Below are 134,983 nucleotides of genomic sequence, written 5' to 3' on the forward strand. Positions count from 1 at the left end.
CTCCAGCAGGAAGCCCTATACACGGAAGCGCCTCTGCCCTGTGAGCGAGCCTGAGCTCGGGAGGGCCTGCATTTCCCACGTCACACATTTGTAGTTGTGGCTCCATCCTGCACCCCATCTCCACACCTGCTGCTCCAGCGAGGGGCTCAGGCTGGAAAGCCATGGCTGAGCCCTGCTGCAGTCTCTCGAGGTGGGCTCAGAATTGTCTCCAGCCAGCTCCTGTGAGAGTCTTTATGGAACCAAGCCCTTTGACCTTACTTTTGTTTCCCTTCTTCAACCCTTCCGAGGTCCTGACCGCTGGCTCATTGTGCATTACTAGGAACTGAAGTTGGTCTCCCCCATTCAGGTGTGTGTGTGTGTGTGTGTGTGTGTGTGTGTGTGTGTGTGTGTGTGTGTGTGTGTGTGTGTGTGTGTGTGTGTGTGTGTGTGTGTGTGTGTGTGTGTGTGTGTGTGTGTGTGTGTAACTCTACTCAAGGGAATTCTCTTTCAATATTTCTAGGCTTCTCTGTCTTCCAGGGCCCTTTACCAAGGGCCATCAGGTTCTAGCATCAGGGTCTTGAGATCCAGTCCAGGAGACAGGCAGGAGCTCATGCGGCCATCCCACATTGTATTCTACCACGTGCAGTCCAGCCTTCAGGTGTCCGGGGCAGGCAGCCACATCGCCACTCTTTTCTGGTCTCCTAGGTTTTCCCTTTTCCATATTCCCACTCCTTGCTTTTTCCTCCACCTCCTCCTATTGGAGGGGAGGAAACAGGAAAGAACAAAGGAGCAGGGAGGACTTGGTAGGCCTGACCTGGGGAGTTTCTCTGGCTCCTGACCCTCATGAGCATCTCTACCCTGGCAAGAAGTCTGCTGTGAGTGAGGATGGCTCCTGAGGCTCTCACAGGTAGAGAAGGCTGGGGTGTCCAGAGAAGGGAAGTGAGGGACAACATAAATCCTAGTGCATTTGGGATGGTGGGTAAGAATGGGTACGTCAGTGAGATTCTATCCCTGGGCCTAGCACCACAGGATGCTAGAGGTAGCGATGGAAATCTGAGGAAACCAGAAGACTAAGAAGTGTGTGTTGGGAGATGGGGGGACTCCAGGGTGAGAGCCAGCCACTTACCAGCTCCAGGGCACAGCCAGCTCAGCTGGTCCCAGGCCCCAGCTCCCATCCTTGTCCTGTTTGCCCACGAGGACCCATGCTAGAGGACAGACAGACAGAACACTGCCTCAGACTTGACCGCATGTTTTTATTCCTTGGCTGTTTCCCCTTGGTTGGGATCCTATGGAACTATTCTCCCAGGGAAGCCAGGCCTGGGTTGCCTTGCCATCACAGCCCATCAGGGCACGGGCCCTTCGCAGACTCAGAGCAGCCCGTCCACCAGTGCGCTGTTCAGACAGTTGTAGAGGTAGATATACTGCTCCTGAGGGTAGACATGGAAAGAAGCTTCACTCTTAACTGCTCAAACCTGTGTCTTCTAACCCTAGCACGCCACGTGGGTCAGAGCATAGTGGTCCATAGCGCCACCTGGTGGCAAAACTGAATGCTGCTGCCCCGAGGCTGCTGCAGCCAGTACAACCTGCCTGTCCCAGGCCCATCCCACAGCTGAGCCCTTGGTTGCCTCTCACCAGTGTTGGAGTCATGAGACCACAGGCCTGTGACTGCTGCAGGGCCACGTTAAAGACATCCACGGTGCACTCAGATCCCGCCTGCTGCAGCAGCTGCTCCATGGCCAGGAAGATGCCCAGATGGGTAGTGCCCTTGCTGCAATTGACTTAGAGTTGGATGGAGTACCCTGAGGGGTACTCCACATCCAGGGATGTGGTTGAAAGCACACCTGGGTCCAGGGACTGGGAAAGGGCCCTGGATACTGACCGGAAGTGGGGGAGAGGAGGGTAAAGGGCAAGGTGCAGAGTGGACAGGGACTTTGGGGCACTGTGTTGTTTGGACCCACACATTCAAGCAGGGGCCGGGAGATTTGTCCAACAGCACCTGGAGTGGCTGAGCAGTGTGCCCGGCTTTCTGCTCTTGCCCTGGGAGCAGCAATGGCCCACCGCAGCTAGGAAAGGCAGCAAGGTGGCAGCGGGCAGCTCGTGCCCCGATTCCCAGAACTGAAACTGCCTCTCCAGCCCGCTCTGCCCCTGGGAAGAGACCAGATCCCAATCGGTGCCCAGCAGGGCGGAGGGTAGCCAGCCCGGAACCCTCCCTCACCCTGACCCCTGACCCCCACAGCCCGCCACCCCATGGCCGGTGGCCAAGACACCTACATGTGTGACCCTGAACACGGTACAGGGCCAGCCGACTGTGTTGCTCTCAGCCACCCGGTGCACTGTCACCATGTCTGTGACCACCGGCTGCATCTCTGTTGGCCAGAACTCCTGAGGCTGGAACATAGCCCACGTTGCTCAGGGACCTTCCTAAGGTCAGACGGCACCATGCTTTCCTCCCTTCCCTATCCTCTGTCCCCCCACGCCCCTCACCTTTTCCTGGGTATCCAGCGGGTACAGGGAGACCAGCACATGGGCTCCGTGCTCCCACACCAGCTCCCAGAGTTCCTCTGGTCCCGCAGGGCCAGTCAATACGACGTGGTCATGGCCAGAAGGCCCACCCTGCAGAGCACAGCCAATCAGCTCCAAGGATTAAGTTGTCCTCTGCCCAACCCATAGCTCCAAAAGCTCCCAGAGTCCCCAGGTCCCAGGCTGAGAAGCACAAATAGAGGGTAAGCAGTAAGGCAGCTAGACCAGCATCATCTCACAGGGAAGAGCCAGGCTTCGGTCATGGCATCAGTGGGGCTCTCCTGATCCAGAGAAAGCTCAACCTGAGAACCATCATCTGCGGGGAAGTGGTGAGTGAGAGGTTGCCCACAGGGTCCAAGTCTTTACCCCAACCCCAACTCTCACAGTATACCCAGTGAGACTCACAGAAGGTGGAGCTGTTCTGCTCATGGCCAGGAGGGGGCAACAAAGAGCCCGTGTCATCCTTGATGGCCTGCAGCAGGAGCTGGGAAGGAGACACCCTGAGGCAGGGAAGGGAAGGCCCACCTCTGGTGCCACCCACTCCTGGGCCTGCAGTCTACCTTGTACTCCTTCAGGAAGCCAGAGTTGGCATTGGCTGCCCTTTTGGCACACGCCTGTGCGAAGTTCATCACAGAGATGGGCCCAGATCTGGGGGAAGGACTGAGAAGAAAGAGGCTCAGGTGACCCAGCTCCCACTGCCAGTCTTCCAGGCTCTCCCCAAGGGCAGGAGGCCAAATCCTTTTGGTGAGAAGGTACGGGGCACCGTGCCCAGCTGCCGGGACCCAAGAACTTACTCTAAAGTGTCAGAGGGCTCATTCAGAATCTTGTTCAGCAGACAGCTGTGCAGGAAGATGTACTGGCTCTGGTGGAAGAGAGGATGTCAGCTGGGGGGGCGGGAAGGGGGGGAGGGCTAGCCCAGTAAGATCTAAAACACACAGGAGGGACAAGGCATCTATCTAAGAACTTCCCTGTGCTGTCCTTCAGTGTGGATTTGGCCAGGGCCATCCCTCCTGTCCGTTCATAGAAAAGAAAACAAGCGGAAGTGGTGCTGTAGCTCAAGTGGTAGAGCACTCGCCTTGAGCTGAAGAGCTGAGGGACAGCGCCCAGGCCCAGAGTTCAAGCCCCACGACCGACCAAAAAAAAAAAAAAAAAAGAAAAAAAGAAAACAAGCCGGGCACTGCCATGGCTCACGCCTCTAATCCTAGCTACTCAGGAGACTGAGGTCCAAGGATCCCTGATCAAAGCCAGTCTGGGCAGACAAATCTGTGAAACTCTTACCTTTAATTGACCAGCAAAAAGCCAGAAGTGGAGGTGTGGTGCAAAAGCCCTGGGGTGTGGGAGAGGGAAGAGGAGGGAAGGGAAGGGAAGGGAAGGGAAGGAAAGGGAAGGGAAGGGAAGGGAAGGGAAGGGAGAAAGAAGGGGAAGGGAAAGGGAAGGGGGAAAAATACAGCCCAGGGAGGACAGTGGCATAGTATGAGCCCTGAGCACAACAGGCCACTGTAGAAAGAGTCATCTACTTCCTGTGACCATCTCCTGCCCTCCCTCTCCTTGAAGTCTGAGCGGCGGGGCCCAGCATGGTAAGGTGCTCACTGGTGTCTGGATCATGAAGGGCCGATGCAGCCGGAGTGTATACACGGTGTGGAACACATCGACCATCTGCTCTTCCTCCAGCTGCTGAAGCAGCCTCAAGAGGGCGATGAAGGTGCCCGTCCGGCCCACACCGGCACTGTGGGGACAGCCCTGGGGAACTCAGTGGGGGAGGCCCCTCCCCCCCCCACCGTGGCCAGGCAAGGCCCCCCCACCTCCCGTTCTCACCTGCAGTGCACCAGGATGGGCCCCCTGGCCTGGGTGGCCCTCACCTGCTCCTGTACCAACCGCACGAAGGCGAGCAGGGAGCTGGGGGCCTCGGGGATGCTGTGGTCAGGCCAGGTGGTGAACTGAAGCTGCTTCACCCTCCGCTGCTTTTGCTGGGCACCCTGAGGGCGGGTGGGCAGGAGGGGGGCAGGAGGGGGGCAGGGGCTATGCTACTGAGCCTTCCTCACCAACTCCTGAGGGCAGTGGTCAGCCTCTCCCCTCAGACCCAGTCTCCTGGAGGGAGGGTGGCAGCTCTATGTCCCCACCCACCCCGCTGTAGACGCTGCCTGAGTCCCTGGCTCCTTCTCAAGGCTCCTGGGTGATCTGTGCCTGCAGAGGGCTGATCCCAGGCCCCGTCTTCCTCTCCCAGAAGATCACCCACTGGGGAAGCACCCAGGGGTGGGGAGGGCAGGGAGCACAGATCTGAGTTCAGGGTAGGGATGGCACCGTCCATTGCTTCTCTCTTTGCTCTGTCTCCGCCCCCACCCCCACCCCTTGGTCGTGGGGCTTGAACTCTGTGCCTGGGTGCTGTCCCTCAGCTCTTCAGCTTAAGGCGAGAGCTCTACCACTTGAGCCACAGCGCCACTTCTGGTGGTTAACTGAGATAGTCTCACGGACTTTCCTGCCCAGGCTGGCTTTGAACCCAGATCCTCAGATCTCAGCCTCCTGAGTACCTAGAATGACAGATGTGAGCCACACGCTCCGCCTCTGTTCACTCCATACCCCGGGTCAGCCTTGACCTGCTTTGTGCCCCGCACCCCTTCCCTAACCATCCTTCCATGGGTGGCTAAGTGCAGTGATCCTCAGCAATATGAGGGCCACCTCCTCAGGAGGTCTCAGCCCCCGCCGCCCTGTTCCCTGGCCACGCACATGCCACAGCCGGAACTCCCTGGTGGTCCACTCATCCTCGGACTCCTCGGCCAGGAGGTCGATGGTGATGTGTCCGTGCGTGACAGGGGTGGGGTCCGCTGGCCAGTAATGCTCACACAGCACCTAGGGTGGAGGGTTGGAGAGGGCTGGGGAGTGGGGACTCCCTGCTACCACCCCACCCTCACCCCAGTTTATCAGCCCCACCCCCTCTCTGCCCATCTCTTTTTTGTTTGTTTGTTTGGTGGTGGGGCTTGAACTCTGGGCCTAGGCCTCAGCTCTTCAGCTCAAGGCTAGCACTCTACCACTTGAGCCACAGCACCACTTCTGACTTTTTCTGCTTATGTGGTGCTGAGGAATCGAACCCAGGGCCTCATGCACTGGAGGCTAGCACTCTACCACTGAGCCACCTTCCCAGCCCATCTTTTGGGTCCCTGCCACCCTGATGAAGTTCTGCTCCTTGTACCCACAGCTCCAAGGCCTCCTTCTCCAGCAGCCTCCCTCCTATCGCTGGGAGCCAGCACCTTCACCCTGGACCCCCAGGGCTCGGAGGGTCTTTGGCTCCTTTGGGAAACTGGATTGCTCGGGTTTAGGGGCCATCTGCCTTTGCCTTGCTGCCCTAGTCACAGGCCAACTCAGCAGCCTGCTCAGGGCACAGGGGAGGCATCTCTCAGGCAGGGTACCCTAACTTTTGTATCCTTTTCCCTTTCCATCCTCCCTCACTTCTGTCTGTCCTAGCACACCTAATGGGGTGCGGGGGAGGGGAGGTTCCTACAAGAACAAGCGCCACCTAGTGGCTCTTTTGTGGACCTGCATGGCTGCATAGCATAGCGTGCTCACCCTCCCGTTCTCCATGCCCACGGTGAGCATGACGATGATGGGGACCTGCTGCTCCCACACCAGCCGCCAGAAGTCCACCAGCGTTTTCTTGAGAGGCCCCTGGGTGGCGATGAATTCCTGTGGGTGGGTGTAGCCCTAGGGCGTGGGAGCAGAGGGCAGGAACACAGTCACAGGTGGGGGGGGTGTCATGGCCCCCAGGCCCCCACCATAGAACAGGGGTGATCAGCCCTTGACCTCCACAAGCATGGCTGCAGCACGCAGGCCCATACAGCCACGTGTGCAAACACAGGAACAGCCCGGGCTCTAAGCGCCACTGCCATGCCCACCTCAAAGGGGCAAGAAAATCCTCCCTGGAAATAGCAAGATCCACACAGGCCAGCGTGCCGGTCTACGCAGCTCACCCACTCACCAACCCAAGTGTCTCCCCTAACTCCAAGCTGCCTCCCCCCCCCCAGCGCCCTCCCCCCTTCACGACCCTTCTTGAGGCATTACGGCTCATCACAGACTCTAAAGCCCTTCGCTAAAAACCAATCCTCTTTCCTCCCTCCAGCCCTGTCTACCTTTCCCCCCTGAGCCCCACCTTACCCTGCATTCCCGTGCAACACACACACACACATACACACACACACACACACACACAGAATATCAGGAAAAAATATCGGGTGAGGGCAACCAGAGAGGGTGACAGAGGACACATGTGGTCAAATACGGTGGAAGCTCATCTGCACGTGTCAAAATAGAATTGAGGTTGTTGTAAGAAGGCGGGGAGTGGGGAGGGGTGAGAGAGACGGGGGTCAGGTTGATCAGAATACATGTGTGGAAGTGTTACACTGACCCCCTGCACAACTCATGTAGGCTAATCCAAACAACGCCATTTGTTTTTCAAGAGACTGAATGCCCCCTCTGCTAGGAAACTTCTTGAGGTTTGAACACAGGGCCTTGCACACGTGCGGCGAGTGCTCTACCACTTGAGCTATGTCTCTGGCCCTGTTGTATTTTGCTTTTGGGATAGTGTTTTCCTAACTTTGCCTAGGCCAGTCCAGGACCTGTAATCCTCCAGCCTCTGCCTCTCATGTAGCCGGGATTACAGGCATGTATCACTACACTACACATAGCTTTTGGAAGTCTTTGGTGATTCCTCCAATAGACCATTTTTTTTCTTTCCTCCAGGATGCCCTGATCTCTCCAAATCGCTCTCTCTTTCCTACACACATGTGCGTGCACACGCACACAAACATACACACGTGCGCGCGCGCACACACACACACACACACACACATGACCCATGAAGGTATTAACATGACTAACTCAACAGAATGGACCCTCAAACACCACCTACTGTGTTGACCTAAAACATAAGGACTGGGTGATCATCACAAATGACAGCTATAGCTTCGCCAGGACCCTGAATCTCCTCCCCCTTCTCTCCCCCCTCCCCCCCCCCCCCCCCCCCCCCCGCCGCCCCTGCAGCTCACATCCTAAACTGACACCTCCAGAGCCCCGCCAGCCAGTGGTGCTTACGGGAACGAAGTTGGCGTTGATGTAGTCAGAATGGGTGTCTCCAGCCAGCTGCATCAGCCTGACCCTGGAGTGGTCGTCTGTAGAGAGGAGCAGCTCAGGGTGGGCACGCGCAGCCCCTTCCCGGGCCCCGCCGGGCCCCGGGCCCTGCCCTCCGGCTGCCGCTACTCACAAGGGAGCACGTGTGGGTAGCGGTTCTTGGCGGCGTTGGCCGGCTGCTCTGCCTCCAGCCGGCTCTGCTCCCGGCCCACTTCCTTCAGCTCCTGCCCACATGGGAGGCGCTGATGCTGGCGCTGACCTAACTCACTGAGTCAGGTGGGCACCAGGCTGGGAAACCAGGAGTCTACGGGCAATGCAGGCCTCACCTCAAACTCTTGGAAGAACGCCTGGTTGGCATGAGCACTCTTGGCCTCGAAGCTCTGCCGGAAGCCGTGGGTAGGGATGGGCCGGTGGGTCCGCCTAGCGGGGAGGGGGTTCCCACCTGTGAGGGTGAACCCTGCCCTGCCCGCCCCGGATGGCAGATGCACTGCTGGATAAACAGTGTGCGCACGGGGGCTGTTGGGCTCGCAGATCCTGGCCTCTGAACCCCAGAATGAACAGCACACACTCCCGGTCAGCTCTCCAGTGCAAGCTGCCATCACAGAATGAAGGAAAAGGGGTAGAGAGAGCACGAGAGGGTGGGGGCGGAGGACAGGGCCCAAGTATACAGCCAGTGCTCAATCAATGCCACTAGGAGGGAGAGCTCTGGCCGGGAGTAACCCCACAGCCACTCATCCATGTGATTAGAACCCACTGCAGTGAGGGTGGTGGCTAGCTTTATGTCAGCTTGGCTGGCCACAGTGCCCAGAAATATAACCAAGCATCACCTTGGATGTTTCCACGAAGCTGTGTTTTGGATGCGATTAGCTTTTTAACTTAGTTGTCTGTAATGACAGCAGCTGACGCTCCCTAATGTGGATGGGCCTTACCCGGTCAGTTGAAGGCCTTGAGAGAACAAAAACCGACCTCCTGGGAGGAAGAACTCTTCCCGCAGACCCTTCGGACCCTCGCGTGGGTCTAGGGCCGCCCATCCCATCCGATTTTGGACTCACCAAGCCTCCACCATAATAAAACTCCTTGCTCCAGCTTCCCAAGTGCCGGGATTACAGATGAATGCCACTACACTCAGCACAAGCCTTCCCCCACCCCCAGAAGTAACTTCTTTCCCCCGTTCCTCCTTGGTCCTCTATCAGTGACAGCTCCAACTTATGCAGTAGGTTTGAAGGAGGAAGAGGAGGGAGAAGCTGCAGGCGTGAGGAGAAGAGGTAGAAGGTGCTGGAAGCCTTCAAGAAGATGGGAGAGGCCCGGGAGCTGTCTGTGTGCAGTCACAGAGGCACAACCTGCAAGGGGCTGCGGCAGCGCCCCCCCGGGCCGCCCCCCCAGGCCCACGCCGCTGCCCCAGTCCCACTCAAGGAAGCACTGGGCTGTACCTCACCTCAGGCTGTGGGACCTCAGCTCGTGGGAAAAGCCGTCCTTCTCTGCCCTACCAGAGCACAAAGGCAAAGTGGGAGGCAGTCCCCCAGGTGGGGATGGCCCCCGGGAGCCCCCTTCATCCCCCACGGTGGTTCCCCCTTTCCCACTCACCCCGGCCCCTTCCGCCTCCACCAGCACAGCAAGCTCAGCCCGGCACAGACGGTGAGGACGCAGCCTGCCGCGATGCCCACCACGGCTGCCAGGGGCACTGCAGCCGAGGACTCGCTGGCCCGGGGCTCTGGGGACAGAAGAAGAGGTGGATATGGCCTTGTCCCGCTGGCCTGTGGACAGGCCAGCTTCTGCAGGACTCAGGTTGTCATAGAGAACACTAGAAGTCACAGGTGCAAACTGGGCCCCAGGAACTGAACTGGGGTGGCCAGCAAGCCACCCCAGACTCAGGCCTCCCCTCCCTCACGCCCTCTAAAGGAAGAGGGCAAAGGCCCGGCTTCCTGGGCCTTGTAGAACTGCGCTCTCCTGTAGGGAAAGCAGCGGCCTCCTGCTTAGTGAGCGCAAGCAATGTGACTGGCTCAATGTGAGGTCAAAAATTAATGTCACCTTTTTCTCTGTGTGTGTGTGTGTGTGTGTGTGTGTGTGTGTGTGTGTGTGTGTGTGTGTGTGTGTGTGTGTGTGTGTGTGTGTGTGTGTGTGTGTGTGTGTGTGTGTGTGTGTGTGTGTGTGTGTGTGTGTGTGTGTGTGTGTGTCTCCTGGGGCTTGAACTCAGATCCTAGGCAATATCTTTGAGCTATTTTGTTCAAGGCCCACGCTCTATCACCTGAGCCACACCCTACTTCTAGCTTTTTAATGGTTAATTGGACTTTCTTGCCCAGGCTGGCTTTCACCCTCAATCTCAGATCTCAGCTTCCTTCTTTTTTAGGTCGGTCATGGGGCTTGAACTATGGGCCTAGGCACTGTCCCTTAGCTCTTCAGCTCAAGGAAAGCGCTCTACCACTTGAGCCACAGCGCCACTTCTGGTCTTTTGGTCTTTAATTGGAGATAAGAGTCTCATGGACTTTCCTTCCCGGGCTGGCTTTGAACTGTGATCCTCAGATCTCAGCCTCCTGAGTAGCTGGAATTACAGGTGTGAGCCCGGGCTGTCCTTAAACTCACAATCTTACAGCCACAACCTCCCAAGTACTGGGATTACAGACGTGTTCCACTACACTTGGATCTATGCTAGGGAATTCTAAGTTGCACATGTGGTTCAGCTCACACTGGTGGCTTGCACTGGGTTCCTACTGGACAGTGCTACTCTAGAGCCCTGGTGGCTGGCTGCAGATAGGAAAATGCTGTTGCTATAGAAAACAGTGAAGTGACAGTGCCTCTCTAGCCCAGCCCCCGCCCAGGCCTGGTGCCCAGGGTCTCAGAACCTCAGCTTTGCAAGCTGGCACCTGACCCCCAGCAGCCTAAGCTGAGCCCCTCCCGCCGCAGGTTGCAAGAGAGGTCCCAGCATGCATCCCCAGCTCCAGGGACCGGCTGGCACTGTCTGAACGCCAGCCAGGTGCCCTCCTCACCTGAGAAGGCTGAGAAAGAGGTGATGGTCTCCGGAGAGTTGAGCCTGGTGAACGCCACCACACTGAACCTGGGGCAGGGAAGAAGGCCGTTGAGGAGGGCAGGTGATGAGGCCACGCCCCTCCCAGACCTGCACACTGGCGGTGGATGCCCGTCGTCCCCCATACACACACTCACCTGTACTGGAAACCCAGCTTCAGCTGCCCGTTGCATATCTCCTGGGTATGGCCACAGTCCTCCGTGCCCATGGGCACCGTCCAGGATGTTGGCACAGCCCAGGGCCCTGGGTAGAAGGGGTTGGGGAGCAGGGTGGCCAGATAGCAGTCGTGTCCCCTGTAGTAGTGATCGAACCACGTGTGGTTGATGGCTTCCTGCGGGGGCTGAGGCACTGGCGGAGAAATGGGGAAAGGACAGAAGGAGATGGGCAGTGGGTAGAGGCCTCGCTCTCCGCCGCGAGGAGCGCCTCCATTTCTCTAGCATGTTCTCCACCTAGAAGAGTCTGGGGGTCCCTTCCAGCTGCAAGTCAAGCCCAGCCTCAGATCTTCATCATCGAGTCTCAGGTTAAGTGGCGATCCGCACCTGCCCATGCCAGGCCACAGCCAGGCTCCCTGCACCCCTCTGGGCCCGGGACTCACGTGACACGTTGGTGGTGGCAATGATGCCATACCACTGGATTTGCCCATCATCCTTGCCAAACATGCCTCGTGTGATCGTCACCCCCAGCCCTGACTCCAGCTCCAGCTGGGGGGCTGCGGCCAGCTCTGGGGGATGCCAGGCTGGGGGAGAGGGGAGGACACAGAAGCCCAACTTGGTGGCTATAGTCAGGGAGCAGGGACCAGGCCTTTCTGTCCCCAGCACCTCTCCCAGGGTCTGTCAGCAAAAACGGTTCCTGGACACAATTAAATAAGAACTCGAAGATTCACAGGCTACAGGGCCATGGGACAAGGCTCCTGTGTGGAACCAGGGGAAAGGCACTGGGGGCCAGCAGTGATGGAGGGAGAGTGGTACAAAGGCCTACCTTGAGCAGAAGTGGTGCATACCAGGGTCACTGCCCGGCTCCACAGGCCATTCCTGCCCAGCACACTGAGGCTGAGGCGATAGGGCGTGGCAGGTGCCAGGTTAGGCAGGAGAAAGGCATCCTCAGAGGTGTTGGCCTGAAACACGAGGCGTGTGCCCGCTCCGGCCACCAGCTGTTCTGCTACCACCAGACAGGAGTCCACATCCCCGAGAGGCATGGACCAGGTCAGGGCCAGGTGGGTGGTCTCCGGCTGGCATTGCACGTCCTTCACAGGGCCAGGCTCTGGGGGAACCATGGGGTCTGCTCTGTGTAGGAGTCCGTGTACCCCCAGGAAGGTGACATTCACTCAGGGGCCCCCAGAAGCAGCAGGTGCAGCCGGGCACCAGCAGCTCACAGCTGTAATCCTAGCTATTCAGGAGGTTGAAATCTGAGGACTGAGGTTCCAAGCCAGCCTGGGCAGGAAAGTCTGTGAGACTCTTATATCCAATTAGCCAACCAAAAGCCAGCAGTGGCAGAAGGAAAGAGGAACATCATGAAACTGAAAAAGAATGTCACCAGGAAGATCAAGAAGTAAAGACAGGGGACTGCGAGTGTGGCTTAGTGGCAGAGTGCTTGCCTAGCATGCATGAAGCCCTGGGTTCAATTCCTCAGTACTACATAAACATAAAAAGCCAGACGTGGTGCCATGGCTCAAGTGGTAGAGTGCTGGTCTTGGGCAAAAGAAGCTCAGGGACAGTGCCCAGGCTCTGAGTTCAAGCCCCAGACTAGCAAAAAAGAAAAAGATAGGAAAGATTCACGGAACTCAGAGAGAAAAGAAAGTAGTCAGAGCAGAAACAAAAAAAAAATACACAAACCAAGAAAGCAGGAGTTCACAGAGGAAAAAAAAAATTCTGAGTAGGAAAAGAATATACTCAAAAAAACCATTATCACAGTAATTTAAATAATAATGGGGGAGAGACAGAGGTTATTAATATTATTAAAGTCCTTTTTGCTGTAAGGCTGCTGGGTGCTGTCGAAATGGACAAGTTCAGGAAACCTGGGAAAGTGGTGCTTAAAGCCATCATCGTGAAGAACATTGATGATGGCCCTCAAATCGCCCCTACAGCCATGCTTTGGTGGCAGGAATTGATTGCTATTCCCGAAAAGTGACAGCTAACATGGGCAAGAAGAAGATGGCCAAGAGGTCAAAGATCAAGTCCTTTGAACTACAATCACCTTGTGATTGTATATAGATATCCCCTGGGACAAATCTGTGGTCAACAAGGATGTCTTCAAAGACCCAGCTCTTAAACACAAGGCCCTATGGGAGGCCAAGGTCAAGTTTGAGGAGAGATACAAGACCAGCAAGAACAAGTGCTTCTTTCAGAAGCTTCGGTTTTAGATGCTTTCTGTTTCCATCATTAAAAAGAGGGGTGGATATTATTATTAAATAATAATAATGACAGAGGCCAAAGCCCAATATCAAAAATAAAAACAAAGCAGCCAGGACAATGAACTAAAGTCCTCCATGCTGAGAAATAGGGAGGATAAAAGACCAAGAGCCTCAATGGAAAACAAAAACCAAAAATCAAAGGGTCAGGAAAATGCTCACGGACATGATAACAACATGACCATCAATCAAGTCCTGGAACAGATGAAGGCGAAAGGGAATGAGCAAGTTATAGAAATTCAATGTCTCAAACTTTAGGTCTGAGACCTGATGAGTATGTTTTATGTTGTTTTCTTTATTTGGGTTTTTTTTTTTTAATATGGACTTCATTGCATTGATCTGTGGATAATCCTCAACCTGGATAATTTGTACTGCTAACGTTTTAAAACACTTGAAATGGGGGGGAAGGGGAGGGGAGCCAGCGCTGGAGCGTGTGGCTCAAGTGGTAGAGCACCAGCCTTGAGCAAAAAAAGCTAAGAAAGAGTTCAAGGCCCTAAATTTAAGCCCCCCCCTACACACACACTACCCCTAAACCAGCAGGTGCAGAGGGCTGTCTGTGTTCATGGGAAGGACCACAGTCATGTGGAGAAATGACTTGTCCTTGGTAGCAAGCCATGGGGACAGAGGTGGGCACACACCTGCCTGCCAGAGCAGGGCCACAGCCTCCTGTCACTTCTCCCACCCCTCGCAGATGGCAACCTACCGACAGGCAGCACCACGGGGCGAGTGGAGGCCTGGAGAGGCCCGGCTCGGCACAGCACTGACAGCCCGAGGCTGCGTCCAGGGGTGAGGCCCCTCAGCACGAGGTGGGCTTGGCCTACGGCCAGGGGCTCCTCCCAGGCGGGGTGCCCATCCTCGGAGAGCTGGGCATGGCATATGCCCTGCCCCAAGGAGCCACTGGCCCAGGCCAGGCTGACCGTGGCGCTGCCGGCCTGCATGGACACCAGCAACTCACTGGGCATGGACGGGGCTGTGGAGGGAAGGGCACGGGTCAGCCAGGCCCGCTGGCCCTGATCATGAGAGGCCTGTGTGGCTCAGAGGACCATGATCTCATGCGGGGCCCTCAGCGTGGAGGTGAGCTACTATGCCATGGAGGGAGGGGCCCAGGGGTCTTGGAGTAGTCCTGGCCACGCGCCCTCCCCTCCCTGCCTTTCCCACAGTCTGCTCACAGGTCCAGCCAGAGACGTTGGCAGCTGCGGTGCGGAGGGGCCCAGCCTGTGCGGCCAACTCCACCTCATACTGGGTGCCCGGGGTCAGAGCTGAAAAGCTTGTGCTGTCCACCTCGGCCCCCAAGGTGCCAGTGGCCACCTGGGTGCCTTCCTGGTACAGGGTCAGCTGGTACTGATCTCGGCCCCCAGAAGCATGGACCCAGGATACCCGGAGCTGTGTGGGGCCCTCGCTGGTCACATGGATCTCAGGAGGGGCCAAGGGAGCTGTAGGAAAGCCAAGCATGGCAGGGTGGACAAGAAGAGAGAAAAGAATCTACATTAGATATTTTATTTGGGTCCTCCTGCCCAGAAAGGTCCATTCTACCATTCATTCTGCCTGTCCTGGCCCAGTCTGAGCCAGGGACAGTGACCAGGGACAGCAGGGATCCTGAGATCTGACTCTGCCCATTCCCTCTCCACCACCACCACCACCCCTACCACCCCAGCTTAAATGGATAAATTAATCTCTCCCTCTTCCCAGTGCCATCCCATTGTGGCCTATGGGACTAGACAGGGCACCATGGATGTTGTTCACAGGCTCTCCTCAGTCCTGCAGGACTTGAAATACCTTGATGTGGGTGGACAGATGGGCGTGTGGGGCCCAGGCAATGTCCTCTGTCCTCAGACCCAGTCCTAGGATCTGGGGTCATGCAGGCCTGGCCCACTACCTCCATCTCCAAGGATAATGGGGGCCAGGGAGGCTGAGGCATGCTCTCAGTGCTAGCCCGGGCTAGAACCCAGATCTCCAGGCTCCCAGGCCATACTTCTCTCCAGTCTAAGTTCTTGAGAGGAATCTTTTCTCTTTTTCTTTTGTCTTTGTGTGTGCGCGCTATGCATGGGACTTGAACTCTAGGCCTGGGAACTGTCCCTGAGCTTTTGCATTCAAGGCTAATGCTCTACCACTTGAACCATAGTTCCAATTCCAGTTTTGAGGTGGTTAACCAGAGATCAGAGGCTCATGAGCTTTCCTACCCAGGCTGGCTTTGAGCCACAATCTTCAGATCTCAGCAACTGAGTAGCTAGGATTACAGGCATGAGCCACCAGTGCCTGGCTCTTGAGAGAAATCTTGAAGAGAGTGATGGTGGCTTCGTGGGAAGAAGGAGGCTGAGAGGGAAGGCCCAGGCAGGGTTGGGGGAGTCACCCCAGATTGGAGGCATGAAAGAGGCCAGCAAGCTGAGCATGCAGGAAGACCTGAGCTGGTAGAAGAAGGGCTTCCTGAGGAACATGGGAGAAGGAGGTCACGTGTGCCCTGACCTTCAGAGAACTCTGCCCCTCTTTCCTGTTGCTCCTCACACAGCTGAACTTGATCTTAACTCTCCCCTCAGAAGGCAAGTTACCTTCTCTCTGTGTGCCTCAGTTTCCTCATTTGTCGATGGAGATAGGCAGGGTGTTGATCTCCTAAGCATGTTTTAAGCAGCAGGTGGAGTACTGAGCAAAGTACCCAGTGAGCATTTGCTAGGGTGCTTGTTTTAGTGACAACTCATAGCCCAGACCCGACTAGCAGCAGGGTCTGGGCTGGATCCCACTGCTGCCCACCTCCATACCGCCGGGCCCAAGGGAGCATGGGAAGTGGCTGCTGTACAAGTGAATGGTCCTTCAAGAAAGCCAAGCGTTTCCATGAATGATGAGCAGTTTCCTGGGGTTGGGGGGATAGCCACAGGCTGGTTCGCAGTGAAGTTTCTCAGCTGCCTACCTACAGGCCAGCGAGGTCAAGGGGGGACACACGAAGCCCTGGGAGTCCAAAGAGCCAGGGTGAGGGAGGACCCATGGGAGCACTCACGTGTCCAGACTGTGGCATTGGCACTGCTGCTCTCGTCCAAGCCCCGCAGGGTACCCAGCTGCACCAGGAACTCAGAGCCTGGGGCCAACTGGGCCCAGGAGAAATTCTGGGCCTCAGGGGCCAGGGTCTCCTCTTTTTCTAGAGCCAGGGGTCGCAGATTGTAAATCCGTAGCTGGAAACCATCCCTGCCACCTGGAGGGGGACTCCAGGACGCCCTCAGTGCCGGCGGCGGCTCCGTAGCAAAGCTCAGGCTCAAGTTGGCAACCGGAGCAGGGCCTTGGAGGGCAGGAAGAGACAGACGTGGACTAACACCAAACCCTGCCTCTGTGGCCCCAAACAGCTGCAGAGGAAAGACCCCCCACTTCCACAGGGCTCAGGGCCCACTCACCTCACCATCCCAGAAGCTTTCTTAGATTGCTAGTCCAATACCTACTTCCTGCCTGATGCCAGGCCCCTGCCCAGCACCTGCTCCAACCCCACCCCCACACCTGGCCCTACCAACACCTGCCCCCTGCATGATATGTGTCAGCTCCTGAGGCCATGTTGTCTGTTCACTGTGCTACCTAGAAAGGTACCTACCTACTTTCTCATACCCCACAAGGGCCCTGCCTGCCAGTCTACCTGCTGACAGTGATTTCTGCCTAGGTCACAGTATGTCTGTGAATCTAACTCTGGTCTGTGTTCATGCTTAGCCTCCTGATGAATCCCCACATCCTTCCCACCCAGGCCCCCACTTGCTTTCTCTCCTCTGACTCTCTAAGCAGATGTCCTTGTTAGGAGTACAAAAAAGATCAGCCCAGTCTACTTAAAATTCCCATTTTTCCCCATTTGAATGCAGTTTCATGTGATTTCAAGCAAGTATGTCTTGCATATTCCTGCCAAGGCCTTTACATTTGTCATATATGATGTAAAATTTCATGTCTTCTAGGTATATAAGCTATCTACCAGTTGTCCTTTCTTCAGAATGTTTAGCTGTGGCACCTAATCCCATACCTAGAAAATAGTAGGAATTAATTTTTTGTTGAGACGATAAATGGGTAATTGGAAGGATGGATGGACAGATAGGTATGTGGTTGGCTAGATGGGTGGGTGGTAGGTGCGTGGCTGGCTGGGTGGATAGATAAATAGGTGGATAGGTGAGTGAGTGGGTGAACGGATGGGTGAGTGGATAGATAGAGAAGAATTTATAGATGAGTGTGTACATGGATAGATGGATAGGTGGGTGGGTGGGTAGATAAATAGACAGGTGGGTGAGTGGGTAGATGGATGGCTTGGTGGGTGGGTGGATAGATGAATGAATAGGGCTGGAAACGTGTCTTAGTGGTAGAGTGCTTGTCTAGCATGCATGAAGCCTTGGGTTCCATTCCTCAGTACCACATAAACAGAAAAAGCCAGAAGTGGCTCAAGTGGTAGAGTGCTAGCCTTGAGCAAAAAGAAGCTCAGGGTCAGTGCCCAGGCCCTGACTGGCAAAAAAAAGAAAAAGAAAAAGAAAAGAATGAATAGATGAATGGGTATATGTGTGAGTGGATGGCCAGCCAATCAGGTAGTGGGAGGTAGAAAATGCATACGAATACATTCAGGAAAGACCTCACTCATGACCCTCTGAACCAAGAACATGACACGGGAAAGGGCAGAGAGGAGGAGGCCATGCCACCACCTGCTGCCCTGTGCCAGCCTCCCAGAGTGAAGCCAGGAACTCACGGGTACAGGCCTGTATCCTCTGGGTGCTGGAGCGGAGGTCCCCAGCCCAGGCCCACACTGACACGTTGTAGCAGGAGCCAGGGACCAGATCCCTCAGAGTCAGCCTGGAACGGTCCGGGCCCACATCAGCGAGGCTGTCGGGCGACCCCTGGCTGCCGTCCTGGAACCAGCCAACCTTGTAGCCTTCTCGCTCTCCTGGGGCTGCGGCCCAGCCAATGGTCAGTTCAGAGGGGCTTCCCCTGCTGGTGACCTCCAGTGACCGGGGTGCCAGGGGACCTGAAGAGAGGGACTGTCTGGTGAGGGGTCACGGGTCCTGGCTCCTGACACCCCCTGCTCAGCTCTCCCAAGCCTTTCCCCTGCTTGTCTCGGCAAAGTCTTCCAGCCCCGGGACCAGGGTGCACAGTGGCTGGCACTCACTCGTGTGGCCTGTGAGGCTTTGGGTGATGAATCCAGAGGACGAGGTAATGTTTACCCGGTAGCGGGCCCCCGGCACCAGCTCACAGAAGGTGACGTGAGTGGCGCCAGAGGGCACAGAGATATTTCCTAGGAGGCCTGGGCCACTATCTGCATAGAGCAATGCCCGCTGCCCAGGCTCCCTGGTGGCCTTCAATCCTTGCAGCTGCAGCTTGGCACCACTGCCCTGCCTGGGCTGGGCTGTAGGATCTGGGAAGGAAGAAAGATCGGATAGTGAGGACCCAGCCGCCCCTGGGCCACTGCCCCTAGCAGGACTCCACGCTGACCTCTCCAGTCCAGACTCACCAGCCAGCCAGGCACTGGCCTGAGCCCAGGCATGATGCGGCCCAGCCAGCACCCTCAGCTCCAGGGCGTAGTGTCCAGTTGGCAGAGGTCCTGGGATAGTGGCGCTGTGGACCTCAGGGCCCAGAGAGATGTTCGTCTCCATCGGTCCACTCAACTTCAGCAAGTAGCCGTCCCGCGCTCCCGGCCCTGCCTTCCAGCTGGCCTGCAGCTCAGGGGGCATCGGAGTCAGCAACAGATCCAGTGGGGGAGAGGGGTCTGAGGAGAAAGAGGCAAATACTCCCCAAATACCCAAGCATTGGAGGAGAAAAACCCCCACTGCCCCTGCCAGATGCTCTCCATACACGCCCAGTTGTGCATCGCCCAGGACAGCAGCCCCATTCGCCACACTCTGAGTGAATTCCAGGAACTGGAGCTGCCATCTGAGCAGCCCGCAGCAACAGACATAACACATCACGTGACTGAATGTGTGTCTGCCAGCTCTGAGGACGCTCCATGCAGCTCCCACGTATAATCCTCACACTAGACGATGGATGCAACTTGTTCAACATAGAGCAACTGCCAGGAGTTGGATAATCCAACAGAATCTACGCCTGTGACCCTAGCTACTCAGGAGGCTGAGATCTGAGGATTGTGAGTCAAAGCCAGCCTAGACAGAAAAGTCTGTGAGATTCCTATGTCTGTCCAGTTAACTAAGGGAAAAAAAAGTGGAAATGGAGCTGTGGATCAAGTGGTAGAACTGTAGCCTTGAGGGAAAAAGCCAAGGGAGAGCATGAGGGCCTGAGTTCAAAGGCTGGTAAGCAAATACTCATCCAAAAATCCACAGCTAGCAAGTAGCAGAAACAAATCTAAGAACTCAGGAAGATATCTGGTACCAGGGTCTGAATTCAGAGCCTTGCACTTAACTCGACTTGCTTGCTCAGCTGTGGCTCTACCACTAGAGCCATGCTTCCAGCCTGGTTTTTTGCTAGTTATTGAGATGGAATCTCATGGACTTTCCTTGCTGGCTTTGAACCATGTTTCTCTAGATCCTCCTGACTAGCTTAGATTACAGGTGTGAGACCTTGGTGCCTGGCCTGGCTCCTCTCCTCTTAACCACTGCCCGGCAGCACTTCTCAGAGTAAGAACATGGTGAATGAGGGAAGCTGAAATGGGTTCTACAGAGTTCCGGCCAGGTCCAGATGGGCTACATCCACACCAAGTGTGACCTTGGGCTCTTTCTCTCTCTGCATCTTAGCAACCTCTGCCATAACATAGAGCAACAGGACCCACATCAGGCTGTTTTGAAGATGGAATTAAAGTACTCGTAGGAAGTGCCCAGCACAGAGCCCACCCCAGAAAATGGTTCAATAATGATAAACATCACTTCTACCGTCATCCTCTAGGTGGCGCCTCCAGCCAGCCGGAGATACTCAGCATCTGTGCCCCCAGAGGAACCCACTCCCCATCTGCTGTTTCCAGATAACAAAGATCATTAAGCAGCTTGGGCTTATCCCCCCTACTCCGGGATACTTACAGGTCCATTCGGTGGCACTGGGCCCCGTGGCCTGATGGGGCCCAGCAGCAGCCCTGAGCATCAGCTCATACTGGGTTCCCGGAGACAGGTGGAGGAAGGTATGATTTGAGACCCCGCGGCTGACTACTGTGGTCAGGTTGGAGCTGCCTAGGCGGTCGGTGAGCAGGAGGTGGATCTGGGCAGCCCCCTCAGAGCGGTTCCAGGAGGCGTGCAGGGCACTGGTGTCCAGGGCACTTAGCCTCAGGTGATCCGGGGGCACGGGGCCTGAGGGAGGGATGAGCAGGGCACACCCGGGCTTGAAGAAGATACTGACACCGGCTCTGAGGCAAAGGGGCCGGGAAGCATAACCACTGGAACATGGCTGCCTAATGGCTCCCCACACCTTTCCCCAAATCGGGGGAGGGGAGATCACTCCAGGCCTTGCTCAGGGATCCAGCTTACCTGTCCACTGGTGGATGCTGATCTTCGCGTGGAGATCACCTGCCCACGTGGTAACCTCCAATACATACTGGCTGCCTGGCAAGAGGTTGTCAAAGCGGTAAGATAGGTTTCCCGGGGACACGGAGATATTCCATGCCAGGGTTTGGGACTCTAGGTGGTACAGGAGAAGCTGGTAGCCATCCCGCTCCCCCGGGGCATCGCCCCAGGAGGCCTCCAGGCGAGTGGGGCTCCCAGAGCTGTGGAGCTGCAGTTCTCGGACAATTGCTGGGGCTAAAGGAAGTAGAGAAACGCACCAAGGTCAGTTCCAAAGGCCTTTCCCCCACCACTGGAGCTTGAACTGGGGGCCTTGGTGGTGTTAAGTTTTTCACTCAAGGCTGGTACTCTACCACGTGAGCCACAGCCCCACTTCCAGCCTTTTGGTGGTTAACTGGAGATGTCTCATGGACTTTCCTGCCTGGGCTAGCTTCACACCTTGATGGTCAGATCTCAGCCTCCTGGGTGGCTAGGATTACAGTCATGAACCACCTCACCCAGCCCCACAGAGGCTGACCCCTTTGTCTACCCTGCCCCAACCTCAAGCCAAATCTCCCCCTCCTTCAGTCCTCATACCTGTGCGGGCAGTGAGAGTGACAGTGGCATTCTGTCCACAGGGATGCAAGTCAGTCACTTCTAGCTGGTATTGACTTCCTGGCACCAGGTTGTGGAACTCGAAGCTGGATCCATTGGTGTAGGCCTGGAGCTGCTGCCCTTCGGGAGAGCCGAGGGGGCTGAGGCGCAGGAGGCGGAGGGCATGGCCAAAGCCACCGGGCTCTGCCGCTGTCCAGTTCACAAACAGGCTGGTGGGTGCCCCCTGGTGGCTCACGTTCATGCTTGGGGGTGGCCCTGGAGAAAAGTGGTGTATGCAGAGTCTCCCAATACCCTTTGGCCCCTGATAAAGAAGGAAGGGCCCCCAAAAGAGTCTGGTGTGGAGTAATTAGCCCTGCATCCATCTAGCCCCTCTCCCAGACCCCCCCCATTCCATCCTACCACCCACAGAAGACACCTACCTCCACCCTCCAGGTTTGGGCTCCCTTCCAGGGAGTGACATGCATCTTCCTGCAGGAAGGAAGGGAAGAGAGAGGAGGAGAGATGGACTGAGGCCTCTGGGAGAGCCAGGAGGGTCAAGGCTAGAACCAGAGAGCACAGCTGGGGGATGTCTCCTGGAGACACAGCCACGGTGCGGTGGCATCCTAGCAGGCTGGAGCCATCCGCTCTCTGTCCTCTGCCACTGGCCTTCCTTCTTGCCTGATGCAGACCAGCTGTGGGGCCCGCTGGAGAGAGGTGGGGGACCTGAACATGTCTGGGAGAGCAGGGGTCCACCAGCCTGGGATGCCCCCCCGCCGTGCCCATCATACCTCAGCCACAAAGCCCTGGAGCCAGAGGAGACAAGCCAACAGCGCTGGGGGCCTCACCCACATCATGTCTGCAGAGGAAAAGTCGGGAGGCAGCAGAAGGCGGAGCCATCCTCCACCCCCACACACACCCCCTCCTAACCCTCCCGATGCCCCACTGGCTGGCTTCGGGTAGAAGTGGGAAGGGCAGAGCAGAGCTTCTAGCAGGCAGCAAAGAGCAAGGGGGCTGCCTCTCAGCCCCAGACCCTGCCCCACGCCCACAGCCTTGGCAAGGCTTGGAGAGGGGAGAGGAGAAGCAAAGTCTGGGCTGTAGGCCCAGAAGGTACAAGAGGAACCACAGTACTGCAAGCCCAGAACAAGCCTAACCCCCCCCCCCCCGCCCGGCCCTGCTGCCCATGTCCCACCCCATCCCACTTCCCGCAGGCAGGTCTCCAGGGAGCAAAATGTCCTTTGTCCCTAGGGAAGACTAAGGGAGCAGTGGCCTCGCAGATGACCACATAGAGTGGACAGGGCCAGCCCCCCCCAACTGTGGAAAGGGGACGGGGTGAGAAGCAACCACTCCCCTCCCATGGGCAGAGTGCACGTGCATGGCGGAAGCGGTGTCTGTCTTCTGTAGGGGAAGAGGAGGAGACCCTCGGGTCCCAGAGGTCCGAGTGTTCCTGTGACCTGAGCCGGTGGCCAGGCACTTGTGGGCCTGCCTGACCCTTGGTGTCATCTACTCCCCCCACAGTCACAGAAGCTGAAATCCAGGCGAGAGCAGAGCCCCTCCCCCGAGGTCCCACATGTGTTGAGGGAAAAGCTGAATTTGAACCTGTGGCTTTGATGCCATAGAAATGGCAGACCTGGCACGCATGCACTCAGCTCAGAATCGGGTTTCTCCCGGCTTGGAACCTTCAGGGGAACAATTCAAGATCCTAGAATAGTTGTTTGCCCCTCCCCCCCCCCCACAGGCACACTTTCTCCAGCCAGGTCAGCAGTGCCCACCTGGCTTCCTGACCCCTCCCAGCCCCCACCAGGCTGCAGGCACCAGAAACGGGAGCGTGGCCCAGAGGAGAAGGCAGCGCGGCCCAGAGGAGAAGGCAGCGCTCAGGCTGGGCTCTTCCTGCCTGGAGCCGGCTGCTCACCTGCCATTGCTCCCCCAGGAACTCCCGCACCAAGTGAGCGAGGGGGAGGAGAGGAGCCCTGGGAAGGAGGCCCAGGACCCAGCAAACTCAGGAAGGAAGTGTGCGCCACAGACAGGTCCATGCCCCAAAGGCCGGGCCCCCAAAGGGCCCCCGCCAGACTCCCCCAGGCCTGCCTCTTCAAGACACCCACCAGTGCAGCCTGCACCGCCACCCCTCCCCCACTCCACCCAGCCCCAAACCTCAGAGCCGCCCACCCCGGCCTGGATGGGGGCCTGGAAACTCAGCAGTGCACACTCATCAGATTTTCCAGGCTGTGTGTGCATGCATGAGAGTGTGCGGACACATGCACACATGCGCTCTCTGGAAAGAGGCCGTGGGGGCGGGGAGGCGAACAAGCAGAGGAAGGGACAGGACAGGGGAGGGGTGCCAGGCTTGAGTCCAGCCATGTACTTGGGGGTGGGGAAGGGGAACACCCTACTCTGGACCCTGGGGGTTCCCCACCTCACCTCACCTGGGGACGTCACTGTGGTTTTTCTCCACTCTCCATGAGCAGTCACAGAGAGCAGAAGTGGGGACTGGAGCCCTCAAACTCAGGAGACACCACCAGACAGCGGCATGGAGAAAGAGGGTCCGGCAGCCCCCACATTAGACAGGCCTGTTGGGCTACACCACCCAGCATTGACCATAGAAAGCCTAGCCGCGCCCTCCACCCGACCTGGTTGGGGCAGCCTTGCGGATGAGAAAGGGGCTCCAGAAAATTCTGTCACATACCCAGCAACCCCTAACCCCCAGCCAGGCCGCTCCATTCAGCAAAAATAATAACAATAAAGAAGTACCACACAGGCTGTAGCTCCTCCCCCACAGCCACCCATCGACAAACCCACATCCTCTCCCTAGAGAGCCCCCGGGGTCTTCCTGAGGTCTCAAAAGTACCTTACCACAGTTCCTCCCGAAGAGCTGTGAAGACAGTGGCAGGCAGGAGCAGGTCCAGGCATCCCAACTCCCGGTGTGAACTGGCCGGGCCTCTCCCGGCAGCTGGCCTAGGCCAGCTCTTCCGGCCCCTCCTCTGCTCTCCCACAGCCTGAAGCCAGGCCTTGGGCGCCCCCCACGCTGGAGGGAGATAATGACCAGGCAGGAGATAATCACCAGCACAAATCGCCCCCTCTCCCTCCCACACCATGACCGAGGTGGCTTGGGAAGGGGAAAGGCGAAGTTTCACTGGGAAGACATCCAGAGGCTAGTGAGAGAGGTGTGTGTGTGTGTGTGTGTGTGTGTGTGTGTGTGTGTGTGTGTGTGTGTGTGTGTGTGTGTGTGTGTGTGTGTGTGTGTGTGTGTGTGTGTGTGTGTGTGTGTGTGTGTGTGTGTGTGTGTGTGTGTGTGTGTGTGTGTGTGTGTGTACCTGTGAGCAGTCAGGGACATCAGGCTGCACCTGCCTGTATGGACAGAGGCCTGAGTGTGTGTCCAAGGCCAATACACTGGGAAGGAAGAGAGGGCCACAGTGGGAACAGCTATCCATTTTGCTGCCTTACCTTACACACCGCCCACCAGGGTTCTGTGTTCCACTGACGGGCCAACACCAGGCTCTTTCCTGGAGCTCCTGATCAGGTGACTGACTGGCCCCCTGGCTTCCCCCAGCCCTCTCCAGGCTATGCTGACCTGGGTCACTTACCTCCTCAGGCTGGGGTGAAGGGTTTGGGTAAGTCCCTCCAGCAGCCAGAAAACAAGAGGTAACAAGAGGGAAAGTGGGTCAGGGTGGGGGGGTGGCACCCAGGATGCCTGGCACAGAGGGACAGCCTGCAACATGCCCTGTGCCTTCTTTGCTGGCCACCCCAAGCCCCCCACCCTTTGGCCTCCCAGAACTTTTCTGCCCTGTTCACACACATCTGCTTTGGTATCCTTTTGCCTCCACCTCCTCCTCTCATGAACTCTGTCTCCCCCACATGGCCAGGGACAAGCCTGGTGTTAGAAGAAGCTAGCTTGGACTGGCCAAGGTATAGGTGTGTGTGTGTGTGTGTGTGTGTGTGTGTGTGTGTGTGTGTGTGTGTGTGTGTGTGTGTGTGTGTGTGTGTGTGTGTGTGTGTGTGTGTGTGTGTGTGTGTGTGTGTGTGTGTGTGTGTGTGTGTGTGTGTGTGTGTGTGTGTGTGTGTGTGTGTGTGTGTTGGGCCAAGGTGTAGGGGTGTGTGTGTGTGTGTGTGTTGGGCCAAGGTGTGTGTGTGTGTGTTCTATTGGGGCTTGAACTCAGGGCCTAAGCACTGTCCTTAAGCTTTGTCGCTCAAGGCTACTGCTCTACCACTTGAGCCACAGCTCTACTTCCAGGTTTTTGGTGGTTCATTAGTAAAGAGTCTCACAGACTTTCTTGCCCAAGCTGACTTCGAACTGTGATTGTCAGGTCTCAGCCTCTCGAGTAGTTCGGATTAGAGGCATGTACCACTGATGCCCAGCTTGGAAATCATAACCCAGGAGGACAAGTCATCAATTGAGTGATGGAAGTCTGGGAGCTTCTGGTGTGGTCCTGCCCCAGGTCTGGGACAATTCTGCATGGGGGGCGGGGGGGGGCGCTTTCCCAGAGGCTCTTGGCTTCCAGGATGGGCCAGAGCCTTCTCCAGAGAAATCAGGGAGCAGCAGGCAGAGTCCCAAGCCAGCCTGGGGACACGCAGTCTCGGGCAAGAACACATGTCTTGTCCCATCTGAGGCTTGTGGTGGAGGCTCTGGCCATTTGCCTGCATGGATGTCCATGCATTTCTAGGCAGAAAGGGGAGAGGGGGTGGGCAAGAGGCAGAAGCAGCTTTCCTTCCACCCAAAGTGAACTGTCTTGAGTCTTGCTTAATTCCAACATTACCTCCACTCCTGCCCTCCATTCCTTTCTCCATCCCTTGGCTCCACCCAAGATCTCAGCATCTAACTGCTTGAACCACTGCTGGGTCCTCACTGAGGAGCAGCAGGGGGGGTGGAGGAGGGAGGGGAGTACTCACAGATAGTGAGTTCAGAGTATGGAAAGCTGGGGGCACTGGGCAGGCGAGTGGGGGAAGGCTGTGCCCACTTCCTTCTCCCCACCCCTGTGGTTATCCTCGCTTCCTGTTCTTGACCATATCCAACAGCTGCCCAGGGGAGTGGCCCTCTTCCCACTCCCCTCCTTGTCCCTTTATCCAGGGCCTTCGCTCTCTCTGCCGTGGTAAAGCCTGACCCAGTGGGGGAAACCAAGGCAGAACCTAGCGTCCAATCATGGCCCACAAGTATACCAGGGATTCCCAGGAGCATCCTGGCATGAGAGCCAGCCACTTCCCTGCTCGAGGACCCCCACCCACCCGCTCCCCAGGGGAACATAGACTGCAGAGAACAGGGCTGAGAGGCCTCTGACCTTTTAGGGTCAGCTTGGGTCACCACCTCCACCCTCCTCCCCCATGGGCCGGAAGAAGGCCAGCCTCCTCCCCACACCTCCCCCCCACCCCAGGGTGCCCAACTCCTGTGCCTCCGGCACATCTTTTTATTCTTGCTGTCACCATCTGACAGTTGAATCGGAGAAGTGGGAGGAAGACGGAGGGTGCAGAGCGCGCGCGCGCCTTGCGGCCGGGAAGGGTGTTTGAAATGTTACAGGGTGCATGGAGGTGTGCAGCCAGCATGAGCTGCGACCCAGCTGAGCTGTGGGCCAGCAAGGGGCCTGCCAAAGTCAAACAGGAATGGGGGAGGCCATGGAGTCTTAGATCTGGGGGGCCATTTGCTAGGCTCCGAGCATCCACACGGCCCAGCAGTGAAGAGGACACAGGAGTCCCTTGGGGTGAGGGCCGGAGCCTTGTCAACTACCTGTAAGTCCTCTGAGGAGACGCAGGGCTCTAGGAGGAAGCTCAGGGGGGATGGGGAACCCCAGAAGGTCCTCAGACCCTCCTCTAGGTCAGTTCTGCTTCTTCTCTTCTCGGGTGGCTGGCCCAGGCCCAGGCCCAAACAGCTGAGAGCTGGAGGGGGGCTCAGGCTCTGCAGGGGCCCATTCCTGCTTAGCCCCTGGCCTTTCCATACGGGGAACAAAGATTCCTACTTTCCTTCGCCTGCCCCATGTCTGTGGCCCATCTGTGCTGTGCCTGTCCTTGACCTTGAATTTCCAAGGCTCAAAGCAGCAAGAGCTTCCAGGCAGAGAGCTCTGGGACACAGCAGAGCAGGGGGAAGAAGTCTCTGGCTGAGGTCAGGGTAAGTAGGAGCCACCTGAGGGGCTCAGCGTGGAACTGGGGGTCAGCTGAGCTCGGTCTGGCCAGTAAGCACAGCGGGACGAGGTGCCCACCCCCCAGCAGAAACATGGCAGGAGAGAAGAATTATCTGGGAGCTGGGGTGGGGGGGGCTGAAATGATCAGAGAAGGACCTTGCCCCTTCCTGGGCTTTGGCAGCTGGCAAGGGTACCAAGGCATCACCAGCCTGCCCCTAGGGGGCACAAAAGGAGGCAGCCACCCCCTGGTGGCAGCAGGCGCAGGAGGGCAGCGAGACAGGGTGGTGTGCGTGGGTGGAAGCCAGGAGGGGCGGAGGGAGGAAGCTGGCTTCCTGAAGCCTTCTCACCCTCCAAGACAGACGGACAGACAGACAGCTGGCAAGAGACAGCCTGGGGGGGGGCACAGCTGCTCCAGTAAGTACCTGCAGTGGGCACAGGAGTTCGGTGGCTCTGGGGGTGGGGGGGGGGGAGGAGAGTGGGCTCGGGGAGACGGGAGGGTGGCGCTAAGGACGGGTGTTGAGAGGGTGAGAACGGGGGGGGGGCACTGTGCGTGTCTGGCTGGGGCATGGGGACTGGCCCACCTGGCATCCCAGGGGCTAGAGGGCAGAGAAGGCACATGGAAGGCAAGGAGAGTGGAGGTGAGAGAGCCCTTCCTGTGCAGAGCCCCTCCTCGCCCGCACACCTGCGCGGGCCACGCTGCCCAGCCCCCCCCTCCGTCCTCGTGGGCTTGGTGACTCCGGCCCTGGGAGATGAGGCCTGCCCCCCGGGGACATGGCCCCCTCCGGCCCTCCCAGCTGTGGCCACACCATGCACTGCCGCTCAAGGGTTTGGTGAGGCCATTTCCTGTGACGGTTACAGAGGCGGGAGACGGGGGATGGGCAGCGGGAGGAAAGAAACACCCCCAGTCCACCTCTCTGGACAGAGACCCCCCCCAAATCAGAGGTGATCTTGGAATGAATCGCCCCCCTCATTTGGAGACCTGCAGTGTAGAATATGCTGGGGGTGGGGGAGACCCCCCCATGGGCTCAATACCCCCAAGGCCTCAGTTTCTCATTGGGGAGAAGGCCCACTGGTCCACTTAGAGGTGATTCTGGGAGCGCCCTGCTTTGTCTGCCCGTTCCTCCTCCCTTATCTTCTCTCTCCTGGACCCCAGCTTAGACTCCTGAGTTCTTGGTTCCCCGCACTGTCTCTCTTCCTCCTGGACTCATTTCAGTCTTCCTGTGCAAGTCACTCTTCCATGTCTTGCCCCAGCTCTAACCCCAGACTGTCCTCCACCCTGGGTCTCAGCAAAGAGGTCTGGCCCTTTTCAGGGTGAGAATGAGGCCACTTCCTGGGGAACAAGGGACACCCCAGTAAAAACCTGAGCTTGGGAACCTCCTTCTGACCAACCATGCAGGCCAGAAGCCAGCAGCTTTCTGGAGCTTTGTCTTTCAGGGGGAACCTCATGGCTGAGTGAGTGTCCGCTGGGCCCAGTACCCTACCCCAGCATGGTCCAGGCCTGTGGGGGGCCGCTCCAGAGCACAACCACCCACCTTGACTTTGGGGGCAGCCATGACCCAGCCTCCACCTCCCAAAGCACCAGCCAAGAAGCATGTGCGGCTGCAGGAGAGGTGAGATCCTCCAGCTCCACCCCTCCTTCCATTCACCCCTGCAGCTTGGGCAGGTGAGCCCAGTCTGAAAAGGAAATCCATCCATTTGCATGTCATTTGCATGTCCAGGAGCACTCTGTTTTGTGTCCACTCTAAGTCTCCCAGTAAGGAGTGAGCCCAGGGGCCTTCTTGGTGCTGATTGTGGGTCTGAGCCTCAGCCCTCACTCGGGTCTGGGAAGATGTGGGCAGCTGGAAGGACAGCAGGATACCAGGCTGTCCTGTCCTAGCACACAGGGGTGCTCTGGGTTCTAGACAGCCAGGGCACGGCTCGTGGGAGAAAAGAAACGCAATACAATTGGGCTCAGGGGGCTGTGTCTGCAGGCGGGGCTCCAGTGTGGCTCTGGTGTTGGATGTGCGGTCTCTGGGTACCGTAGAGCCCATCTGCTCAGTGAACACGCCCCGAGAGGTCACCCTGCACTTCCTGCGCACAGCTGGACACCCCCTCACCAGCTGGGCCCTGCAGCATCAGCCTCCCAGCCCCAAACAGCTGGAGGAGGAATTCTTGGTAAGAACTTGGGGTCTCGTCTGGACCACTCTGCCCTTCTGCGTCAGAGACAGCGGCCCTGTTCCAGCACAGACACCATGGGCAAAGACGGGGTGAGGGGGGGGCTCCTCCATCAGTCCCGGGGCTGCACAGGGCAGGCCTTCCTCTCCCGCTGTCTCCCGACCCAGGCCTAGGAGAAACGTGTACAAGGGGATTAAGGGAAGCTGGGGGAGGCTGCCAGCTGCTCACTCATGTCTCCCCCTGCCAGAAGATCCCCTCAAACTTCGTGAGCTCCGAAGACCTGGACATCCCTGGCCATGCCTCCAAGGACCGATACAAGACCATCTTGCCAAGTAAGGGCTGCAGGAGGGAACCGAGGAGCTGGGTACTGTGTCTAGAGAAGGGCGCTTCAGAAGGCAACATGCACAGATTCCAGCCAGGAGAGACCACAGCGCTTGGGCCACTGTCTTTCAGCAGAAAAATACTAGTGCCGCACCCTGGTTGGTTGTGACTACTATCAGAGCGGTGGCGATGAGATATTCAGAGATGCTTACTGTGGGCTACACGCTGCTCTGTATCCCAGTGTCCTGAGGAAGTGGGTGCTATGGTATTATTATTATTCTCCTACAAGTGAGAAAATAGAAGCACAGAAAAGTTGTGTCACTTACCCAAGGTCACACAGCTTGTGGCACAAACAGTTCCTCATCCTCCTCCCATGTGGGAAGCACCCAGCCAAGGCCTGCAGAGGAAGAGGCTCGTCAGATGGCTCCCGAGGGCTCAGAGAAAGCCACAGAGAGCCGGGCCTTGACAAGTGAGCAGTGATGGATGGGTTGGATCAGATGCTGGGCTGCGCCGGGCGGGGGACCCGGTGACAGGACTAGCACCTCCTACTGTTCAGAGGCAAGCGTGAGGTCCCCAGAGCCTCTCTGCCTGCCCATATCCCCACAGACCAGCCTTTCCCACTAGCCTGTACTCCCAGCCCAGAGCAGAGCACAGAGGGCCTGCCTCACCCAGCTCCCTGCCTCCGCCTGCCCTGGTGAACACAGGCATTATGGGTTTGATGAACCCTTGGCCTTGGCCTGATTCTATTATTTACTTACTTACTTTTTTCTTTCTTTCTTTTTTTTTTTGGTTAGCCATGGGGCTTGAACTCTGGGCCTGGGCGCTGTCCCTGAGCTCTTCAGCTCAAGGCGAGCACTCTACCACTTGAGCCACAGCACCACTTCCGGTTTTCTGGCGGTTCTTTGGAGATAAGAGTCTCATGGCTTTCCTGCCCAGGGTTAGCTCTGAACCACTATCCTCAGATCTCAGCCTCCTGAGTAGCTAGGATGACAGGCATAAGCCACTAGTACGCGGCTTACTTATTTATTTTTAATTGTTATTATAAAGGAGAGGTACAGAGGGGTTACAGTTACATAAGTCAGGTAAAGAGTACATTTCTTTTTGGAAAATGTCACTCCTTCCCTCTTATTCATTTTTAAGTACAATTTCATTGTTATTATTAAGGTGTTGTACAGAGGGGTTATCATTTCACAATTTAGGAAATATGTATATTTCTCCCAGTTTTCCCCTCCTGTCCCTGCTCACAAGTTGCACAGTTCATTTTCCACAGCAAGACTCACCTCTTAAGCCAGGCACTGGTGGCTCACTTGTAATCCTAGCTACTCAAGAGGGTGAGATCTGAGGATCTTGGTTCAAAGTCAGCCTGGGCAGGAAAGTCCATGAGACCAGCAGTGGCACTGTGGCTCAAAGTGGTAGAGTGCTGGCCTTGAGCTGAAGAGCTAAGGGACAGTGCCCAGGCCCTGAGTTCAAGCCCCACAGCTGACCAAAGAAAAAGACTCTTCTAGCCTCACAAGCCAGCTCCTTCTCCTTTTTTAGGGTTTGATTTTGGGAAACCCCTGCCTCTCACAGCAGGGGGGGCGGGGAGCTGCGTGAACTCGAGTGCCACTCCATCACTGTGTCCACCTCCAGAGATAAGCTCTTCCCAGCAGGCAGTGGTAGCTCACTTACCTGTAATCCTAGCTACTCAGGAAGAAGCCAGTCTGGACAGGAAAGTCTGTAAGACTCTTATCTCTCTCCAAATAACAAGAAAAAAAAAGTTGTAAGTAGAGCTGTGGCTCAAATGGTAAAGCACCAACTTTGAGCAAAAATCACTAAGGGATGGTACCCAGGCCCTAAGTTCAAGCCTCAGCACTGGGGAAGAGGGGAAGGGAGGGGAGGGGAGGGGAAAAAGAAGAGAGGAGAGAGGGAGAAAGACAGAGAGAGAGAGAGAGAAGGGAGAGAGAGAAGGAGGGGGAGGAGGGAGGCAATAAAAAGAGGGAAAGAAGGAAGGAAGGAAGGAAGGAAGGACTTCAAAGCTGGGCACCAGTGGCTTCTGCCTGTAATCCTATAATCCTAGCTACTCAAGGGACTGAGATCTGAGGATTATTATTCATAGCCAGCCCAGACAAATTCAAGAGACTCTTACCTCTAACTAACCAGCAAAAAGACAGAAATGGAGGTGTGGCTCAGGTGGTAGAGGACCAGCTTTGGGCAGCATAAGCCAAGTAAGAGCACATATAAGGCCCTGAGTTCAAGCCCCAGTGCCAGCACAAAAAAGAAAACAAGAAAGAAAAATGAGCAGGGCACTGATGGCTCACACCTGTAATCCTAGCTATTCAGGAGGCTGAGATCTGGACTGCGGTTCAAAGCCAGCCTAGGCAAGAAAGTCTATGAAACTCTTATTTCCAATTAACTATCAAAAAATCTGGAGGTGGAGCTGTGGCTCTAGTGGTAGAATGCTAGTCTTGAACAACAACAACAAAAAAAAAAATCTCAAGGATAGTGCCCAGTCCCTGAGTTCAAGCCCCAGGACCAGCGCGCGCACACACACACGCACACACACACACACACACACACACACACACACACACACACACACACACACACACACACACACACACACACACACACACACACACACACACACAGAGCTATTCCTCTATAACCTTTCTTTCTCCATTCCTATTGGTACAATCATGTTCTGTATTGATCTCAAGAGTACAATGTTACAGTAACTTCCAGTCTGGCCCTGCGGCACCTAGGGCTACACAACATCACCCAGTTCACCTTCCCAAGAGACTACTTTGATGATGTCTCTCCCTTGCTCAAAAACATTCTAGGTCTCCCTATTATCTACATACAAAATACTTCAATGCTTTCTCCATTGAGCCCATTTAAAGTCTGTGTGTGTTGGTCACACTCTGACCTCCACGGATCTTTACTTCCTAGACCCCCAGAGCCGTGTCTGTCTTGGCCGGGCACAGAGCCAGGAGGACGGAGACTATATCAATGCCAACTACATCCGGGTGAGTGGTCTGGCTGCAGCAGTGGGGGAGGGGAGAGGGGGCAGGGGAGAGGGTCCTTTGAAGGTGTCAGATGCTGTCTTCCAGCTTGGCGGGTGGCTCAGGTGTCCTGGTTTTCTCTGCTTTGGCTGCCTGCATCAATAGCCCTGCCAAGCCAGGAGGGATGCTGAGTGGACCCCAAGGGACCAACCTAGAAAAGAGAGCAGACGTTAAACATTCTTGAAAGGAAGAGACTACCACATCTCCTTAGCATGCGACCCATGCCAGCCCTCCAGACTTGGCAAACAATTGGTATGGCTGAACCAAGCTGTTAATCAGTCCTGAGATCTGCATAGGAGAAGCAAGAATAAATGCTCGCTCTCTCTCTCTCTCTCTCTCTCTCTCTCTCTCTCTCTCATATTCCCCTATATACCCTCTCCTTTGTGAAGGTGGTTTGATTAATGTCCAGCTAATAAGACAAATGGACTCTACCCCAACTTCTCCCCTACACTAGCCCTAGGTAGATGGAACAGCAGTGCCCTCTAGTGACCAAGGTAGAAACGACAGCAGTCTGGTGGACAGAGGAGAAAAGCTCCTAGCCAGGGGAAAGAATTGTGGTCTTCTGCTTGCTTGCCTGTGGGATCTAGACAAACATCAGGTTGCATACTACCAAGAAGCTGAAGCTCCTGAAAGGAAAAGAGATGGATAAAGGAGAGAGAGATTTTGCTGCTAAATATTAACTGTAATGCATTAAAAAAATTATTCTGAGGCCAGGTGCTGGAGGCCTGTGATCCTAATTATGCAGGAGGCTGAGATCTGAGAATCATGATTCAAAGCCAGACAAGGCAGGAGAGTCCATGAGACTCATCTCCAAATAACCACCAGAAACACCAGAAGTGGTGCTGTAGCTCAAAGTGATAGAATGCTAGCCGTGAGCAAAAAGCTTTGGGACAGTGCCCAGGCCCTGAGTTTAAGCCACATGACCAAAAAAAAAAAAAAAATCATTTGTAATGAATATTGTTTGGGTATTTTGTACGAAACAGCCAGGAAGGAAGGGAACACCTGATTTGTACTAGACTCTCACCATATTGTATTGAATTTAACCTACACGAACTACTTCCCTGCAGGGCAGATATTATTATGCCCAGTCCCCAAAGTGGAACACTGAGACCATCAGAGATGAGGTAATGTGCTGATCATAGAACAGCAGAACAGGGATCTGAACTCAGATGCTCCTCACTGCAGAGCCCGCGTCCTTCCCACCCTGTGGCTTCCGGGCTAGTGCATGCGGTTGTGCATGTGTGATGCTTGCTAGGTGTGCGTGTTTGCTGACAGCAGCCCCCTCTCACCTGCTCCTGGTCTCTCCCCACGCGTCCCTCCCCAGGGCTATGATGGGCAGGAAAAGGCCTACATCGCCACGCAGGGCCCGATGCCCAACACCGTGGCGGACTTCTGGGAGATGGTGTGGCAGGAAGAAGTGCGGCTCATCGTCATGCTCACTCAGCTCTGCGAGGGCAAAGAGGTAGGTGAGGGAGCCACTGCCCTTGTGACCCCAGAGAGGGCTGGGCCCCTCCCACCCACAGGACACCCCTGCACTGCGGCGGTGGGCGGGCGCTGAGGCCTCCCCAGCCCACACCTGTCAGCAAGGCCCCTGAGGTCGGCGCCAGGGCAGCTCCCCGGGGCCAAAACTATGGAAGGGGGAGAGAGAGCACCAAGCCAGGCGTTCTGTGGGGCAGATCACGGGGGTGGGGGGTTATCAGACCCCTCACTGCTGCCCAGCCCTGCTCTAGCTGATAGACCTTCCCCCTCCTGACTCCCAGCTCCCTCCCTCCTAGAAATGTGTCCACTATTGGCCCACACAAGAGGAAAACTATGGACCCTTTCAGATTCGCATCCAAGACCTGAACGAGCACCCAGAGTACACTGTGCGGCAGCTGGTCATCCAGGTACTACCCCCCTCCTCCCTCCCCCCCTCCCCCCTCCCCACCAGGCCACCTTGAGAACTCAGATAAAAAGAGACATTTGGGTTACTTGTCCTTTGAGATAGGGGCTCACTAAGTTGTTTTGGCCTGGGATGGCCTCAAATCACAATCCTCCCAGTCTCTGCCTCCCCAGTAGCTAGAATTACAGTTGTGGACACCTTAGGAAGCCTCTAGTCAGGAATGCACTGAAGGACTGAAAGGAGGTCAAAAGAAGTGTTTAGTTAACATGTACGAAGGGGCTTCGAAAATGCTTTCTAGCTGGGTGTGATGGCATATGCCTGTAACCCCAACACTCAGCAGATTAAAGCAGGAAAATAGAGTTTGAGAACCACCTGGACAACAAAACAAGAGCCTGTCTCAAAAATAATGAAAGGGAAAAAAAAAAAAAACAGTCAGGCATTGGTGGCCCATGCTTATAATCCTAGCTACTCAGGAGGCTGAGATTTTAGGATGATGGTTCAAAGCCAACCTGGGCAGTAAAGTCCATGACACTCTTATCTCTATCCAATTAACCACAAAAAAAGCTGAAAATGGAGCTGTGACTCAAGTGGTCGAGCCCTAGCCTTGAGCAAAAGAACCTCAGTAACAGTGCCCATGCCCTGAGTTCAAGCTCCACGACCAGCACCAAAAACAAAAACAGAAAGGAGGAGGAGGAAGGGAGGGAGAGAGGAAGAAAGGCGAAACTGCTTTCTGTCAGTGTCACTGACTGCCGGCCTGGCTGGTTGTGTACGGTTTTGTAGATCTCCAAGCCTTTCTCTGTCAATTCACTATTTCCCAAGCACCCTGGAAAACAGAACCCATGAGATGTCACTGTGCTCATTTTAAAGTTCTTGCATGAAGATGTGCTAGTTAGAACCAAGCCTTGAACTTGGGTCTCACCCCTTCCCAGGATCCTGGGAGTTTGGAGTGGGGAGTCCCCTTGGCTATTCTCAGACTCCCCCACAAGGTGACTGCGGCCCTCCCCCCAGCATGGGCGCCAGGGAAGGTGGGCAGCACCCCCACCTGGACCTTGATCTCCTGACTCCATTCCAGCACCAGGAGGAACAGCGGCCAGTGAAGCACATCCTCTTCTCAGCCTGGCCTGACCACCAGACCCCAGAATCAGCGGGGCCCCTGCTGCGCCTGGTGGCAGAGGTGGAGGAAGACCCAGAGTCCGCGGCCAGCGCTGGGCCCATTGTGGTCCACTGCAGGTGCAGACCCTCCCTTGGCCCTGGACCACAGCCTGGGTCCTAAGCTCTCCCCTTCCCTTCCACTGGGTGTCTTGGGGGGGGGGGAGGGACCAGAGGCGCTAAGTCAGACCAGTTCCAGGAATTTCTAGGTCATTCAGCAAGTGTTCCCTTTGTCAATCCTGGGGTTTGAACTCAGGGCCTCACACTTGTTAGGCTAACGCCTTGCCACTGGCTCATGACTGTAATTCTAGCTACAGGAGGATCATGGTTTGACGTCAGCCCTAGACAAAAGCAGGGGACTCTAGCTGAAAAAGAACTACAGAAAAAAGAGTTAGGAGCATGGCTCAAATGGTAGGACACCTGCCTAGTAGCACCAAAAGAGAATGCAGGAAGAAACTGAGGAAAGAAAGGAGGGGAAAGGGAGAAAGAGGAAAGGGAGGTGAAGGAGGGAAGGAGGTAAAGGAAGGAGGGAAGGAGGTAAAGGAAAGAAGGAAAGAGAAAAGCAGGAGGAGTCAGGTTAGAGAGCCTGGGCATGACATGGGGACCCTGAAGGAAGGGGAGTGAAGGCTGCAGGAAGAAGGCCTTGGAGGCTAAGACCTTGAATTCGCAATTTAAAACTTTTGTTTTAGACAGATACTAGTGGCTCACACCTGTAATCCTAGCTACTCAGGAAGCTGAGCATTGAGGATCCCGGGTCAAAGCCAGCCCAGACAGGAAAGTCCATGGGACTCTTATCTTCATTTAAACCACCAGAAAAGCAGAAGTGGCACTGTGGCTCAAAGTGGTAGTGTGCTAAGCAAAAATTGCTTAGGGACAGCGCCCAGGTCCTGAGTAAAGCGCCATGACTGACAAAAATAATAATAATAAAATAAAACTTTTATTTTATTCTATCTGCTGGGGACAAAACCCAGGGGCCCAGACTTACCATTTTAAAAGAATGCTTTGGCTGGGCACCATGGCTCATGCCTGTAAACCTAGCTACTCAGGAGGCTAAGATCTGAGGATCATGGTTCAAAGCCAGTCCAAGTAGAAAAGTCCATGAGACTCTCATCTCCAATTAACTGCCAGAAAACTGGTAGTGGAGCTGTGGCTCCAAGTGGTAGGGTGCTAGTCTTGAGCGAAAGAGCTCAGGGACAGAGCCTAGACCCCAAGTTCAAGCCCCACAAAAAAACACAAAACAAAACAAAACAGAATGCTTGGGTTAAAGTAAAAATGGAGTAAAAATGAGAAGGGGAACAAAGGACAAGGAGACTGCTTGGGAGCAACCTCAGTAAACCAAAACAAGAAGTCCAAAAGTACAAGCAGAGGGTGATACTTGAATACATGGCTTCTGTTATTCACTTAATAAGGCTTGCCAAACAGGGGAGGGTTTCAAATAAAGAAACAGAAGAGGAAGGGGGGGGAGGGAGAGGGAGAGAGGGAAAGAGGGGGAGAGAGGGGGGGGGAGAGAGAGAGGGAGAGGGAGAGGGGAGGGAGAGGGATAGAGAGAGAGAGGGAGAGGGAGAGAGAGAGGGAGAGGAAGACGGAGACAGAGACAGAGACGGACAGGGAGAGGGAGGGAGGGAATAAGACAGAGCAGAGAGAAGAGGCTCATGGGACAGTGTGGAAGTGGAAGCAGAGGGTCCTGGGTACTAGAGGCTGTGCGGGTAGAGGAAGTCAGAATCTATAAGGAGGACTCCAGGGATCTGGAAATTGTTGTAGACTGTTCAGAAAAAGAGAGATCATCAAAATATCTACCAAAGTAAGCATAGGAGTACATGCCTGTAATCCTGGCCATTTAATCGGGAAGCTGAGGTAGGAGGATCTCAAGTTGAAGACCAGCCTGGGTTATATAGTGAAACCCTGTCTCAGAAAACTGAAAGTCTGGGCTGGGATGTAGCTCAGTGGCAAAGCATTTACCTAGCCAAGTGCAACATTCTGGGTTCAATCCCCAGTACCAAAAAAGAAAAGATTAAAAAAAAAATCAGACACAATTGTAAGCCAGGTACTGATGGCTCATGCCTGTAATCTTAGCTCCAGTAGACTGAGACCTGAGGATCACAGTTGGAAGCCAGCCTGGGCAGAAAAGCCAGTGAGACTCATCTCCAATTAACCCCCAGAAAGCTGGAAATGGCACTGTGGCTCCAAGTGGTAAAGCACTAGCCTTGAGTGCAAAAGCTCAGGGACAGCACCCAAGCCCTGAGTTCAAGCCCCATGATTGACAAGCAAAAAGAAAACTGAAGACTGAATGTCCACAGAACCTAGACAGTGACCGGAACTGGGCCTAGAGTAAGACTAGTGAGAGTCAGCTATCCTATGCGCCCAGCAGGACTGGTAGAATCCATGCTACTCCAGCCCAGCACTCTGCACAAGTGAAGCCCCTCAAATCCCCTTTATTTCCCTGGGGCCCGGTGCCCACGTTCCCTGCTCCCCTGCCTCCCCAGTCCCTCGTTTCATGCAACAGCCCAGTCTTCTCTCTGGCTGTATCCAGTGCAGGGATTGGTCGGACGGGCTGCTTCATCGCCATTCGCATTGGCTGCCAACAGCTGAAGGCCCGAGGGGAAGTGGACATTCTGGGCATCGTGTGCCAACTGCGCCTGGACAGGTGGGTCCACTCCACAGGGCCTGCCACTCAGACACCCCATGAAAGGGAGGGACCCTTCGGCCTAACAATCTTTGTACTTTACTGATAACTAATGCCCAGGAGAGAGCATCTGGAGTTTTACCTTGGGACCTGGAATTAAATACACCAGACTTACCCTGAACTTTCCATCTATTTTCCAAATTCCCTCCTCAGAAGACATCTGTAATCCCAATGTTAAAAAGGCTGAGGCAGAAGGATCACAGGTTTGAAGGCAGCTTGGGCTACATAATGAGTATTTCTTTAGCCCTCGTTCCTTTATGAAGAGAGATTTTTTTTTCTTCCCCAGCGAGCTGTTGGAAGGAATGTGTGAACTTATACAAAAGTGGTTTGAAAAATGAGCACAATTATAGAAATGTGCAGGGTTATTATTTTTACTTTTAAGATTATTGACAAGAAGTTGGGTATCGGTGGCTCACACCTCTAATCCTCGCTACTCAGGAGGCTGAGATCTGAGGATCCAAGTTCAACACCAGCTCAGCAGGAAAGTCTTTGAGACTCTTCTCTCCAATTAGCCACCAAAAAGACAGAAATAGAGGCATGGCCCAAGCGGTACAGCACCAGCTTTGAGTGGAAAAAGCTAAGGGACAGTAGCCTGGCCCTGAGTTCAAGATCCAGTATTCCCCTCACCCTCCTCACCAAAAAGGATTATTGAGAAAATAAAAACTTGAGGCTTGAGAACCCTTTTGGCCCAAGCTGAGGAATCAGGCCTAAGGAGAGACCAAGTTACACCTCCCAGTGAGAGACAGCCTAGAGGATGGGGCGGGGTCTCCTGCAGGGAGAACAAAGGGGCAGCAAGGAGGAGTGGAAGGTGAAAAGGAGTGAATGTAAGGAGAGGAGAAGGCCAGCACTTCCTCAGAGGGAGGCTGAGGAAGTCTGCGTGGCCATCAGCAGGTGCCTGACCTTCCCTGACTTACCCAAGGTCACAGCCAGTGCTTCTCCTTGCAGGGGAGGAATGATCCAAACGGCGGAGCAGTACCAGTTCCTGCACCACACCTTGGCCCTGTATGCATCCCAGCTTCCCCAGGACCCCAAGCCCTGACCCTTGCTCCTGCACAGGCCCAGGTGCCACCCTCCCCTCATCTGGGATGGGGGTCTGGAGGAATGGGCTGCGTGCATCACTGCATGGGTGTTTCACTAGCAAGGACTTACAGTCCTGGGAAGCTGCCTCCAAAGGGACAAGGGGCAAGGCCCCCCCCCCCGCCCCCAATCTTTACCTCGACCATTCCTCGGCCTCCTCTGTGGCCCCAGATGGATGGCAGGGGAACTGGAGCATCCTGTGTCCCGGCAGATAGGAGCAGGCCCATGGGCCAGGCTGAGGCGCAGGTCTGTGCACGGACAGTAAGTGCTTGGCTGCGGGAATGGAAGCCAGGTGTTGCCCCTGGGCCCAGAGCTTGGCCGGGTGCAGGCCAGATGCCACAGCTGGGGAAAGTCGGCATGACCTGCACCAGCCTCTCCACATCCTAGCACCGACTGCTCTGCTCCATGCTTCTGGGAGTGCTGGGTGATCCCCAAAAGGGAGCAAGTACCAGAGTGGCTCGGCTTCCATACATACTTCCTAGGAAGATTACAGATACAGCCAGGCCTGGAGGCTGAAATGTCTGGAGGAAGGAAGTGTGAAGGCCATTCGGCGGCCTAGAAGGGCTTTCCTGCCTCCCTAAAGTCCCTGCCTCCACCCCCACCCCAGCCCGGCTGCTCTCCAGGGAGCGCCAGTGTGCCCTGCTTTGCTTCCATGAGCCCAGGAAATAGCATGGGTACCCAAAAAGTGCTCCCAGGGAGAGCAGAAGAGAAAAAGAGCTCCCCCCCCCCATGCCCCCGCATCTGGTTTTCAGAAAGCCTTGTCCCCACCCCCTTGCCCTGCATCTGCACAACACACCTGGACAGCCTGGCTCGGTCCAGAACGGCTGGGTTCTGACGACTCCATGAAGACAATCCAACTGCTCAGACTGAACTGCAGTCCTCACACCGTCTTCGGAGAACCAGCACCCCCTCCTCCATCTCCGTATCAATTCCCAGGGAGCTCCAGATCCATCTCAGGACTGACCTAACACCCCAGAAAGACAGCCAGACCCTGAGCCCCCGACCCCCTGACCCCCACCCACCCTGTCTCAAGGCAGGCTGCCTCTGGGGACACACGTGCCATTCCTGCTAACCCTGAGCCTCAGCAGCTCCCAGTGGAAACTGCAAAAGCAGCTGGCCTCCCTCTTCCTGTCATGGCTCTGAAGAACATGAAGTACAGGCCAGGCACAGGTGGCTCACTCCTGTAACCCTAACTACTCAAGAGGTTGAGATCTGAAGATCCCAATTCAAAGCCAGATGGGGCAGATAAATCCCAGAGACTCTTCTTTATTTCCAATTATCCAGCAAAAAGCCAGAAGTGGAGCTGGGGATCAAATGGCAGAGTACCAGCCTTGAGCAAAGAGGCCAAAGGAGAACACAAGCCCCTGAGTTCAAGCCTAGCTCCAGCCAAAAGCGAGGGGTTGGGGAGAGAAAAGAAGAAAGAACACACAGTGCTGTACCTAATGTTAAAACCCTTTCTGCTTCTGCTTGGCCTTACCAAGGAGCCTCTTGTTCCTGACAGCCTGCAACTCCTGTACCTCCACCTTCCTAGTGCCTGGGACAGGGGCTAGCTGCATAGGTGCCACCTGAGCAAAAGGAAGGGTTGTTAAGTGCCTGAGCCTGCCTTGAGCTCAGACCCAGTCTAGATGGGAGCAAGTGCACAGCCCTAGAGCTCAGAGAGGCCAACTTCTGAGGAAATAACCAAGAGGAAAAAATAAAGACTTCTTGGATGGCTGACTCACTCCTCCTTTCCAGCTTCTTCTTAGGCCTCTGAGCCATTTATATTGGTAGAGAGTAAGAGTCTGGAGAGCCTGAGCAGGCTGCAAATCTTTTTTTTTTTTTTTTTTTTGGAGGGGGGGTCCGGTCGTGGGGCCTGAACTCTGGGCCTGGGCACTGTCCCTCAGCTCTTCAGCTCAAGGCTAGCACTCTACCACTTGAGCCACAGCACCACTTCCGGCTTTTTTCTTTTTGCTTATGTGGTGCTGAGGAATCGAACCCAGGGCCTCATGCATGCAAGGCAAGCGCTCTACCACTGAGCCACCTTCCCAGCCCCCAGGCTGCAAATCTTTACCCCTGGGCTATGTTCCTCTCTTCCGCACTTACTTCCAAGGACAAGAAACCAACGAAGACTGCAGTTAGTTTAGAAAGTGAGACCCAGAGGTACTATCTTAGCCTTGCCTTAACCTGGAAAGGTTGCTATAACAAAATATCACATGCTAGGTGGCTTATAAACAACAGAAGTTGGCTTCCCATAGTTCCAATGGCAGAGAAGTCCCTGGTCACCATGGCAGCAGACTCCCCCATCTGGACTGGGCCCACTCTCTGGTTTGTGGGTGGAGTCTTCTCTCTGGGTCCTGGTATAGTGGGAAGGGCAGGGCTCTGTGTTCTCTCCCCCCCCCCCCCCCCCACACACACACTTCCAACTCCAAAAGGGCACTAATCTTATTCAAAGCGGCCTCACCTGCTACCCAAGGCTCTACCTCTTGGGGATTAGCATTTCCTTCGATGAAAACAAATCCAAGGCCATAGCAGTACCCTAGGAGCTAGAGAAGGCTTTATAAAGGGTGAAGACTAAACAGATGGTCCTTAATAAAGCAGGACATTAAGCCGGTCCAGGAATTGGTGATCCTTCCACTTTGGCAACTATTTGGTTCTGCCATTGATGGGTAGTGTTGCTGATGATATTAAGACAATAGACTCGGTGTGAAAAGCAAATCTGAAGACACAACCAACTACACTGAAGCCAGGACACGGGCGTTGGGGGAGGACATCTTGCAGGCCCCACACCACACACTATTGTTAGTTCTGCTCCCAGAGAACCCCCCCCCCCCAGCAAAACAACATTTTGTTTTCCTTTGCCACAGGATTTTTATCTTTCACTGCGGGGGCCACACTACCAAACATCAACCTCAAGTTCAAACGTCCATTCGGGCCCACAAAGGCTTCCTGAACCAGCGGCCCGGGTCGATTGTAATAGCGAAACAAGATGGAGTAGAACAAGCCATAAGCGTGGTCCGAGGGACGCGGTACCCAGGGAGGCTGGCCGGCGAGGGTTCGGGAACAGCCCCCCCGCCCCGGCCTTCCTGCTCCCCGGGGCACCGTGGAGAGCCGGGGAGCCCTCCTCCCCCTGGAGATGCCCACCTTTGGGACCAGATAAACCCTGGGCGGCGATCGGGGCGCGGTGCACCGCGCCGGGGGAGGAAACAAAATTAGAGCCTGCTCCCCACGTGCCCCGACGCCAGCCCGGGCCTCCCGGTCCTCCTCCGCCCACCGGCCGCGGGCTCCCGGCCCCGGGCTGCGGGCGCAGCCGGACGCGGGCCCTACGGGAGGAGGGCGGCGGCAGGGGAGGGAGGAGGAGGAGGGAGGGGATGCAGGGAGGAGGGAGGAGAAGGAGGGAGGGGAGGAGGGAGGAGGGAGGGGGAAGGCGGAGGAGGGGGAGGAGGAGGAGGAGGGCGCTCTAGCCACACCCATCGGCGAGCGGATCCCGGGCCCGCGGGCGTCGTCGGCCGCCGCGCTCCAGCCTCCGCCCGCACCGAGCCGCGGGGACCCGGCCGCACCCGGGAGGGGCCGCTGGGGCCGCAGCGCGAGGGGCAGCGAGGGGCGGCGGGGACCCGGCACCGGCCCGGGGCGGCGGCTGCGACCATGATCGCTTTGTTCAACAAGCTGCTGGACTGGTTCAAGGCCCTGTTCTGGAAGGAGGAGATGGAGCTCACGCTGGTCGGGCTGCAGTACTCCGGCAAGACCACCTTTGTCAACGTGATCGCGGTACGGCCGGGGCGCGGGGCCGGGGGCGGCCGGGGCCGCCGCCGGGCGAGGGCGGAGCCGGCTCCGGGCGCCTGGGGCCTGGTACGGCGGCCCGGGGGGACCGGGTGGCGGCCGCCGTCGCCGGCTCGGGCGGGCAGGGCTGGGGCGGGGCCGGCAGGACACCGGGGGCCGTGCCGGGCCCCGGCGACGCCGCCCGGGTCTCCGCACCTCCGGGGGACCCCTGCCGGGCGGGACTGACCCGGGACTCCGCGCCGGGGCCATGACGGGGCGAAAGCGCCGGGCCTGGCCGCTCCGCGCGCGCGGTCACGGGACCGGCGGCCCGGCCCCGCCCGAGGCCCCGTCCCTCCCCGCGGGCCCGGGGACGCCGCGGCCCGCCGCCGCCACCACCCACCCCGCCTCGCTCGCTGCGCCGCACCTGCGGCGGGCGGGCTGCGGGGAGGAAGTTGCGGCGGAGGTCCCGCCCGAGGGGGCTGAGCCGGGGGCGCCGCCCACCGGGGCCCGGGGTCCGGGGACGGGGAGCGGGCCGGCGCGGGCCGGCGCGGCGGGGAGGGAGTGAAGGCGGGGGGTGGGGGCGAGCTAAGCTGCTGTCATGGCTGCGGCCCGCGCGTCGGAGCGCGGCCCGACCGTGGGTGCGGGCGCCCGGGCAGCCTCGGGACCGGGGCTGCGGTTGTCCGGACACCGGGGTCCCCGTCCCGAGAGCCGTGAGCGGCCACGGTGACCAGAAATGCTGCCGAGGAGGATCGGCCCGGCCTGGGGCCCGGCACCTGCCCGCTCCTCCCGCCGGCCGACCTTCGGGGAGAGGAGATGCGGAGGGCAGGCCCCGCATCCCCGCGCTGGGCCCGGGGCGGGCGGCCGGCGTCCTCCGCGGCCACGTGACCGGGCACTGGCTTCTGCCTCTGGCCATCCACTGCGGGGCCCTCTGCCCCCTCCCGCCCCAGCCTCTCCGGGCTCCTCTTCTGACCCGGCAGGATCTTCCGGCATGCTGTCTCTGAACCGACCTGGGCCCCTGGGCCTCCAGATTCCAGGATCTGCCCCCCACCCCACCCCAGGGCCGGAGACTCCTAGAACAAAAACCACGTCTACTTCTCGCCTGGCTCGGCGGGCCTCCCAGGCTCGGCTTCCACGCCTTTGGGGCCGGGGGATGTCTCTGGAGTTTTCTCAACACCCACCCAGCCTGGGTGTTGTCCCCCCTGAAGCTCCCCGTCCTGGGCAGAGACCGCAGTAGTAGTACCCAGTAGGGTCTGAATTCTAGGGACTGAAAGGCAGGTCTCCCCAATTCCTTTGCCGGGATCCAGAGTATCCGTGAAAACAGGTTGTGGTGGCTCTCCAGGCTGGGGGACAAGAGCAACCTGAGTTCAAGGCCAACTTTTTTGGCTTTTGGGACAAGACACTTGATGTTTAGAAAAAAGATTCCCTCTTCTTGATACTAAATTTACCACTTCAGCCAGAACAGCCTAAAAGAGTGGAGCCAAGCTGGGCCTGGTGGTTCACACCTGTAATCCCCACCCAAAGGAGGCTGGGACAGGAGGATCGTGAGCTGGAGGCCAGCCTGAGCTGTATAACAAGAGACTGACCTCAAAAAAAAGTTAATTAGACAATGATTCAAAAAACAAATAAATAATAAACATTAAAAGAGCAAGCCAAATTACCCTTCTCTGCAGAGGCTTGTCAAGAAAACCATCCCTTTATGGGCTGCATTTGGAAATGTGGTCTTTGGGTTAGTAACTCAAATCCACCCAGGCGACTTCATAGGCCTGTCTGCCACCTGGTGCACAGTCACAGTAGAGTCTTCCAGAAATAAAGAATCAGGACCCCGGGGCTCTGTTCCCATGACCACCACTGCCTTTCTGAATTCCCTTGGCCTGTTCATGCAAGTTGTCTGTTCACTCAAGTCCCCTCCCTTGGGTTTTTGTGCTCACTCCATGAGGTCTGGATGTAAATGGGAACTGAGTTTAGTGAGTTCAGTTGCTCAATGGGTTCATGTGCACTGGAAAGAAAAGACTTCACACTGAGCTCCGACGTTCGGAGAGGGTTGTGATGCTAGAGAAGCTGGGAAATATTCTTTTATGACACTGGGATTTAATTTAGGTCCTTGAATTTGCTAGGCAGGCGTTTTACCATTTGAGCCATGCTTGTAGCCCTAGGAGATGTTTTTGCCTAAGGCCTTTCCTTTCCTTCCTTCTTTCCTTCCTCCCCCGCCTCTTTCTCCCTCCTCCTTCCCTCTCTCCCTTCCTTCCTTCTTTCCTTCTCTTTTTGCAAAGGGTGTCCCTGTGTAGCTGAGGCTGACCTCAAACTTGCCATATTCCTGACTTAGCCTCCCATGGATCACCTTGTTGATTGAGGTCACTTTCAGATATTTAAAAGTATAACAACAAAAAAAAACTAGTACTGCTGTTTCACATCTATAATGCAAGCTACTTGGCAGGCTGAGATCTAAAGATCACAGTTCAAAGCCAGCCCTGGCATACAAATCCAAAAGATTCTTCGGTTAATCATCAAAAAGCCAGTAGAGTAGCCAGGAGTGAAAACAGCTAAGAGGATGAGTTCAAGCTCTAGCACGCGCACGCACACACATACATAAATATTAAAGTATAAAAGACTGTCGTATTGAAGAAGTCATTTTAGGGGGCTGGGAAGGTGGCTCAGTGGTAGAGTGCTTGCCTTGCATGCTCGATGCCCTGGGTTCGATTCCTTAGCACCACATAAGCAAAAAGAAAAAAGCCGGAAGTGGTGCTGTGGCTCAAGTGGTAGAGCACTAGCCTTGAGCTGAAGAGCTGAGGGACAGTGCCCAGGCCCAGAGTTCAGGCCCCACGACCGGAAAAAATTAAAAAAAAAAAAAAAAGTCATTTTAGGGTACCCAACAGAAGTAAGGAACACAGAATGATCTCTATAGGAAGATGAGTCAGAGCGGATTGAAGAGATGGACCAGGGGTTGCACTGGACCACTTATGGTTGCTTCCACCTTCTGTGAAGTCTGTGGGGTAGGAAGGGCTGTTTCAGGGAAACTCAGTCATCACCTGGCTCTGCTTTAGCTCCACCCACAGGGGGCAGGAAGTCTGGTTCTGCTTTAGCCCCACCCACAGGGAGCAGAAGTCCCTACCCCCAGCCGTCCCCCTTCCCCAGGGTCCTACAGGGAGCCTGTGCGTCTTCTCCGTGCCAATGGGCAGTGAGGATGCCCCTGCTTGGAGCCATGCTATTTCCCAGCATTGCATGAGCCCCGTTACCATTCCTAGGAGACCAAAACCGTATCCCCACTTCCAGTAGGGGACCCCAGGGCCCGGGGCAGGCAGAATGTCTCGTCCAAGCCCCCCTGCAACAAGTGCCCAGCAAGACCTGGGCTTCTTCCTCAGACCCAATGAGGATGGAGGATGGGCTCCAGTGGGTGCCCGGGCTGGCAGCACTGTGGCCCGCTGGCATGTAGGTGGCAAACCCTTGAAGATCCCCTGCCCCCCACAACTAAGCCCAGGGGAAGTAGCCCTCCTTGCAGCACCCCCTCCTCCTTTGAGGGTACCGAGAAAGGTTGGGGACCCTTGCATACTCAGTCCTCCATTTCCAAGGACCAAAAAGAAATATTCAAGGAAAAGATGGCACTGGGGCCTGAACTCAGGGCCTGGGCACTGTCCCTTAGCATTTCCACTGAAGACATGTTTTGCTAAGTGAGCCACACCTTTTCTTGTGGCTTTGGGTAGTTAAGTGGAGATAAAAGAGTCTCACAGACTTTCCTGCCTGGGTTAGCTTCGAACAGTGATCCTTAGATCTCAGCTTCCTGAGTAGTTAGGATTACAGGCATGAGACACTGGTGCCCAGCCTGACCCTGTTGAGATTGTTTTTTAAGAAGGGGTTGTGGAGCCCAGTGCCAGTGGCTCTCGCCTGTAATCCTAGCTATTAAAGAGGCTGAGATCTGAAGATTGAGATTTGAAGCCAGCCCAGGTAAGAAAGTCATGAGACTCTTATCTCCCTAAAAAGCCAGAAGTGGAGCTGTGGTTCAAATTTGGTAGAATGCTAGCCTTGAGCCAAAGAAGCAGTGTGCATGCGCGTGCACGTGCACACACGAAATTTTAAGAAGGAGGAGGAAGAATGGGAGAGAGAAAGGTGAGATTGATCAGGGTGGATTTTCCACAAGTGTGGAAATGTCACAATGGAACTCTCCCTATACAAAGAATATATGCTAATTTTTAAAAAAAGAGGCTGGGAAGGTGGCTCAGTGGTAGAGTGCCTGCCTTGCATGCATGAGGCCCTGGGTTTGATTCCTCAGAACCACATAAGCAGAAAAAACCAGAAGTGGAGCTGTGGCTCAAGTGGTAGAGCACTAGCCTTGAGCTGAAGAGCTGAGGGACAGGGCCTAGGCCCAGAGTTAAGACCCAATGACCGACAAAAAATTAAAATTTTTTTTAAAAAAACATAAAAAAAAAGAAAGTTGGGCACTAGTGGCTCACGCCTGTAATCCTAGCTACTCAGGAGGCTGAGATCTGAGGATTGTTTTTCAAGCCAGCCCAGGTAGGAAAGTCCATGAGACTTTTATCTCCAATAATCTACTCAGAAAAAGCCAGAAGTGATACTGTGGCTCAAGTAGTAGAGGGCTAGCCTTGAGAACACACACACACACACACACACACACACACACACACACACACACACACACACACACACACACACACACACACACACACACACACACACACACACACACACACACACACACACACACACACACACACACACACACACACACACACACACACACACACCAAGCTAGGCACCAGTGGCTCACTCCTGAAATCCTAGCTTCTCAGGAGGCTGACATCTGAGGGTCGAGGTTCAAAGCCAGCCCGGGCAAGAAAAGTGTGTGAGACTCTTGTCTCCAATAAGCCACTAGAAAACCAGAAGTGGCGCTGTGGCTCAAGTGGTAGAGTACTAACCTTGAGCTGAAGAGGTGAGGGACAGCGCCCAGGCCCAGAGTTCAAGCCCCACAACCAACCAAACAACAACAAAAATAACAAACAAAAAAAAGATTGCTTAAATCCAGGAGTCGTAGGCCAGCCTGGACAAAATAATAGAGCTTAGATACCAAAAACTACATATATACATATTTTTTTTTTGCAGAAAAAAATTTTTCTGGTACATATTTTTCCTTGTCATTATTCCCTAAACTGTGAAACAAGTGTTTGCCTCATGTTTGAATTGTTTGGCATCACAGCTGACTCAAAGGCCTGCACGGCGCCTGCCTGGTATCTGGCTCCAGGAGGCTCAGCGTGAGTTTCAGGCCAGCCTGGATTCCACAGGAGGACTCTGGGCACTAGTGGCTCATGTCTGAATCCCAGCTAGTCAGGATGCTGAGATTTTAGGGTCAAGGTTCAAAAGCCAGCCCAGGCAGGAAAGTCTATGAGACTCTTTTTTATTTTATTTAATTTTATTGTCAAGGTGATATACAGAGTCTATGAGATGCTTATCTCCAATTAACCACCAGAAAAAACAAAAACAGAAGTGGAGCTATGGCTCAAAGTGGTAGAGCACTAGTCTTGAGCAACAAAAGCGGGACAGCACCCAGCCCTGAGTTCAAGCCCCATGACTGACCAAAAAGAGGAGAGACAGAGAGACGGGGGGGCGGGGGGGGAGTCCACAGGGAAGATGTATATGAATTATTGGCAAATAGTATGCCATTTTATAAAGGGATTTGAGCATCCACTGATTTGGTACCTGCAGGGGGTCCTGGGACCAACTTGCATGATAGCAAGGGACGCCCGTACTGACACAGCCTTTACACACACAAGTCATGTGCAGTCTCAGGAGACTTGGGGCCTCTGAAGCCCACCTCTGGGCCCGAGGCCAGGAACCCATGCTCCACTCATCACTAGGCATCAGAGTGGGTCTCGGTCCCCGTGGCCCCGGGACTGGGTGAACGGGTGTCCCATATTCCAGCACACAGCGTTGCACTGGATCAGACTTCCAAGAACCCACTGAAGGAACAGGGCGGCCACGCGCAGGGTGAAGGTTAAGCGAGCTCCAGTCTGTGCCCTGCTTGAGCAGGGGTGTCCCACACATGCCCATGCACACGTGAACCGGGTGAGGCTCTGGGAAGGAGTCTGTCTGGCCTTCTCTGACGCCCATGACACTTCTGAAGACAGTTGTGAGAGGAGAAGTGAAAATTGCTAGATTTTAAAAATAGGTTATAGGAAATGGAATTGCACTCAACTCCCAAGTATTCAGAAAACATTTATTAGAAGCTGAAGAAGCACTCTGTCTAGTGGGGAGACACACACACACACACACACAAAACTGTGGAAGCCAAGTGGGGGGGGGGCTCACACCTCTAATCCTAGCTACTCAGGAGGCTGAGATCAGAGGATTGAGGTTTGAAGCCAGCCCGGGCAGGAAAGTCCATGAGACTCTGATCTCCAAAAAACTAGAAGTAGAGCTATGGCTCAAGTAGTAGAGTGCTAGCCTTCAGGGAAAAAAAAGAAAAAAAGCTCGATGGCCACCGATGACTGGTGCCAGTAATCCTAACTATTGGGAGGCTGAGATCTGAGGATCAGGGTTCAAAGCCAGCCTGGGTAGGAAAGTCCACGAGACTCTTGTCTCTAACCACCAGAAACCGGGAAGTAGCACTGTGGTTCAAGTGGTAGAGTGCTCTCCTTGAGCTGAAGAGCTCAGGGACAGCTCCTAGGCCCAGAGTTCAAGCCCCAGTACAAACAAACATACTGTAGATTATTACAGGACTTTGTACCTCTAGGCAAGTCCTCTACCACTGAGCTACAACCTGATTACCCACCCACCCCGGATTTTTTACTTTAATATTTACCACTGATTTGAAAATAATGTCTGCTTTCTTACCATGCCTCTTGAACGTTAGACTATGACCTATTTGAGGTCCTTTCCTTGGAAGATAATATATTCTCCTCTACCAAAGACTGACTACAGCAAAGAGCCTTTAATTAATAGCACTGTAGGTTAGACTTCAGGAAGAACTTTCGCCCAGTTGAGGTTGAGAGCTTGTGACATTGCTTGAAGAAGATGAGCCTCTTCCTAGAAGGCCAGATGCTGCGGACAGCATCCTGCCTGGAAGTGAGGGACATTCAAGATGGCTCCTGACACACACAAGCGCACACGCGCGCTTGCACACACACACACACACGCGCGCGCACACACATACCCCATGGGAAGAAGAGAGCAGAGAGAGCCTGACCCCCTGCATTTCCCCTGTGCCCGCCCTCCCCCTGGTCAGGAGAGACACATGGGTGATGCCAGTGTCTGCGCATTTTCCACTTGTGCTTCTTCTTTGCAGTCAGGACAGTTCAACGAGGACATGATCCCCACCGTGGGGTTCAACATGCGCAAAATCACCAAAGGGAACGTGACCATCAAGGTGAGGGGCTGGGAGGAGAGCGGGGAGGGGAAGGGGAGGGGAGGGGGCAGGAGGGGAAGGGGAGGGGAGGGGGCAGGAGGGGAGGGGAAGGGGAGGGGGCAGGAGGGGAAGGGGAGGGGAGGGGGCAGGAGGGGAAGGGGAAGGGGAGGGGGCAGGAGGGGAGGGGAAGGGGAGGGGGCGGGAGGGGAGGGGAAGGGGAGGGGGCGGGAGGGGGCCTCGGCTGCCTGCCTGTCCTGAGGCTCTGTCTCCCTCTTGCTCAGCTTTGGGACATTGGGGGACAGCCCCGATTCCGCAGCATGTGGGAACGCTACTGCCGAGGAGTGAGTGCCATTGTGTGAGTATGGGGCGCCCCTCCCCCAGCATCCTCCTCTCCTTCCTGGCTTCCTGGGGCACCCCTCTCCCAGCATCCTCCTCTCCTTCCTGGCTTCCTGGGGCGCCCCTCCCCCAGCATCCTCCTCTCCTTCCTGGCTTCCTGGGGCGCCCCTCTCCCCAGCATCCTCCTCTCCTTCCTGGCTTCCTGGGGCGCCCCTCTCCCCAGCATCCTCCTCTCCTTCCTGGCTTCCTGGGGCGCCCCTCCCCCAGCATCCTCCTCTCCTTCCTGGCTTCCTGGGGCGCCCCTCTCCCCAGCATCCTCCTCTCCTTCCTGGCTTCCCCGGCCAGCACCTCAGGCTGGACACAGAATCACCTTAGACATCCCCTGCCTGCTTCTGACCTCCATCTGGCGGTGCGTTTCGCAGAAATGGCCCCCGCCACCTAATCTAAGATCCTGGCCTCAACCAGCCAAGGCTGCGCAGGGCACTTCCTCATTGTCTCCTTGTCTCCCCAGCACAGACCACTGTGTCTTAGATTTTGTGTGGTTTAAATGATGGTTAAAAATAACCTTTATGCTGTAGCGACTCAGGAGGCTGAGATCTGAGCATCATAGTTCAAAACCAGCCCGGGCACGAAAGTCCGTGAGACTCTTATCTCCAATTAAGCACCAGAAAACTGGAAGTGGCGCTGTGGCTCAAAGTGGTGGTAGAGCACTAGCCTTGAGCACAAAAGCTCAGGGGCAGTGCCTAGGCCCTGAGTTCAAGCCCCATGGCCAACAAACAACAACAATAAAAAAAAATTAGCAGGACATAGGTAGCTCACAGCACACCAGAAATCCTCGCTACCCAGGAGATGGACATTGGGAGGATCTTATTCAAGGCAAAAACAAACCAGAATTCCATCTCAACAGAGAAACTGGACATCGTGATATGCGCCTGTCCTCTCCGCCACAGTGGGAAGCATAATAAGAGGATCACTGTTCAGGCTAGCCCAAGGAAAAGGTGAAAGTATCTCACAACTAACCAGAGAAAAAGGGCTGGAAGTATGGCTCAAGTAAACACCATTACAACCAAAAACAATTTTTCATCAGCCAAATGTTGTGGTGCATACCTATCATTCCAGCTACTCAGGAGGAAGAGATTGGGAGGATCAGTTTGACTCAACCAATAAACTGGGCGTGGTGATATGCATCTGTAGTCCCAGCCACAAAACCGGAATAAGTAGGAAGATCCACACCAGCCCCAAGAAAAACCTCAAGACAGTCTCTAAGAAATGATAAACAAGCCAGGCGCTGGCAGCTCACGCCTGTAATCCTAGCTACTCAGGAGGCTGAGATCTGAGGATCATGGTTCAAAGCCAACCAGAGGAGGAAAGTCCATGAGACTCCTATCTCCAGTTAACCACCAGAAAACCAGAATTGCTGCTGTGGCTCAAAGTGGTAGAGTGCTAGCCTTGAGCAAAAGAGCTCAAAGACAGTTCAAGCCCCAGGACTGAGTGGGGGGGGAACCTGAACATTTTTTGGGGGTGCTGGGAATTCAGTGGTAGAGCTCTTCTTGCCTAGCACCAGTGATGCTCTAGATTCAACCTCCAGCATCACAAACAAAAGAGAGAAAAACAAAAACAATACATTCCCAAACAATAGATTGTTTAGTTTTCTTGATAGACTAAACAATAGATGGTTTTAAAACATTTAAAAGTAATGCATCTTGTTGCAAGAAAACCATGGGAGGTTCCCTTGCTTTTTCTGCTCGAATCAGACTTAACCGCAAAGCACTAGCAGGTGCATTGGGTGGGACCTGGAGGCCCCAGCTTTCCCCAGAGGACAGGACAAGGGCACCCTCAGGACCGCCTGCCGCTTTACGCCATCAGCCATAGATTCAGAAAGCATTCCCTGAGTGGGCCCAGGGTGCCCTTAGCTACAGGGGTGACTGGTTTGGCAACAGAGGTGTTATGCCCCAGCGGCAGACCTCTTCTTGCCCTGGTGTCCACATGCTGGCCCTGCTTCCCTTTCCCAGATACATGGTGGATGCTGCTGACCAGGAGAAGATCGAGGCCTCCAAAAATGAGCTTCACAATCTGCTGGACAAGCCGCAGCTGCAGGGGATCCCGGTCAGCAGGGGATGGGGAGGGAGGAAGGAAGGGAGCTGGCCGGAAGTCACTGGCAGCTGACCTAGGCAGAAGCCGCATTGCTGGAGTGCTCCTGATCTAACCATCCTTCGTCCCTTCTCCTCAGGTTTTAGTCCTGGGGAACAAGCGGGACCTCCCAGGAGCACTGGATGAGAAGGAGCTGATTGAGAAAATGTGAGTTTGGTGATTTTTCTTTGTACTTCTTCTATTCCCCTCATCTTCCAGCTGCCTGACTCTAGGGCTGGGCTCCTTGCAGTTTTCAGTGTTAGCCACCTGGTGGCAGCAGAGCACAAGTTTCCAGGCGCCTCGCCCTCATTGTAGCCCCTAGAGCCAGAAAAAGACCCTGCCCACCTCTGGCCCAGGCCCCTGGTAGCCCCAGCTCCCACAGAACTTCTTTGGTCTCCCCCCACTAGGAATCTGTCTGCCATCCAGGACCGAGAGATCTGCTGCTACTCCATCTCCTGCAAAGAGAAGGATAACATCGGTACGTGAGTCTGTAGAGTCGCTGGCACTGCTGCGTGGCTGTAGGGAGAAGAAAGACCCTTCCCTATCTCAGCCTGGTGCTCTCTCGAAGCTTCCACTGGCTGCTTGCCCATAGCCCAAAGCTCTGTGGCCCTTCCGTGTGCATCAGGCAGCCAGGGGGTGGAGTTCTGAGCGTGACCTGGCTCTGCCTCTGCCGGTGCCCCGATTCTCTACCACCTGCTTGGAAAGGCTGTTTGGGGGGGGCATGCTCTGGGATTCGGGTGCTTGCTGAAGTTTGGGGGTACCTGGGCTTTCCTCCACCCTCTCTCCAGGTGCCTTGTCTGCTCCCCCAGCGTGCACTGCACGGAGAGGCCTGGGGCTGGAACTCAGAGCCTGGGCGCTGTCCCTGCGCTTCTTTTGCTCAAGGCTAGCACTCCACCACTTGGCCACCGGTCCACTTCCAGCTTTTTCTGCTTGTATAGTACTGAGGAATCAAACCCAGGGCTTCATGCATGCTAGGCAAGCGCTCTACCACTGAGCCACCTTCCCAGCCCATAACCTTCTCTTTGTCCCCACCCAGACATCACCCTACAGTGGCTTATTCAACACTCGAAGTCACGGAGAAGCTGAGACCGAGGTCCTTCCCCTTGGACCAGGGACGTGGTCACCTAAACCTGAAGCCGAGCTCCCCGCCTCCTCCGCGCCCACCCCACCCCCAAGCCCGCCCTCCTCGCTGAGCGTGGGGAGGGCCCTCGGGGCTCCCAGAGCCCCATTCTGCTGAGGTTTGAACTCCTGTTTTTATTGTAAAATAAATTGCCACCCCCCGCCCCCGTCCCCTAACTGGTCCCCTCCCCCTCTCTCTGTGTCCCTTCACCTGGCCCCGCCTTTGTCCCCTCTCAACAGCCGTCACCCACAGCCCTGCCCCCCTCGCTTTCCCCCGTCCTCTCTTCCCCTTTCAACACTGTTATTGTCCTGTGTGTACAGTATATATATGTATATATATTTTAATTTTTTAATTTAAGCAAAGACTAAAATCACCCATTTGATGCTGCAGGGGCCTGGGATTCGGGATCTGGGAGAGGGCAGTCAGGAGAGCAGAAAAGAAGGGAGGGTTGGCTGGGAGCAATTCAGATTTGGAAGGTGGAAGGTGGCACCCGGGGCGCTGCCCAGCGTGGGCACTGGTGGCCACTGCCACGTCCCGTGTGTCTGCCTCTCAGTCTGGCTTGTCCACGCGAGGCTGGGACACCACAGGCTGGTGGGAGAGCCCGCAGGTGCCCCTCTCTGCCCCCAGTCGTGGCTGGGCCACCAGAGGCCACAGACGGCCAGGCCTAAGGGGCAGGAAGCTGGTGTCCACGCTGCCCTGTGCCACTCACGCATGCCTGCTCCCGGCCCCCAGCTCCTGCCTCTCCCCGGGGCCCCCAGCTCCAAGGCCCACCTCATTTTCCGTTCCTATTTTACAGCTCCACGAGGAGAGAACTCAGCATGGGGGGTTGGTTCTTTGGGTTCTGTTTTGTTGTTTGTTGTTCATTGGTTTAATTTAATGATTTGTAAAGTGACGTTCCTCTTTTTTTACACTTTTCAGCTCATATTTAACCTCTGTTTGGAAAATGATTCTTGTAACTGTACATTTTTTTTTTCTCCTAATAATAACAATGACGACAATAAATGACCAATTTTGTGTTTGGGGGCGTGTGTAGCACCCGTCATTTCCCGCGGGTTCTGGACTGGCCTGGCTCCTGGAGCGGGGAGCCCCGTCTGCTGGGGACACGTGTTCACACTGGTCACAATGGCCCCTCAGAAAACCACATCCCACACGTGAGTCTGGGTTTTGCGTGGCCTCTTCGGTCTCTGTGCATTCCCACGAGGCCTCAGGCTCGAGCTGGCAGCTGCTGGCAATACTCAACAGGTCTTCTGTTTTTTCTTTTTTGTCTGTTGTGGGGCTTGAACTCTGGGCCTGGGCGCTGTCCCTCAGCTCTTCAGCTCAAGGAGAGCGCTCTGCCACTTGAGCCACAGCGCCACGTCCAGTTTTCCGGTGGTTTATTGGAGATAAGAGTCTCATGGACTTTCTTGCCCAGGCTGGCTTTGAACTGTGGTCCTCAGATCTCAGCCTTGTGAGTAGCTAGGATTTCAGGTGTGAGGCACTGGCGCCTGGCCTCAGCAGGTCTTGTGGAGGAAGGACATGGTAGCAAGGATGTCAGGGCTGGACCCTGCTAGGCTATGACTGAGCCAGCCCTACAGCCAGGTCAGCCCTCAGCACCTCTCCTCCAGACCCTGCACCTCCTTTACAGCCAGGACTACCTCCACTTCCTCAGCTCTGCTTCCCATCGGTGAAGAGGCCTCTACACCTAGCCTGGCCTGCCAAGCCCAGGGTCTTTACTGCCCCTGTGGCCTGCTGGTGTCAATCTGACCAGAGCTCCTCCCCAGCTGTCCAGCTGGACCCCCACCTGGATCCTCAGCTGCCAGGCTTGCTCCCATCTGAGGCCATTTTGACCCACTTTTATAGTAAGCCCAGCCTCCCTCTCGGCCCCTCCGCAGCCTCCTCTTCTTCCTGGAAAGTGGAGGGGGTCCTGCTGCAGAACCTCTCATCCCTTCTGTCCTCTGCCATTGAAGGGAGACAGAGCCTCACTTGTGAGTGAGGCCCTGGGCCTCCCTGAGCCTGAGCCTCCACCCGTGCGGAGGCCTCTTCCTTGGAGGCCCCAGCCAGCCAACAGAGACATGCCCAGCCTGTCTGAGGGAAGGGGCTAGGGATGCAGCTTGGTTATATAGGATGTGTCAGGGCCTGAGTTTGATCCCAGAACCTCCACAAAAAAATAAAAATAAAAAAGGAAGGCTGGCCGAAATTCTACAATGGTCTCAGTACCTTCATCTAGTAGAGGAGGCTGAAGACAGCCCAGCTCTCTCTCCTGCCCCTCCCTGGAAGTGGAGCCACAGCTCTACTTCCAACTTTTTAGTGTTTAATTGGAGATAAGAGTCTTATTGCTGGGTGTGGGTGACTCACACCTGTAACCCTGACTACTCAGGAGGCTGAGATCTGAAGATCAGTGTTTGAAGCCATCCCAGGCAGGAAAGTCCATGAGACTCTTCTCCAATTTACCACTAGAAAACCAGAAGTGGTGCTGTAGCTCAAAATGGTAGAGCACTAGCCTTGAACAAAAAAAGCACAGGGACAGCGCCTAGCCCTGAGTTCAATCCCCATGAAGTCTCATGGACTTTCTTGTCCAGGCTGGTTTCAAACCATGATCCTCAAATCTCAGGCTCTCTGAATAGCGGGGATTACAGGTGTGCCACTGGCATCTGGCTTTGTTTGGGGCCTTTTGGTGTTGAAACAGTAAGAATACCCTGGCCATGCCTACTCCATAGTACTAGGGATTTGAATTCCCAGAGGGAAGGTGACGGGCACCATGCCAGCTGATGGACTCATCTTGTCTCATTGGATGACTTGTTCTCGGTGGGAGGGATTACTTCCTGTTCACTGATGGGGAAGCTGAGACTGAGGTGAAGATGTGATCCCAGGTTAAAGGATAGAGCTCAGCTGGAATGAGATTTTCCCTTGGTCAGAGGTCCCCTCCCCTCCCTGTCTACCCCCTCCCCTGACATGGAATCTGCTGGCTGGCCCCCCCGCAGTCTGCCTCAGACCTTCCACCACCACCCCCCAGCCAGCCTTCCCCCACCTCCCACCCCTGCAAGCCTTGGACCCCTGCGTAACAAACACCACATTGTGTCCCTGCTGGACAGGCTGCATGAACAGTGGCTCTTTCCCAAGGCTGCTGGCCTGCTGCGCAATTCTGCAAGCCCTTCACGTTGGCAGGCCTGGGGGAGAGGTGGGGGGGGGGAGGGAGGAACAGGCCACGGAGTCACCACCTCCCCCTGGGGCTCCCAGCCGGCTGAGCAGCAGGAGGGAGGGGCAGAGGGTGCCCTTTGTGGAAGAGGCCCCCAAACAGATGCTGAGGTGTCCCTCCGCCCTTGAGCCTTCCATCCTCCACCCTCTCCCTCCCAGACTTCACCTTGGTCCACCCGGCCCCCTTCTGCCATTGGTGAGGAAGGACTGGGAATGGGGGAGGGCAAGCCTGCCTTTGGCCTCCTCTCCCAGCTGAAGTTCCTTCAGACAAAGCTGGGGGCTTTGGTCTCTGTGGCAACAGGTCTGCCAAGAAATGGTGGGTGCCATTCCCCATACAAAGGGGTGCACATGGCACTGCTATCACCTAGCAACGGCCTCCCTCTCTCTTGGCGGCGTCACTGACCCCGGGTGGGTGCCAGGGAGAGAGAACAAGGCTGTTAAGATCCTTGGGTGGGGGGTGGGGGGTGACTGGGCCACTGGGCAGGCTGAGGCCGAGGGGTGTGAGTGGCTGGCTGGACAGAGGAGAATGGAGCCCCTGCCATTCCGAATCCCTGGGGCCCCTTGCTGATGGGTTGTTCTAGATGGTTCTAGCTGGGCCTTGAGACAGAGTACTGGTGGCCAGGGCTGAGCATCACTTCTGGTTGATGTCCTGCCAGCTTTGTGGGGCCCCCACAGGGCTCAGGGGCCCTTTCCAAGGGCACAGAGTTGAAGCTGGGGAAGCGGTTGGTGGGCAGTGGCCAGCAGGGGGAGCTCCGGGGGTCTGCTGGGGATGTGGGCGGAGCCCCGGTAGGAAGGGTGGGCGGGATGGGGGCAGGCAGGGGACAGGCAGCTGGGCAACTAACGATGGGCCCAACAGTCCCTTCTAAGAAATGAGACAAGAGCTGTTGTCAGATAAGAGAGGCCAGGAAGCCCCCTGGCTCACACAAGGAAGGCGGCTGGGAATGAGGGCTTTGTGGAGAGGAAGTGGGTTGGAGGTGTGGGCTTTGGAAGGGAGATGATGATGGCAGCCTTTTCAACTCCCAGTGGCGGCTGGGTTGCAGTCCCCCAGCTCCCCAGCCCTCCCTCCTCTGTGTCCTCCAGAAGCTATAATGCCCTTGGGGTCCTGGGATGGGCCAGCAGCCCATAGGCCGGAGCCAAAGGCTGCCCCAAATCAGTGCCCAGCCCTGGGAGGGCATCTGGGCACTGCCAGGCAATGGCCTAAGAAAGTGAGCTTGGCACAGGGGTAGTTCTACCTAGTTTATTGTTTTTCAAGAGGGGCCTTCTATAGGAAAGCACCTAACAAGGGGGGCTGGACAGGGCAGCTTGGGAGACTCAGAAAGGGGAAGAGAGAAACCTTCCAGAAAAAAAAAAAAAAAAAAGGGTGGAGGGACGCATCCAGGAGTAGAGCTAGTCCAGACAAGAGAGTACCAAGCGTGGTTGGGTAGTCCCAAGGAGCCCTAGGATGGGGCCTGGGCAGGGGGGAGATGTTTCATGTTCCAAGGGCAAGAGAAGGAAGCAGACCTGCACCAAGAGAGGGCAGATGAAGCCTTGACTCCCAGCTGATGAGACCCGGCTGCTCATCACCCACCCATGGAAAGGCCCTCGGAATACCTCGAGAGGCCTCGAGAAGCACGCCTTGGCTACCCCAAGCCTTCCCCCACAAAGAGCCAAATCCATGTCTACGCAGCAAGGCAGGTAGCAAAAGCAAGATCTACGGGGAAAGAATCAGCAGACACTGGCTCAGGCCGGGGTGAGCCCCCCCACTGTCCCACCCCGGCTCCTGCGCACCCCTCTTCCCCCTCCCCCAGGGCCCCTTGCTGGGGCCTGGCCTCAGCAAGGCGTGCCCAGGGGCAGGAGCGGGGGTGACTCCCTCGGCTTATGGAAGTAGATGGAGGAGGACACCTCGCTCTTGAGCTTGTTGTCCGAGCCGTCGGTGGGCGAGCCGTCGGAGGCCCCGCCGCACTCCGGGCAGCAGCAGCAGCAGCAGCAATCCAGGAAGGCCTGGCCCAGCGGCCTGCACACGCACAGCAGCAGCACGGGGGTGATGGCGCCCTTGAAGAAGGTGGAGAACTGGTTGATGAGGCCCAGCAGGTCCAGCGTGTGGCGCGTGAGCTCGGTGGAGAGGTACGCCACCACGATGTTGCACACGTTCTCCGGCAGGGTGCACAGGGCATAGACCACCGTGAGGCCCACCACCGTGCTGTTGAGCTGGCTCTCACACTGCTCGTGCTTGCCCACCCGGCACTTGGGCTTGCTGCCCGGAGGTCCCCGGACCCGCCATGTCACCAGCTGGCAGGTGACGGTGAAGAGGATGGGCAGGCAGAAGTAGCAGCCGAAGTACCACCACATGCGGGCGTTCTGGTAGGTCATCACCAACGAGTAGAGCGACTCCGGCAGGCTGGCTGAGGGTTTCATGACACACGAGTCCACGGTGCCTGTGGTGGGGGCTGGCTCCTGTGCCAGCTGCCACAGCAGGAGCTCAGGCACAGCCAGGGTCATGGAGCCCACCCAGATGACAGCCAGCTTGGCCAGGATGGACTGGCACCGCTCGATGGGCCTCACCTTGGGCAGGGTGCTGGTGGCCACATGGAAGCGGTCGATCCCCAGGGCACAGAGGCTAAAGGTGGTGACTCCCAGGGAGGAGACCTGTGGGCGTGGGTGGGAGGAACATGAAGCAGGTGGTGAGAAGGGGAAAATGGAAGAAGCCCTGGTATCTGGCTGTGACAGACCGTGAACTGCGTCATAAGTGGAGAGTCATAGCAATGGTAACAGTCAACCATTTTCTACCCATCAGGTAGGGATGTGTGTGTGTGTGTGTGTGTGTGTGTGTGTGTGTGCATGTGTGCGCGCGCACGTGTTACTACTGGGACTGAACTCAGGGACTGGGCACTGTGCCTTACAGTTTTTTTTGCTCGTCTGGTGCTCTACCACTTGAGCCACAGTTCCATTTCTGGCTTCTAGCCAGTTAATTGGAGTTAAAAGTCTCATAGACTTTCCTGCCTGGGCTAACTGGAAACCACAATATTCAGATCTCACCCTCTTGAGTAGCTAGAATTACAGGCGTGAGCCACCTGCACCCAGCTAACATATCAACCCTCAGCCAACCATATTACTAAAGAAGAGATGGAAGCCCAGGCAGGAAACACGGATTTGCTCAAGATCAAAACCCCTGTAAAACTGAGGTTCAGGCCCTCACCTGCATCTTTCCATCTCTTGGCCTGGGAAAGTATGGTCTGCCTCCCTCAGCCCCAGTGCTCCCCGACAGACTCTAAGCAAGAACCAGGGCAGAGAGAGATACAGGAGGGCTGGGTTTTTTAAGCAACTTCTATTTCCTGAGCCCCCTATATGCAACCATGAGGGGATGATCTTGGGGACACAGCACACACTCATTTATCTATCTATTGATCCATCGATTGATCGATCAACCTACTTACCTATCTAGCAGCTGTCTCTCTGTTTCCACCCTTCTCTCCTTGTCCTGTCCGGAGCAGCGCAGGGCCCAGCATGTGGGGAGCAACCCCCACCCCAGCAACCAGTGCCCACCATCCCCACACACTATTCATCCGGCACAGAGGAAAGTCGCCCTGTGAGCCAAGAGGAAGTGGCTGGGCACAGGAAAGAGCATGTCCAAGAGCCTGAAAGGAGGACGTTGGGAGCTATCAAGGGGTGCGCTCCATCTCTGCTGCCGTCCAAACACAGAACACAATCCCCAGCTTATTCTCAACTGCCACCAAGTGTCCTTTGTGAGGCTCGGACCCCTCTCTTGGCAGGGGAACAGCTTTCAGGCTTGGGCAAAAACACCATCCCCCCTCCTTCTCTCCCTCCATCTCAAAACTGTCAGAAGGTTTATTTCACACTTCCTCCTAGAAGCACACACACACACACACACACACACACACACACACACACACACACACACACACACACACACACACACACACACACACACACTCACACACACACGAACCACCCCAGCAGAGGTTCTGGGACAGCGTGCTTAGTGCTCACTCCTAGTTCATTTCCGGGCCTCTGTCAGCTCATGGATCCTCCCTTTCTTTTAGGTGGGGGAGCGGGGGGAGGGCAGGATGGGACCAGAGCTTACATGCTGGATATGAAGCATTCACACTCAGGCAGGGAAGGTGTCCACTGATGTACTGAACACATGGGAACAGGAGTTTGTGTCTGCCCTTCTTCCTCTCTTAGGCCATTTCCAAATACAAACCATCATCTACTAGATTATTTTTATTCTAAGTACTTTATGGATATTGCGCATTTGAATCCTTCAAGAAGTGGGCGTAGGGCTGGGTGCCAGTGGCTCACGCCTGTAATCCTAGCTACTCAGGAGGCTGAGATCTGAGGATGGTGGTTCAAAGCCAACCCGGGAAACTCTTATCTCCAATAAACCACCAGAAAACCGGAAGTAGTGCTGTGGCTCAAGTGGTAGAGCGCTAGCCTTGAGCTGAAAAGCTAAGGGACAGTACTCAGGCCCAGAGTTCAAGCACCATGACTGACAAAAAAAAAAAAAAAAAAAAAAGAATTGGGTCTAGGAGCATGGCTTAGAGCAAGTGCCAAGCCCTGAGTCCAATCTCCCACCACAGAAGAATTCATTTAGGCAATTTTTTTTTTTTTGGGTCCAGTAGTGGGGCCTGAACTCTGGGCCTGGGCGCTGTCCCTTAGCTCTTCAGCTCAAGGCTAGCGCTCTACCACTTGAGCCACAGTGCCACTTCCCGCTTTTTTTCTTTTTGCTTATGTGGTGCTGAGGAATCGAACCCAGGGCCTCAGGCATGCAAGGCAAGCGCTCTACCACTGAGCCACCTCCCCAGCCCCATTTAGGCAATTATTATCATTGTCCTCGACTGTGTTCAGATGAGGAAACTGAGGCTTAAGAGGGTCAAGTAACTTCGCAATGTCCTTGATTCCTGATGGGACAAAGTCCAGTTTCAAAGCCAAATTACCTAATTCCAAAGCCCCATGTATAACCACTAAGTTCAGCTGGGGCTGTGAGCTCAGTGCTAAGTCATGTCAGCCCATGTCTAAAATCTAAAATCTAAAACAGTTCCGGCCACGTGCTGGTGGCTCATGCCTGTAATCCTAGCTATTCGGGAAGCTGATATCTGAGGATCGAGGTTCAAAGCCAGCCCAGGTAGGAAAGTCTGTGAAATTCTTATCTCCAATAAACCACCAGAAAACCAGAAGTAAGGCTGTGGTTCAAAGTGGTAGAGCACTAACCTTGAGCAAAAAAAACTCGGGGCAGCACCCAGGCCCTGAGTTCAAGCCCCACAACTGATTAAAAAGAAAAAAAAAATTGAGGTTTGAAGCCAACCCTGGCAGGAAAGGCCATGAAACTAACTACCAACTAACTACTAAAAAGCCAGAAGTGGAGCTGTGACTTAAGTGGCAGTGTACCAGCCTTGAGCAAAAAAGCTAAGAGACAGTGCTCAGACCCTGAGTTCAAGCCCCAGGACCAGCACAAGACAGAAAGAAAAAAAAAAAAAAAGCAGCAATACTTTCAACAGCTTTCAGAGGGAAAGCCTTGTAACTACAGCCTTGATGATTCCCAGAGAGGCTGAGTTACCTACCAGATCCTGTTCTGTGCAACCTTCTTGCGTCGCACATAAATCCACATGCAGATGCATTTGATCAAGAGTTCCACACAGTCTGACACGGAAATTTCCAGAACAGAGGCCATGATAATGTACTTTAGAGCATACAGCAGGGCAGCTAGGGCCATCTGGTCTACCTGCCACTCTTGGAGGACAAGGAATTGGGAAATAAGAAGCAACCTGCCCACTGACACCCAGACCATTAGGGACAAAGCGGAGACCTGAGCATCTCCGATGGCAGGTTTTGCCTTTCAGAGAGGACTGAGGGCGCTCCTGATGGGACTTGGCCACTCACTTCACGTGTGGTGTGAGAAGACACAGCTTAGGGTAGCACAGGAGGGGCTGGAGGCATAAAGGAGAGAAAGGAGACATGACAAAAGACTGACGGATTTCCTGGGTGGAGCAAGGGGGAAGGGCACCTGGGACTTGGAAAGGAGACAGTCTTGCCTCAGGGATTTTCTATGGGTTTTGTTATTGTTGTTTTGATCAGATTTACGCACCAGTGCTTGAACTCCTGGCCTAGGCTTTGTCTCTTAGGTTTTTCCCTCAAGGCTGGCACCCTGCCGCTTAAACCATACATCCATTTCTGGCTTTTTGCTAGCTAATTGGAAACCAGAGTCTCGCAGACTTGCCTGCCCCAGCTGGCTTCTCACCTAGATTCTCAGATGTCAGCCTCCTGAGTAGCTAGGATTACAGATGCGAGCCACCGGTGCCCTAACTTGGCTCCTGTGTTTTGTCCCCGCTCCCACCCCATCTTGCAGCACTCAGGGAGAGTCTCTATCAGAGTCTCTATCAATTCTCTCTGACCTTCTTGAAAAGCCTGGGAGGACGAAGATTGCAGCCCTGCACACCTGTTCTCAGGGCGACCAGAGACCAATGTCATGATTGTCTCTTTCCCCCACATAGGAGTGAGGAAGGAACCTAAGTCTGAGCGCCACGGCTCTGCCATTTTATGGACACCGATTCTCTTTCCAGTGCCTGGTGGAGACTGAGCTCCTGGCCTAGGCCATGCCCCCCACCCCCATTACTGAGTTCTAGAAGGCCCACACTTACCTCCATGAAGGGCACAGCGCGACAAGAAATATCACCCAGAAGCCTCTGTTGGGTGAGCTCATTAAAGATGACGACTGGAAGGCAGAAAAAGAGGACCAGGAAATCCCAGAGGGCCAGGCTGGCCAGGATGGAGTTCCAGGCGCTCTTCAGGTAGTAGCTGTGCCACACGACGCACATCACCGACAGGTTGCCCACGATGCCCACAGCAAACACCACCAGCGCCAGGAGCATGATGGCGTAGGCGCTGTAGGAGTTCTCCGTCATTGGATACAGGGGGTTTTGAATCTGCAGCCTCTGACCCGGGGTCCCCGTCAGGTTGCCTCTTGGCTCCTGCCCACTGCCAGGGGTGCCCCCATTCTTGTCTGGGTTGGGGCTGGTGGCCACCAGGGGTCGGGTGGGCTGCAGGTTGGCAGGGTGGATGGGCCGGGGGTACTCGGCCCTCTCCTCTGGTGCATACTGCTGTACCTCCTTTGGCCCCTCAGCCTTGGTGCCCCTCCTGGCTCGACTCGGCTGCTCCTGGACCTTGGTGCTGTGCCCACCTGAGGCCAAGGGGGCACCCCCAGAGACCCTGCTCAGCCCCACAGCCAATACCACCGCAAGAGAGATAGCCAGGGGCCACGGCCACCTCATGGCTGGACAAGCAGGATGCAGCTGCCCCCGGCAAGCAGGTGAAGACCCAGGACCCAAATGCTGGGCAGAATCAAGAGAGGCAGCTGGCCGCTGGGTCCGCCTCCAGTCAGGCGTCTGCCTGGCCAGCCCTCCCTCCCACCCTACTGACCACAGGCTGGCCAGGGCCCTCTGCTGGACACTGAGTAATCTCTGCTTCCCTCAAACAGCCCCCACCGCCGCCGCTGGTCCCCAGGACCACAGCAGGTCACACTGGGCAGCCCCCAGAGGGACCTGCGCCAGGCATTGGGGTCAGAGAGGAAACGTGGCCTGCCAAGCTGCTGAGGAAGCTCTTGTGTTCAGAATTGAGTCCTGTGAGCCAGGTGCAGTGGTGCATGCCTGTAATTCCAGCACTTGGGAGGTCAAAGCAAGTGAATCAAAAGGTCCAGGCTAGCCTGAGCAATGGCGTGAGCCCCCTGTCTCAAAAGTCCAAACAGGAGGCAGACATCAGTGTTTCCCATCTGTAATCCTAGCTACTCAGAAAGCTGAGACCTCTTCAGGATCACAGTTCAAAGCTAACCCAGGTAGAAAAGTATATGAAACTCTTATCTCCATGAATCAGCAAGATGCTAGATTGATAGAATAGTAGGTGTGAGCAAAATAAGCCAAGTGAAATAGTGAGGTCCTGAGTTCAAGCCCTCATGTACACACACACACACACACACACACACACACACACACACACACACACACACACACACACACACACGCACACACACACACACACCTTTGAAATTAGATCTGGTTTCCTGGCATGGTTTTGCCTTCTATAAGCTATGTGGTAAGTGATTGACCATAATGAACCTCATGTTTCAAATCTGGAAAGTGGATTATAATTGCACTTACCCCATGTAAGAGCCTGAGAAGGGTTCATCCAGAAACTGGGGCCAGAACCATTAAGGGTCCGTTGGTTTTGATGAATATTTAATATCGTTTTTGTTTTTTGTTTTGTTTTTGATTTTTTGTTTGTTTCTGGCGATATTGGGGTTTGAACTCGGGGCCTGATACTTACTAAGCATACATTATACCCCTGAGCCACACCTCTAGCCCTGCTTGTTTGTTTGTTTGTGCCAGTACTGGGGCTTGAACTCAGGGCCTCACTGTAGATCACTTGGCTTTTTTGCTTGAGGCTGGAGCTTTACCATTGAGCCACAGCTCCACTTCCAACTTTGGCTGGTTAATTGGAGATGATTCTCAGGGACTTTCACGCCCAGACTGGCTTTGAACTGTAGTCCCCAGAGCTCAGCCTCCTGTGCAGCTAGGATTGCAGGCTGAGCCCCCAGCGCTGCAGGCTGGAGTCCATCTGTTTGCTTCCCAACCACTGAGCTCACCAAGGAAAGCAGCAACGCCACGTTGTGAGCTGAGACTATATAGCTCAGTGGTGGAGCGTTTGCACAGCATGCGTAAGGTCCCAGGTTCCGTCCCCAATACCACAGCAACCCCATCCTCTGAGCCAGATCAAAGGTGCATGGATGTTCACAGAAGCACATTCTCACAGAGTACCTAATGTGCTATGGAAACTCTGTATCTAAAAATACCAAAGACTTCTGCACCAAGGAGCTTTCGGCTCACAGGGGGAAATAAGCATGCCAATAAATAATTCCAATTCAGCCAGATAGATGCTATGTAAGGTGAGCATCACCATGAAAAGGGAAAGCCAGAGAAGCCTGGGGGTATCGGAAGGTCTCTAGAATGAGAACAGATAGATGACATTTAAAAGAACCCTGAGGGGCTGGGAAGGTGGCTCAGTGGTAGAGTGCTTGCCTAGCATGCATGAAGCCCTGGGTTCAATTCCTCAGTACCACATACACACACAAAAAAAAAGCCAGAAGTGTCACTGTGGCCCAAGTGGTAGAGTGCTAGCCTTGAGCAAAAGAAGCTCAGGGAATGTTGTCATAAGGAATCAGGATGACCCATTGTAATAATGAGATGTACAAGACAGTATGTTGAAAACAAACTGTACAACTTGGGGGGGAGGGGAAGGGAGGAGTTGGGGAGGTGGGGAGGGAAGGAAAGTATAACAATGCTCTATAGGAAATATACTGATTACCTTGCTCATGTAACTATAACCCTTCTGTACAGTATCACAGTATCATTACAATAAAATATATATAAATATATACATATATTAAGAAAAAAAAAAAAAAAAAGAAGCTCAGGGACAGTGCCCGGGCCCTAAGTTCAAGCCCCAGGACTGGCACAAAAAGAAAGAAAAGAAGGAGGCTGGGTGCTGGTGACTCACAGCTGTAATCCTAGCTACACAGGAGACCAAGATCTGAGGATCGCAGTTCAAAGCCATCCGGGGCAGGAAATTTCCCCATGAGACTCTTATCTCCAATTAGTCACCGGGAAACCAGAAGTGGTGCAGTGGCTCAAGTGGTAGAGTGTTTGCCTTGAGCTGAAGAGCTCAGGGACTGCGCCCATGCCCAGAGTTCAATCCCTACAGCCAACCAAGAAGAAAGAAAGGAAGGGAGGGAGGGAGGGAAAGAAGACAGACTGGAATAGCAGGAACTTGTGAGAAGAGAGGAGAGGAAGAATAGGAAAGAGCAAATCCGTCCGTGTCAGCAAGCAGCAACAGGCCAGATCCGGTGGAAACTCAACCCTAACCCTGGTGGCCCCCACGGTCCAGCTCCCCAGAGCAGTGGGAGGAAGCAGAACTCCTAGTCTATACCCAACATCCTCAAAAGATCAGGGGTGGGGGGATATGGGGGACAGGTGGGGTACTAAGCCCCACCCTGAGCATCCTGTACTGGGTTCCAGTTCAGAGTTGTGCTTCCCTAATGTGGCTAGAAAACAGACCTGAGGACCCGCCCCAAAGCCACTCAGCATTTCCCCTTCTCCCAACACCCAGGCATTCAACAATTGTCATTAGCATCCATCACCCTCTGCCTCCAGTGGCTATTTGAATTAAAAGTCACTGCTCTCTGCATCATCTGCACTATTTACTTGAGTACTCCGCACGTGTCAGGCTCTGTCCTAAACACTTGCTACACGTACTCCTTCATCTTTACATTATTACTCAGGCTCAGAGAGGGAAAGCAATGCAAAGACACCCAACTAGCTGGGTGCTGGTAGCTCATGCCTGTAATCCTAGCTACTCAGGAGGCTAAGATCTGAGGGTCAAGGTTCAAAACCAGCCTGGGCAGGAAATTCTGTGAGACTCTTATCTCCAATAAACCACCAGAAAACCAGAAGTGGCACTGTGGCTCAAGTGGTAGAGCACTCACCTTGAACTGAAGAGCTCAAGGACAGCACCTAGGCCCAGAGTTCAAACCCCAAGACTGACAAAAAAAAGATACACAGCTAGTATATGACAAGGAGTGGACTCAAATAAAGATTTATCAAACTTTAAAGCTAAAGTGGTCAGCCACTTCTTTGTGTAGTTTATAGACATCAACACAGGGAGAGGTTTACACCAACCATCTACTCTCTCTTTTTCTTTTTAGCCTGTCCTGAGTCTTGAACTCTGGGCCTGTGGGCCCTGTCTCTGAGTATCTTTTGCTCAAGGTTAGTGCTCTACCACTTGAGCCACAGCACCACCACTTTTGTCTTTTTCTGAGTAGCTTATTGGAGATCAGATCTCAGCCTCCTGAGTAGCTAGGATTACAGGTATGAGCAGCAACCCTCTTGAACTGGGCCTGGGCACTGTCCCTCAGCTCTTCAGCTCAAGGCTAGCAATCTACCACTTGAGCCACAGCACCACTTCCGGTTTTCTGAGTGGTTAATTGGAGATAAGAGACTTTCCTGCCTGGGCTGGCCTCAGATCTCAGCCTCCTGAGTAGCTAGGATTACAGGCATGAGCCACTAGCACCCGGCTTTTTCAGAAGTGTAAGCTGAAGACCAGCAGCACCAAAGTGAGGCACTGTTATGGCCCCACAGATGGGTCCTGGCACGGCGACCTGGTATACATGGCACTGGGCTGGCATGGCCAGAACCAAGCAAACACTTCTCTTTCTTTACACTCACAAGTGTGCCTGCACCCCACTTCCCCACTATTGGGCCTCATGCGGCCCACACCCCTAGCCCAGAAGGGCACCCCACCCCCTCTCATGGGACATCTGGATCTCCACTAGATGGCGCCAGAGGCTCAGCCATGGCATTGTAAGGGCTCAGCTCAGCCCTGCCTGGGGAGCCAGAGGGGTGACCTGGGTGGGGAGCTTAGTGAGGTATGCCCACCCTTTCACCACCCACTCCCGGGGTGCTCAGCATGGGTCTTCTGAAAATGGTCTTTGCCTGTCTCCACGGGGCTTCAGGAAGATTCCTTTCTCCAGGGCAAGCAGCGGGCAGGCTGGCCCTGGTCCAGAGGGGCCTGGAGGCCTGCCCAAATCAGGAATGTCCACATCTTCCCAGGAATTCCCCGCTCCTCTCCCTGGCCTTCCTTAGAAGGCACCTGGGAGGACAGACAGACCGACAGACCCAAAGGCTGGGGCTGTCCCACAGCACCAAGGGGGTGAGGGCCATTCTTGGAAGCAACACGAGCCAGCACTTCATGAAAGCAAGTGCCACAGCCAGGCAGGCCTGCTTAGCCCCCCTCCCCCCCAGGCCTGGGCTCCCCTCAGCTCAGCCAGGCTTGGCCGTGTATGCTCAGGTCAGGCACCCCAGCTTCCTCCTGGATACCAGGTTCCCAGAGATCAAACGCCTTCCTCTGTGGAAATCCTAGAACACTACCTGGCACGTGCTGGCAACTCTCACAGTGCTAGCTGTTGGTAAGAACGGATTCACTCAATGGCAGCCTTACCCAGGAAAGGTCCTATTTACTCTCTTCATGTCACAGAGCAAGAGGTGGCCCGACGAGGAAGGCATATTCTGACACAAGCTTTTCCCCATGCCAGGGCAGAAGCAAGGCTCTCTGACAGAACCGGCCTGCAGCTGGTGCAGACCAGGCCCAGAGGAGATGGAGGCAGTCAGCCCACTGACCCATGCTCCGGGCTCCTGGGCCCACAAGCCATGGGGGCGCTGCTCTGGGAGACAGGCAAAGGGCCACTAATGCAAACATGTGCTTCTAAAAGTCAGAGATCTGGGGGCTGGGAAGGTAGCTCAGTGGTAAAGTGCTTGCCTTGCATGCATGAGGCCCTGGGTTCGATTCCTCAGCACCACATAAGCAAAAAAGCCAGAAGTGGCTCTGTGGCTCTAGTGGTAGAGCGCTAGCCTTGAGCTGAAGAGCCGAGGGACAGCGCCCAGGCCTAGAGTTCAAGTCCCATGACCAACAACAACAAAAGAAAGAGTGAGTGGTTCTAGTGGCAGAGTACCTGAGTTCAAATCCTGGTATTGCCTAGCTAAATAAATGTCAGAGATTAGAACCTTGCCCATACTCTGAAGCTAACTCACCCTGAGATGATGGCAGGAGTCACCTGTGTCACTTTGCCAACATTTATTGAGCACCTACTTTGTGCTAGGCGTTTTCCTAGATACTCAGATGCATGGTCACTGCCCCCATGAAACTCACCTTCCAGCAAATGACTAAACAGAGATGGAGGATGGAGGAAAAGCACCGGGTACCATGGGGTCTCAGGGCTTCGCCATCCTTCAGTTTAATCCTCCAAGAAAGGTAAGGGGCCAGATCCAGGGTCTGAGGTCTCACAAGGATGTGTTTGAGATCAAATGTGGTCATCAGCATTTATGAAGGACATGATTTAGTTGGGCTTAGCGGTACTCCCTTGTAATTCCAGTATTCCAGAGATGGAGGCAGGAAGGTTGTGATTTAGAAGCCAGCCTCTGCTATAGATTGAGACCCTGTCTCAAAAGAAGGAAGAGAGGGAGGAGGAAGGGAGGGAGGGAGGAAGGAAGGGGGGAAGGAAGGAAGGAAGGAAGGAAGGAAGGAAGGAAGGAAGGAAGGAAGGGAGGGAAGGAGGGAGGAAGGAAATGAGGGAGGAGGAAGGGAGGAAGGGAGGGAGAGAAAAGAGAAAAGAAGCAAGGGAAAGGAGGGGAGATAGCAGAGCGAAAGAGGGAGGGAGGGAGGAAAGAGGGAAAAATAGGGGAAGAGGGAGAGAATGGGGGGAAGAGGGAGGGAAGGAGAGAGGGAGGGAGAGAGAAAGAAAAGAGAGAGGGAGGAAGAGAGGAAAGAGGGAGAGGATTGGGGGGGAGGGAGGATGGTAAGAGGAAGAGCTGCACTTGGGTTCCATCTCCTGGAAGACACAGAATCCACAGCCACACACAAGGTGCAGTCAGCAAGCACAAAAGCAAATCTATCAGGAGCGCGGCCTCTGGGCAAGATGGGGGCGAGCACGGTGGAGCAAGGAGAGTGCTCCTGACAGGGCCAGCGATGGCCTCCTGGAGTGAAGGCATGGAAGGATTTCTTCTTCAGGGCACAGGCTAGCTGGGAGCGGGGAAGCCCGTGTGGCAGAAGAGACCAGAGTCCCGGTAGGAAGGAAGCCAGCCTGCCAGGGGAGCAGTTGGGGCACAGCAGGGGTGGGCTGAGGTCCCCTCTCCCATCCCCACCAATGCCAGGCATAGGATTCCTACAGCCCCAGTCCCAGATTCCCCTGCTCAGAGAACAGGGGACTTCTGAAGTCAGGGTCCTGGCCCATGCCCTGGAGGTAGGTGGTGAGAGGTGGGGTGAGAATCCGTGTGTAGGAGGAAGGTGGGAGGCGGTGGCGGTTTCCTGGAAAGGGGGTGACTGCGAGATGGCTCCAGGCAGAGTCTGGAGCTGCCTCCCGACCTGACTGGGCCCCTTGCCCTGGGTCCCCGCACCCCTCCCTGCTCCCCGCACCACCCAGCCACAGGGCAGCGGGGCTGGGACAAGTCGATTATTCATTGTCAGGTGCCCTAGCCATGGCCTTTCTGCTTTCGTGCCCTGATGTCCTGAATTGAGCTGCCAACCCCAGTGCTCAGCACAAAAGAATGCAGCCCAGTGCCAAGGAGGAGGCTCAACCCTTCCCTGAGCAGCTTTGAGGGGGCAAGGGAGGGGGGCTGACACAAAAGGGGGTTGAACTTTACTCCCAGCTCCTCCTCAGCCAGCAGGAAGCATCTTTCTGTAGGTCTCTATCCTTGGTGGGTTGTGTTGTGCTTGGTTTTGTTTCAGGCAAGACTGACACTCTACCACTGGAACCACAGCTCCACTTTCCATCTTTTGCTGGTTAATTGGAGATAAGAGTCATAGGGACAACCAGGCACTGGTGGCTGACACCTGTAACCCCAAAGACTCAGGAGGCTGAGATCTGAGGATCACAGTTTGAAGCTAGCCTACACAGGAAAGGCCCTGAGACTCTTAAAAAAATATTTTTTTGGGGGGGGGGGTCCGGTCGTGGGGCCTGAGCGCTGTCCCTCAGCTCTTCAGCTCAAGGCTAGTGCTCTACCACTTGAGCCACAGCGCCACTTCCAGCTTTTTTCTTTTTGTTTATGTGGTGCTGAGGAATCGAACCCAGGGCCTCGGGCATGCAAGGCAAGTGCTCTACCACTGAGCCACCTTCCCAGCCTGGCCCTGAGACTCTTATCTCCAATTAACCACCAAAAGAAAACAGAAGTGGCACTCTGGCCCAAAGTGGTAGAGGACTAACTTGAGCAAAAATGCTCAGGGATGGTGTCCAGGCCCTGAGTTCAAGTCCATGACTAACTAAAAAAAAAAAAAAAAAAAAAAAAAAAAGGAAGAAGAGTCACATGGACTTTCCTGCCTGACTGGCTTTAAACTTCTCTTGATCCTCAGATCTCAGTCTCCTGAGTGCTGGGATTTCAGGTGTGTACCATCACACCTGTAACCTTTAATGTTTTATTATACATGAGTTGTACAAGGCAGGTTCCATTGCAGAATTGGCACGCATGCAGGCCATATACCAACCAACCACACCCCTTCTATCGCTCTCCTTTTCCCAAAACAATTTCAAAAGGATTTATTGGTGTGTGTGTGTGTGTGTGTGTGTGTGTGTGTGTGTGTGTGTGTGTGTGTGTGTGTGTGTGTGTGTGTGTGTGTGTGTGTGTGTGTGTGTGTGTGTGTGTGTGAATACTGGGGCTTGGACTCTGGGCCTCACCCTTACTGCCTTTTTTTTTTGTTGGTCGTGGGATCTGACCTCTGGGCCTGGGCGCTGTCCCTCAGCTCTTTAGCTCAAGGCTAGCACGCTACCACTTAGCCACAGTGCCACTTCTGGCTTTTTCTGCTTATGTGGTGCTGAGGAATGGAACCCAGGGCCTCAGGCATGCGAGGCGAGCGTTCTACCACTGAGCCACATTCCCAGTCCTCTCACTGCCTTTTTGCTCTATCACTTGAACCAAGCCTTCACTTCTGGATTTTTCCTGCTGGGATTGGAGATAAGTCTCTTAGAGACTGAGAGCTGAAGATCAAGGTTCAAAGCCAGCTTGAACAGAAAAGCCTGTAAGAATCTTACTTCCAATTAACCACTCAAAGCCAGGAGTGGAGCTGTGGCTCAAGTGGTAGAGTGCCAGCCTTGACACAAAAGCTAAGGGACAGCTCCCAGGCCCTGAGTTCAGAGTCCAGTACCAATCTGAGTCTCTCAGATTTGTCTGCCCAGGCTGGCTTTGAACTTTGATCCTCACATCTCTGTCTCCTGAGTTTCTAGGATTACAGGCATGAGTGATTGGCCCACTCTATTTTCATGCATGCAATGAAACTACTTTGATCATATTCATCCTCATTCTCCACAGTCCTTCCTCTTCCTATTAACACTCACCCCACACACACCAGAGTCTGCTCCCCTTGTCTTTCTTCTTTCATTTTTTTACAGTGTGTATTAATTGCAGCAAGATTCCACCATGTCGTTTCAGAGTGTACATACTGTACCTGCCTCAGAACACCCTTGTAATCTTCATAAATGTCAGCTCCTCTCCCGTCTGGCTCCAGGTCCTCCTACTGCCTTAGCGAACCCCCAGATTTCACCAGGAGCATGGCTCCAGTGCCAGGTCCTGTGCTCTCAGGTGCGACCCCAAATTCTCCATACTGACAGGCCTGTGTGCTCCTGTCTGGCTGGAATGACAACAGCTCTGACTCCGTTTTTCTGAAGGACCTCAGGTATCTGAGGGGCCCCGAATGGGGTTAGGAGCTCCTCTCCTTTTCCCTCCTAAAAAGTTTGTCCTATGGTCCACCTTAGTCATCTGTCCTGCTTTGTGGGTGAAGAAGCTTAGGGTACTTCAAAGCGATGGGGGGGGTCAAAGGTCGTGGGCCACACCTCCTGGTGGGAAAGATGCAGGAAATTCCCTACATGCAAAGGAGGCTAAAGATAGACACACAGAACTAGCCTCAGCTCAGTCTTGCCCCACCTTAGAATCACAGCCCGCCTCTGTTAGCTGGAATGGGCAGGGTCAAACTGGCTGCCCAAGATCTTGACCTATGAAAGACCAGGCGAAGCCCTGTCCACCTCTGGCTCTCCTTGGCCATAGGGGACAAGTCCATTCCTCATCCCATGGTGCTGGGGAAGGTGTCCCAGCCTCACGGTGCTAAGCAAGTACTTTACCACTGAGAGGTAACCCTATCCCCCCTGCATTCATTCTTCTCTCTCTCCCCTAAACCGGCACAAAAGTCCCAAGGATCTGCAAGACTGGGGTACATGCTTGGTCGTTGTTTTGCCTGGATTTGGGCCTGTGACCTTGGTGGGGGGGAGGGGGGAGGGGGTCCTATGCCAAAGTCATGCTCCAAACTCTCATGAGAACACACTGCAGGGACAGGAGCATCCCCCTCACCCCTGCTTTCCTGCAGGGGTATCTGACACAAAACAAGCACTTCAGGGGCCAGGCTGGGGCTTAGTGACTGAGGGCTGACCTAGCCTGTGTGAGGCCCTGGGTTCCAACCCCAGCATTGCAAACAAAAGGAAAAGACAGAGCTGGGAATGTGCCTCAGTGGTAGAGTGCTTGCCTTGCATGCATGAGGCCCTGGGTTCGATTCCTCAGCACCACATAAGCAGAAAAAGCCAGAAGTGGTGCTGTGGCTAAGTGGTAGAGCACTAGCCATGAGCTGAAGAGCTCAGGGACAGGGCCCAGGCTCAGAGTTCAGGCCCATGACCAACAAAAAAATAAATAAATAAAAGAAAGAAAGAAAAAAAGAAAAAGACAGCCTGCACCAGATCCCCTTGGCTGGTTTTGTTCTTAGCAGGACTCCATCATGGCCAGTTCTGGGTACCATGAGCACCCTGCATGGTAGCACTGAGCTCTCGTACCTTCAAGCTAATAACAGCTCCCCTCCCTTCAGCCAGTGATGGAGAAGGTGGGAAGTCAAGTTCATTGCATCTTTTCCAGACCTTTCTCTAGCCATGCACAACCCAGCTATGGCCACCCACCCAGTAGGTCCCAAAGGGAGGAATTGTGTGTCTATACCTGTCCTGGTTTCTGGAACTTTGGCCAGACTCCCTAATCCTCAGTTGTAGGGTGCCACGCCCCCCTATGCCCAGAGAATCCCTCTCTCTTGGGCCCAGGGATCCATCTATAAGAAGGGGCTATTCAGGTTGGGCGCTGGTGGCTCACGCCTGTAATCCTAGCTACTCAGGAGGCTGAGATCTGAGGACCACAGTTCAAAGCCAGCCCGGGCAGGAAAGTTCGTGACTCTTATCTCCAATAAACCACTAGAAAACTGGAAGTGGTGCTGTGGCTCAAGCGGTAGAGCGCTGGCCTTGAGCTGAAGAGCACAGGGACAGCGCCCAAGCCCACAGTTCAAGCCCCATGACTGACCAAAAAAAAAAAAAAAGAGGGGGCTTTTCTAGAGGAGATCAGCATTCCCAGAGGAACCTATACACAGAGAATGAGAAAATCCAAGGGCAATAGTTGTGTACCACTGCTGGCCTCATGGTTCATAGCAAGACACCACTGAATTTGGGACATATTGAGGTCTAATGCTACAACCCAACCTTTCCTTTTTCTCTTTTGCCAATTTCCAACCAAGGAGGTGGAGGAGAATGGCTGTGACCGTGGCTGAAACAGGAAGGCTCAGGGCTCAGGACCCAGTGTGTGTGTGTGTGTTTGTGTGTGTGTGTGTGTGTGTGTGTGTGTGTGTGTGTGTGTGTGTGTGTGTATGTGTGTGTACTGGGACTTGAACTCAGGACCTGGGCGCTGTCCCTTAGTCCCTTAGCTTTTGTGCTCAAGATAGAATTCTACCACTTGAACTACAGCTCCACTTCCAGCTTTTTGGTGGTTAATTGGTGATTAAAAGTCTTAAAGTCTTATGGACTTTCCTGTCTGGACTGGCTTTGAACCATGATCCTCAGATCTTAGCCTCTTAAATACCTAAGATTTGTGAGCCACAGGCACCCAGCTAGGTTTTCATTTTTGCAGATTGGATGCGTTTGTGTGCTCCGGTTGTATCAATGTACAACCCTGTCCATCTGAGAGTCACATGCTCTTCTTGCAGCTGTATAAAGAGATTTCTATTTCTTTCTGGAATGATTGAGGTAGGGGTGTGGTCCAACAGATGGCTAGCTGCTTACAGGTGTGTCTGGCTGAAAAAAGGTACCTGGCCTGAGGCTTCCTGATTGGCTGTCAGTGAGTCAAGTCGGTTGAGTTCCTGGAGCGGAGCTAATTGGCTGTCATGGAGTCGGGTTCATGCCCTGCCTTATCTTCAGGGCCTCTCCGGCCGACCCAGACGTACAATGTTCCCCTTACAGGCAATGAGGCTTATAAGCTGCTGCCTCCGGGTCAGTGGGACGTGCCCTTTGGGTAGATTTCCCAGCAGTATATGGGATCACCTTGACCTCACCACACCCTGCTCCTTGCTCCCAGCCCCAGTACTCTTAGGGATGGTGGGGGACAGGGAGGGGATGACTTGAGGGACCATCTGGCTGTGACCTGGCAAAGCCAGAAAATGTTTCTACACTTCTAAAAGACTGGCCTAAACCGACTGGAAACATCACAGTGTTTGTGGGTAAACATTGGCGCTCTAGATACTGGTAAAGTTCTGCAGGCAGATGGACAGATGTTGCTTTGGGAACTCAGGGAGAGTCTGAGGGTTTGAACTGAGGAAGGATTAAAAAAAAAAAAAAAAAAAAAGCAAGTGTGAGGCTGGGAAGGTGGCTCAGTGGTAGAGTGCTTGCTTTGTATACATGAGGCCCTGGGTTCGATTCCTCAGCACCACACAAACAGAAAAGGCCAGAAGTGGCGCTGTGGCTCAAGTGGGAGAGTGCTAGCCTTTAACTGAAGAGCTCAGGAACAGCGCCCAGGCCTAGGGTTCAGGCCCCACCACCGACCCAAAAAAGGCAGGTGTGCCCCCCATAGCTTGTTGAACCAAGGGATCCCTGGACAGCAGGCAGCCTGAAGTCACTGGTGCACACAGAGCTTTGCACTTTCTCTGCACCTGCATGGGCCACGCCTCATGACCTTCCAGCTGCTTTTGGATAGTCAGGGCAAGGACTTGAGGAACAGAGCGTGCGAGAGGTCACCCGGCAGAGACCAGTTGGCAGCAAGGGCTCAGTGGACGTTCGTTCCTACAGAACTTGACAAAGGCCTCTGTCTGCTTGTCTTTCAGTCCTATTAGTATCTAGGGACCCCTGAGTCAAGGTGCTGAGGAGACCTGGCAGAGAAGCATCCAGAATTCACCAGACACTCACACGTTCTCCCATCTTCTTCCTTTCCTTCCACCTAGTCACGGAGCAGAGTGCGATTTTGGTGTGTAGGCCACAAGAGGCCCGTTGAGCCGCCGCAAAGTCCTTGGCAGTGGGTGGCAGGCTGTTGCTGGTACCCTGGCCTCCCAACTCTTGCCTGCCCAGGCTGGCACAGTAGCCATCCAGGACACCTGGGCAGAAGGCCAGAGGGAATTTTCCACCTGCCTGGCTATGTTGTCTGCTCTGTAGTCTGGAGCCGGGGCCTGGATGGGGCAAGTGCCTTCAGGGCTGGGGGATTGCTCCTCCATGTTCGGGCTGTGTCACACGGACACTGCTGCCCCTGCCCCTCTTCTTCCAGCACCTGCCAGTCTCTCCTTCCTTCCCTTGGGCAGATGCATCAACTGGTGAGGGAAAGCTGAAACATGCATAGGAATGCCCACGTAGGTAACACAGAGTGCCAGAGCTAAGTGGGCCTGACTTAATCAGCGGAGCCCCTGCCTTGTGCAGATGGATATATACTAAGGCACCAGGGTGTGCCATGCGGCCTGCTGCGGGTCACAAAGGCAAGATCGCCAAGCCAGGACGCCAAGCCGTTTCTACACTCCCAACTCTCACCTCTTTTCAGTCCTGACTCTACTTTCCTCCATCCTAAGCTGAATCAGTAGTAGGGTTGAAAGGTATCTCACTGGGCCCTACCGAAAAAACAAAAAAGCCAAAAGGGCAGGGGGTGTGGCAGGTAGAACACCAGTGGTGAGATCCAGTTCCACAGAGAAAGGAAAGAGAGAGGGAAAGAGAGAGAGGAAGGAAGAAGGAGGGGCAAGGGAGAGAAGGCGGGAGGAAGGAAGGAAGGAAGGGAGGAAGGGAGGAAGGGAGGGAGGGAGGGAGGGAGGAAGGGAGGGAGGGAGGGAGGAGAGACTGAAGGGAAGGGAGGGAGGGAGGGGAAGGGAGGGGAAGGGAGGGAGGGAGGAAGGGAGGGAGGGAGGGAGGAGAGACTGAAGGGAAGGGAGGGAGGGAGGGGAAGGGAGGGGAAGGGAGGGAGGGAGGGAGGGAGGGAGGAAGGAAGGAAGGAAGGAAGGAAGGAAGGAAGGAAGGAAGGAAGGAAGGAAGGAAGGAAGGAAGGAAGGAAGGAAGGAAAAATCCCCAGGGAAAAAGTCGTGGTTTTCTGCTTAAGCTCATGGAGAATGGATGGTGTGGAGAAATGAGCTTGGATGATGGATTTTATCTAATGGAAATAGACGGCCAGGTTGTCTGTCCAGATTCCTCACGCTCTCCCTGCCTTCCTCCTGCGGGTATGGAGCAGGAGGCATGGAATGAGGGGCTTCAGGGAGAAGAGTTACCTTGCTGGAGTTTATGGCTGGGGAGAGGGCTGCTAGTTTCTGTAACAGCCTTGGGGAAGAGGAATCTGGTTTCTATGACTCACTTTAGGAGAGAAAGGGGGTGAGAAGAGACCTGAGGCCGGACATCAGAGACCCTGCTGCTCTCCCTCAGCGTACTGAGCAGGCCAACACACCACCTTCTGGGAAGCCATGATTTTGGGTTCGTGTGTGTGTGTGTGTGTGTGTGTGTGTGTGTGTGTGTGTGTGTGTGTGTGTGTGTGTGTGTGTGTGTGTGTGTGTGTGTGTGTGTGTGTGTGTGTGTGTGTGTGTGTGTGTGTGTGTGTGTGTGTGTGTGTGTGTGTGTGTGTGTGTGTGTGCTTAAAGTCAGGGCCTGCATGGGTTCGTGTGTGTGTGTGTGCTTAAAGTCAGGGCCTGCATGCTGTCTTTTAGCTCAAGGCTTCTGCTCAAGGCTAGTACTCTACTTGAGCCACACCTCCACTTCCAGCTTTTTGCTAGTTAATTGGAGATGACTGTTGCAGACTTAACCGACCTGGATGGCTTTGAGCTTTGATCTTCCTATCTTAGCCTCCTGAGTAGCGAGGATTAGAGAGGTGAGCCACCTGTGCCCAGTGGGAATCTTGTTCTGAGTCCCAACTCATGGCTGGGTGCTGGATTCCAATCTACACACCCATCCTCTCTTCTCAGCATAGGTTGGCCTCTGCTACCTACAGGGTGCCCTGGCTTCCAGGGCTGGCTGAGCTCTGCTAGGTGGCACAGGGCTTGGGTGGGACTGAGCTGCAGCCTAGAATGACTGAAACCGATGTGGACAATCTCTTCCCTAGCCTTTGAAAGGGGTGTGTGGGGTGGGGTGGGGGGGAGGGATTAAAGGCTAAAGACTCAGCTTCCAGCACCATGGCTTCTTGGAACCTTTTACAGGACTTCCAAAGCTTGAAAGGGAATCAATCCTATGATTTGGACCTGGCTACCTTTGGGTAGATGGGGCCAGCGGTGCCCCACGTTCCAAGCCTGGAGCCTTGTATCTGCCCCTCCTCCCCGCCCCCCTAAGGTGACCAGATGCACCTGCTCCCCACCCTTTCCAAGTAAACAGCCACCAGAGGGCCCAAGGCAGGGCAGGGCGGGGCTGAAACCTGGAGCTCCGGAGCTCGGAGCTTGGTGAGTCATCTCCTCGCTCTGCCCCCGCCCCCCCAGGCCAGAGGGGATTTGATAATGGGGCCCTGGACCGATAGGAGCCACAACCAGGCTGACTCAGGCCCACCCCTCCCCTCCTCTGAAACTACCCTCAAGTGTCCCTTGGAAACCACTTCTCTTATGGGGGCAGAAGGCTGTGCCTCAGAGGACCAGTGGCTGGTCTAGAGATGCATAGCAAGTTAGCAAGTAATCTCACATCCACTACACTGGGCAGAAGTTCAAATCCCAGCCGGGCGCTGGTGGCTCACGCCTGTAATCCCAGCTACTCAGGAGGCTGAGATCTGAGGATCACGGTTCAAAGCCAGCCCGGGCAGGAGAGACCGTGAGACTCCTATCTCCAATAAACTACCAGAAAACTGGAAGTGGTGCTGTAGCTCAAGTGGTAGAGAGAGCACTCGCCTTGAGCTAAAGAACCGAGGGACAGTGCCCAGGCCCAGAGTTCAAGCCCCACGACCGACAAAAAAAAAAAAAAAAAAAAAGTTCAAATCCCAGAGATAGAGTAAAACTCTCAGCAGGCTTTCCTGACCCGCTGGGCCCACTGGCTTACTGGAAAAGTGTTCCCAAGAGACTGTCATGACCCTCATTGCTAAGGTGAAGCCAAGCCACAGCTTCCTTCTTCAGCCTCAGCTGAGTGTCCCGATTCCCCCTCCCCCCCACCCCCGCTGTGACATCATGAGCTCAGGGCTGTTTTGCTGGGGAGGCAGTGGAGAGATCTCAGGTATTGGGTGGTGTTGCTTTGTAATACACCTAGAAGGTCAACTGATCCCAGGGAGTACCAGAAACTCCTCAGTTTCAACACTGCCCACCTCCTGTTCACCCTTGGAGCCCAGGACCCCTGGAGTCCCTGCCAGGGGTGACTGACTCAGCTTCCCTCCAGGATCAAGTTATGAATAACAAGCCAGGCTTTCCCTGGTGACTCGCAGTGTTGTGGTTGAGAGGGTGGAATTGGGAGAATTCACAGTATCGGGTCACACTAACAAATCTGAGCTTGTCACCAGTCAGCTGTGAGGCCAGGGCTGGGCCTGGCCCCACTAGGGCTCTCTGGGCATGAGAATACCTACCTCATGGTGTCACTGGATATAGGTGAGGGCTTGTGAAGTTTCCCTTTAAAAGCAGGGACTCTTCACTTAGGGTCTTTGACTTCCATTGCAGAATAAGAATTTCTGGACAAGTCATAAAGATAAGAAAACGTGGCAGAGCTTTATTGAGTAAGTAAGCAAGCAGTCAAGCAGATAAGCTGACAGGCAGAAAGGCAGGGACACACTGTAACAGAATGTGGGTGCTCTCAAAGGGAGAGAGACACAGAACTCTGTGACACCAGGGGCATTTATATGATAAAGGCAGGGGGTCTGACTTAAAGTTATGCCAAGACAGGCATGCATCTTTGCTTTCAATCACTTGGTGTTATACCTTCTAAGTTCCTGGCTCTTGTTTACCATTGTTTATGTTGTATATCAACCTTTTAATTTTTGGGGATGCCAGGAAGGGATGCATCCTGCCACCAAACAGATGCTAATTCTTTTCCTTTCTTTCTTTTTTCTTGTTTTTTTTTTTTCTTTTTTCTTTTTGGTCATGGGGCTTGAATTCTGGGCCTGGGCACTGTCCCTCAGCTCTTCAGCACAAGGTGATCACTCTACCACTTGAATCACTTCTGTTTTTCTGAGTGGTTTATTGGAGAAAAAAGTCTCATGGACTTTCCTGCCCAGGCTGGCTTTGAACCGTGATCCTCAGATCTCAGCCTCCTGAGTAGCTAGGATTATAGGCGTGAGCCTCTGACACCTGTCCAGAAGCTAATTCTTGAGGAAAGTATTACATCCTATTGTCTCTCTTAGAAGACAGCACTTCTATGTTTCTAAGTACCTTATTTCTGAGTTGCTTTCACCAAGCCTCATTTCCCCTAATTTATCCTGTCTCATTTTTTTCCTAAAATGACTTTGGTCCCTTAATCTTAAGGAAAGTAGATGGATGAATATCTCTTGTATTTGCTTTATGATTAAATTTTTTCAGTTCCTGGCAGCTGTTTACCGTGCCTCATTTTCCCTAATCTATCTTGCTTCAACAGGAGTATCCTGAAGATTAGATGATTTGACCCGAGTGTCCCTTGGGCATACTGCTGAGCACGTGTCCCCGTGGGCACATGAGTATGACCAGTGCTCACAAGTGTGTACCACTGCTTATGAATGTGTACCAGTGTTCACAAGAGCTAGGAATCAAGCCCAGGCCTCTCTTGTGCCAGGCATGTGCTCCACTACTGAACAACATCCTCTGGCCCTGAGCTCAATTTTTGTGATATAAAATAAAATACAAATATTAGCCAGGTGCTGGTGGCTCACGCCTGTTACCTTAGCTACTCAGGAGGTTGAGTTCTGAGGATCCCAGTTCAAACCAGCCGGGCAGATAAACCCGGGATACTCCTATTTCCAACTAGCCATCAGAAAGCCAAGCGTATTGTCACTAGAAACTATGGTACTCACTGGACACTATGTGGAAAATAAACTATACAACTTGCAAGTGGGGACAGGAGGGGAAAACTGGGAGAGAGTGAAGGAAGGGATGACAATGTCCAAAAAGAAATGTCCTCTTTACCTGATTTATGTAACTGTAACCTCTCTGTACATCAATTATATAATAATAACAATTTTTTTAAAAAGTCAGGAGTGGAAAAAAAAAAAAAGAAAAGGAAGAACAGTACAATAAAAAAACTCCAAGTTTAAAAAAAAAAAAAAAAGTCAGGAGTGGAGCTGTGGCTCAAGCCTGGAAGACCAAAGCTTAGGGACAGTGCCCAGGCCCTAAGTTCAAGCCCTATGACCAGCGCAAAACAAAGCAAAAACAAAAAGTAAACAAAACCTCAAAGGTGTGGGGATGTCTCTCCCCAAAATGCATAAACAGGAACAAATGTGACTAAGGAGCCACAAGGCCTCCCAGGACGTGAACCCCTGTGGCCCTCCTTCCACAGCCCAGATATGGGTAGGAAGAGGGAAGGGGGAGAAAACATGGCAGCCAATCCATGAACTCATCCTGAAGTCTGGGAGACCTTGCAGAGGCATCTAGCTAGCACCTCATTCAAGTTGTTCAGCAAACATTCATAAACGCTAAGGACACCAGGTACCCAGCTAGGCCGTGTGGGAACACAACCCCACCCACCCAGTAGAAGCTGCCTATGGTGCTGGGACTCAGGAAGACTAGAGGAGAGGTTACCTTAGGCCTGGAGAAGAGCAGTCAGCCACATGAAGAGTAGAAGGTAGACAGGTGCAAGGAGCAGGAGGGGCATTTTGGGGCGCAGTCAGAAAGAAACTTGGAAATTGGGAGAGACAGGGAAGAACTTGGTATTTGTAGAACCTTCCTTATTTGATATTTTAGTCTGACTTTTAAAATGTAATTTTATTTGTGTGTGTGTGTGATGCTAGAGATGGAACCACGGATTTTTTGTTGTTGTTGTTTTTAATGTTTGCTAAGCCTTATACTAGCTAGGCAGATACTCTACTACTGGAGCCAGGTCCCTAGGCTTCTTTTGCTTTATTTTCTTCTTCTTTTTTTTTTCTGTCTGTTATGGGGCTTTAATTCTGGGCCTGGGCGCTGTCCCTCAGCTCTTCAGCTCAAGGCTAGTGCTATTCCACTTGAGCCACAGCACCACTTCCAGTTTTCTGGTGGTTTATTGGAGACAAGAGTGTCACAGACTTTCCTGCCTGGGCTGGCTTTGAACTGCAATCCTTAGATCTCACTCAGCCTCCTAAGTAGCTAGGATTACAGGCTACTGATACCCGGCTGCTTTATTTTCTAATAGTCTCATGCATGTATTTTGTCTGGGGCTAACCACAGACTATGATCTTCCTGTGCAGCTGGGATTATAGACACATAACTTCATGCCCAGGCCCAGCTCCAGTGGGGCTTGGTGCTGTTTTTGAGTAGTTTTGCTCAAGGCTAGTGCTCTACCACTTGAGACAAAGCTCTACTTCTGGTTTTCTAGTGGTTCATTGGAGATGAGTGTCCCATATACTTTTCTGCCTAGGCTAGCTTTGAACTATCATCCTCTTGGATAGCTAGAATTACAGGCATGAACCATAGGCACCTGGCTTCTGTATGCCCTTTTAAGAAAAAAAATCTCAAGGACCGATGAACCATAGATCAATGGCAGATTCAATTAGTCCCAGATTCAATCTCCAGCCCCACCAACCCTCCCCCTCCCCCCACCCCAAAATACCATAAATAAACAGCTTAATCATGTACCAGTGGCTGGTGCCTATAATCTTGGCTACACAGGAGGCTGAGATCAGAGGCTCTGGGTTTGAAGCCTGGGTGTGAAAGTCCTTGGGATTCCTATCTCCAAGTAATCACAGAAAAGCCAGAAGTGAAGCTGTGGCTCAAGTGGTAGAACACAAACCTTGAGCAAAAGGAACTCAGAGACAGCGCCCAGGCCCAGAGTTCAATCCCAAAGACTGGGGGGAAAAATTCATAAATAAAAAATAAACACAGCTTTGATGTGTGCTTACAATTTATACATTACTATTTAACTTTGTGACAGTCTACATCTGTACAGATAAGGCCATGGCGAAAAAGGAGGGCTTTGTAGATTGTGTGGAAATAGAGAGGAGAGTATATGTTTAACTTTATTAGACATTCACAAACTGTTTTGCGGTCTTATAAACACACCCTTACCATACAACCTAGCAATGCCATTCCTAGCACCTCCCCGGAAGAGAAAAAAAAAAAAAAAAAAAAGAAGAAGCAGCAGCAGCAGATGTACTCACAAGAATTTTACAGGGCTTTTCTGACATCATTACATACCTGGGCCAACAAATCAACCACTCAGAACCAACCCAGGTGCTTGTTGGTAGTTCAATAGAGACTATACCGCACAGTAGAACTACTTGCCAATAAACTAATAACACATAAAACACAATCTGTGACATGAGGAGAGTCAGGAGACATAAAAGGGGCAGGGGTGCAGGGACTTAAGTAGAGTCATTGATAGGGACAGGGTCAAAGGGGAGAGTTGCAAGGATTTTTGGGGAGTGCCTTGAGAGTTCGTGGTAAAGGCCTGACCTGGAGGAACCCAGCTGCCTGACACCTGAAGGGTGGGGATGAGGAAGGGGGCTTTCATATTTGGATGGACATTCTGGGCTGGAGAAGTGCAGCAAGGTCCCCCGGGGAGGGTGGAGAATGGTCAGTGGGCCAAGCTGTGTAGCCACCTTTAGTTATGTGAATAAAGTAGATTCCTATCACAAGCCCCTATCACAAGGGGCTGGAGGGGCCTTTGAGAGGTGACGGAGATGTTCCAGATTTGAATGTGGTGAGCAGAGGATGGCATGCACTTGACAAATGATCTGCATACCTCAAACAAGGGAATTTTATAGCATGGAAATGATATCTCCATGAAGCTGTGAAGAGGAGGGAAGGAAGGAAGAAGGGAGGGCCCGAGGGAGGAGGATGGGAAAAGGTCCATGCTGATGACTGAGTACAGAAATGGGAGGATTATGAAGAAGGAAAAAGTCAGGTGGGTGTGTGCCCTTTTGCTTTCTGCTGAAAGTGGGTGGAAGCCACAGGTGCCTGCAGGTGGGAGGGGGCTTTGTCTGGGCAGGGCTGGTCCTGCTTTGTAGGGAAGATGAAGAGCTCCTGCAGGTGTCCAGGTCTTCATCTCCAGCCTCCATTTCAGAAAGAATATCAGACCCCAAGGGAGTGATCTGGGGCTGTTTTTTCTCTCCACTTACAGACAACTCCCATAAGCTCCAAATATCAGGTTAGAGGTTCGTGTGTGTGTGTGTGTGTGTGTGTGTGTGTGTGTGTGTGTGTGTGTGTGTGTGTGTGTGTGTGTGTGTGTGTGTGTGTAATGGGGCTTGAACTCAGGGCCTTGCACGCTTGCATGATTTTTTTGCTCAAGGCTAGCACTCTACTACTTTGAGTCACAGCCCTACTTCCAGCTTTTTGCTGGTTAATTGGTGGTAAACATCTCTCAGATTGGTCTGCCTGGCCTCACTTTGAACCATGAACTTGTTTTTTTTTTTTTTTGTTTTGTTTTGTTTTCCAATCCTAGAGCTTGAACTCAGGTCCTGGCCACTGTCCCTGAGCCTTTCTGTGCTCAAGGCTAGCACTCTACCAATTGAGCCACAGTGCCACTTCTGGCTTTTTCTATTTATGTGGTACTGAGGCATCGAACCCAGGGCTTCATGCATGCTAGGCAAGCACTCTACCACTAAGCCACATTTCCAGCTCAATTTTAATGGCTATTTTTTCTTTACTTTTATCAATTTTATTCATTTTTGTTTATGTGTTACCAAGGAATTGAACCTATGGCCCCATGCGTGCTAGGCAAACACTCTAGCAGTAAGCCACATTCCTGCCCCTTGAATCATGACCTTCTTGATTAGCTAGGATTTCAGGCATGAGTGCATATTTTTACTAGACTTTTTGTTTTATAGCCCAAGTTAACTTTATATTTAGATATCAAATAGTAAAAAATTGAAACGTTTAGCTGAGCAAAGAAATTCAGAAAACAAAATGTATTCAATGTATGTATTCCAAAAGTGGAGAAAAAAATTATTTATTTTTAATACTTTTATATTGAAGTAGAAAAGGGACAACAAAACCTAGTCAGATGCCAGTGACTCATGCCTGTAATGCTAGTCACTTGGGAGGATGAGATTGAGAGGATGACAAACACTGAAGGTCAGTCTAGGCCAAAAGGGTTTACAACAATATATCTAAACCAATCATTGGTTGTGTAGTGATGTATAGCTGTCTTTTTTTTTTTTTTTTTTTGCCGGTTATGGGGCCTGAACTCTAGGCCTGGGCGCTGTCCCTTAGCTCTTCAGCTCAAAGCTAGCGCTCTACCACTTGAGCCACTTCTGGCTTTTTCTGTTTATGTGGTGCTGAGGAATCGAACCCAGGACCTCATGCATGCGAGGCAAGCACTCTACCACTGAGCCACCTTCCCAGCCCCTATAGCTGACATTTCAATTACAGTGGGGAGTATAGAATAGGAGGATTGCAGTCCAAGAGCAACCAGATCACGAAGCAAGTCCTATGTTAAAAATAACCAATGTGCGGCTGGGACTGTGGCTTAGTGGTAGAGTGCTTGCCTAGCATGCGTGAAGCCCTGGGTTCCATTCCTCAGTACCACACACACAGAAAAAGCCAGAAGTGGCACTGTGGCTAAAGTGGTGTAGTGCTAGCCTTGAGCAAAAGAAGCTCAGGGACACTGCCCAGGCCCTGAGTTCAAGCCCCAGGACTGGCATTGATAATAATAACAACAACAAGAAGTGTAAAATGGGCTGAGGTGTGTGGCTCAGTGCTAATGAGCCTGCCTAGCAAACACTGATGGACTCCAACAGCCCAGAACCCAAGGCAGCCACAAGGCCCCACCCCTACCAGCTTTCTTCCACCCCTCCCTCTGACTCTCCTCATCCATAGCTTTCAGCCTGCAGCAAAGATGACCTATTGCAGCAGAAGCTGGACACACATTTGTCCCCTGGCCATCTCCATGGTGAAAAGCTGGAGGAAGCTGGCCCAGAGGAGAACCAAATCTGTCTTTGCCTTCCTCCCACAATTCCCCCTCCAGATAGAGACCCCATGTCCGTTCCCTCTCCTCCCTCACCAACTCTGCACTGTCCTCTTCTGTCTTTCACTGGCTCTCTTAGATCACCATGCCACCTATTCTGATCTCTCTGTCTCTGTCTCTGTCTCTCTGTCTCTCTGTCTCTCTGTCTCTCTGTCTCTCTGTCTCTCTCTCTCACACACACACACACACACACACACACACACACACACACGAGTGTTGATGCTGCATGTGTATGGATTAGCTTCACACTTTACTTCTCTCCCACCCTCGCCCCCCCATCTCTGTTCCCTCCCACTCTCCACTGTGCCTCTCCTCATTTCTCTCTCTTCTCCCCATGGATGGCCAACATCCCCACCCTTCAGGCAAGTCAGCACTGATCTGAGCATTGGTGCTGGCAGGAACGCGATGCCTGGACAGCCCAAGAGGGCGCTGCCAATAACGCCTTTGACGTTGACCTTTGACAGCGACTTCCTTCTCATCTGTCTATTCAGTCCCAGAAGCTCTCCTTGTTTCAAAATATGGATACTGGGTCTAACTGGCGCCATCTTGGCTTCTTGGTGGATGAAAGTGAAGTCCCACCCCCAGGTGATAGGTGTGCTTGAATTCCTAGAGGCAGGAGCAGGCACTTGGACAATAGGTTACTGGACCTGATAGACCTATACCATGAACTCTTGAGACTTTGAACTATCCAGTGCCTAGTGACCCTGCCCCCTGACCATGACCTAGTTAAGCCCTCCACCACCACCATCACCACCTCAGCCGCATTGTGCCAGGCCTCCTGTCTCCTGACTCACCTCAGGTCACCATGGTGTCCCTCTTCAACTCTCCATTAGAGTTGATCAGGTTTGGTGAGATTGTTTTTCTGCTCTTTCTTTACTCTCCTACTCTGGTGGCTCAGTTTCCTATGTCTGCTTGTAGTTGCTAGCTTTCTAATAAAGACTCCCAATTTGATCTCTCAAAATGTACCTTTTTGGTATCTCATGAGCGAATTCCCATATAACAGTTCAGTTTTTTGTGTTTTGTTTTTATTTTATTTTATATTTGTAGTACCGGGAATTAAATCCAGGGCTTCACACTTAGCTCTACCATTACCACTTGAGCCAGGTGTCTGCTCCTTTCGTTTGTATTTTGGTTTTGAGATAGATAGGACCTAACTAACCTTTTGCCCGCTTTCTGAGTGGCTGGGATTACAGATGTGCTCTACCATGCCCAGCCTTCCACCTGTGTGTGTGTGTGTGTGTGTGTGTGTGTGTGTGTGTGTGTGTGTAATGCTGTTGCAACAACTTGGACTCAGGACTTGGGCACTTTCCCTTTGGCTTTTTCGCTCAAGGCTGGCACTCTTAATACTTGCAGCTCTACTAGCAGTTGTTTTGGTGGTTAATTGGAGATAAGAGTCTCTCCTGGAGTTTTTGCTTGAGCTGGATTTGAACAATGATCCTCAGATCTCAGCCTCCTGTAGCTAGGATGATAGGCATGAGCCACCAGCACTGGGCTCCATGAATATTTCTGTTATCTGTAAAATGATTCTTTTTCAGTGCTGGAATGGAATCCAGGGCCCAGCAAACACCACTGTGCTTCATCCCCAGTCCTTGATAAAATGATTTCTTTTTTTTTGTCGGTCATAGGGCCTAAACTCTGGGCCTGGGCACTGTCCCTCAACTCTTCAGCTCAAGGCTAGCGCTCTACCACTTGAGCCACAGCGCCACTTCTGGCTTTTTCGTCTTATGTGGTGCTGAGGAATCGAACCCAGGGCCTCATGCATGCAAGGCAAGCACTCTACCACTGAGCCACCTTCCCATAACCTAAAATGATTTCTTGTCGTTATTAATTAGCACTTATCTCAATTTCAGTTGACTGTAAGTACATTCACCATAGAAAAACAGAGGACAGCTGTTCTCTTCAAACTTCATCTTTTCTCTCTCCTCTGCCTCTTCTGTCTGAGGCCAAGAGGTCCCTTAGTCCTGATGTCCCCTAACTCTAGCCCTTGCCTCCTCTCACTGACCTAGATTGCTGCCCCTCTGGAGTAGCCTCCCTCCCCCATGCCTCTGCCTGCAGGGATCCTCTCTAGGGCACAGCCAGCTGCAGCCGGCCCACACAGGACCTGGCCGGGAACATCTCCAGCCCCTAGCGACTCCCAGAGTCAGTTTCAAGCCCTTCTGGAGCAGGAGGAGTCTCAGGGTGGGGTTGCCAAAGTCAACACATCCTGTTTCCATGGGCAGGGACCTGCCTGGCACCTGCGGGCCTAGTTTCCAGCCCACAAACCCAGATCCGGGCCTCTCCTGGCATTAGTGGGTATGTCTTCCCCTGTAGTTCTCCAGGTACAAAGCTTCTTGATCTCTACCTGTTCTGCAGGCCCACACACCCATGCCCACCACAGAGACCTGTGTCCACCACAGACCTGTGCCCATCACAGACCCATGCCCACCACATAGACCTGTGTCCACCCACAGACCTGTGTCCACCACAGACCCATGCCCACCACATAGACCTGTGTCCACCCACAGACCTGTGCCCATCACAGACCCATGCCCACCACATAGACCTGTGTCCACCCACAGACCTGTGCCCACCACAGACCTGTGTCCATCACAGACCTGTGCCCACCACATAGACCTGTGCCCACCACAGACCTGTGTCCACCACAGACCTGTGCCCATCACAGACCCATGCCCACCACATAGACCTGTGTCCACCCACAGACCTGTGCCCACCACAGACCTGTGTCCATCACAGACCTGTGCCCACCACATAGACCTGTGTCCATCACAGACCTGTGCCCACCACATAGACCTGTGCCCACCACAGACCTGTGCCCACCACAGACCTGTGTCCACCCACATAGACCTGTGCCAATCACAGACCTGTGCCCACCACAGACCCATGCCCATCACAGACCTGTGCCCATCACAGACCTGTGTCCATCACAGACCTGTGCCCACCACAGACCTGTGCCCACCACAGACCTGTGCCCATCACAGACCTGTGCCCACCACAGACCTGTGCCCATCACAGACCTGTGCCCACCACAGACCTGTGCCCATCACAGACCTGTGCCCACCACAGACCCATGCCCATCACAGACCTGTGCCTACCACAGACCTGTGCCCACCACAGACCTGTGTCCACCACAGATCTGTGCCCATCACAGACCTGTGTCCACCCACATAGACCTGTGCCCACCACAGACCTGTGCCCATCACAGACCTGTGTCCATCACAGACCTGTGCCCACCACAGACCCATGCCCATCACAGACCTGTGCCTACCACAGACCTGTGCCCACCACAGACCTGTGTCCACCACAGACCTGTGCCCACCACAGACCTGTGTCCACCCACATAGACCTGTGCCCATCACAGACCTGTGCCCATCACAGACCTGTGCCCACCACAGACCCATGCCCATCACAGACCCGTGCCCATCACAGACCTGTGCCCATCATAGACCTGTGCCCATCACAGACCTGTGCCCATCACAGACCTGTGCCTACCACAGACCTGTGCCCATCACAGACCTGTGTCCACCACAGACCTGTGCCCACCACAGACCTGTGTCCACCCACATAGACCTGTGCCCATCACAGACCTGTGCCCATCACAGACCTGTGTCCATCACAGACCTGTGCCCACCACAGACCTGTGTCCACCCACATAGACCTGTGCCCATCACAGACCTGTGCCCATCACAGACCTGTGTCCATCACAGACCTGTGCCCACCACAGACCTGTGTCCACCACAGACCTGTGTCCACCAACATAGACCTGTGCCCATCACAGACCTGTGCCCACCCACAGACCTGTGTCCACCACAGACCTGTGCCCACCACAGACCTGTGCCCATCACAGACCTGTGCCCACCACAGACCTGTGCCCATCACAGACCTGTGCCCATCATAAACCCCTGCCCATCACAGACCTGTGTCCACCCACAGACCTGTGCCCATCATAAACTCCTGCCCATCACAGACCTGTGCCCATCACAGACCTGTGCCCATCACAGACCTGTGCCCATCACAGACCTGTGTCCACCACAGACTGTGCCCACCACAGAATGTGCCCACCACAAACCTGAGTCCCCACCCAGGCCCTGGAGACCTTCTTCCCTCCATCAAAAACAGCCCCTGCCCTTCTCACAAGCCCTTGTCACATTGCTGTGACTTCACCCTTCCATGGTCTGCATCCTGCAACTCTAGGGTTTCAGTGGACCCCTGTCCAAGTAAAGGACTTGATTGCTGCCAGGCTCTAGTGGTTCAGATCTGTAATCCTAGCTTCTCAGAAGGTTGAAATGTGAGGATCGTAGTTCAAAGTCAACCTGGACAGGAAAGCCTGTGAGACTCTTATCTCAAATTAAGCAAAAAAAAAAAAAAAAAAAAAAAAAAGGCAGAATTGGAGCTGTGGCTCAGTGACAGGGGAAAAGCTAAAGGACAGTACCCTGAGTTCAATCCCTGGTGCAGTACTAGCAACTGCTACAACACAAAAGCCGTGATTGTTCACTTTAGGGACTTCTGGAAGGCCATCCACTGTTCAATAGGGACATTAACAGTCCTAGGCTTGTTTGGAGAGCTTGGCTGTTTGCTCTGCCCCCTGGAGACTAGGTGTTGACTCTCACCCATCCTAATAATAATAGTTCTCCCAATTGAAACGCCCATTTAAATTATTTTCTTTTGAGATATAGCCCAGGCTGGCCTCAGACTCCTAGTCCTGACTCACCTTCCAGAGTGCTGAGATTACAGGCATGCTTCACCTCACCTGGCTGAGGCACAGCAGGTCTGTGCACCTGCAGAGCTGGTGGAGACACAGAAGCTTTGGACTTGCACAACTGGATAGGGAAAAACTCCCACTCAACCCCTTGTAAACCAAATCTCCATTTCTCAGTAGCAGAGAAGTGGTGGCCCTCTCCCTCTTCAATAAGCAATGAGCTAGACTTCAGCTATCAGGTAGAGTGGACTGTGATGGTTATGTGGGGATTCAGAATTCCAGGCTGGCCACTGATCTCAAAGTAGCCATGCTGGTCCCCACAGGTGTAGCTCCACTAAGCTCCCAAGCCTGACCCTTGTCATCCTGAATTCCTCAGGCCAAGCCCAGCTCCCTACTTGCTCCCTGACTTCAAGGCCAACCTCAGGACTCCTCCAATGCACATGAGAATGCTCAAGCAGAAGAAAGATGAATTTAACTAACAAATGCATGGGGTGGGGGTCGTGAAACTGGGGTTGGCCTGCAGCTCTACCAATCCACATTTCTCTCCCTTGTTCTGGAAGCTCTTGTCCTCTGCCTGTTTTGCTTTGCAAAACTGCAGTGTTCTGTGGCCAGACCCCTGGGATGGGGAGGGAGCAGGTGAGTGTGAGCGCAGGGCAGTTCCCAATGGCTGGATGGCTGCACTCACAGCCAAGACCTCCTGCTCCTGTCCTTTTTTTTTTTCTGTGCTGGTCCTGGGACTTGAACTCAGGGCCTAGGTACTACCCTTAGCTTTTTTCACTCAAGGCTGGCACTTAACGCTTGAGGTACAGCTCCACTTCCAGCTTTTTGCTGGTTTATCAAAGATAAAAGTCTCAGACTTTCCTGCCCAGGTTGACTTTGTTTTGTTGTGTGTGTGTGTGTGTGTGTGTGTGTGTGTGTGTGTGTGTGTGTGTGTGTGTGTGTGTGTGTGTTGCCCTCTGTTTATGTGGTACTGAGGAATCGATCCCAGGGCTTCATGCATGCTAGGCAAGCACTCTATCACTAAGCCACATTCCCAGCCCCCAGGTTGACTTTGAACCACCATCCTCAGATTTTAGCTTCCCAAGTAGTAGCTAGGATTACAGGCATGAACTACTGGTACCTAGCATCTCCATCTTCATTACTTTCCCAAATGTTCCCCTAAGTTCTAACTCAGATCTCTCTTCACATCTATGTGATCACCCTGGTGAGAGGAGACCAACCTTTCCCCCCAAATCCAGGGGGCGTCCGGCTACCCTAACCTCCGCCCCAACAGAGGTAAAAACATTTATCTGCATGCTTGAGGAGATCAATGCAGAAACCAGCCCGCTTCGCCCCATCTGAGCCAGGGCGTGTCCTTGGGCGGAGAACAGGTGTCACCAATGCCCTTTGCCCATCTCATGCAGGCTCAGAGGTAGCCCTGCAGCTGCCTCACCCAGTACTGTCCTGCCCTCCCTCCCCCTGTGGCCCCTGGCCAGGGTTCCCGCTCCCCCCCCCCCCAGCCTCCCAGGGCTGCACAAAGAGTCCTTTGTCTGGGCTGGAAACAATGGTTCTCCCCTTTATGGAAACATAGACTGCCTCCTAATCAAGCTTGAGAGGCTGGATCAAAGGGCACTTCGGCTGGGGTGCTGCAGATTATGGAGCTGTCCCCAGAGCCACTGACAACCTGTCATCAGTCCCTAATCCTTACCTGTCCCAGGCCTCTCCACAGCACCCTTTCTTCCCTGGGCTAGGCCTGTGTGCACCTCAAGGTGCAAGGGAAGCTGGGGAGACCCGGCCAGGACAGGGTGGGTCTACACCCCCCCCCTCCTGGCACCGAGGGCCGAGGGCTCAGGTTACAGGCCCTGCCAGCACAGCACTGGGTGTGAACGTGCAGACAGGCACTACCTGGTGGGAAAGGGAGGTGGCGGGTTTGGCCCAGGGCCACCTCCATCTTCCAGATCCTCAATCAAACAGGACACCACCACCCCACCCCCCTCCACCCCTACCCTGAGTCCCTCAGTGGCCTCTTCTCCCCCATTCCCCTTGCATGGTGTCAGTCTCTGCTCAGATGACACAAGTTCAGGTCCCCTGCTTGGCCTGCAGATCTCTATCTACCTATACTCCCCCAACCCCTTCCCACATCTATTTCCACCACAACCCATGGCCCTCACCACACTCCAGGAATGACTGGGTGGCCCTGCAGCACTTCTCTACCAGGCCTGGGAGGCTGAGGACTGGCAGCTTGCAGACTGCACACCTTTTTTGGTTGGTTGTGAGGCCTGAACTCTGGGACTGGGTGCTGTCCCTCAGCTCTTCAGCTCAAGGCTAACACTCTACCACTTGAGCCACAGCACCACTTCTGGCTTTTTCTGCTTATGTGGTGCTGAGGAATCGAACCCAGGGCCTCATGCATGCAAGGCAAGCATTCTACCACTGAACCACCTTCCCAGCCCTTCACCTAGATTTTTGATAGGCATGGTTTTGTGTGTGTGTGCCAGTCCTGGGACTTGAATTTGGGGCCTCCCCTAAGCTTTTTTGCTCTAGACTGGTGCTCTACTACTTGAGCTACAGTTCTTCTTGTGGCTTTTTTTTTTGTTTGTTTGTTTGGAGCTAAGAGTCTCACAGACTTTCCTGCCTAGATTGGCTTTGAACCTTGATCTTCAGATTTTAGCCTCTTGAGTAGCTAAGATTACAGGCATAAGCCACCAGCACTGGCTTTGTTTTGTTGTGTTGTGTTGTGTTGTGTTGTATTGTGTTCTGGCCACACTAGGGCTCAAATTTAGAGCTTCTTGCTCTTGCCTGGCTTTTCTTTTCGTGAAATCTGGCACTCTACCACTTGAACCATAGCTCCACTTCTGGCTTTTTGCTGGTTAGTTGGAAGTAAGAGTCTCACAAAGTTTTCCTGCCCAGGCTGCCTTTGAACTACAATCCTCACATCTCAGCCTCCTGAGTAAGTAGGATTACAGGTGTGAGCCACCAGCACCTGACTTACAACTTTAGGTTCTAAGAAAGGCCTCTGGGAGGCAGATAAAGGTGTTTGCAGGGGCTGGGAAGGTGGCTCTGTGGTAGAGTGCTTGCCTTGTATGTATGAGGCCCTGGGTTCCATTCTTCAGCACCACATAAGCAGAAAAAGCCAGATGTAGTGCTAGTGGTAGCATACTAGCCTTGAGCAAAAGAAGCTCAGGGAGAGTGCCCAGGCCCTGAGTTCAAGCCCCAGGACTGGCAAAAAAACAAAAATCTAGGTGAGCTGGCCACCAGTGGCTCACACCTATAATCCTAGCTACTCAGGAAGCTGAGCTCTGAGGATTATAGTTCAAAGCCAGCCTGGGCAGGAAATTCTGTGAGACTCTTATCTCCAATTAACCACCAGAAAACTGGAAGTGGTAGAGCATTTGCCTTGAGCTGAAGAGCTCAGGGACAGTGCCCAGGCCCAGAGTTCAAACCCCACGAATGACAAAAACAAAAATAAAAAAAAGAAAATCTAAGTGAGAACATTTATTATCACATTGTTGCCTTTGGTCAATATAGAAAACAAAACAAAACAAAACAAAAAACTATGTAAAGCCAGGCTTGCAAGGAGAGGGCTCTGTGCTGTTCTCTGGACAGGCTGGCTATGGCTCAGGACTGTCAGATTGCTCAAGAACTAAGCCCTAACTGGGCTCTTTGAGGCGATCTGATATCCTGCCCCTAAGAAACGTCTGGTCTACACAAGTGCTGGACACAAGACCCCCACATCCTATTCCCCACATAGCAGCCCCTGTTCACGTCCTTTGTGGTCCCCACCTCACAAAGGAAAAGCCTGGAGCTGCCCTTTCCATGGCAGACCTCCTCTCCTGCCCGGATCTAGTGCCCTGGTAGTTCCTCCCAGAACTCTAGATTCCAGATCCTGCCCCCCAACAGGCTCTTTTTTTTCTCTGCGTGGACACCTCTTCCCTAAGATAGCCCCAGCTGGTGTTACCAGTCATCTGCTCAAACATTGCCCTAACTCAGACCCCTTCAGCATTGAGCCAGCATCAAAGCCACGTGTACCCCAGTTCATCCTAGCCCTTCTCTGCTTTCGGTCAGTACCACATTGAATTCTGAGTACTTACTAATTCATAGGTTTATGAATTAGTCTCCAGACTAGAGTATAAGCCCATAGTGTATGGGCCCTGTTTAACTTGCTGCTGTACTTCCAGGCTGTATAGCAGCCCACAGTAGGAACTCAAGACATATTTTAGTGACTGTTGTGGAAAGAATACAGGAGACAAGAGGTTAGGTGAACTACCTGGCTTCAGTTTCCCCATGGGGTAATCAAGGAGCATTAAGCTGAATTCCACTGGTCTGTGGGAGTCGGAGGCCGGGCAGCGGGGTGGCTGGGAGGCCTGGGAGGTACAAGCAGGACCCTGCTAAGGACATCTCCAAAAAGTCTCCAGAATCCCTTCGATTGAGGAAGCCTAAGACCCTTCTAGAGAACAACAGCACTGCCCCAATCAATAGCAGCAACCACTGATAGCTGAAGCAGTAGGGGATTCTGGGAAGCTGAGACAGGGGTCAGCCTGGACTAAAAATCAAGACCCTATCTCAGAAAAAACCCTCCCAATCAGAAAATCCCCACTGACATCTATTGAGCACTTAGGGCAGATCAGGAGACCAGAGAAGGAAGGGTCTGTGTCCTCCTCCGTTTCCCTTCTTGCTTGGTCGGCCAGTCGCCCACAAGGTCCTTCTTAGGTCACGTGGGCCTCAAACTATCCATCCCCTCCTCACAGTGGTCTCTAAACACACGTAGGCCCTCTCTGTGGGGTTTCTGGCTTGGCGTCTGGACACCCGCATTTTACTGTGAACCCCACTCATGCTCAGAGTGGGACCCGAGCATGGTAAGTCCACAATAAGGACAGATCAAACCCAGGGGCTCTACCACTGCCCACCCCCACAAGATGGAATTTTATAGAGGTCTGCCATTTGTCCTGCCTGACCTCTGCCACCATCATGCTTCTTTTTACTTTCTGTGTCAGTACTGGGGCTGGGATTTAGAGCCTCGTGCTCTTGCTTAGCCTTTTTATTCTGTCACTTGAGCCACACTTCCACTTTCCATCATTTTCCTTCCTTCCTTCCTTTGTTCCTTCCTTCCTTCCTTCCTTCCTCCTTCCCTTTCCTCCCTCCCTCTCCCCCTTCTTTGTACTGGGGTTTGAACTCAGGACCTTGCAAGGCAGGCATTCTACTGCTTCTGCCATGCCCCCCAGACCTCTTTGCTTTAGTCTATGCCAAACAGGATCTCATCTTTCACTTGACACCTCCAGACCTTGGTCCTCTTACCTATGCCTCCCGCAAAGCTAGGACCACAAGGGCAGACCACCACGTTTGCTGAGATGGGGTCTTGCTAACCTTTCCCCCAGGCCAGCCTGTCACCACGGTCCTCCCCACCTCTCCCTCCCAAATAGCTGGGATTCTAGACACCAGTCACCATGCCTGGGCCTACTCTCATCTACCTCTCCCAGTTTCTGTTGGTCCCCCAGTCTTCCGAACTCTACCCAAGGCCTTTACATTTGCATTTTCTTCTCTAGAAAGATTTTGCCTTGGCTTACTTTTTTCCTTCCTTCCTTCCTTCCTTCCTTCCTTCCTTCCTTCCTTCCTTCCTTCCTTCCTTTCCTTCCTTCCTGCCTTCCTTCCTTCTTTCTTTCCTTTCTTCCTTTCTTTCTTCCTTCCTTCCTTCTTTTCTTTTTTTTGCCAGTCCTGGGGCTTGAACTCCATGTCTGGGCACTGTCCTTGAGCTTCTTTTGCTCAAGGCTAGCACTCTACCACTTGAGCCACAGTTCCACTTCCAGCCTTTTCTGTTTATGTGGTACAAAGCTAGCCCAGCACTCTACCACTGAGCCACATTCCCAGCCCAAACCTTGGCTCATTCTTACCCACCGCGTCCCCTCCACTGAACTCACTACGCACTACAATGACTGGCCACCCAATTCACCAGCCCTGTGAGGGGAGAGGCTGGGCTTGCTCTCTTCCCCCTACCTCAGTTTCCCTTGTAGCCAGAACTGTGCATGGTACAAAGCAACCACTCATATGGTATTAGTTAAATGAACAAGTACAGAGTGCATTTTGGGCCCAATAAGCAGCAAAGAAACAGGACTGGCAACAACAGCAACAAAAGGAAGCTCCTGCTGGTGAGGGAAGAGGCCTGCAGGCCCAGCGAGGGACTGGTCCAACAGAGATGCCCATGCTCCCTGTTAAAGGACTGGCCACACCAAGGTCCCTCACTGTGCCGGGAATGGAAAGAGGCGGGGATGAACCCCTGCATCCCACTCCTCTTATCGACTTTCTCTGCGGCTCTTATCTCTCTGGACTTCAAACAGCTGCCTCTTATCTCTAGCCCAGCCCAGGCTGTTATCAAGGTCTAGAATAACAGCTCCCCGGCTGCTAGGAGTCCATTGCCAGCTCTCCTGCCTGGCATGGAGAAGCCCAGTGTGTCTTCCCGCCCTGAACTCACCAGGCCCCCAGGGCTCCTGCCACAGCCCAGGGAGGGGCTGGACACAGGTGAATCTCCACGAGGCCACCCTAGCTTGGAGTCACAGTGTGGGGGACCAGCTGGTCTCATCATCTCGTTAAGATTCAGGTGCCAGGCCTCTCTTGCCTCCAGACCCATGGGTTCCATCTGAAGTGGGTCCCTGGGGCCTCCAATGTGCCCCTCAGGTCATCACAGTACAAGTGGGGAGTGTTTGCCAGGGAGAAGAGGTCCCCACCCCGAGGAAGCATCTCTCACCACCAGGAGCTCAAATGGTAGAGCACTAGCTTTGAGCAAGAAGGCTCAGGGACAGTGCCCAGGCCCTGAGTTCAAGCCCCAGTACTGGCACCGAATGAATGAATGAATGAATGAATGAGCTCAACTTTGAGTAGGGCCAAAGGGAAGCAGACTCAGGGCTTTAAGTAGAGGATGTGTGGTATCAACTTTGCTGGCTGCTATGATGAGGGAAAATGATCCAAGGGAGGGGCACAGACCTGGGAGAAAAGACATGGTAGAGCAGAAGGGGAGAAAGCAGGGACCCCCATCTCTGGGAATTAAGGATGTCCCCCCAACCCAGGACTGCAGCAGAAGTTCCAGCTCCAGCCCTGTCTCTTGGGTAGCACCCAGGTTTTCTGTTAGCACCCTGATGCTACAGTGCCCAGGACTCTATCTGCTATAGTCTGCCCCCTCCATGGGACACCCCTCTCCTTCCTGTGTGTTAGGCCTGGCCTGTGGACTAGCTCTCCATCCATGGGTGCTGGCTATACCTCAGACAGATCAATCTCCACCTCTTACCTCCCTCTGCTTGGAGCTCACAGCTTTCACAGAGTCTAAGATCCTGGGCAGTAATTTGACCATGTGACATCTCCACTCACACATTGGTACAAGGTAGGTCCATCTGCACCTCCAGATTCTACATCTCCAGACTCAATCAACTGTGGATCAGAAACATTCTTAGGACAGGTTTCCTTGTTGCTAATTGTGTACTATTTTAGTTAGGCCTGTGGTGGTTGTTTCTATATTGAAAATGGGTACATTGTTGTTGTTTTCATTATTCCTTAAATAATACAATATAACAACTATTTCCACAGCCTTGACATTGTATTAGATATTCTCAGTGACTTGAACATGATTTAAGTGGACAGGAGAATGCAGGCAGTGTATAGATAATACACAACACATTACAATGTTTTTCATTTTTTTTATTTTTGTTTTTAAATTTTTTTTCAGTTGTGTGGCTTGAACTTTGGGCCTGGGTGCTATTCCTCAGCTCTTCAGCTCAAGGAGAGAACTCTACCACTTTAAGCCACAGTGCCACTTCTGTTTTCTGGTGGTTTATTGGAGATAAGGGTCTCACAGACTTTCCTGCCAGGGCTGGCTTTGAATCACGATCCTCAGATCTCAGCCTCCTAAGAAACTAGGATTACAGGCATGACCCACCAGCCCTGGACTTGCTCTGTTTTATATAAGGGACGTGAGCATCTACAGACTTTGGTACCTGTAGGGGAGGTACCTGAGGGTACTGAAGGACACTTGATTCAGTAAATATGTGTTAAATGACACTTTTCCAGAACTTTCCCTAACCACTTTTCTCTTTGGGAGGGTGCTAGACAGTGACCCCAGGGTCTTGAGCTTCTGACCAGAGAGCTTTGCCATGGAGCTCCACCCCAAACCCCCTGAATACCTGAGGGACCAGATACGTTTACACTCCCTTCTGTGTCTCCCACACTGCTGCAATCTGGGACAGAATCCTAGCTGTATCCTATCAATCTCAGTTTCCCTGTAGTAAAGTGGAGGTTAAACACATTCCATGAGAGAAGAGCAAGGGCATGAGTGATTCCTGGGAAGAGTTGTGTAAATTTCAGGTAAATGGGCATTCCAGCCTCACCACACTTTCCCCAATCCTGGAATCAGAAAGCCAGCTGTCAGGTCTCAAAGGCCTTGCTCATTGGTGGGCAAGAAGGCCCAGAGGGCACATAATACTCTTTTAGGAAGAAAAATAAAAAGGATAAAAACAGGAGAGGAAAGGAGAGAGGAGAGGAGGGGAAGGGAGAAGAGATACAGGGGGAAGAAGAAAAGAAAAGCAAGAACTGGGTGCAGGTGGCTCACGCCTGTAATCCTAGTTACTCAGGAGGCTGAGATGTGAGGATGAGGGTTCGAAGCCAGACTGGGCAGAAAATCCCTGTGAGACTCTTATCTCCAATAAACCACTAGAAATCCGGAAGTGGTACTGTGGCTCAAAGTGGCAGAGCTCTAGCCTTGAGCTGAAGAGCTCAGAGACAGCACCCAGGCCCTGAATTCAAGCCACACAACCACCACCACCACCACCACCCTCCCAAAAAAAGAAAAGAAAAGAAAAGGGAGCTGAAAGGCTGGCCAGGGTAGTCACGGAATTGGGAAGGCCCTTTAGTTCAGGCAGCCAGGAGTGCCTGTGTGTATTAGCGTGGCAGGGCCAACTGTCAAGGTCCGGCCAGTAGCTTGCCCAGCACCTGGGCTCTGGATGGGCAGCCCTGACCCTGCCAGATGCTCCCCTGCCTTTCTTTCTGAGCACCTGGCTCTCCTACCATATCTGCAGCAAACCTCCTGGGGTCGCTTTCCAGTGGCATGCAAGTCCTTGAAAGTGAAGGACAAAACTGGCCTGGACCACCTTGCATTCTTTGGGCCTTGAAACCTGGAAAGCCTGCAGGGTTATTACCAAAGAGGTACAAGTTGAGATTTGTTTGTTTGTCTGTAGTGCTAGAGAGCAAACCCAAGCCTTTGCACATGCTAGGCAAGCATTGTGCCACTGAGCTGTCTCACAGAATTTCAAGGTTTGTTTCGTTGGAGGTCAGGTGGTCTGGGAATGTGACTCAAGTGGTAGAGTGCTTACCTTGCATGCATGGTGACCTGGTCTCCATCCCTAGTACCACAAAATGGAAGGAAGAAAGGGAGGGAGGGAGGAAGGGTGGGGAAGCTCATTAAGTATTCTAGACTGGACTCAAATCCTCAATTCTCCTGCCTCTGTCTCCAGAACATTGAGATTACAGGTAAGCACCACCACAACTGGTATCTAGCTCATAGAATTTTGGTGATTCAGTTCAATCCTGTTAGATTGGACATTTGAGAGTGTAAGGGGACCACTGGGTCAGCAGGCAACAACCTGGACCTTGCATGTGAGCTGGGAGGAAAGGCCCTAGGTTCTGGGTACAGGCCCTTGTAAAGGAATCATGGTAACAGATGGAGTTCATTGGAGCTAATACAGGTAGTTCAGGTTGCTTGTGGTTTACCTAATTTGATCCTAGATAGAGGCATCTATTTCCACCATTTTACATGTAAATAAATCAAGACACAGAGCAGGTAAGTAATAGAGCTGGTGCATTATAATTATGAGGCCATGTTGGCTTTAGGAACCGTTGTGGGTTTTTTTTAGGTGATGGGATCTCACCATGTTGCTTCAGTTGACCCTGAACTCCTGGTTCAAGCAAAGCTCCTCCCTCCACTCTGAGTAGGGAGACTCTTAAGTGTTGTTTCTTCCATCATCCCATGCCAGACAGTGTGTGTCCCTTGAGCGACCAAGCCTGGCCTTACAGGTATTCGCCCGTGAAGTGCACCCTCTCCCCTTTTGGGTAATCTGGTCACTGCTATACACTGACCTTCCGGCCTGTGCATCTATCTGCCATTTTCACCCTGGCTCCTGCTGCTGCTGCTGCTCCTCCTCCTCCTTGCTCTCCTTCTCTACCTCCTCCTCCTTTTTCTTCTTTGTGCCAGGACTAGGGCTTGAACGCAGGGCCTGCCTGGACACTGTCCCTGAACTTTTTGTTCAAGGGTAGTGCTCTACCACTTTGAGCTACAGCTCCACATCCAGCTTTTTGCTGGTTGATTGGAGATAAAAATCTCAGAGAATTTTCTGCCCAGCCTGGCTTTGAACTGTGATCCTCAGATCTTAGCCTCCTCCTGAGTAACTAGAATACAGGCATGAGCCACAGATGGCCAGGTCCACACAGATTTTCTGTTGCGCTCCAAACAATTGTCCTCGGGAGCTGCCTGGACATTTCAATATCCCTCATCCAGAACCAAAGACATCAAAAAGGGGTTTAGGTGAATCATCCTGGGGCCTCAGGGGATCCACTATCTAGACTAGAAAGATAGATGAACTGAGGTGCTCTTAAGAAAATAAATTGAGCTGGGCGCTGGTGGCTCACGCCTGTAATCCTAGCTACTCAGGAGGCTGAGATATGAGGATTGCGGTTCAAAGCCAGCCCGGGCAGGAGAGACCGTGAGACTCCTATCTCCAATAAACCATCAGAAAACCGGAAGTGGTGCTGTAGCTCAAGTGGTAGAGCACTCGCCTTGAGCTGAAGAGCTGAGGGACAGCGCCCAGGCCCAGAGTTCAAGCCCCATGACCGACAAAAAAAAAAAAAGAAAAAAAAGAAAAGAAAAGAAATTGATTTCTAAAACTCTAAACCAAAAGCCCCTTTCAGCTGGCATCCTCGTGGCTCCTGGCATTTGGAGGGGGCAACTGTATAGTGACAATACCTGTGCAGGCTGCCTTCTGCAGGACCAGACACAGAGGCAGAGTTTGGGGTGCAGGGTGTTTCTCCAGACCGGAAGTGGGAGAGTAGGGTGATTAGAGGGAGAGGGTGACCTACACACAGGCCTCACCAAACCTCAACCAACCCAGAGTAAGTGTGTCATGGTGAGCTGAGGTGGCCGGGCTTGTGTCCCCTGCTCTGCTAGGTTAGGGGGGTAGGGGCATGTTCAATCAGCAAAGCAGACCCCAAAGCCAGCAGACCCTGAAGGAGCTAACAGCTGGGAGCCAGCCATCTGGGGTCCTCCCTCCCCATAGCCAGGTAGCATGTTCTGCTCAAAGATGGCTTATACGTGCCTGCCATCCCCGCCCCCCCCCCCCCCCAGCCCATACCGTTACACCTCCAGGTCTGCTTGGGCTTTGCCTATAGGAGGGTTGAGAAAACCCATGACACCTCAGTAGCTCCTTATAGGCTCAGCTCCTCCCACCTCCAGCCTCCACTCCCCATGGTCCGCTGGTAGAGTTAGCGGAGGGACTGAGCCCTGTCATCTTCTTGCTCTTCCTGGCTGAGGCTCTATCCCAATTCATATATGTTGTCTCTTTTTTTTTTTTTTTTTTGGTGGGGGGAGGACGGTTTCAAGTCCTACTGTGACTTGAACTTGAGTCCTTGTGCTCTCCCTTACCTTTTGGGCTCAAGGCTGATGCTCTGCCACTTGAGCCACAGCTCCACTTCTGGCTTAGTTAATTGGAAGTAAGAGTCTCATGGACTTCTCCTGTCCAGGCTGGCTCCAAACTGCAATTCTCAGATCTCAGCTTCCTGAGTAGCTGGGATTACAGATGTGAGCCCCTGGCGCCCAGCTCAATGGGGATCTTGCTGGGCATCCTTGAACTACAGAGCCCCAAGAACCAGTGCAGTTCCAGCAGCTGGGCAAGGAACGCGGCCACCTTCTAGTCATCCTGGATGTCTTCCTGCAGTAGCAGTTTGTCCTGGTCACAGGGGTTTGTCCCTACAGCCATGGTGTGCTTCTAACCATTCTGACACACTGTGCATATCAGGTCCCCTGGCTGTCACTCCAACGCCCATGTTTAGAATAATGGCTGCTGCAGTCCGGTTTCGTGGCATTTGTGCAGACACCTGGACTGTACTGGTCCTACATGTCCAGGTCCCCTGGTTATCAGCAAGCCTCTGTTACTGGGAACCACAACCTGGAGGAAAGCCACCACTGTGCCTCTAAGATGGGGCCACTGCTGCTCCTGGCTCTGTGTTCCTTCTGGTCCTACGTCAGAGGCCAGTCTTTGGGCCTTCACAGGGAACCTGAACATCTGGTAGGTCTGATGACAGCAAGCAGCATATGCATTCCAAACCCTCCCCTCTTCCCCCCATGGTGTTGCCTTCTGCTAGCTCTTAGGAAGGTAGCCATGTCTGCAGGTTCAGAGGTGCTGGGTATCAAGATCTTTAGTTATCTCTATTCATTAATGTCTCTACCCCATGTATCAGAGTCCCAGACTTTCCTAGCCAGGACTCTGACTTTCTGAAGCAGATATGCCATGCCTGAATATCCAACTGGCTCTGTGTCCAGATGCTGCTACTGGGGTTTGAACTCAGGGCCGGGGTGCTCTCTGCCTTTTGGCTCAAGGCTAACACCCTATCACTTGAGCCACAGCTCCATTTCCAACTTTTTTGGTGGTTAATTGGAGATGAGTCTCACAGAGTTTCCTGCCTGGCCTGGCTTTGAACTGTGATCCTCAGAACTGAGCCTCCTGAGTAGCTAGGAATACGGACATAGCCATTGGTGTCTGGCTGCTATTACTTTAGTTTTGTTTTGAGAAAGAGTTCTCTCTGTGTAGATCAGGGTGGATTTGAACGCTTGGTTCTCTTGCTTTAGCCTCCCAGGTGCTGGGGTTACAGGCCTGCACCACCATGCCTACCTGTGTTTAACATTTTGAGGAACTGCCACTGCTCTCCAAGGTGACTGCACCAATTTCCATTACCAGCAGCAATGTATGAAGTTCCAATTTCTCCATAATCTTGTCAACACTTACTGTTATCTACCTTTTTATTATAGCCATCCTACAAGGTCAAAGTAATATTTTATTGTGGGCCACCTCACATGCTGGGGATTTCATCGTGGCTTTCAGTTGGCTTTTTTTTCTTATCAACTAATGATGTTAGCAGCTTCTCACAAGTTTATAGGCAGTAGTCATAGTTTTAAATAGTTTAGTATTTAAACAATCCATTTTCAAGGGATTGGAGGAATGGCTCAGCCAGCAGTAGGACACCTGCCTACTGAGTTTGAAACCCTGAGTTCAAACCCTAGTAATGTCGACAAACAAGTAAAAAAATTAAAGAAAGCCGGGTGCAGGTGGCTCATGCCTGTAATCCTAGCTAGTCAGGAGGCTGAGATCTGAAGAGTACAGTTCAAAGCCAGGCCAGGTAGGAAACTCTGTGAGACTATCTCCACTTAACCACCAGAAAACCAGAAGTGGTGCTGTGTCTGGAAGTGGTAGAGCACTAGCCTGGAACAAAAGAGCCCAGAGACAGTATCTGGCCCTGAGTTCAAGCTCCACAACCACCACCACCACCAACAACAACAACAAAAAAGAGAACAACAACAACAACAAAACGAAACAGGGAGACACAGAATGAGAGAGAAAGAGAGACAGACAGACAGACAGACAGACAGACACAGACGACAGACGGACCTTGAGTCTGGGAACCTTGGTACTCCAGCTCTTCAGCTGCTCTGCCCAGTATCTGCCTCATATCTGCCCCGGGGCCTTCGCCCAGCAGCTGTAGCCCCTGAGACTTTCATAACTGCAAAGCACAGTTTAAAACCCACTGATCAGGGTCACATCACAAGATAACTGGCCAGACAGGGCAGTAAATAGTAGAGAATTGAAAACCAATTATCCATCTAAATGAGTTGTATTCAGCTATTTAGCAATTACATGTTCTTAAGACAGCTGCGGGACAGGATCTGACTAGAGAACATTTGTGCTTGAATATTTCCTGCAAATCCTGTTTTTATTGAACAGGTGTTAACTGAGTGACTTAGACTGGGTTGGGTTTTCTTTTTTTTTTTTTTTGTCGGCCATGGGGCTTGAACTCTGGGCCTGGGCGCTGTCCCTCAGCTCTTCAGCTCAAAGCGAGCGAGCGCTCTACCACTTGAGCTACAGCGCCACTTCCGGTTTTCTGGTGGTTTATTGGAGGTAGGAGTCTCACGGTCTCTCCTGCCCGGGCTGGCTTTGAACCGCGATCCTCATATCTCAGCCTCCTGAGTAGCTAGGATTACAGGCGTGAGCCACCAGCGCCCGGCTGGGTTGGGTTTTCTAAGTCTGGGACTTGTGAAGACAGACAAGGCTCTTGCTTTTGCTGTGCGTTCAGGTGCTGGCTGGGTGAAGAGAGGCCAAGCACAGACAAACAAATAAACAGGAAAACTCTAGGGGTGTCTGGGCTTGGCAGTGTGAGCTACTAGCTCACTGAGGGACTGAGGCTGTGTTAGATCAGGAGGCCAGAAGCCCCTGGGGTTGTGATGTTATGCTGAGAACAGAAAGACTGAGAAGCAGAGGCAGGAGCCACAGGAAGGGACCAGATGTGGCCAGTTCCCAGCAATCTAAAGGGCTGAAGATGAATGGCCAGCTGAGGCCAGAGTGGCTGGATGGAAACAGGAGATGTAGGGAAAAGAAAAGAGCTAGCTTTTGTTGGTCTCCATGGCCAGGGGTGTGGATTTTATTACATGTGATAGAAAGTTATCAATAATGATGCTACTTGCCTTGTTTGGGGAATCAACCCAAGTTAGCACATACCCCAAGCAAGTGAGCTATGTGCCCAACTTTAACTTTCCCTTTTGTCGTTTGTAGCTGCAATTTTCTCAAGACTTGCTTTTTCCCTTTACTTGATCTTGAACTCAGGACCTTTCATGTTTGCTTAGATTTCTTTCTTTCTTTCTTTCTTTCTTTCTTTCTTTCTTTCTTTCTTTCTTTCTTTCTTTCTTTCTTTCTTTCTTTCTTTTGTCTGTCATGGGGATTGAACTCTGGGTCTCGGTGCTGCCCCTCAGCTCTTCAACTCAAGGCTAGCACTCTACCACTTGAGCCACAGTGCCACTTCTGGTTTTCTGGTAATTTATTGGAGATAAGAGTCTCACAGACTTTCCTGCCTGGGCTGGCTTTAAACGACGATCCTCAGCCTCTTGAATAGCTACGATTACAGGTGTGAGCCACCAGCACCCGGCTTGCTTAGATTTTTTGCTCACTGGCTGGCAGTCTACCACTTGAGTCATGCCTCCAGTCTGGCCTTTTGCTAGTTAGACTAGAAATCTCATGAACTTTTCTGCCTAGGCTGGCTTCAAAACCCTGATCCTCCAGATCTTGGCCTCCTGAGTAGCTTGGATTACAAGTGTGAGCCCCTAGCCCCAAAAGAAGAATGCCAAAGGGGGTCCATGGAGACACCCATGTGGGAAGGAAGGAAGATTCTCTGCTGAGAATCAGTGTCAGCTCTCCAGACATTTGATGCTGTCATTCAGGAAGTGGCTCCTCCAGCCCACGGTACCTTCAGACCACTGTAGACTCAGCCAGCGCTTCACTGCAACCCTAAGAGACACTGGAGCCCGGGTCCTCCACCAGAACTCCTGATCCAAGAAAATCATGAGATAATAAATGCTTACAGTCACCTTAAACCTCTGAGTTTTGGAATGATCTGTTATGTAGCAATAGAAAACAAATGGACAAGAATAGAATATGGTGAAAAAACAATATTTATAGAAAATAAAAGAGCTGGATCAGTTGTGGTGATACATGGCTTATCCCAGCATTCAGGAGACAGAAGCAGGAGGATTGTAAATTGAGGTCAGTGAGGGCTACATAGCAAAAATTTGTCTTGAATAAACAAGAAAGGAGAGAAAGAACTAAAAGGAGACAGAGAGGAAGAGAAGGAGGAGGAAAGGAAAGACAAAGAAAGGAAGGAAGAAAGGAAGGAGAGAGAGGGAGAGAGGGAGGGAGGAGAGAAGAGGGAGGAGAGGAAGAGGAAAGGAAGGAAGGAAAGAAGGAAGTAAGGAAGAAAGGAAAGGAGGGAAGGAAGGAAGAAGGAAAGAAGGAAAGAAAGAATGACAAGAGTAGGAAATTCACCACTGAAATAGTTAAGGAAAATTTGGGCACTAGAGGCTCATACCTGTAATCTTAGCTACTCAGGAGGCTGAGGATCAAAGTTCAAAGCTAGCCTAGGCAGAAAAGTTCATGAGACACATCTCCAATTGGCCAGCAACAAGCTGGAAGGGGCTGGGCGCCAGTGGCTCATACCTGTAATCCTACCTATTCAAGAGGTTGAGATCTGAGGATCACGGTTCAATGCCAGCCCAGGCAGGAAAGTCTGTGAGACTCTTAACGCCAGTAAACCAACAGAAAACTGGAAGTGGCACTGTGGCTCAAGTAGTAGAGCTCTAGCCTTGAGCTGGAGAGCTGAGGAACAGTGCCCAGGCCCAGAGTTCAAGTCCCACAACCAACAAAAAAAGAAAAAAAGAAAAGAAAAGAAAAGAAAAAAGCTGGAAGGGGAGTTGTGGCTCAAGTGGTAGAGTGCTAGCCAGGAGTAAAAAAGCTAAAGGACAGAGCCCAAGCCCTGAGTTCAAGCCCCTCTACTGGTACAAAAAAGAGGGGACACATTAAGTACCCAGGACAATGTTTGAAAATAGAAATAACACTCAAGCAGAACTCAGTTAACTTCCAAGAATACAAAGATCCTACAAACAGAATTGAAATGGTATCACCCCTCCAGTTTTTTTTTTTTTTTTGGTCGGTCGTGGGGCTCGAACTCTGGGCCTGGGCGCTGTCCCTCAGCTCTTCAGCTCAAGGCGAGCACACTACCACTTGAGCTACAGCGCCACTTCCGGTTTTCTGGTGGTTTATTGGAGATAGGAGTCTCACGGTCTCTCCTGCCCAGGCTGGCTTTGAACTGCGATCCTCAGATCTCAGCCTCCTGAGTAGCTAGGATTACAGGCGTGAGCCACCAGCGCCCGGCACCCCTCCAGTTTTTAATTAACGAATGAATTGCTACTTTTATATTGATGACAGGGTTTCCTTGAACTCCTGATCCTCTTACCCCAGGCTTCTGGGAGTGCTGGAATTACAGGTGTACACCACCACCAGATCTGTCCTCTTTGTCCTCATGTCCCTTTATTCAGCAAGACCTAATTAGTCCCATAGATTTATTCTCCATAGATTTATTCTCCTATTCATTTTTAAAACTGATGTTTATTGAGCAACAACTGTGCTTCAGGCATTGAGATTTAATGATGAGTAATAAAGACAGAAAAATCTGTTATAGCACCTGTCTCAAACTGTGCTATGTTATCAGTCATGCATTTACTTATTCATTCTACAAATTTTCATCAAACACTTATTAAGCACCAGCATGGTGTCCAAGATTTAAGCAGACAGACAGGTGCCTCCAGGGAATGGTAAGCAGTACGCCATGTCTCTGTTTCAGCTGCACAGGATTCTGAGCTCCCCAAGTCTGCTTCAGTTTTGCTCCACATGGAAAGAAGTGTCCATGAGTGCTTGCTGGATTGATTTGTTGGTGGTGGTGGTGGTAGTGGTGGTCATGGGGCTTGAACTCTGGGCGCTGTCCCTCAGCTCTTCAGCTCAAGGCGAGCACTCTACCACTTGAGCCACAGTGCCACTTCTGGTTTTCTGATGGTTAATTGGAGATAAGAATCTAATGGACTTTCCTGCCCAGGCTGGCTTTGAACTGCTATCCTTGGATCTCAGCCTCCTGAGTAGCTAGGATTATAGGTGTGAGCCACTGGTGCCTGGCTGGATTGATTTTTAAAAAGGAAAAGAATCCATTGCCTTTGCCAGGTGCCAGTGGTTCATGTCTGTAATCCTAGCTACTCAGGAGGCTGAGGATCTGTCTGAGGACCTTGGCTCAAAACTAGTCCAGGAAGACAAATTCGAAAGACAAATTCTTATCTCCAGTAGCCAGCAAAAAACGCCTGAAGTGGAGCCATGGCTCAAGTGGTAGAATGCCATCCTTGAATGAAAGAGCCAAGTGAGAACATGAGGCCCTAAGTTCAAGCCCCAGTGCTGGAAGGAAAGGAAAGGAAAAGGAAGGAAAGGAAAGGAAAAGAAAGGAAAGGAGAAAGGAAGAGAAGGGAAGAGAAGGGGAGAAGGGAAAAGAAAGGAAAGGGGAAAGAGGAGAGGGGAGAGGGGAGATGGGAGAGGAAAGGAAAGGAAAGGAAAGGAAAGGAAAGGAAAGGAAAGGAAAGGAAAGGAAAGGAAAGGAAAGGAAAGGAAAGGAAAGGAAAGGAAAGGAAAGGAAAGAAAAGAAAAGGAAGCCCTTGCTTTCTAGATGTGACCAGAGGCATCAGCCTGCACTACTCCGCCCCGAGTGAGCCTGACTAGACACTGCAGTGTGCAGTCCTGTCACCTGCAGAGCCATGGGGTCTTTCCCGCATCCCACACCCCGTGCCTGCAGTCCCTCCTTGTCACATAACCCCTAGCAATGTGATAGATGTGTCTCTCCACATCAGGGCTCCGGGCAAGGATACTGGTTCCCCACCCACCTTTATACCCACAGCCTATGTTTCCAGTGAGGCCCTCAGCTTCCCCGGTTACCCCCGCTGACTTTGTTCACCTGCCCCACTGGGGAACTTGTCTCCTGGGACAACCCTGGCCAGCCCTGAACAGGGACAGTTGGTCAGCAGCCCCACCCTTGCTAGTTTCAATTGTCCTCAGTGCGGTGGCCAGGATGACAAGCCTGCTGAACTCTTTGTTGGGTTCGTGACTCGGTCTATTTGCTGAGTGCTGGCTTGGAGGCGGCTGACAGAGCTGACGCTGTGCTCCATTCTCTGGCCCAGAGCCCACGCAGCCACACCCGCCCCCTCACCGGTGAGGTCAGCTTGGGTTACAGCAGGCTCCCAGGGTTACAAAGGAGGCTGGGGGGGGGCTTGCTCCACCCCCCCAGGTGGCTTGGGTGCCTGAGGAACACTGCGCAGGGCTCAGTCTCCTGTCTGTGGGGGAGTAGCAAGGGTGACTGCAGCCTTGGTTGCCATAGATACCAGAACCTGGGGCAGCCCCGCTTCCCTCCTCCCGAGATCCTCTGCAGTTTGCGTCACCAAGCCACTCTGGGCCTGTCTGTACTTGCTCAAAGCGCCCAAGAATCCCTTAGTGCCAGCCTTAGCCCTTCCCTATTGTGCCCTCCCCACCAGGCCTGGGAAAGGTGGCTGCAACCGTACTAGCCATTGCCCATGTGGTCTGCCAGAGGTGAGCACCTGTGCCTATGGCCACATCACCACCACCGGGCAAACACCATGCTTGATTCCTCGCAGCTCATCCACCGGCAGTGTGGTGGTGCATGCTTGTAATCAGGAGTTGGAAACAGAAGGATTATGAGTTCAAGGCCAGCCTGGAAGCCAAAGGAGGACTCTCCCCCACCCTCCGACTGCAAAGCAAACAAACAAATGAACAAACACTGATTTACTCCTTGAGTGCTTTCCATCAGCCTTCACACAACACCCCAACTCTTCACCCTGGCTGACACAGCTCCCCGTGCTGACCCAGGATGCCCCACACCAGCTTGTGACAAGGGCACACCGGTCCACTCTGTGCATGCTGTGTGACTTACTTCACAATCCATGTCACAGGCCACCTCTTCATGGACACTTCTAGTGTTGCCCTCCTCTCTGGAGGCTGCCTCCTCCACCTTCCCACGCCTGCCAATGGCTTTCCATGGGTTAGAGAATCCCGAACATGAAGGAGCGTGAAGAAGTGGGGTCTGGGTGCCATTGCTTCGGCTCTGTCCCAGAGCCTTAAGAGCCTCGGCTATGACATAGCTATGGATGAAATCAGTGCATCTCATGAGTAGAAGGTGACCTCAGGCTGGGGCAGGGCTTGGTGGTAAAGTATGTGTCTAGCACCTGAAGCTCTGCTTCTCTCCCTAACATTGTAAAAGAAAATCCACTCAATTTTTTCACAGAATGAAGTGAGATTTAAGGAAGTCAAGGTCTATGTTTCACCTCCCTCTCTTCTTCTTTCCTTCTTTCCTTTGTTAATGGGAAATAAGAGTCCCATGGACTTTCCTGCTGGGGCTGGCTTCAAACCACAATCTTCAGATCTTAACCTTCTGAGTAACTAGGATTACAAACGTAAGACACCAGGCCTGCCCTGCTAGCCCTCTGAGCCCTACCCCCTGGCATCATGATACTGTGTTTCTGCTGGTGCAGGGTGAGCGGGAGTCTCATCTCTCCTGCTTCCTACAAGGTCACTCCTGAGCCCATGGCTGTTTTGAATAAAGACCAGAGAGTTGCTCTTCAGGGGGCATGTGATGTGCTGGTTACAAATCTTTGCAGCAATAACAGAAAAATTTTATATGTGTTGAACCAGCAATGAGAAAGGATCTGGTGTCGGTAGCTCATGCCTATAATCCTAGCAACTCAAGAGGCCGAGATCCAAAGGATTTCTGTACAAAGCCAGCCCAGGCAGAAAATCCACTAGACTTTATCTCACAAATAACTAGCAAAATACCCAAAGTGGAGATGTGGTCCAAGTGGTTAAGTGCCAGCCTTGAGCAAAAAAGCTGAGGCCCTGAGTTCAAGCCCCAGTACTGACATAAAGGAAATAAAAAGAAGAATGGATGGGTAATTTTTAAGCCCTTTATTCTTTTAATCTTCCCAGTGGTTCATTTTTATTATGTTTTAGATTAGAAAAACATAGCAATTCTGTTTTATATTAAAAACAAAAAATAAAAAGTTTCAATAGCTGGTTGCTGGTGGCTCACATCTGTAATCCTAGCTACTCAGTAGACTGAGATCTGAGGATCATGGTTCAAAACCAGTCTAGGCAGGAAAGCCCATGAGACTCTTATCTCCAATTAGCCACCAGAAAAGAGGAAGTGGTGTTGTGGCTCAAAGTGGTAGAGCACTAGTCTTGAGCACCAAAGTTCAGGGACAGCACCCAGGACCTGAGTTCAAGCCTTCCGACAAGAAAAAAGAAAGTTCTGAGGCCAGCCGGGGCTGACCTAGCAAAACCCTGTCTCAAGACAAACAAACAAACGAACGAAACAAAGCAAAACCAAGGACCAGCACTGACAGCTCCCATCTGGAAGTCCTGGGCTGGTGTCATCTCCACCTCTGCATTCACCATTGGCCCTGGCTGAGTGATATCATCTTGTGATGTCATGTTTTCCCACAGGTAAAAAGGGATTACATTAGTACCTCCTTCAAAAGGCTGTTGCAAGAATTAGGTAAGATAATATATGTAAATCACTCAGGGATGTTGGCTTTCCCCACCCTTCCTTGTCCCTCTTATCCCTTCTGCCGGAATGACAGTCATCTCTCTTGTCTGAAAGTCAAGGAGAAACTCAGGGGAGACAGAGATAGAGCAATTATGGCAGAGACTTGGCTCTATGGAGAGCAAAGGGAACTGACCATCCCTTCTGGGGATTTCCAGAGCAGTACCCCAGCCTTCCTCCTTCCCAGGCTATTGTGGGAATAAAGCTAACATATACAGGGGAGCAGAGAGCACCACCCCCAAAAGATGCCACTTGAGCTTGAGGATTCCTTGAGCTGAAGGCTGTTGGGAAGAAGGGGACATGGAAGAGGTTCTCTGCCAACCCCATCTGCCCAAATTCTTGTGAAAGAATTTGTGTCTCCTCAGCAGTACAACCTAGAGGGCCCAGGGGAAGGACTGCATCCCACGTCATTATCCTTAAGGGTGAAGATTCCATTGCTCATCCCAGTCTGTCTGCCCATCAGCACAGTGGGGATCCTTAGAGTGTGCCACAGTGCACACAGGCACTGCCAGCCATGAGAAAAGCTACAGGGGTTGGCACAGATGGAGGTATGGCACAGTATTGGCATCTGGGGTCTGTAAGTTCAGCAGAGGTAAGACAAAAAGGAATGCTGGTCGAGTGCCCATGGCTCAGGCCTGTAATCCTAGCTACCCAGGAGGCTGAGATCTGAGAATAGTGGTTCAAAGACAGCCCAGGCAAGAAAGTCTGTGAGACTCTTATCTCCAATAAACCACCAGAAAACCAGAAGTGGCGCTGTGGCTCAAGTGGCTTGCCTTGAGTTGAAAAGCTGAGGAACAGCACCCAGGCCCAGAGTTCAAGCCCCATGACCAACAGAAAAAAGGGAAGAGAAAAAGAGAGAGAAAGACAGGGGGCTGAAAGACAGAAGGCTGGAGGGGAGCCAGCTCGGAGGTGTGCCCCACTGGACTGGCACTGGGGGCAGTGGAGGACTGGGGGACCTTGACAATGCATCCAAAGATGACAGACAGTCCAAGGTCGACAGCACAACCCATCGAGGTCAGAGGCTATGTGGAGAGTGGCTAATGTGACCTGAGGATTCAGCTCGGGCACTCAAAAGGGAGAGGTGAGGAGCCCTCCCTCTCGGGTTGCTTGGGAAACGCTTAATGTGGGATGCCCAGTACCCAGACCCCCTGTGGAGGAACTGAGAGGAATCCTACACTGCAGGATCTCTCCAGGTCTATGGCAAGGAACAAGCGAAGATGAAATCCTGCGTTCACATCTCAGGATTGGAGGGGGGTGGGCTCAGGAAGGCAGGGCAAGACAGCACTCCTCAGCTTGGGGGTAGGGGTGGGAGGTCTTGGACTGCCCTCTTGCTCAGTGGAAGACCCTTAGGTGGTCTTAGCGCTGAGGTGGTGTGCCAATCACTGGTTCAGGAGCTGAGCAGGGGGGCAGAGTCAGCACCTCATTACTCCACTGGGGGTCCAAGTGGGGCGGTGGCCATTCTGCAGGGCTGAACCAGAACGAGCTGTGTTTTGGGTGGGAGGGTGGACAGCAAGACCACCAGTAAGAGAATGAGATGGGATGGGATGGGATGGGGAGGCTCAGTTTCAGGAGCTGGAGGACAGGAAGGAGGGCTGATGAAAGGAGGGACGGGAATTTGGATAGGACAGTGCCTACTGAGAAGGATGTCATGGACTGGTAGTCACCAGTGAGCTCAGCTGTGATTGGATGCCCAGCAAAGGGCAAGGGTGTAGTAGGCAGTCAGTACACACTGGTGACAGAGTGGACAGTCATCATGGTTCAGAGACACAGACAGGAGCCCAGGTGGAAAACAATGTTACATGAACTGGCTCACTTAATTCCTTGGTGGAGGGAGATGTCTTCCCCTGACTGAGTCACACATACCCATGTCTCTGCTCCCCATACCCAGGCTCCCCATGTCCACCCACTGGAAGTAAACCTGGGGACTACCAATGCTGGACACCAGTGTTCTTCTTCCCCAGGGCCAGAGACTCTGCCTGGCCCTCAGTACCTTATCCTTTTGCTCCCTCACCTTGCTCCCCAAATTCTTTCCAGACACCCCAGTTACAGGCTTGCTGTAACTCACAATGGAGGACCAAGTCCTTCTCACCTTTAGCACGCAGGTCCAGAGCAACAACTACTTCTGGGCACATATGACCGTGCTCTAGTGCAGATCCTTAGCACCCAGTCTGCCTCTCTCCAGACCTCAGTTTCCCTCGAGGAAATATCTCCTAAGGGCAAAAAGAAGGTATGTGGTCCTCCCATCTCTACTGACTGGCACAGAAGTTCCTGGCACTCCCCGGGCAAGGGAACCCCCCACCCCACCCCGAGGTGTCCCATCCTCTTGGAGAGGGCCAGTCAGCAGTGTTGCCATGAGAACAGCTTGCTCCCCCAGGGCCTGAATCACCTGCCAGGACCAGCACCCGCTCCCCACCCCCGAGCACACAGCCCAACCTGTCCTACAGGTGTGTCTGGCTCTGGGCCAGCAGGGCTCAGTGCCCAACTCATTTACGGGAAGGGAGGATGTAAACAGAGGACAAGGGGCAGGTGGAGGACAAAGGCAACCCAGTCTTTTGTTTGCACCTCATTTAGCTCTAAGTCTGCCTTCATCACACAGAAGGGGGCTGTCACCCTGGGACGTGCCCACCACAGGGCAGCACACAGTGCCACAATGTCCCCATTTACCCTCCAAGACTGACCCACTGCCAGCTGCCCTTGGCCTATCTGTCCTCCCTCACTGACATGATCCAGGCTCTATGGTCACAGCCAACGCCCAACCTGTCTATCTGGAAACAGGGCTCCACCAGATCCTGGGAAGGTCAGGATTCATTGGCCAGTGTGTGCCATGTGGCTGCTGAGAGGGGCGAAAGCACCTTAGGTTTCCTTTTCCCCACGTCAGAGTGCTTGGAAGAGATAGAGGACAGCAGTCCCAGGGATTTGACAGTTTCTGAGCTGGATACCAGATAGAGGAGAATGAGGCTTCCTACCTCAGCATAACTCCTGTCCTACCCAGGCAGGTGCTGAGTACTTGTTCCACAAGAAACTCAAAAACTTCCATGCATCCAACAAATACTAATTGGCCAGCTACCAGGTTCTAAGCAACCTGCTTGGGACTTGGGTATATCAGGGAAGAAAACAAACCCTCCCGAGCCTCTGTCTTCCTACCTCAGCCTCAGTTCTGGGAGGATTAAAGATTACACAATAGGGGCTGGGAAGGTGGCTCAGTGGTAGAGTGCTTGCCTTGCATGCATGAAGCCCTGGGTTCGATTCCTCAGCACCACATATGCGGAAAAAGTCACAAGTGGCGCTGTGGCTCAAGTGGTAGAGCACTAGCCTTGAGCTGAAGAGCTGAGGGACAGTGCCCAGGCCCAGAGTTCAAGCCCCACAACCGGCAAAAAAAAAAAAAATTACACAATAGTTTGGGCACCAGCGGATCACACCTGTAGTGTTAGCTACTCAGAAGGCTGAGATAGGAGGATCACAGTTTGAAGCCAGCCTGGTCAGGAACATCTGTGAGACTCTTATCTCCCAATTAACCACCAAAAAGCAGAAAGTAGAGGTATGGCTCAAGTGGTAGAGTACCAGCCTTCAGTTAAAAAAAAAGCTAAAGGGGAAAAAAAAAAGCTAAAGGTGGGGATGGGAAGGTGGCTCAGTGGTAAGTGCTTGCCTTGTATGCATGAGGCCCTGGATTCGATTCCTCAACACCACATAAACAGAAAAAGCTGCAAGTGGCACTGTGGCTCAAGTGGTAGAGTGCTAGCCTTGAGCTGAAGAGCTGAGGGACAGCACCTAGGCCCAGATTTCAGGCCCCGCACCTGATAAAAAATAAAAGCTAAAAGTAAGTGTCCAGGTCCTGAGTTCAAGCTCCCATACTGGTACAAAATTAAAACCCAAAGACTGTGCAAGTGTGTTGTAAATTAGGTAGGGAGTGGTGCTGTGAGAGAGAGCAGGCAAAGAAGCCAGGAGATCTGTGGAAGAGCCCCACGAGAGTAGCTCAGTAAGGGGCTGAGGCTGTGAAGGAGAGAGCCTGGACAAGCCAGCAAGGAATATTCTGGGCAGACCAGAGACCACACAAAGCCTTGCAATGTGAACCGGCTGTTGAGTAGGAGAATGGGAAGACCAGAGCTGTTAGTGAGAACAGGGGTGGGGGCAGGGGTGGGAGAGATCCTGAAGGCTTGTGGGATTTGCTCTATACTCTAGTCAAGTGGGTGTCCTGGAAACCCAAGGAGGGGGGCATTGGGGACTCATAATTTAGGTGGATCCCAGTGGTGGCTGACTAGAAGGTATGCTCGTATTGAATGCTTGCTATTGATTTTGTGCTAAAGGAAACAGCATAACATTTGTCATCTTAGGGGCTGGGAAGGTGGCTCAGTGGTAGAGCGCTTGCCTTGCATGCCTGAGGCTCTGGGTTCGATTCCTCAGCACCACATAAGCAAAAAGAAAAAAGCCGGAAGTGGCACTATGGTTCAAGTGGTAGGGCGCTAGCCTTGAGCTGAAGAGCTGAGGGATAGTGCCCAGGCCCAGAGTTCAGGCCCTACAACTGGACTAAAATAAATAAATAAAAACATTTGTCATCTTGTGTACAGGTCAGTGCTTCCATCCCCACCGTCCACCTCCAGAAGTGTTTGCTATCCCTCACTAGAACTCACCACTAACATATCTCCCAGTGGGGAGCTGGTGGCTCACACCTGTAATCCCAGCTACTGAGGAGGCTGAGATCTGAGGATGGTGATTCAAAGCCAGCTCAGGCAAGTTTATGAGACTGTTATCTTCAATTAACTATCACAAAAGGATAGAAATGGAGCTGTGACTCAAATGGTAGTACACTAGCTTTCAGAAACTAAGTAAGGGATGGTACCCAGACCCTGAGTCCAAATCCCAGGATTAGCACACACACACACACACACACACACACACACACACACACACACACACACACACACACAACCTTCCATTTTCCTTACCCTGCCTGCCCAGAAAACCACCATTGTCCTTCCATCCCAAATCATACAATGCTTGTCCTTTTGTGTCAAGCAAACTTGCATCTATAATGTAAAGAAGATTTTATACAATAAATTTGGCCTTCATTTCATTTTTTTTCCTGGTCCTGGGTCTGAGCACTGTCCCTGAGCCAATCTGTGCTCAAGGCTAGTACTCTATCACTTGAGCCACAGCACTTCCAGCTTTTTCTGTTTGTGTGGTACTAAGGAATTGAACTCAGGGCTTCATGCATGCTAGGCAAGCACTCTACCAGTGAGCCACATTCCCAGCCCCCTTCATTTCATTTCTAATGCAAAAACAGAGCCACCTTCAAGTGGAAATATTAAAATAGACCATAATCTAGGCAATGATGGCCCTTGGTCCAGTGACCAAAGGCAGGAAATTCCACAGCTGTCAGTGCAAAATTGTTCTCACGCATCTGCTGTCTAAAGAGAGCCCACCACCCATCCGCCTTTCATGCCTGTTAGAAGCCCGGGGGGTGGGGGGCGGTATGTGTGTGGAGGAAACTGCAAAGGCCTTGGCTCTGCCCACTGTCCATGCTTGCACAAAGGATCCTGGCTCCACACTAGCCCTTCTGGTGCCATTTTCTTGTACTGGTTTGGGCGGAGCCTAAGTAAAGATATCCAAGAGGCTTTGTACTGCTGCTAGGCCAGATATATCGAAGAAACCAAGCAGCAACCACTGACTAGATATGTAAATTGCAAGGTTCTTAGTCACCAGTGATATGTCACAGAAAGCAGGATCTGAACAGAGCAAGGCTGAGGTTGGGAAATCCTTAGAGACTGTGGCTTCAGGGATTGGAACAAAACCATTTCCAAAGTGGAAAAGAAGCTCAGTCTCTTCTGATGACTGGGGTCCAGGCAAACAGCAGGCCAACTGCAGAACTATGGTCTAGGCCCAGTGAGCCAGAAATGTCAGGTGAGGTTCCTCATCTATCTATCTATCTATCTATCTATCTATCTATCTATCTATCTATCTATCTATCTATCTATCTATCTATCTATCTATCTATCTATCTATCTATCCATCCATCCATCCATCCATCCATCCATCCATCCATCTATCTATCTATCTATCTATCTATCTATCTATCTATCTATCTATCTATCTATCTATCTATCTATCTATCTAATTATCTTTAAGTAATTGCACAAAGGGCTTTTAGTTGTACGCCTCAATTGACAAATGCAATGCATCTTGATCACTGTCATTCTTTCCATCATTCTCCCCCATCTCTCCCAATCCCACCCTGTTTGATTTGGGGGAGGGGGACATTATCTCACTAGATGTCCAGACTGGTCTGAGACTCTTCATCCTCCTTCCTCCACCTCCTGAGTGCTGAAATTATGGGCATGTGTCCAATTCCTCTGTGTGTGTGCGTGCGCGTGTGTGTGCGCAAACGCATGTGTGAGAGTACACTAATACTGAAGCCTGTCCTTACTGTCCCTGACCTTCTTCACTCAAGGCTGGTGCTCTACCACTTGAGCCATGACCCCACTTCTGGCTTTTTAGTGGTTAATTAGAGATAATCTATTGGACTTTCCCACCTGGGCTGGCTTTGAACCACTATCCTGGGATCTCAGTAGTTAGGATGATAGGTGTGGGTTGCCAGTACTCAACTAAAAAGTAGGGACAGAAATATATACTTTGGGACAATACTACATGAATAAAATGCTATCTAAGTTTGTATAACATATAACATATTGGCCATTGGGAAACCTTCATGTCATGTATATGTGTATATATACATATATGTATGTTTATATTATGCACAATTTTTTTTCTGATACCTCTGAGTTACATGTAGATAACAAGGCAGTGGCTGAGACCAGAGCCACCACACACACACCCAGGCCAGAGTCCTTCCGTTCCTTGCCCTGTGAGTACGCCCTAGGCCAGACCCAGGAGGCCCTCTGAAATGAGGCTGGTTAACCATTCCCTCTGCTCCAGAGTGAGGTAATCCTGGCTCCCAAGGGAAAGGCGAGGACTTGCCGGGAGCCCAGCCCACCTTGCACTGTGGGGCTGAGGTCACCCCGACCCCCTCCAGGCTGCTGCTGGGCCAGACAGAGAGTGGGTGGAAATCTAGAGCCAGGAGGCTCTCTCAAGCCAAGGGCTGGTTTCTGACCGCACTGCTGCCTCAGGCTGGCCTGGTAGAAATCACCAGCCAGTCCTGGGGCCCTGGGGCAGTAGGAAGACCCACAGGCTGAATGCAGGAGAGAGCTGAAGAGCCCTTTGCCTTAGTTTGGGGGTGCATTGTAGTAGGGTCACACTGGGAGGCAGGGAAATAACGCTGTACACGGTGAGAAATTCAGAAATGCAGCGAACAGAAGCATCTAACTGGGAGTCTGTATATTTAGTCCTGACCTTGATGTATGCCCTGTTGGGTCACCCCCCTCGCCAGCTCCGCTCCCAAACAAGGACTGAACATACCTTTCTTACTCTCCCCTCTCTACCTTTCATTCATTCATTCATTCATTCATTCATTCATTAGTGTTGGAGATGCAACCTAGCCTGTTTTCCATAGCAGGCAAGGGTTTTCCCACAAAGCCACAACATCCCCCATCCCACCAAGTCCCTATCATGTCCACTGCCTGCCAGGGCTTTCCATTGACTATCCTTCTCATTCATCAGAACAGCCCCAGGACATGGATGCAAATATTGGCCATGCATTAATTAGAGCGGGAAAGCTGAGGCAGGCAGGGGAAAGATGACCCAGCAGTCAAGGCAGACAGGACTTACTTCAACACAGGCAGGCTGGCCCTGACCTGGAACCACAAACCCTAGCCACCCTCCTTCTCTCCAACCAGTCCTCCGGCCTAGCATTCCACACCCACCTCTCCTCCCTATGTTTGTTAAGAGCCAATTCCTTGCCCACCCTGGGCCTTGGTAGTTCTAAAAGGGAAGGCCTGTGGAGAGCTGGTTTACAGTGGCCCCATCCAGTGTAGGCGGCCATTGACTACCTGTTGATTACAGATGAAGGGTATCAGTGTTGGTAGAGGTCACCAATGAAGGGTTCCAAGGTGATCATTTAGTGGATATTAACATCTTTATAAAGTATGAGGTAGGCACATTCATTGGCCCAATAGTTATAAGCCAAGCATGGTGGTACACATCTGTAATCCCAGCTCTTGGGAAATGCAGGCAGAAAGATCAAGAGCTTCAGGCTAGCCTTGGTCACAGAGCAATCTTGTCTCAAAAAAAAAAAAAAAATCCAGGCACCCATGACTCACGCCTGTAATCCTAGCTCAGGAGGCTGAGATCTGAGGATCACAGTTCAAAGCTAGACTGAGCAGGAAAGTCCGTGAAACTCTTATCTCCAATAAACCACCAGAAAACCAGAAGTGGCGCTGTGGCTCAAGCGGTAGAGCACTACCTTGAGCTGAAGAGCTGAGGGACAGCGCTCAGGCCCAAAGTTCAAGCCCCAAAACTGGAAAAGAAGAAGAAGGAGGAGGAGGAGGAGGAGGAGGAGGAGGAGGAAGAGGAGGAGGAGAAGGAGGAGGAGGAGGAGGAGGAGGAGGAGGAGGAGGAGGAGGAGGAGGAGGAGGAAGAGGAGGAAGAGGAGGAAGAGGAAGAAGAAGAAGAAGAAGAAGAAGAAGAAGAAGAAGAAGAAGAAGAAGAAGAAGAAGAAGAAGAAGAAGAAGAAGAAGAAGAAGAAGAAAAGAAGAAGCAGCAGCAGCAACAGCAGCAGCAGCAGCAGCAGCAGCAGCAGCAGCTTGGTCTATGTGATCACAATGAACACTATAGAGAAATTGACAAGGAGAAAAGGAGAGAGCACATGGGCCGGAGAGGAGGAGGGTGGTGAGTGGGTCTCAGTTTTCATTAGGGAGATCCAAGGTCGTCAAAGGCCCAAAGGAGGTGAAAGATGAAAGCCTTTGGATGTAGGGAGGATTTACAGCAGCTGAGACAGGAGAATGGCCTGAGGAGTGGGGACAGAGCAGGTGGGGCTTCGTGTGCCACTGGCTAAGCTTTTCCTGAGTGGACTCGTGATTTCTAAGGGTTTTTTTGTTTTTGTTTTTGTTTTGGTCAGTCGTGGAGCTTGAGCTCTGGGCTCTTCAGCTCAAAGCTAGCACTCTACCACTTGAGCCACAGCATCATGTCCAGTTTTCTGAGTGGTTTATTGGAGATAAGAGTCTCATGGAGTTTCCTGCTCAGGCTGGCTTTGAACCACAATCCTCATATCTCAGCCTCCTGAGCAGCTAGGATCACAGTTGTGAGCCACCAGCACCCAGCTTTCTGAGGGTTTTGAGCAGAGGACTGAGATGCTTGCAAGATTGGAAGCAGGAAAAGCAGTTAAGACACATTTGTGCTCATCAAGATATGAAGCCGGGTTGGTAGCTGTGGATATGGGTGAAGTGATCAGGGATGACTTTGAGGTTTTTGTTCCGAGCAACCAGCAGGAAGAACTTTTTATTCAACCATTCATTCATTCATGCATATTTATTTATTTTTGTTGGTTATAGGGCTTGAACTCAGGGCCTGGGTACTAGATGCTGTCCCTGAGTTGTTGTTGTGTTTTTTGTTGTTATTGTTGTTCGTTTTCTCCAGACTAGCATTCTACCACTTTGAGCCACAGGTCCACTTCTGGCTTTTTCTGTTTTATGTGGCACTGAGGAATTGAACCCAGGGCTTTATGCATGCTAGACAAGCAGTCTACCACTGAGCCACTTTCCCAGCCCCTAGCCATTTTTTAAGGGAATAAAAGCTTATTTTGTTTATATACTGATGAGAACAGAGAAGGAATTTTTCTTTTCTTTTCTTTCTTTCTTTTCTTTTTTCTTTCGTAGTGTAGTGCTTAGAGTCAAACCCAGAGCTATACACCCTCCCCTCTTTCTTTCTTTTTGAGTTTACTGTGTAGCCCAGGTTGGACTTGAACTGGGAATCCTGGAAGTCCTCCTACCTCCATCTCTTGAGTGTGGGGATTACAGGGATGCACCACACCTGGTTATACTTTCATCATACTATCCATCCCAGTGTGTGGCAAGGGTCTGCTTACTCATGTGAGTTTATGAGCGAAGGCTTGCAGTGGCTTCCTTTATGTCCTCAGTGCCCAGCTGATTCTCCAATGAGTCATCACTTTGAAGGGATGCATAGGATTCCATAGTATAAATAGATAAGTCATACTTTGCTTTAATCCAGCTATTAGACATGTTGTTTATTTCACTCTTTTGAATTTTTTTTTTCTTTTTTTTGGTCGGTCGTGGGGCTTGAACTCTGGGCTTGGGTGATGTCCCTGCACTCTTCAGCTCAAGGCAAGCACTCTACCGCTTGAGCCACAGGGCCACTTCCAGTTTTCTAGTGGTTTATTGGAGATAAGAGTCTCATGGCCTTTCCTGCCCTGGTTGGCTTTGAACCGAGATCCTCAGATCTCAGCCTCCTGAGTAGCTAGGATTACAGACGTGAGCCACTGGTGCCTGGTGTCTCTCTTTTGAATTTCTAATGTTTCTTTTACAAATGAAGAAAGCAAACGCTCTCCCTCTTCTTCAACATCTGTCTAAACACTCTCCCTCTTCTCCAACATCTGTCTTCTTCTTCTTCTTGTCAGTCTTGAGGCTTGAACTTAGGGCCTGGGTGCTGTTCATGACCTCTTTTGTTCAAGGCTAGCACTCTATCACTTTGAGCTACAGCTCCACTTCCTTTTCCTCTTTTTTTTTTTTTTTTTTTTTTGGTCAGTCCTGGGGCTTGAACTCTGGGCCTGGATGCTGTCCCTGCACTCTTCAGTTCAAGGCAAGCACTCACCACTTGAGCCACTGCACCGCTTCCGGTTTTCTGGTGGTTAATTGGAGACAAGAGTCTCATGGACTTTCCTGCCCAGGCTGACTTTGAACTGCGATCCTCAGATCTCAGCCTCCTGAGTAGCTAGAATTACAGGTGTGAACCACCAGGGCCCAGCTGCTTCTTTATTTTAAGAGAAGTATAGCCGGGCGCTGGTGGCTCACACCTGTAATCCTAGCTACTCAGGAGGCTGAGATCTGAGGATCACGGTTCAAAGCCAGCCCGGGCAGGAGAGACCGTGAGACTCCTATCTCCAATAAACCACTAGAAAACCAGAAGTGGCGCTGTAGCTCAAGTGGTAGAGCACTCGCCTTGAGCTGAAGAGCTGAGGGACAGCGCCCAGGCCCAGAGTTCAAGCCTCACGACCGACAAAAAAAAAAGAAAAAAAAAAAAAAAAAAAGAAGTATAAATTCATTATGAAGGAGCTATCTCCAATAATGCTATGATGCTGTTTTATCACTAGGGTTCTTCACAAAACAACTTATGAACAACCTTCATGCCATTGAATATTCATGTGTCATCATTTGTAATGAATATTCATGTATCATCACCTGCAATGATTTCCTAATATTGTACCATGGTATAACAATATTTGTAAGCAATCCTTCTCCTCGGACATTTTGGTTGTTACCAGTATGTCATGAATCTCCTGGTAGATTATGTATCCCTGACTGCATAAATTTTCTGATCATCTGCTTAAAATCCATTCCTGATTGTGAACTTCAATTGTGTTGGGGGCTTGTATGTTTTGCATTATTGGAGATTGAGTTTGGGACCTCTTGCTTGATAGGCAGGTGGTCTACCAGTTAAGGCACATCCTAGTCCTTTTTCTTAAGTTTGTTTTTCAAATAGTGTGTCCTACTAACTTTGCCAAGACTAGTTTCAAACTATAATCCTCCTGTCTCAGATGCTGAAGCAGCTGGGATTACAGGCTTAAGCCTTTCTTCCTCTCCTCCCCACTTCCAGAGAAGGTTTTGCTGTGTAGTTCAGGCTAGCCTCAAACTCCACATCCAACTTTCTAAGCCTCTTGAGTGCTAGGATTACAGGCAAGAAAGGCATCTAAAAGAGGTAGTTATATATAAGCTTATTCATCCCTACTTTGGGTTGACAGCCTTCGCCCTGGGTCCTTCACAAGCCAGGTTTGGCCATAGTTGTCTATTCCCACCGGCCCCGGCTGCATCAGCAATGGAGCCCGGATACTAGTCTTGGTCTCATGTTGGTTCTAGTGATTGCAAGGTGCCAACTACAGAGTGTATTCTCTGCTCCAAGGTGTTTCCCCCGGCTACATGACAGCTATAAGATGTGCTAGATATAGGATATATTTTGCTTCTGTGAAGGGATGTTTTCCCTGGCTACAAGCCAGCTATAGAATGCCCTGCCCTGGCTGTCGGATATCTCCAGTGTCCAGCTGTGACTACAAAGATTTTCCAACCCCTTCTGCCCTCAGACTCCTGACACTATATGTACCTCTAGGGCTGCAAGAGCAGCTTGCCACTCTATCCTGCGAGAGATAGCCTGTCAGCCTCTAGCTGACATTAAATACTTCTTTCCTTCTTTCTTCTATGTGACTGTATGTCAGAGTAGTTTTCTGGGTTGATGCTTACAATATATGGTTTTGGGGTTTTGTGTGTGTGTGTGTGTGTGTGTGTGTGTGTGTGTGTGTGTGTGTGTGTGTGTGTGTGTGTGTGTGTGTGTGTGTGTGTGTGTGTGTGTGTGTGTGTGTGTGTGTGTGTGTGTGTGTGTGTGTGTGTGTGTGTGTGTGTGTGTGTGTGTGTGTGTGTGTGTGTGTATGCTGGTCTTAGGGCTTGAATTCAGGGCCTGGGCACTACCACTTCCAGACACAAAGCCACTTCTGGTTTTCTGGTGGTTCATTGGAGAAAAGAATTTCCTGGACTTTCCGGACTGAGCTAGCGTTTTGTTTTTTTTTTTGGTCGGTCGTGGGGCTTGAACTCTGGGCCTGGGTGCTGTCCCTCAGCTCTTCAGCTCAAGGCAAGCACTCTACCACTTGAGCTACAGCGCCACTTCCTGAGCTAGTTTTAAACCGAGATCCTCAGATCTCAGCCTCCTGAGTAGCTAGAATTATAACTGTGAGCCACCAGCACCTGGTGAACTATTTTTATTTCTTGTAGGGCCATCAAAGGCCTCGAAAGTCCTCTTGCCAAAGAACCAAAACACCCAGGGATATGTCAATCTTTCCAAGTGGATTTTAAAAAAAAATGAAGTAAGAATGTGGAAATAAGACAATGGTAAAAAGAACATTCTTCCCAACCTCCTAAGAAGAAAATGTCAGATGAACTACAAAGTCATAATTCTTCTTGAACTGGTCAGAGCCAGGCCACATAACCTAGAACTCAAGGCAAGAGCAACCCATGCCAGGAGAGATGGGAGGGGCAGGGGAAGCACACCCACCCAATCACAAGAAAAAGTCCGATAATCTACAAAAACCTGCCATCTTCTGGAACCAATTGGAGAACTGGGATCCCAGAACAACCCCTTAACCTAGGACCCTAGGTAAGTTAAGAACAAGCAGGGAGAGGAAGGACGTGAACCTATGGATCACTAAGGCTGGGCAAGGGGAGACACACACCACACCGCAGGGCAGGAAGAATTTTGCAAACCTCTTTAGCAAAGTGCTGACGGCTGATGGAGGGATGGCCAAAAAGCGCTCCAGGAATGTGTGGTCTCTTTCCCCCATAGACTACCGGGGAGTTCAGAAGAAAGACTAGCACGAGGCTCCAGCATGGAGTTCCAGGCAGACAGACCCTTCTCCCTGGAAGAAGAGGGGTGGGAGGAGAGGAGAGAAAAGGGATGAGAAAGAAGAAATAACAATTTGAAGCTTCCAGAAGGGACAAATTCCGTTGCCCCCAGGGGACAGGTGTTGATCCTGGGGGAGGAGAGGATCTCTGAGGAGAGGAAGGGTGGAGCACAAAGTTTCCTTCCTACCTCTGGGAGGAGCAGGCAGCTTTGACTCCCATACTTAGTGGTTTCCGGGCAGGGAACCCCACTCCCTCCTCATACTCTGTTCCCCCTACTCTGCCCCAGGACATTTGATTTTGTTGAAAGATATTTGGGTTGTCATAATGGGAGGCAGGGATCATCCACCCCCACAGACCTGCCCCACACACAGGCTTAGTGTGACTGCCTACTGGAGTGAAGAAAATGAAAAGATCTCACGTCCTCAGGCCTGCCCAAGACTCTACGACAACCTGGACCAGGACATCAGACCACAGAACTTCTGACTTCCTGGACCAGGACATCAGACCACAGAACCCTTCTGAGTCCCTTGACCACATCCCCCCAAACCAAGCCAGAACTAGCAAGCCACAGCCTGGTATCTCAGGGGAAGAGAGAGCCCTTTGCAGCTCAGGGAAGCCTGAATGCCCAGGGCAGAGCTGCCATAAGGGGAAAATTGAAGAACAAGCAGAAGGCAAGAATAATCCAAGGCAATGGCTGCAGCAACAGCAAAGCCCAAACAGAACTAATTTCCAGCCAGACTGAGCCCCCCCCCCCCCGCCACACACATACGACCTGCCACAGAGGCATAACTATTTCTAGCCATAAGTACTATTTATCTCAGTGTTTACTCTTCTGCAGAAGATGTCCAGCATATAATAAAAAATTACTAGATACAAACACATCAAAAAAGAAGAAAAAATAAACCCCACTATCCATTGTCAAGAAACAAAATAGAAAACAGAACTGGACTCAGACAACCCACGCTCATAAGAAATTTCAGCAGAGGGCTGGGAAGGTGGCTCAGTGGTAGAGCGCTTGCCTTGCATGCCTGAGGCCCTGGGTTTGAGTCCTCAGCACCACATAAGCAAAAAGAAAAAAGCCGGAAGTGGTGCTGTGGCTCAAGTGGTAGAGCGCTAGCCTTGAGCTGAAGAGCTGAGGGACAGCGCCCAGGCCCAGAGTTCAGGCCCCACGACCGGACCCCAAAAAAAAGAAATTTCAGCAAAGAGATGAAAACTTTAGAAGCCCAGAAGAAGGGGATGAAGATGTGGCTCATCAGTATAGTACCTGCCTAGCAAGCATGAAGCACTGAGTTCAAACCCCAGCACTGCCAGAAAAGGAAGAAGAGAGACTGGAAGGAATGGTGAAATGATGCTAGAAATATAAACAGAACTGGGTACCTTGGCTCACACCTGTAATCCTAGCTACTTAGGAGGCTGAGATCTGAGGACTGTGGTTCAAAGCCAGCCTGAGCACGGAATTCTGTGAGATTCTTGTCTCCAATCAATCACAGAAAAAGCTGAAGTGGTACTGTGGCTTAAGTGATAAAGTGCTAGTTTTGAACAAAAAGAGCTCAGGGACAGCACCCAGGCCCAGAGTTCAAGCTCCAGAACTGGCAAAAAACAAATAACAGTTAAAAAAGAAAAAAAAAAGAACAAAACAGAGCCAGGTGTTGGTGGCTCACACCTGTAATCCTAGCTATTCAGGAGGCTGAGATCTGAAGATCACAGTTCAAAGCCAGCCAGGGCAGGAAAGTCCGTGAGACTCTTATCTCCAATAAACCACTAGAAAATCAGAAGTGGCGCTGTGGCTCAAGTGGTAGAGTGCTCACTTTGAGCTGAAGAGCGCAGGGACAGCGCCCAAGCCCAGAGTTCAAGCTCCATGACTGACCAAAAAAAAAAAAAAAAAAAAAAAAGACATGATAAATGTAGGATTCAGGCATTCCACACATAGTGAGACCAAAGGAAGATATTCTCTGTACTAGTGTTTAAACTCAGGGCCTTAGACTTGCTAGGCAGGTGCCATACCTCTGATCCATGCCCCTCCATCCTTTTTTGTCTTCATTGTGTTATTTTATTGCACTTTGGCTAAGGAGGCCTGGACTGTGATCCTCTTATTTATACTCCCCAGGTAGCTAGGATAACATGAAACACTGCTCCAGTTGAGCCAGGATCTTGAGACCTTTCTGATCTCAGCCATCTGAGTAGGTTAGATTAGAGGTATGAGCCATCAATTCTCTCTTTAAAAAAGTTTTGTTTTTAATTACTTTTGTTACTATTATTATAATAGGATACAATTTGGGAATAGCCAGGAGGAACATAAACTAGGAGGAGAGCTATGGAGTCCCTACACCCTCTGGTCCGTGCCACATTCTTCTTGTACCTCCACATTCAGCAGCCTGGAAGCTGTGCAAGGTTTGATTTATTTTGATTTATTTTTATGTTTTGCTGATACTGGGGCTTGAACTTGGTCTCAAGCTCACTCAGCTTGTTTGTTTATAGCTGGTGTTCTTTTTTTTTTTGGGTCCGGTCATGGGGCCTGAACTCTGGGCCTGGGTGCTGTCCCTCAGCTCTTCAGCTCAAAGCTAGTGCTCTACCACTTGAGCCACAGCGCCACTTCTGGCTTTTTTCTTTTTGCTTATGTGGTGCTGAGGAATTGAACCCAGGGCCTCAGGCATGCAAGGCAAGCACTCTACCACTGAACCACCTTCCCAGCCCTATAGCTGGTGTTCTATTACTTGAATTCCATCTCTAGCTCTGCCTTTACTAGTCAATTGGAGAGTCTCATAGACTTTTCAGCTGGAGCTGGCTTTGAACCTATCTACATCTTTAGATCTCAGCCTCCTGACTAGCTAGGATTACAGGCCACCAGTGACCAGCTTCTACTCAAGATTTTTTATTTTATTTTTTGTCAGTCGTGGGGTTTGAATTCTGGACCTGAGAGCTGTTCCAAAGCAATTCAGCTCAAGGCAAGTGCTCTACCACTTGAGCCATAGCGCCACTTCCGGTTTTCTGGTGGTTTATTGGAGATAAGCGTTTCACGGCCTTTCCTGCCCTGGCTGGCTTTGAACCGCAATTCTCAGATCTTAGCAGCCTGAGTAGCTAGGAATACAGGCATGACCACCAGTGCCCGGCTTCTCCTCAAGATTTTTATGATGGCTTTCTTACATAGTGTAATTGATTATAATCATTAACAGTGCAACCAATTCTTTTTTACTGTCTCTGCCTGCAATTACATTGCCGCCACAGGAAGCATCTTGTCTTTGGAAAAATCCTTAGATGCAGAATTGCTATGCACAAAGATACACTTGTTGTTATTGGTAGTGGTCGTGGGGCTTGAACTCTGGGCCTGGGCACTGTTCCTCAGCTCTTCAGCTCAAGGCTAGCGCTTGCTCTACCACTTGAGCCACAGCACCACTTCTGGTTTTCTGAGTGGTTTATTGGAGATAAGACTTTCATGGTCTTTCCTGCCCAGGCTGGTTGAACTGCAATCCTCAGATCTCAGCCTCCTGAGTAGCTAGGATTTCAGGCGTGAGCCTCCACATCCAGCAAGATACACGTTTTGTTTTGTTTTTTTATTTAATTTTTTTGGGGTCTGGTCGTGGGGCCTGAACTCTGGGCCTGGGCGCTGTCCCTCAGCTCTTCAGCTCAAGGCCAGCGCTCTACCACTTGAGCCACAGCGCCACTTCTGGCTTTTTTCTTTTTGCTTATGTGGTGCTGAGGAATTGAACCCAGGGCCTCAGGCATGCAAGGCAAGCGCTCTACCACTGAGCCACCTTCCCAGCCCAGATACATGTTTTTTAAAAGAGTTTTTAAACAATATATCTTGTTGTTCTGTTAAAAGGAAGTATCTCCCTGTTCACACCTGAGCTGTGGTGGATGTCGGGAGTGGGTTTTTCACGTCTTCACCTGCTCTAAACATCAGCACCGTTCTTTTTGTGCAGGTGAAAAGTAGTAAATTCCAAGGTTTCCACAATTCCAGCAAGCATGGAAGAGAGAAAGTGTCCGGTCTGCATCCTCCATGGAGATGGCAGTTTTGTATGGCAGCCCTGTCTGGCTCTCTCTCCTGACTAGCAAGCAGCCAGTGAGCTGAAGCCTGAGACACGGGACAATGCCAGCCAGCCAGCCAGCCTTGCCAGCTCATGGAATGGATGCTATGGACCAAAGGATGCTGGGACTTTCCCCTAACCGTGTGGTGTGGGTCACAGAGACAGCCAGGTGTGGAAGTGGACAGGTGAGACTGAGTCATGTAGGATCCTGGGTGTGGCTTCCTGGATCAGCTCCAGAGTTGACGTGCAGGTTCCCGTAACGGGCGGCTGAGCTGGGTTAATTGCTGCTGCTGCTCTAGCCCAGCCCTGCACGTAGCAAGCTGCAGCCCCAGTAAGAGGAGAGAAGAGGGAGAAGAAGAGGGAGAGGAAGAGGGAGGATGAGGATGGAAAGGAGATGTGGGGGAGAAGAAGAGGAATAGAGAGAAGGAGCAAGGAGAGGAGAAGAAGGGGGAGAAGGGAGGAGGGAAGAGAGGAGGAGGAGGACCATCAGGCAAGAAAGATAGGCAGCATTCCCAGCGGCTGGCCACCCTGAGGATCTCATGACCTGGAAACCCACTCCCCATCACTCCTGCTGTATCAGAGTCCCTGGACAGCAAAGCTAGTTTGGCCCCCTCCCCCACCCCGGGCATGTTTGCACATTGGCAGGTGGAATTCCTATGCATCTGGGAGACATTTGGGCTGCTTACCCCAAGCAGTTTGTAAAGCAGCAGGGTTGAGTAGAGAGACTCAGAAACTCAGAGTTTAAGCTTAGGTTTCCTCAACTCCCTAGCTTGGAAAACCTGAGCTGCTTCTTAACCTCATCTGTGAAATGGGGGACTCAGCCTGCACCTTGCAGATCCTTTGGGAGGTTTATGGAGATACCTTTGAAATTTCTTAGCCTCTAGCCTCAGCCCTGTAGTCTTCCTGGGTCCTTTCTTTCCTACTGGTTGCCTGTATCCAGCATGGAGCTAGATACACAGCAGTCAATGAGCCCCGAGAGAATGAATGAGTGAGTGAATGAATGAATGAAGTATGCAAAGCAATGCCTGCCCGGCATCTAGCAGGGTATTCAATGATAAATCACCTTCCTTTTCTGGGCCTCAGTTTTCTATAAAAAGGGAGGTTGTTTTCTAGAACCAGAGAGCTCTGTTCTACAAATCATGGCTGTGATGTAGGACATTATGGAAAATTATGGATATTATGGAAAATATCTTCCAGACAACATGAGTTGATGAGGAAGTATATGTATATATATATATATATATATATATGGTTCTGTCAACCCTCCTTTCTCAGCAGGGAGAGATACATGGGGAGAAAATTCTGCAGGGCTGGGAATGTGGCTTAGTGGTAGAGTGCTTGCCTAGTATGCATGAAGCCCTGGGCTCGATTCCTCAGTACCACATGAACAGAAAAAGTTGGAAGAAGCACTGTGACTCAAGTGGTAGAGTGCTAGCCTTGAGCACAGAGAGGTCCAGGGACAGTTCCCAGGCCCTGAATTCAAACCCCAGGACTGGAAAAAAAAAAAAAAAAAAAAAGAATTCTGCATCATGGTGGCGCCATGGCTTAGGCAGCTGTACCCAGGACAGTAGCTTATCCAACGTGCCTGAGAGTCGATAAAATGCCAATATGCTGAAAGGCAGGGAGGCAGCGAGCTAAATCTACTCTTGTGAGACTGTGTGTATGAGTGTGTGCGTGTGAAGGTGTGTGTTGGACTCTGGCACTCATCATGTGTGTGGTGCATTTGAGTGCATGTGATAAGCGCTAAGTGCGTATGAGTGTGATATGTAATTGTGAAAGTGATGTACCCGAGTGTGTACCAGTGTGTGAATGAGTGTATGTGTGTGCATGCACGCACATGGACAGAAGAGCTGGCAAGTTAGGGAGTGTCATAGGGCAGTTTGACAAATATTTATGCAGTGCCTTTCTCTGTGCCAGGCTGCTGAAATGAGTAAGTTCAGCACCTGCCCAGAGGTGCTACATAAGGAAAAGACCAACGTGCATAAACATCTCCACCAAATCAAAGAGCCAATGGAAGGAAGACCCTTAACAGAAGGGGTGCCTCTTTGCCTGCCTCCCAGGAAGCCTGTCTAAGCCAGATTTCTCCTGAATTGGTTTTGCTGTGGGAACCCTCCCAGGAGAAATGGAGGGCAGCCAGCCCAGGCCCCTAGACCTAGGCCCAGCCAGCTCAGGGCACACCCAAACCTGGGAGTGGTGGGTGACCTCCCTCAGACCTGACCGGCCCAGCAACACACCTGATTCCACAGGAGATAAGAGGTGACCAGAAGCTTAGGGCAGGATATAAACAGCCCAGCCCAGGACCACACCCAAGGGGACCCAGGCCAGGTAGGCCGGGATGGACCCACCTCTGGGTGTTCATTAAGGCCCTGGGGCTGGTGAGATTGGGGATAAAGGAGGTTGGCTCCTAGCAGAGAGGGCAGTCGGGGAGAGTGCTGAGAAAAGCCAAACTACAGGTCTGTGCAGGGAAGACTGGTGTCCCGAGGGGCAGAAGGATGGCGAGCCAGGTGGAGGAGGAAGCCATCTTGGTTCAATGTGAGCCCCAGGCTGCCATCCTCCAGGCACTGCCTCTGGAACATGGGGCCGGGGCCCATTCCCCATCCTCATCCTCACCTGGCCAGGGATCTTGGGCCAGCCTCTGGCCTCTTCCATGACAAGGGGACACTCAGTCTCTTCTGGGAACTGTGGGGTGGAGCCAATGAGATAATGGGCTGAGGAAAGCGCCTCATAAACCCAGCACTAAAGGGCAAAGGTCGGTGAGCAGGGCCGGCTGCTCCCAGCCCCCCACCCCCTGTGCTTCAGCTAAGCTGCCCCCCAAATACTCTGTAGCTGAAACTCACTGCTTGGATATTAATCCAGGGCCTGGGCACTGCCCCTGAACTCTTTTGCTCAAGGGTAGCACTCTACCACTTTGAGCCACAGTGCCACTTCTGGTTTTCTAGTGGTTCATTGGAGATGAGTCTCTCTGGGCCTTTTCTGCCCAGGTTGGCTTCAAACCACGATCCTCAGATCTCAGCCTCCTGAGTAGCTAGGCTCACAGGCGTGAGCCACCGTTGTCTGGCAGGATCTCCCTTTTCAAGCAGAAGAAAATGTGAGGACAAAGGGAAGCATTAAGCAAGAGCATTGTAGGACCCAGAGGCCCATCCCCATTCCTTAGCTAGGTGACCTTAAGCAACTCCATCACCTTTCTTAATGTGTACACTCCAGAGATAATGTAGAGGAGAAACGAGCACAGAGCATAGCATACGAACACTCCCAAGAAGTGAGGGCAATAGAAGGCTGCATATTTGCCAAAGCAAAAGGAGCCTGGGCAGCATAAAGCCCGGCCTGGTTATACCTCTGCCTTTGTCCACTACTCTCTGGCTCACTTGCTTCTACTTCAGTTGGGGAAAAAAAATATAAAGATAACTTTTTCCAAGATGGCTTTGGAAGATACTTAGGATCTTTCACAACTCCAATAGCCAACCACTTCCTGTCCACTACTATGTTTCTCCACAGCCAGTCGCATTTCCAAAGACCTGCCATACACCATGTTTTTCTAAGATTGCTTTTGCATCTCCCAGTGAATAATCTGCTATCTCCAAGACAACTAGAACATTGTTTCCAACATTCAGAATTTTTTTTTTCTCTCAGAATGCATCTTCAATGTGTTCTCTAAAATCTGAAGCACTTTTTCTTTTTGGTCAGTTATGGGGCTTGAACTCAGGGCCTGGGCACTGTTCCTGAAGCTTCTTTTTTGCTCAAGGCTAGCACCAGTTCTGGCTTTTTCTTTTTATGTGATACTGAGGAATTGAACCCAGGGCTTCATGCATGCTAAGCAAACACTCTACCACTCAGCCACCTTCCCAGCTCAGCTGAAGCACTTTCAACTTCAACGTTGTTCTTTGCAAGTAACCCTCCAGATGACTCTGTCAGTGAAATGTCCTCTTTAGAACCAGACATGTTATCACTGCAGAAACACAGAAAATTGATTCTGGAATCTGCTGAAGGAGAATTCAGTCAGAAATTAAGTGAGGTCATTCAGGAGCCAGTGCCGCCTGTAATCCAAGCTTCTTAGGAAGCTAAACTCAGGAGGTTTGTGGTTTGAGGCCAGCCTGGTCTACAAGAGTCCTTCTCAAACAAGAGCTGGACATAGGTGGCCCACAGCTGTTATCCCAGCTACTGCTGGAAGCCTAAAATAAGCTGATGGAGGCCAGGCCCAGGTAGGGAACAAGACCTTACCTAGAAAACAACCAGTGAAACAAGGTCTGGGGATGTGGTTCAGTGGTAGAGTGCCCGCCTAGCAAGCAGAAGGCACCAAGTTCAAATCCCAGGAGTATCTAAAAACAAAGTTAGGTTAAATTAGAGCCCT

The 134,983-nt window shown here is 52.6% G+C and overlaps 4 protein-coding genes and 1 long non-coding RNA gene across 6 annotated transcripts; 2 read left to right on the forward strand and 3 right to left on the reverse strand.

The window, feature by feature from the left end:
* Positions 1-1,229: 1,229 nt before the first annotated feature.
* Positions 1,230-23,927, reverse strand: LOC138841190 (receptor-type tyrosine-protein phosphatase V-like). 2 transcript variants are annotated; one of them, XM_070041838.1, is made up of 35 exons: positions 23,903-23,927; positions 22,652-22,731; positions 21,844-21,911; positions 21,496-21,544; positions 21,059-21,331; positions 20,450-20,719; positions 20,009-20,272; positions 18,496-18,750; positions 18,154-18,399; positions 17,737-18,012; positions 16,036-16,311; positions 14,216-14,479; positions 13,750-14,016; positions 11,618-11,899; positions 11,235-11,375; positions 10,777-10,987; positions 10,602-10,669; positions 9,202-9,328; positions 9,053-9,100; positions 7,944-8,037; positions 7,751-7,841; positions 7,582-7,658; positions 6,061-6,195; positions 5,224-5,346; positions 4,315-4,475; positions 4,090-4,225; positions 3,294-3,361; positions 3,060-3,159; positions 2,905-2,983; positions 2,739-2,815; positions 2,464-2,592; positions 2,251-2,367; positions 1,976-2,124; positions 1,612-1,747; positions 1,230-1,406 (listed from the first exon to the last, which is right to left on the reverse strand). In XM_070041838.1, the coding sequence occupies exons 3-35, from the start codon at positions 21,907-21,909 to the stop codon at positions 1,347-1,349; spliced, it is 5,115 nt and encodes a 1,704-aa protein (XP_069897939.1). In that variant the 5' UTR covers positions 21,910-21,911; positions 22,652-22,731; positions 23,903-23,927; the 3' UTR covers positions 1,230-1,346. The 2 variants fall into 2 exon arrangements, with proteins under 2 accessions (XP_069897939.1, XP_069897940.1); XM_070041839.1 differs by having other exon boundaries at positions 22,683-22,731; positions 23,903-23,915.
* A 3,566-nt stretch (positions 23,928-27,493) lies between these two features.
* On the forward strand, positions 27,494-39,610 carry Ptpn7 (protein tyrosine phosphatase non-receptor type 7). Its single transcript, XM_070041844.1, is given in 11 exon segments — positions 27,494-27,570; positions 28,591-28,658; positions 28,660-28,766; positions 29,127-29,310; positions 29,558-29,642; positions 32,560-32,636; positions 33,997-34,134; positions 34,448-34,558; positions 35,627-35,784; positions 38,234-38,347; positions 39,332-39,610. Coding segments are annotated over 10 exon segments (1,083 nt in total). The 5' UTR covers positions 27,494-27,570; positions 28,591-28,643; the 3' UTR covers positions 39,426-39,610.
* On the reverse strand, positions 38,507-40,999 carry LOC138841193 (uncharacterized). Its single transcript, XR_011376342.1, has 4 exons — positions 40,941-40,999; positions 40,260-40,427; positions 39,601-39,736; positions 38,507-38,676 (listed from the first exon to the last, which is right to left on the reverse strand). It is a non-coding gene; the product is annotated as an uncharacterized lncRNA (long non-coding RNA).
* Positions 41,000-42,922: 1,923 nt separating this feature from the next.
* On the forward strand, positions 42,923-55,153 carry Arl8a (ARF like GTPase 8A). The gene is made up of 7 exons (XM_070041830.1): positions 42,923-43,207; positions 50,490-50,570; positions 50,831-50,904; positions 52,898-52,991; positions 53,116-53,183; positions 53,423-53,493; positions 54,052-55,153. The coding sequence occupies exons 1-7, from the start codon at positions 43,085-43,087 to the stop codon at positions 54,099-54,101; spliced, it is 561 nt and encodes a 186-aa protein (XP_069897931.1). The 5' UTR covers positions 42,923-43,084; the 3' UTR covers positions 54,102-55,153.
* A 3,379-nt stretch (positions 55,154-58,532) lies between these two features.
* Positions 58,533-64,643, reverse strand: Gpr37l1 (G protein-coupled receptor 37 like 1). The gene is made up of 2 exons (XM_070041468.1): positions 63,945-64,643; positions 58,533-59,934 (listed from the first exon to the last, which is right to left on the reverse strand). Exons 1-2 carry the CDS (start codon positions 64,572-64,574, stop codon positions 59,119-59,121), a joined length of 1,446 nt encoding a protein of 481 aa, XP_069897569.1. The 5' UTR covers positions 64,575-64,643; the 3' UTR covers positions 58,533-59,118.
* Between the last annotated feature and the right edge of the window lie 70,340 nt (positions 64,644-134,983).

This window comes from Dipodomys merriami, unplaced genomic scaffold (assembly GCF_024711535.1).
Source record: "Dipodomys merriami isolate MVZ:Mamm:240054 unplaced genomic scaffold, mDipMer1.0.p SCAF_31, whole genome shotgun sequence".
Lineage (NCBI taxonomy): Eukaryota > Metazoa > Chordata > Mammalia > Rodentia > Heteromyidae > Dipodomys > Dipodomys merriami.

What these genes read in the sequence shown, in the direction of transcription:
- LOC138841190 (XM_070041838.1), bottom strand. Translation starts at nt 21,909, where the DNA reads ATGATGTGGGTGAGGCCCCCAGCGCTGTTGGCTTGTCTCCTCTGGCTC. An exon ending in CCCCGTGGTGCTGCCTGTCG is followed by an intron (nt 11,900 to 13,749) that starts GTAGGTTGCCAT and finishes TGGTTCCCCCAG; the next exon opens with AGCCTGGCCCTGTGAAGGAC. An exon ending in TGGGCATGGAGAACGGGAGG is followed by an intron (nt 5,347 to 6,060) that starts GTGAGCACGCTA and finishes CCTCCACCCTAG; the next exon opens with GTGCTGTGTGAGCATTACTG.
- Gpr37l1 (XM_070041468.1), bottom strand. Translation starts at nt 64,574, where the DNA reads ATGAGGTGGCCGTGGCCCCTGGCTATCTCTCTTGCGGTGGTATTGGCT. An exon ending in GCGCTGTGCCCTTCATGGAG is followed by an intron (nt 59,935 to 63,944) that starts GTAAGTGTGGGC and finishes CCACGCCCACAG; the next exon opens with GTCTCCTCCCTGGGAGTCAC.
- Arl8a (XM_070041830.1), top strand. Translation starts at nt 43,085, where the DNA reads ATGATCGCTTTGTTCAACAAGCTGCTGGACTGGTTCAAGGCCCTGTTC. An exon ending in CGCAGCTGCAGGGGATCCCG is followed by an intron (nt 52,992 to 53,115) that starts GTCAGCAGGGGA and finishes CCTTCTCCTCAG; the next exon opens with GTTTTAGTCCTGGGGAACAA. An exon ending in CAAAGAGAAGGATAACATCG is followed by an intron (nt 53,494 to 54,051) that starts GTACGTGAGTCT and finishes GTCCCCACCCAG; the next exon opens with ACATCACCCTACAGTGGCTT.